The sequence below is a fragment of the Solanum verrucosum genome, unplaced genomic scaffold, assembly GCF_900185275.1.
Source record: "Solanum verrucosum unplaced genomic scaffold, falcon-dt-bn FXZP01000102.1, whole genome shotgun sequence".
Classification (NCBI taxonomy): Eukaryota; Viridiplantae; Streptophyta; class Magnoliopsida; order Solanales; family Solanaceae; genus Solanum; species Solanum verrucosum.
In genome coordinates this window covers 1-142155 of record NW_026019930.1, presented here as the reverse complement: position 1 = coordinate 142155, position 142155 = coordinate 1, and the positions used below count along the sequence as shown (strand labels likewise).

At 33.9% G+C, this 142155-nt stretch overlaps 15 protein-coding genes, 1 long non-coding RNA gene and 1 pseudogene across 20 annotated transcripts in view; 9 read left to right on the top strand and 8 right to left on the bottom strand.

Moving 5' to 3' along the window:
• LOC125830726 (uncharacterized) overlaps positions 1-19711 on the bottom strand; it is a 165462-nt gene extending 145751 nt beyond the window's left edge. Inside the window, exon 1 of the long non-coding RNA XR_007443156.1 lies at positions 19606-19711. This is a non-coding gene — a long non-coding RNA (uncharacterized LOC125830726). The remainder of the gene's footprint in view (positions 1-19605) is intronic.
• LOC125830656 (60S ribosomal protein L7a-2-like) overlaps positions 1-35267 on the bottom strand; it is a 431324-nt gene extending 396057 nt beyond the window's left edge. The window contains exon 1 of one of the 2 annotated variants that reach the window (XM_049509844.1): positions 35236-35267. In XM_049509844.1, coding sequence (XP_049365801.1) covers positions 35236-35238 — 3 coding nt within the window. In that variant the 5' untranslated portion in view covers positions 35239-35267. The remainder of the gene's footprint in view (positions 1-35235) is intronic. The other variant, XM_049509840.1, reaches the window with a different exon arrangement.
• On the top strand, positions 24525-26909 carry LOC125830483 (putative late blight resistance protein homolog R1B-23). The gene has a single exon (XM_049509683.1). The coding sequence runs from the start codon at positions 24525-24527 to the stop codon at positions 26826-26828; it is 2304 nt and encodes a 767-aa protein (XP_049365640.1). The 3' UTR covers positions 26829-26909.
• Positions 32059-32935, top strand: LOC125830649 (glucuronoxylan 4-O-methyltransferase 3-like). Its single transcript, XM_049509826.1, has one exon. The coding sequence runs from the start codon at positions 32102-32104 to the stop codon at positions 32933-32935; it is 834 nt and encodes a 277-aa protein (XP_049365783.1). The 5' UTR covers positions 32059-32101.
• Positions 33581-37784, top strand: LOC125830709 (uncharacterized). The gene is made up of 3 exons (XM_049509887.1): positions 33581-33856; positions 36747-36861; positions 37573-37784. The coding sequence occupies exons 1-3, from the start codon at positions 33632-33634 to the stop codon at positions 37644-37646; spliced, it is 414 nt and encodes a 137-aa protein (XP_049365844.1). The 5' UTR covers positions 33581-33631; the 3' UTR covers positions 37647-37784.
• A 1165-nt stretch (positions 37785-38949) lies between these two features.
• Positions 38950-42028, bottom strand: LOC125829195 (GDSL esterase/lipase At1g71691-like). Its single transcript, XM_049508443.1, has 5 exons — positions 41737-42028; positions 41375-41496; positions 40171-40407; positions 39403-39652; positions 38950-39317 (listed from the first exon to the last, which is right to left on the bottom strand). The coding sequence occupies exons 1-5, from the start codon at positions 42008-42010 to the stop codon at positions 39097-39099; spliced, it is 1104 nt and encodes a 367-aa protein (XP_049364400.1). The 5' UTR covers positions 42011-42028; the 3' UTR covers positions 38950-39096.
• A 2774-nt stretch (positions 42029-44802) lies between these two features.
• LOC125829232 (suppressor of mec-8 and unc-52 protein homolog 1) lies at positions 44803-62894 on the bottom strand. The gene is made up of 16 exons (XM_049508482.1): positions 62782-62894; positions 61505-61715; positions 59819-59971; positions 59394-59442; positions 58531-58614; positions 58272-58375; positions 57637-57723; positions 57472-57525; positions 56828-56923; positions 47549-47676; positions 47255-47381; positions 47070-47129; positions 46841-46948; positions 46478-46578; positions 46004-46055; positions 44803-45143 (listed from the first exon to the last, which is right to left on the bottom strand). Exons 1-16 carry the CDS (start codon positions 62811-62813, stop codon positions 45045-45047), a joined length of 1545 nt encoding a protein of 514 aa, XP_049364439.1. The 5' UTR covers positions 62814-62894; the 3' UTR covers positions 44803-45044.
• Positions 62895-75504: 12610 nt separating this feature from the next.
• Positions 75505-83649, top strand: LOC125829126 (agamous-like MADS-box protein AGL11). Of its 2 annotated transcripts, XM_049508393.1 has the most exons (10): positions 75610-75702; positions 77115-77296; positions 80767-80848; positions 80990-81051; positions 81164-81263; positions 81846-81887; positions 81996-82037; positions 82818-83007; positions 83336-83360; positions 83463-83630. In XM_049508393.1, exons 2-8 carry the CDS (start codon positions 77115-77117, stop codon positions 83004-83006), a joined length of 699 nt encoding a protein of 232 aa, XP_049364350.1. In that variant the 5' UTR covers positions 75610-75702; the 3' UTR covers position 83007; positions 83336-83360; positions 83463-83630. The 2 variants fall into 2 exon arrangements, with proteins under 2 accessions (XP_049364347.1, XP_049364350.1); XM_049508390.1 differs by lacking the exon at positions 83336-83360 and having other exon boundaries at positions 75505-75702; positions 83463-83649.
• Positions 83650-83956: 307 nt separating this feature from the next.
• On the bottom strand, positions 83957-84396 carry LOC125829824 (protein yippee-like At4g27745). Its single transcript, XM_049509028.1, has 2 exons — positions 84304-84396; positions 83957-84194 (listed from the first exon to the last, which is right to left on the bottom strand). Exons 1-2 carry the CDS (start codon positions 84394-84396, stop codon positions 83967-83969), a joined length of 321 nt encoding a protein of 106 aa, XP_049364985.1. The 3' UTR covers positions 83957-83966.
• A 431-nt stretch (positions 84397-84827) lies between these two features.
• On the bottom strand, positions 84828-87737 carry LOC125831414 (immune-associated nucleotide-binding protein 9-like). The gene is made up of 7 exons (XM_049510622.1): positions 87512-87737; positions 86735-87006; positions 86201-86365; positions 85981-86109; positions 85416-85499; positions 85008-85152; positions 84828-84865 (listed from the first exon to the last, which is right to left on the bottom strand). Exons 1-7 carry the CDS (start codon positions 87735-87737, stop codon positions 84828-84830), a joined length of 1059 nt encoding a protein of 352 aa, XP_049366579.1.
• A 4144-nt stretch (positions 87738-91881) lies between these two features.
• On the top strand, positions 91882-93315 carry LOC125831405 (immune-associated nucleotide-binding protein 9-like; annotated as a pseudogene).
• Positions 93316-94732: 1417 nt separating this feature from the next.
• LOC125831396 (immune-associated nucleotide-binding protein 9-like) lies at positions 94733-96440 on the top strand. The gene is made up of 5 exons (XM_049510602.1): positions 94733-94964; positions 95109-95386; positions 95471-95635; positions 95751-95858; positions 96027-96440. Exons 1-5 carry the CDS (start codon positions 94736-94738, stop codon positions 96438-96440), a joined length of 1194 nt encoding a protein of 397 aa, XP_049366559.1. The 5' UTR covers positions 94733-94735.
• A 2364-nt stretch (positions 96441-98804) lies between these two features.
• LOC125831386 (immune-associated nucleotide-binding protein 9-like) lies at positions 98805-100364 on the top strand. Its single transcript, XM_049510590.1, has 5 exons — positions 98805-99033; positions 99168-99445; positions 99599-99763; positions 99877-99990; positions 100137-100364. Exons 1-5 carry the CDS (start codon positions 98805-98807, stop codon positions 100362-100364), a joined length of 1014 nt encoding a protein of 337 aa, XP_049366547.1.
• Positions 100365-103257: 2893 nt separating this feature from the next.
• On the top strand, positions 103258-108031 carry LOC125830335 (putative methylesterase 12, chloroplastic). Its single transcript, XM_049509530.1, has 5 exons — positions 103258-103817; positions 104743-104982; positions 105086-105229; positions 106228-106362; positions 107535-108031. The coding sequence occupies exons 1-5, from the start codon at positions 103557-103559 to the stop codon at positions 107805-107807; spliced, it is 1053 nt and encodes a 350-aa protein (XP_049365487.1). The 5' UTR covers positions 103258-103556; the 3' UTR covers positions 107808-108031.
• Positions 108032-108904: 873 nt separating this feature from the next.
• On the top strand, positions 108905-112588 carry LOC125829241 (omega-amidase, chloroplastic-like). 2 transcript variants are annotated; one of them, XM_049508493.1, is made up of 10 exons: positions 108905-109017; positions 109106-109222; positions 110431-110652; positions 110872-110971; positions 111351-111425; positions 111503-111581; positions 111760-111775; positions 111869-111949; positions 112037-112119; positions 112196-112286. In XM_049508493.1, the coding sequence occupies exons 1-10, from the start codon at positions 108955-108957 to the stop codon at positions 112284-112286; spliced, it is 927 nt and encodes a 308-aa protein (XP_049364450.1). In that variant the 5' UTR covers positions 108905-108954. The 2 variants fall into 2 exon arrangements, with proteins under 2 accessions (XP_049364450.1, XP_049364459.1); XM_049508502.1 differs by having other exon boundaries at positions 108910-109017; positions 112205-112588.
• Positions 112589-113056: 468 nt separating this feature from the next.
• On the bottom strand, positions 113057-116444 carry LOC125830106 (uncharacterized). Of its 2 annotated transcripts, XR_007443130.1 has the most exons (6): positions 116308-116444; positions 115120-115362; positions 113840-113971; positions 113617-113733; positions 113160-113546; positions 113057-113118 (listed from the first exon to the last, which is right to left on the bottom strand). XR_007443130.1 is itself a non-coding variant. In XM_049509321.1 (5 exons), the coding sequence occupies exons 2-5, from the start codon at positions 115360-115362 to the stop codon at positions 113217-113219; spliced, it is 822 nt and encodes a 273-aa protein (XP_049365278.1). In that variant the 5' UTR covers positions 116308-116440; the 3' UTR covers positions 113137-113216. The 2 variants fall into 2 exon arrangements, 1 of the variants encoding a protein (XP_049365278.1); XM_049509321.1 differs by lacking the exon at positions 113057-113118 and having other exon boundaries at positions 113137-113546; positions 116308-116440.
• A 14574-nt stretch (positions 116445-131018) lies between these two features.
• LOC125831378 (uncharacterized) lies at positions 131019-141367 on the bottom strand. Its single transcript, XM_049510579.1, has 10 exons — positions 141237-141367; positions 140092-140533; positions 137269-137381; positions 135189-135903; positions 134308-134706; positions 134028-134216; positions 133695-133922; positions 132802-133123; positions 132499-132682; positions 131019-131646 (listed from the first exon to the last, which is right to left on the bottom strand). Exons 1-10 carry the CDS (start codon positions 141365-141367, stop codon positions 131166-131168), a joined length of 3204 nt encoding a protein of 1067 aa, XP_049366536.1. The 3' UTR covers positions 131019-131165.
• Between the last annotated feature and the right edge of the window lie 788 nt (positions 141368-142155).

Genomic DNA, 142155 nt, shown 5'->3' with positions numbered 1-142155 from the left:
TAGTGACAATATAATGTGGTAATCAAAATAAATATATAAATAAATAAAAGAATTAAAAACATTAAAGAAAGATTCATATTTGTTCAAATAACTTTTAACTTTAATATATGATTTTTTTATTATTTAGAGCAGTATAATATTTATTTTAACGTCAATTAGTATATTTTAATTAATTCATTCTTTTTATATATAAATAAAAAGAAAATTATGACAATTAAAAAAATTTACGATAAAAAAAAAAGGTACAAAAGTATCTTCTCAAGAAAATAACATGGAGGTACCGGCACACTGTACATACAGCTGTTGTTGATTGGGAGTTTTAAATTTTAGCCAGACGTAGAAAATTAAAAATGATTATTGGTATGCCAACTTAACGTGTATGATTATTAACATCTTATGTAGCACTATTTACAATATTTGTTTAATTAGCATGTAATCGCTCCATCATTTTTATTTATTCATTTAAAATTATGCACCTATCTTAAAAAATATAAATATTTTATCACAATATTTATATTAATTAGTCTATAGTCTTATATCTTAAAAAATAAATAATTAATATTGGGGCGCAAAACATGCAATAATAATAAGTACTTAGTATGACCAATAAGGTTGTAGTGGAGAGGGAAGTACTCCTTCTTCATTAACTAAGAGCTCACGGGTTCGAGCCCCCCTTGAGTATGGAGTCGCCTTTGTTAGGAAGCAATTTACTCCCAATATGAAACTTTCTTAGCGCAAATTCAGATTTAATCGGACTCCAATGTGGATATCGGACACCGGGTGAGAAACAAAAATAAAATAAGTACTTAGGTATGTTTTTCTCTTCCTATCCAGATTTTAGCATCACTCTTCATTCTTCTTAGAGTTTGGATTTCTCTAAACCCAAAAGCATTAAGCAACCTTGGAGCAACTAATCACCCCTATTGCCACTCTCAATAACGAAAGGTCAGATTTCTAAATTTTATGAGGTTATTTTTCTTTCAATATTCTGTAATATCTTTTATACGGTAATAGATTGCTCATTTCTTTATCTGAGGTCAACTGAGAGATCCATATTAAATTATTGTGTCTCTTTTGTTTTATTTCTCTTTATGTTGTCTGATTAGTTGTCTTTCGAGGTCTGCTTTGTTAGATTTCGTATGTCATGTGATATATTTGGATCCTAAGATTGTTATACTAAGTTAGAAATTACAATTCATAGACATTTCCATCCTAAGATCAGAAGAAGTGAACTACTAAAGTAAGGGGTTTATTCATTTCATTCAGCTTGATTATATAGTGGTGGCCTTTAGACTCATAAGACTTTACTTTGTTACTATAATTTTTTGGTTTGGGTTTTTTTTTCTCTAAAAGTTTAAGATTGTTAATGTTTGTTTTCATTTCTTTTATGAAAGATTGAATGTTGGTAGAGTTACTAATTAGTCAAGGCATGGATGTTGTTGAGACTTGTGGAAAGGAAACTCTTTCTTCTGGAGAGCCTTCCAACAAACGCAGCATTCCATCAATTGATGATGATGAAGTCGTCGGGTTTGGGAATGATGCAAAAATTATAATGAAGAAATTGACTGGAAGAACAAAGGAGTTGGATGTCCTCTCAATCTTTGGAATGCCAGGACTCGGAAAAACAACTTTGGCCAGGAAAGTGTACAACAATCCTTCTATTGTTAATTACTTTGATGTTAAAGTATGGTGTGCTGTGTCTCAAGCATATAATAGGACGACGTTGTTGGTTGAGATTTTCAAACAAGCTATAAATAAAGAGTGCAAAATCAAGGAGAATGATACTGTAGCTGACATGCTGCGCAAGATTCTAATAGGCAAGAGATACCTCATTGTGTTAGATGATATATGGGAAGTAGAGGCATGGGAGGATTTGAGATTATGTTTCCCCAGAGGTGAAAGCGGATGCAGAGTAATGGTACAACTAGAATTGAACAAGTTGCTAAGCATCTCCAGCACCGTAGTGATCCTTATTCTCTTAGATTTCTAACAATGGAAGAGAGTTGGGTATTATTGCAGAAGAAAGTGTTTCGAGGAGAGAATTGTCCCTCAAATCTAGTGGGAGTAGGATTACAAATTGCCCAACACTGTAAGGGATTGCCTCTTGTGGTTGTTCTGATTGCTGGAATTATTGCAAAAATAGGAAGAGAGGCATCCTTGTGGCTCGAGGTTGCAAATGACTTAAGTTCCCTTGCTTTAGAAGAGTAGAGTATGAAGGTAATACAATCAAGTTATGACCATTTAGAAAGCCACTTAAAGCACTGCCTTCTTTACATGGGATTGTTTCCAGAGGACCATAAGATTGCAGTGGACGATCTGCTGAAGTTGTGGATGGCTGAAGAGTTTGTATTGAATGTCGAAACAGAGAACATGGAGGAAGCATCTCGAAATTTCTTGAACGATCTACTTAATAGAAGCCTTGTAATGGTCTCTCAAAAGAAAATCAATGGTGACATAGAAATGTGCTTACTTCATGATGTAGTGCGTGAGTTTTGCTTGATAAAACTTAAAGAAGAAAAGTTTATGCAGCTCACAGTGCCATACAGTCCATATCAGCATTTATGTTCTATGAATTCAAGGTTATGCGTTTATATTCATGATGATCTTGTTAAACAATTAGATCATTATGAATATCAGTTTGATAAGATTCCATTGCTTGAGTCTAAGGAAAGTACAAAGTGTTTTGGTGAATGTTCTAGATCCTTGGAGTTCATTGCTCATCCAAATTTCAACTCATGGAACGCATCAAATCCTTTACCTTTACTTGTTAAGTTAAGACTTGTTCGGGTGTGCATTTTCCTTATGAGGATCTGCCAAGTTCTTGGCCTATCGCGGTACAATCCCTGACTCACTTGAGGTACCTTGAAATTTTTGTTGAAGAATTTGATTTCTAGTGGATATCTCACTTGTTGGATCTTCAAACTCTAGTTGTTCATTCATCTAAATTAAGAAGGACATCGCCTGCAGCTATCTGGAAAATGAAGAAGCTGAGGCATTTGAATGTAAACAAACTTTGCTTGGTATGGGATGACAATGATAAAGCAATTTTTGAAGAAACTTCAACAACTAGGCTAGAGAACTTGAAGACATTTCACTCTCATCTTATATGTGTGGATGATATGAATCCAAGGTTTTGGTGGAGATTTGCGAATCTTGAAGAACTCAGCCTCCGTGTTGAAGCTTTACCTAGTTGTCCATTGTTTCCCTCAGTGGAAGTTCATACTCGTCTTCAATCTCTTAATCTAGTCATAAGCCCTCGGGGATTCTTGGATTCAGTTGGTTGGGAGAGCTACTTTGTCTTCCCTTCAAATCTTAGGCATTTGTGCATTGACAGTTGTTTCTTAACGAAAGAAATGATTTAAACATTGCAAGATTGAAGAAGCTTCAAAGTCTCACTTTATAGGGGGGATTTCCTTTGAGGATCACAAAGCACAATTGCTGGGACGTCACAAATGTGGAGTTCCCTGCACTCAAATACTTGGCATTACACTTTGTGAGGATGGAAGAATTGAAAGCTTCAGAGGAATCATTTCCCGTGCTTGAGGTGCTGTCTATAAGAAATGGTTACTTCTACAAAGAGATCCCTCCAAGCTTTACAGATATTCCAACACTGCGACTTATTAAACTGTATGACTACACCAACTGTCTTGGGGTTTCAGCTATGAATATCAAAAAAGAAATCGAAGAAAACACAGGATGTGATAGTCTCCAAGTTCTTTTATTGTCCTAGATCGATACACATAGCATAGAGTCATAGACTTACTCATTCTTAATCCAAAGGCCAAAGTCATCTCCGGCCCCTCAAAGTTGTCCTCATTATTCATTTAGACACCTCAACTACACCTATACCTATTCAACACCTCTACCACCCAGATTTGAACCGTCTAAGCATTGTTTGCCTACATGGAAAATCATTTGTGATTCACGCAAATGGGGCACGTGAATTGTTTTTTCTCCCATTTTTTACCCTGCATTTAACACATCCAACGTTAAAATTTTAACTTGGATATAAAATCCCCAATTCTTCTTCCCCCAAATCCATGTTAGAACCCTAAATCCCCAATTCTCTCTTCTTTCTCTAAATATCCAACGTTTCTCTCTTCTAAATCAAGCCATTTTCTTTTATCAAATGTCGCAAAGTTCAGTGAATATCGAGGAAGTCGATGTATGTAAGTGTGGTTATTATTGTCGACTGAAAACTTCGAGGACTCCATTGAACCCAGGTCGTCGATTTTTTGGATGCAAAGCATCAAAGGTTTGTAATTATTCGAACAAAAACTATTGTTATTGTATTATTTGAAAAATCAACATGTTTGTATATTTATTACTGTTATGTGGTTTGTAGGAAAATGGTTGATGTGGCTATTTTAGATGGATTGATCCGTCACTTGAAAATGCTGATGAATCATCCTTAATGAATAGATTCATAGATGGTCAAAATTTGATTGATCGACTAAAGAGAAAAGTGAAAGAGCTTGAAGAAGAAAGGGATTCTTTGAAATTTCAATTGAATGAAAATGAAGAGAAGAAATGGTATTGAACAAGAAGCTCAAGGAAGTTAAACTCCAAAGGGATTGGGAAAATGTCAAATTTAACAGAGTTGTGATTGTTTTTCTTTGTCTGCTAACTATAAAATGGTTATTTATTATTGTGTAGTTCATAGTAGTTCAAGATTGTAGTACTTAATTGTTTAGTTTTGCAATAGTTAGGAGGCTATTCTAGATCAATTAGTGTTGTACTTAATTGGTCTATTAAGTTCATATTTTGTATCAAATTGGAAGTTTGAATGTGAATTGATCAGTGTCGAATTTTGTAGCTTCCAGTGTGAATTGATCAATGTCTCTTTTGTAACTTGCCTCTGTTTTCTAACTTGCCCTGTGTTCTGAAATTAGTTCTGGGATCGACTACTCTTATTGACAAAAACACAAATACATTGAGAGGTAGTGTAGTTGTTGTTCAAAAACTGAGCTAATAACACAAATGCATGGCTAGAAAATACATAACACAAAGTCATGGTTGAAAAATACGTAACACAAATGCATTGAGAGGTAATCAAAAATCATTGTCTTGCATGGTTCAAAAATACATAGTCTTGCTAACACAAAGGCATGGTTCAAAAATACATTACACGAGTGTTCAAAATAAACTAAAGAGTAGGTTGTTGAAGACCATTTTAACATGGGCCAAAATATAACAACTTTCCAATTGAACTACTTCTAATTTTTCCTGTTTGCTTTCATTTGTTGTAACTGTGAGGTACCGACTGCATCTTTTTCCTTCCATTTTAGGCCACGAAGTTTAAAGCCAATGTCTATATTGGTTGGTGAAGCACTCTTTAATTTTGTTGGTCCATGTAGAATCTTCTCACTTGATGTACCAGGCTGTAATATAACAAAAAAAGTGTAAGATAAGGTAAGGTAAGATCATAATATGGTTATCAGAATATATACCAAACAGAGTAAACATATTAAGTGAACATACATTAAATACTTGGGCTCCAGTTGTAGGATCAATAGCAGCAGCAAATGAGGCAGAACTGTATGGTCTCTTGTGACCTGATAAAGGTGGCAGTTGACTAGAAGAACTATCTCTTTCAGTAACAAATGGGGTCCCTCTTACATTAGCTTTTTTTCTTCCCAATCCTCTTCCAGTCCCAACTTGAACCCTATTTTGAGGAGGTCTTGGCACAGATGTTGTGTCAGCACAAACAGAACTTGGTTGACTTGATTGTGTAGTTGCATATGTGGTTCTGAAAGTAGAATGTGATGGACCTCTCATTGTAAACTATATAGCATAAATAAGGATATATGAATAACTTGTAGAACAATCAGAAAATGCAAATGAATTATTAAATCCAATCTTACTGATGTTTGCGTAGTTGCATATGTGGTTCTAAAAGTAGAATGTGATGGACCTCCCATTGTAGACTATATAACATAAATAAGGATATATGAATAACTTGTAGAATAATCAGAAAATGCAAATGAATTATTAAATCTAATCTTATTGTTGATCAGGATCTTGATTCAAGTAATAATAAGCACAAATAGCATGAGGGCAAGGAATACCTCTTAACATCCACAACCTACAGTCACAATGCTTCTTCTCCAAGTCAACAACAAATGAATATTCCCCCTCACTAATCTCAAAACCATTCAACCCATTCCATTGAACATTACAGTTATTTGAATACTCCTTGTTTCTTTCTAGTATTGCCCTTGCCATAGGTGCAATGTCTGATATCCATGTTTCAACAAATTTGATCATGTCTATATGTATGTTCATCATTTTATGCCTAATATCCTCTAACATGGTAATAATTGATATATGTCTAGCAGCTAAGATCCAGGAATTGAAAGTCTCACACATGTTATTTTCTACAACATCACACTTGGAGTGAGTTTGGAAAAAAGCCCTAGACCAATTTCTGGGATCATAATGTAGCAAGTCCTCTGTTATTTCCTTCTTACCTAGCTTGGACATTGCATGAACTTCTTCTCCAAACTTGACTTCAAAGGAGGCCTTTGAGCATCTCCAAATCTGTTTCCTTCTTTCTTCTCCTTTCCAGTTCACATGCCAATTACTTCATATATGTCTAGCACATATCCTTTTCTCAACATTTGGTAACAACTCTAACAAGACAGGAATAAGTCCCTAACAAAAAATATGTACAGAGTAAGTAATTAAAGTAGTAAAGATCAAATTAAAACTAAAATATAAGAAATTGTGTTATCAATACCTTTTGTATATCTGACATTATAGTCAAACCTTCACCAGTTCCCAAGTTTAGATTAGCAATTAAATATCTTATGAACCAGCTCCAACTATGTTTTGTTTCTATATCCACAACTTCCCAGGTAATGGGATACATTTGATTGTTCCCATTCTTTCCAACAGTAACTAATAGCTCACCCTTACAAGCTCCCTTGAGAAAACAACCATCAAATCCAATTATATTCCTACATCCCTCCAACCATCCTTGCTTAAATGCATAAAAGCACACATAAAAATACACAAAAAGGTTCTTTCCTAGTTCAGTTTCCTTATCAATTTTTACCCAACAAGTGCGCGAAAGATTCTAAATTTGAGACTTTCTACACCAAAAATGTTCTCTTAAACAAATGTATTCGCGCTTGGATGGCGGCTCAAGATCAGCCTCATGAAAACCTTATATTCCCTGAGCTTCCAAGACTGGTTTGTTTGATCATATCTGCATAGTCACATAATCTGGCAAATTCCACATTCCAATCACCCATGTCTTCCTTTATAATCCTCTGTTTAGCCCTGTAACAAAGAGTCTTACCAACATAAAGACCCAATGTCTTTCTAACCAAATCTTGAATTTCCCAAATTCTTATGTATGGTTGAGATACAATTCTGTCCTTAAACTTTCTAGCAATTAACTTTGAATTACACAACTTGTTCCTGTTTAATGGAATACACTTGTGAACAAGATGATAGTTCTTCACAATGAAATCACCTGAGTCCCTGTCAATGGAAGCATATAACAACCACTTACAGTTAGCATTTTTGCACTTCACCCTCACTCTATGTTTTTCATTAGGTCTTAACTTTATCTGCCTCATGTACTATACAGCATAATCTGCCACTGCTTTCCTGAACTGATTTGCACCCTCAAAGACCATTCCAAGCTCAAATATTGAAACTTCACAATCTTCATCATACCTAACTTTTTTGCTTCTCCTTCAAGTAGATATATCTACTCCCCTAACAACATCCACATCTAGTTGTTCATTACTATCATCACTCCAACAGTCAGAGCTATCAATATAATCCTCATTTCCACCTAATTTTTCTACATATTTGTCAGTTTTATTTTTCCCAAGATCCTCAAAACCTCTATCTATATCACCAGCCTCTTCAACTAGTATTTCTTTAAATTCAGTAGCCTTTTTTCTCTGTTTTTTGTTTCTTCTTTCTTGTGTAAAAGCTCTCAACTCCTCATCAATATTTGAACCATCTTCTGAAGGTATATCTAGATCTGAATCACTACTCAAAAATCAGATTCACCTTCTCCACGTAAGTTATCATCCACACCCTCTCCACCTAGGTTATCATCCACACCCTCTTCACCAGTGTTAACATCAACACCCTCACCACCAAGGTTAACAGCCTCACCTTCTCCAGTTAGGTCAACAGCCTCACCTTCTCCACCTAAGTTAATAGCCTCACCCCCTTCACCAAGGTCAACATCAACACCTTCACCACCAACATTAGTTAGATAGCCTCTAGGTCCCTCAGCGTCAAGTAGGGGTTCATCTAATAAATGACATACAAATACTTCAAAAGTGTCCTCATGTTTTAAGTCTTTAATTAGGTGTAGGAGATGTTGGTCAGTTGTAATTAGGACCCATTTTTTATTCAATAAATCCTTCACATAAAAGCCTCCAACAGTTTCATACCCCAATTCTTTAGTATAGGAAAAGTGATCCTTAATAATATACTTGAGTGCAGACACACAGTTTCCAACATAAGTAGGGACGGATATCTCGGATAAGATTCCACTATGGTAAATCTTTTTAAATATAATCTCCTCCATGGTCAATTGTTAGCCCTACAAAATATCAAACAAACCTTAGCTTAAGATAACGGAATATACTCATATAACCCATACAACAATTAAAAAACAAAGCTTTAAAGCATATTCTATGGGGTAATAGTAAAGAAGGGACATAATATTCGCAAAAATCACAAGCCCTATATTTTTACAAAACCCTAGCCTTTTGGAATTCATTTAACAAAGCATGTAAAAATCATTAACAATCCTAACCTACACAAGGAAATCTTCAAGATCGTAACACGAACAAGACGAATCCAACTTCAATCTGGAGGAAATCGCGAAGATGGAGAGCTTCGATTTGGAAGAAATCGCGAAGAGAGAGAGAGAGAAGTGTTTTGTCAAAGTTAACGATTTAGGAATCTTCCCCAATTAAGACATATACAAATACACGTCGGATACACGTGGTAGTTGTTAAATGGTCATTCTATACACGTCGGATACACGTGGGGAGCTTAAATACACGCGCCACACAGTTTATGAAAAGTGATAAAAAAGAATGGTTAGACGGTTCAAATCTGGGGTGGTAGAGGTGTTCAATAGGTACTAGGTGTAGTTGAGGTGTCTAAATGAATAATGAGGACAACTTTGAGGGGCTTGACATCTTTTCTCCTTTTAGCGTTCTAATTCTTCTAAGTTTGATTAATGATTTGACTTAGGTAAGTTCTAGTTATGTTTCTAAGCTTAAACTAATTAAAACCTCATGATTTAGGGTCTAAACGATGTATCTTAGGGGTTAAACAAAATAGGAAAAGACCAAAGGACCCCTGAATTAACTGCTGTTGGAGTGATCTACGGATTGGACCTACGGGCCGTAGGTCAATCTACGGTCCGTAGATTGCGTCCGTAAGTCAAGCCTGTTCGACAGGCCTTCACTAAAACGGGCATAACGTTTTACTCGGAGGTCGGAATTTAGCAAACTCAGTGGCATTGGAAAGATAATTCAATTATCTATCTAACCATAGGTCATGGGACACATAATTCATTTTGTGCTAAAATTTATGACCATCTGAAGTTGAACCATCAGAATTTTCAGCTAATTGGCTGCTAACCTTCGATCTACGGTCAGACCTACGGACCGTGGATCGAACAACGGTCCGTGCTGGTCAACCGTAGCTCATATCAGAGGCTGGGTAAGGAGGTCTTGATCCACGGACACAGACCACGGACCGTGGTCTGATCTACGGACCGTGGGTCCGTCCGTGAGTCGAGACTTAACCAATTTTCTGAGTTGGCTGGGGAGGGGTTGCAGTGGTGAACCACGGACCACCAGCACGGGCCGTGGTCTGACCTACGGTCCGTGGATGGTGACCGTAAGTTGCACCTGCAACTTCTCAAAATCTGCATTTTCGTCTGTTTCGAATACGGGGTGTTACATTTTACATGGAGAATGTTAGAGGCACATACCTGATACGGAAGACATCATCACAAAGAGAAGCGGAAGCGTTAGTCGTAAATTGGTTTCTACCTCCTTGCCCTAACTTTATGTTACCACAACCGACAACGATGGAATTAATGTAAAGAATATGTGGTAACCTTAATGGGTGGAGGGAGGACCAATTTATAGAGGTTATGACTTAATCTGGTACTCCATCAAGTAACCAATGTATGGACAAGATCTATTCCTTATTAAATATTATTTATGGTATTACTTTGATTCCAAGTAAACTTGGGCCATAAGTAAGAAATAATTAATAGTAAATAAATAATAATTCTTACATTCTCCCACTTGGCCCAATGACCATATAACATTAATATTTAATAAACATTCTTTGTGCGTCTAATAAATCTCTTCTATAATGTCCATCATAAATACCATAATATAACAAACTACTAATGTGAGTTTTGGCGGTTGTACATAAATTTTAAGCTACATATTTCCTTCCATATACTACTGCATTAGCAACTTTACTAAGTTCATAAGCTATAAAACATATAACATTATGGTCCACAATAATGTCTCATAGAGACTTATCTTGTAATATCTCAAGACAATAATGTATACACCATTATGAGAAACAAGAAATTCATTAATGTATATCAGAAACACATAATTTGAGCTCAAAGTGTAAAAACATCATAAATGTATCAATCATAAGTACAACCAAGACCCATTTGAACATGTTCTTTAAGTGTCTTTAGTTGTAAGCCTTTTGTTAACGGATCTGCAATCATGAGATCAGTTCTAATATTCTCATGTAACACTCTTTGTTTCTGAACTTCTTCCTTAACAGTAAAGTATTTAATTTCCATATGTTTGGCACATTTGGAGTACTTATTATTCTTGGAGAAGAATACTGCTGCAGTATTATCACAATAAACTTTCAGCGGCTTGGTAATGGTGTCGACAACCCCAAGTCGTGAAATGAAGTTTCGCAACCATAATGCATGAATTGTGGCTTCATAACATGCCACAAACTTTCTTTGCAGTTTTTTTTCAGTGATCAATTCCAGGATTACTTTGATATCTTCCTAGCATTCCGACCTTGTGCAAGTTTGAACATACATCAAACTTCCAACAATAGAAGATAAAGGAATTGATTTCATTTCTTTTCGTTCTACATCATTCTTTAGGAATTGCATGAGATTAAATTTGTCCCAACTTTTTTTTTAATAGGAACTATTCTTGCTGAACAATTGTTCATGTTAAATCTCTCTAGAACTCTTTCGATATACACTTTTGAGATAGTACCAATAATCCTTGTGATCTGTCACGGAATATTTCTATCCTTATCACATAGGATGCCTCACCCATATCTTTCATTTCAAAGCTCATAGAGAGAAAGTCTTTCGTCTCACGCAATATTCCTAAATCATTAGCAGCAAGTAAAATGTCATCAACATATAGGACTGAAAATATAAACTTACTCCCACTAATCTTTTGGTATATGCACCGATCAATGGTAATTTCCTTAGATCCAAAAGATGTTATGGTATCATTAAACTTTATATCCCATTGTCGTGAGGCTTGTTTGAGTCCATATATTGACTTCTTTAGTTTACACACCAGCTGATTTTTTCCTTTAATTTCGAAACCCTCTGGTTGGTCCATATAGACATCCTCCTCGAGGTCTCCATTAAGAAAGGCAGTTTTCACATCCATTTGATGTAACTCTAAATCATAATGAGCTATTAAAGCCAAAACAATTCTTAATGAGTCTTTCTTTGAGATCGGTGAAAATGTCTCTTTATAATCAATGCCTCATTTTTGAGTGTATCCCTTGGCAACAAGTCTGGCTTTATATCGCTCAATATTACCATTAGAATTGCGTTTGGTCTTGAAGACCCATCTACATCCGATTCTTTTAGAGCTTTCTGGTAATTGAACAAGATCTCAGACTTTGTTGTATTCCATGGATTTTAACTCTTCATTCATGGCATTAATCCATTTATCAGACTCAGTGGTTTCTATGGCCTGTGAAAAAGAAACCGGATCTTTATTAATTCCAATGTCAAAATCTGACTCTTGCAAATAAATCACATAATCATCTGAAATGGCTGATTTTCTTTCTCTTTGAGATTTTCTTAATGGCACTGTTTGTGGTTCATTTGCATCAAATATTTGTGAGTTAGTTCCTTCTTGAAGTGTTTCACCTAAATATTGTTCAACATTGTTAAAGTGTTCTTCAACAAGAGGAACAACATTTCTTATTGGTGTGGAAGTAGGTACATTTATGGTCAATGAAATATTTACCCTTACCTCATTAATTTCCACATTTTGTCGTTCAACACTCCCACTAACTTCACCATTCTCAATGAATTTTGCATTACCGATTTCAACAATTCTCGAACTATGATTTGGACAGTAAAACCTATACCCTTTAGATTTCTCTGGATAACCAATAAAGTAACCACTTACCGTTCGAGAATCTAATTTCTTTTCATGTGGATTATAAACTCTAGCTTCCGCTTGACAACCCCAAACATGCAGGTGTCTTAAACTAGGCTTCTTTCCCGTCCACAGTTCAAAAGGGGTCTTTGGAACTGCCTTACTAGGAATCCTGTTTAATAAATATACAACGGTTTTAAAAGCATACATCCACAATGATTTGGGTAAGGAGGAATTACTTATCATACTCCTAACCATATCCATAAGTGTTCGATTACGCCTTTCTGCAACACCATTTTGTTGAGGTGTTCCTGGCATAGTATACTGTGCACATATGCCATGTTCTTCAAGGAATTTTGCAAATGGACCTGGACATTGTCCTGATTCGTTATACTTTTCATAATATTCACCACCTTTATCTGACCTAATGATTTTCACTTTTCTATCTAATTGTCTTTCAACCTCATTAACGTACACTTTGAGAGTGTCCGCTACTCGAGATTTTTCTTTCAACAAATAGATAAATCCATAACGTGAAAATCATCGATAAAGGTGATAAAATATTTTTCTCCACCAAAAGATGGAACATCAAAGGGTCCGCAAATATCAGTGTGTATAATTTCAAGAAGTTGAGTGCTCCTTGTGGCACCTTTCTTGGTATGTTTGGTTTGATTTCCTTTAATGCAATCCAAACATATATCAAGATCAGCAAAAATCAAATTCGGAAGAATTTCATTCTTTACTAATCTTTTTAATCGTTCTTTGGATATATGACCCAAACGTTTATGCCACAAATAAGCAGAACTTTCATTTAGTGAACTATGTTTAATTTTAATATTTTGATGAATAGTAAGCAGGGATTCAGAAAAATTATTATCGAGTTTCAATCTATATAAACCATCAATAAGAACACCAGAACCATAAAAAATAGTATTCTTATATAAATTGAAACATCCATGTCCAAACTTAAAATCAAATCCAGAAACATCAAGTCTTGAAAGGGAAATCAAATTCCTAGAAACTGAAGGAACATAAAGAGTCTCTAATAGATCAAGGTGATGTCCAGTCTCCAAGATCAATCGATAAGTCCCTATGCCTTCAATTTGAGCCTTCATGCAATTTCCCATAAATACGAAATCCTTATTTGGATTTGTAGTTTGGATCGTAGTGAATCCCTGCAACATAGTGGATACATAAGTAGTTGCACCAGAATCAAGCCACCAAATATTATTAGGAACTTCTACTAAATTTGATTCGAAACATACAAAAGCACTAAATGTACCTTTCTTTTCAAACCAAACTTTACGTTTCGAGCAATCTTTCTGATAGTGTCCTTCCTTTTTACAGAAACGACACACATCAGCCTTGAGTTCCTTATGAGCATCCTGTGGAACTTTAACAGGTGCTTTCTTTTTCTTAAACTTGTTGGCCTTCACTTTAAGTCCTTTACCAGCTCCTTGACCTATGAGGTTAATGGAATGACCTCCTTGTTTCTTAAGTCTTGACTCCTCTTGAGTAAGTATACTGGACAATTCACTAACATCCCATTTTTCCTTAATAGTGTTATAGTTAATTTGGAATGGTCCATACTTAAGAGGCAATGAGTTCAGAATGAACTGAACCAAAAAGATGTCATCCACTTTCATCCCCAAGGTCCTAAGTCTTGTTGCAATGTTAGTCATCTCGATGATATGATTTTGCATACTACGCAACCCATCAAACTTCATGGTCGTGAGTTCAGCCATTAGTGTACCAGCGAGAGACTTATCAGCAGAACGAAAACGTTATTCCACAAACTTCAGGTATTCCCTGGCACTTTCTGTTTGTGGAATAATACTCTTAATGTTGTTAGCAACAGTCATTCGCATGAACATAAGGCTTAATCTGTTAGAGCGTTCCCATGATTTATGAAAAGACTTCTCATCCTCACTGCTCTTATCAGTAATGACAGTAGGTTTGTCATTCAGCAGAGCCAAGTCAAGATCCATTACACCTAAGTGGAACTGTAGTTGTTCATGCCATTCAGAGAAGTTCAATCCATTGAACACAGTAATAGACGAAGCATGCGAATGAAGAGGAATAACTGCAAAATAGATATACATGCTCACAAATCAGAAAATAATGTTAATTCAGTAAAGCGATAAAAATATATCGTAATCCTCATTTGGGTAGATATTACAACATATTATCATAATTTAAATGCCAATTTTATCTTTAATAGGTAATTGAATATTTTTAATCAAACATATACGACATCTTTGGATATACAATAAATGTTTGACTAAAAAGATTAATTTACCTCATAATTTTCACTATTCGTAGAATGATCGATTCACCTTTGGGTAAATTCTTAAGTTCTAGCAATAGTGAAAGTCAATTTATCTATTTATTTTTTCAATATATAGGCATTTAATTAACCTTCATAGATAAATGACAATTTTATGACTGCACATTCTTCTTAATCATACTAGTTTGGCCACTTTGGTGACTAGCAAACTATATAAATACAAATGCACACATAATATCATAAAATTTTGTGCATGTGAATAATTTTATACATTTTAGTTTGGCCACTTTGGTGACTAACAAACAATAGAAACATAATACATGCATCAAGTGATCATAAACATGATATGTGTAGACGTTAATTTATCTAGTTTGGCCACTTTGGTGACTAACAAACTATATAAGTACAAATGCATACATAATATAATAAAATTTTGGGTATATGAATAATTTTATACATTTTAGTTTGGCTACTTTGGTGACTAACAAACTACAAGACCATAATACATGCATCAAGTTGAAAAATCAGACACAGTTTCTCTTGGAATACTGAATATGCCAATAAATAATGAATTGTACTAATCCACATATGTCAAGTGACCACAAATATTATATGTGTAGACATTATTTTCTCTAGTTTGGCCACTTTGGTGTCTAACAAACTATATTGCACTAAATACACATATTATTTATTGCTTAGTATAACGACCACTTTAATTTATTGCACAATCTAAAATAAAACATAATTATTATATTATGGGGTTGCAAACATCAATTCTAAACTTTTCACGACTGATGATAACCTAATTAACAAGCATTACTTGTTTAACCATTGACCCCTTGCTCTTAATAAATCATAAGATAGCTTATAAAAATTTATCAGTAATGGCGCTTTAATATTTCAATATCCTCGTGTAAAAGTTTATTAGGACATCAATTATTGGCGAAGGCAAAAAGTTTCTCAATTCTCAGTTAAACATTACTTTGCATCAACATATTGTATTGTAAGCACGAATTTAAAATTACTATTAGTCTTCCAAATATTATCAGTAATGGCGAAAAAATTTTAGACCATCCTCACTGAAAATTTTGGATCTATCCCTCATGCAATTTTTTTAAATATGCTTGTTTTATATACGAAGATTATCAGTTCAAACAATCCAGGCTCTGATGCCACATGTTAGATTAAATACTTTCAGGATCTTGAACATGATAATCTTACATGGAGAATGTTAGAGGCACATACCTGATGCGGAAGACATCATCACAAAGAGAAGCGGAAGCGTTAGTCGTAAATTGGTTTCTACCTCCTTGTCCTAACTTTATGTTACCACAACCGTCAATGATGGAATTAATGTAGATATATGTGGTAACCCTAATGGGTGGAGGGAGGACCAATTTATAGAGGTTATGACTTAATATGGTACTCCATCAAGTAACCAATGTACGAACGAGATCTATTCCTTATTAAATATTATTTATGGTATTACTTTGATTCCAAGTAAACTTGGGCCATAAGTAAGAAATAATTAATAGTAAATAAATAATAATTCTTACACTTATCTCCATCTATGAAATGCCTGGACTCGGTAAAACAACTTTGGCAAGAAAGGTACTCAACAATCCCTCTATTGTTAATTACTTTGATGTTAAAGCATGGTGTACTGTGTCGCAAACATATAATAGGAGGACTTTATTGGTTGAGATTTTCAAACAAGCTATAAATGATGAGATCAAAATCAAAGAGAACGATGATGTTGCTGACATGTTGGGCAGGGTTCTAATAGGCAAGAGATACCTCATTGTATTAGATGACAATTGGGATGTCGGGGCATGGGAAGATTTGGGAATATGTTTCCCTCAAGGTGAATATGGAAGCAGAGTAATGGTTACAACACTAATTGAACAAGTGGCTAAGCATTTTCAGCACCACAGCGATCCTTATTCTCTTAGCTTTCTAACATCCAAAGAGAGTTGGGAATTATTGGAGAAGAAGGTATTTCGAGGAAAGAGTTGTCCCCCAGATCTACTGGAAGCAGGGTTGCAAGTTGCCCTACACTGTAAGGGATTGCCTGTTGTGGTTGTCCTGATTGTTGGAATGATTGCAAAAATGGATAAGGAGTCGTCCTTGTGGCTCGAGGTTGCAAATGACTTAAGTTCCATTGGTTTAGGAGAGCAGAGTATGAAGGTAATACAATCAAGTTATGACCATTTAGAAGACCACTTTGTCACACCCCGAGCCTACACCCTGGGCGGGACCGACACTCGGAGACCATTACTAGCCCCAAGCGAACCCTTGGCCTGACTTTCTTAACTTAGCGGAAACCTAACTCAATAGAATAACTCAATGCAATGAAAGGTCATAAAACAACCCAACTGATAAAATTTGACCAAAAAGGCAACTCGAGTCTCAAAATAGAATATTTACATACCTATACATAAATGAGAGACTCAATACTAACTGAATGACTGACTGTCTATGAAGCCTCTATAACACTTAGATAGATGTTGGGACAGACCCCGCAACATCCTAATAAAGCAAAACTGAAGAAAACAAAATAACTGAGTCCTCCGGAATGCAAAGAGGCTCACCACTGACTCTGGAGTGCTCAGTTGGATCAACGGCATGCTGAATGCTGATCCTGGGTACCTGCGTCTGCATCATAAGACGATGCAGGCCACCTGGCATCAGTACATGGAATGTACGAGTATGCGAGCTGGACCGCTAAACAACAACTTAAGCTTGAAAGGGATACAAAAGAGAACTTACCTTGGCTCTGTTCAACTCATGAATAACTGAACTCAATATAAAGCAATAAGACACATGCAATATATATAACGCTTGTAAAACTATTTAAAACATGACGTTAAAATCATATTTATAATATCATGAAAATACCATGCTTCCTCTCAAAGTCTACTTGTGCAATGCATGAATGAAGTCCCATACCCCCATCCATACTAAGCAGAACCCCTCGAGGAACCATGCAATTTCTACTGTGGGAATTTCTCTAACCGATAGCCACCACTATAAGCCTGAGTGGTGATACAGCGTCTTGTCCACGCTGCCAGAACTGTCCTATACTTTGTCGTCATATAGAACACTTTTGCTTAGTGGATCCACTAGCTTAACTTTCGTGATCATCTAAAAAGTATGACCCGAGAAATCCCATATTTGGCTACATGGTTCTTATGGAGAGTTGAGTTACTATGAACTCGTGTCCCCAATTCGGTGCTCAAGACTACTCCCAAAAATATACTTTAGCTCATAAATGTTTTAAACACATCTTTCTTCAATTTGAAATGATTGCTCAAACTACTCTCTTAAAAGAGGTAATTGCTCTTGAAAACTCTTTCTAAAAAGAACATATCAAAACCATATTTTAATATGATCATTGATGACTCGAGAAAGTGATACTGCATAAACATTGATGGTATATCTAGAGACCATACTGTTTAAACATTGATGACATACTCGATTTGTCATACTAATCATGTTTTAGAAACTCTTTCGCAAAACTCATCTTTTTCTTAAAAGAGATAGTACTCAACTGCTCAAAACTCTTTTGGAAATCTCAGTTTCCTCTCATCTTAAATGTGAAAATATTTATAAACTTCTTTGGGAATACTTAGTTCCCTAATAACTTTTTGAGAAATGAACTCAACTCTTGACTCTTGACTTAACTCGAAACTATTGACTTAAAATGAAGTTAAAACGTTCAATAAAGACTCTTTGAAAAACTTTAAAGACTTGCTTGGACTTGCTTCTTAACTTCTAAACTTGACTCTAACTTCACTTGACTTTGATCCGAACCTTCCTCAAATTGGATTATGAATTCAAGGGTAATGATCTCATGTTTATGGATGTGTTCTTGATGTTTAGATGTACCTTAGAGTATTGGAAACAACTATAAAACATAGGTACTTTACCAAGGAACATGTATGAAAAAGTGGGGAATGAAAGGTAAAGGGGAGGATTGGCGTCCTTGGCGCTCTAAGAGGCGCGGGGCACCAGCCCTCAAACTTCAGAGGGGCCTGCTGGGCGTTCTGTCAGGCGCTCTGACCCAAGGGGAAAGTTCAGCGTCCCTTTTTGGGGTGCGCTGGCTGGCGCGACACCCCAACCCTTTTCCCCCAAAAATCTGACTTTTTCCCCTTGTTTCTTTCCAACTCTAAACCCTCTCAACCTCAAAGGTTCCAGCAGCAAACACTTAGAATCATAAAGACCCTTAATATACAATAGATTCAACTCAAAACACAACCGGAAACATGTACCAAACCAACAAGAACTTCAACAACACAACCACAAGAATTCAACAACCACAATCAATCATTTCTCGGAATTAAAACGAGTTTGGCGTGTGGGGGAAAGAACCAACCCAACACTATGATCTCACATACCTTAATAGGGATCACCCCCGACGAAATCCACGACGATCTTGACGAATCCTTGCTTCTTCTCTTTTCTCCTCTTCTTCTCCTCTTCTCTCAAGAACCCTAACTCTCACTCTCACTCTTTTAAAAAGGGAAAAACTGATCTAAAAATCAGTCTAAATCCCTAATATAACCAAAAGAAATGGTTAGGGAAAAGACCAATTTACCCTTACAAATTCGGACTAAATTGCCCTGTGCGGCTGTGCCAACAGCCCAACTTCCAAAGGGCATAACTCACTCATACCAACTCAAAATCGAGCAAACTCGGCGGCGTTGGAAAGATAATTCCAAAATATTTCCATACATAACTGGAAATTTGCCTAAATCATCCTGAGCTAGGAGTTATTACCGTTCAAAGTTGACCAAAAACTCACTTTTTTTCCATACTAAGCGAATTTCCAGATTTTGAATTTTTCCAAAAATGACTAATTCCAATTCCAAGCTTCTTCATAGTTATTTCAAATTGCCGGATGTTACACACTTAAAGCCTTGCCTTCTTTACATGGCATTGTTTCCAGAAGACCATAAGATCCCAGTGGTCGATCTGCTGAAGTTGTGGATGGCTGAAGAGTTTGTATTGAATGTCGAAACAGAGAACATGGAGGAAGCATCCCGAAATTGCTTGAGTGATTTGCTTAACAGAAGCCTAGTAATGGTCTCCGGAATGAGAATTAATGGTGATGTAGAATACTGCTCACTTCATGATGTAGTGCGTGAGTTCTGCTTGAGAAAAGTCACAGAAGACAAGTATATGCAGCTCACTGTGCCATACAATCCATATCAACATTTGCATTCCACGGAATCACGGTTATGCATTTATATTCACGATGATTTTGTTAAACAATTAGATCATCCCGACTACCAGCTGGATAAGTTTCCAATGCTGGATTTCAAGGAAACAAATTCTTTGGAGTTCATTGCTCATTTAAAACTCAATACATGGAATAACCAATATTGGAATCCTTTAGATTTACTTGTTAAATTAAGATTTGTTCGGGCGTTGCATTTGATGGATGTCGCATTGCCAGATTCATGGGCTACTGCAATGCAATCGCTAACTGAGTTGAGGTACCTTGTACTTCATGTCAGACAATTTGAATTGGAATGGATATCACACATACACAATCTCCAAACTCTGCAGCTCAAGTCAAGTAAGAATATACGCCTTAGGGCTGCTACTTTATGGGAACTGAAGAAGCTAAGGCATGTGAATATAGACAGTTTTCCGGTGGTATGGGAAGACATTAATGACGAAGAATGTTCAACAAGTATGCTAGAGAACATGAAGAGTTTTGGCACTTGTGATATACGGTTGGATAATATGAATGCAAGGTTGTGGTGGAGGTTTCCGAATCTTGAAGAACTCGGCCTCCAGGTTGAAGATGAACCTAAGTTTCCTTTGTTTCCCGTACCAGAAGTTCATACTCGCCTTCATTCTGTTTCTCTGAAGTTCTCATTAATGAAAGTCTTCAGTTCAGTTGGATGGGAGAAGTATTTTGTGTTCCCTTCAAATCTTAGGCATTTGAACTTTAGCGGCTGTGTCTTGACGGAGGAAACGGTTTTAAACATTGCAAGATTGAAGAAGCTTGAGAGTCTCAAATTATTTGTGGGATTTCCTTATGGGAGATTACAGAGGTTTCGGAGCTGTAGCTGGGATGTCACAAATGTGGAGTTCCCTGCACTCAAATACTTGACATTACAGAGTGTGATGATGAAAGAGGAGTCCTTTCCTGTGCTTGAGAAGTTAGTTATAAGAGGAGGTTTCATCAAGGAGATCCCTCCTAGCTTGAGGATATTCCAACACTAAAACTTATTGAACTGATTGACTGAATGGAGTTTCTAGGGGTTTCAGCTATGAATATCAAAAGAGAGATTGAAGAAAACACAGGATGTGACAGTCTCCATGTTCTAGCTGTAAAACAAAAATAAATGTATTTAGAAGCAATTCAAAGTTGCTCTATTTCCACTTCTGTATTGTCACATTATTATCTTATTTTTTTTATTAGGAAGTTTTTTAACTTGGAAGCTGAGAGTGCAATTCAACTTTGAATAAGACACCAAAACAAAATTTGATCTTTTTATAAAAACACAACAATACATTTTACATAATGTAGAAGGTTTGAACGTTTGAGAGATTTTAGAATATTCAATAATTAAAGAATAAAAATAGTGAAAGGAGAATAAAGAAAAGTAAGTATAAGAACACAATATTGTTGGTTCATGATAATCGTTAGAATATAAATGAGCTAGACAACAAAATAGATAGCCACGTGCGAAACTAGAAAGGATACTACAATTAACTAGCCACATAAGAATCTAGAAAAGATACTACAATCAACTAAACAATATTCAATTTCTCAATTATATTTTCTATACAAAAAGTTCTTTTCAAATTTATCAATACATGAAATTTTTTTAACAATATATATACATCTTTAGGAGAAAATTGGGAGAGTTTTTGGCCAAAAACATCCTTAAATTACATCCCTAAATTATCCTTCTTAACAAAAAACATCCTCCAAGTATTTAAAACATAACAACTTTCATCCTTCTATTAAAATTTGTCAAAAAATTAGTGAATTCCACACAAAAATATATGCTATTCATACTATTCTCATTAAAAAAAAATTCTATAATTTCATTACCGGTTGGAAAAACCTCTCCAAAAAAAAAAATCAAAATTGACCATTGTTTGTGGTTAAAAAAACAATGTTAGGACGGTGTAAGCTTATAAGGAAACATGATCTACTCTTCTCCTTTACCAACTGAATAGAGTTTGAATTTAATTTCACACCACCTTTCACCTTATGCAAAATCAAAATATCATTAAATAAATAATTTCTCGGGATAAACAGATAGTTGAGGTGATCAAGATTAAACTAATTTTGATCTCTAACGCTCGGATTTCGTTCTCCATTATTAGAAGTAAAAGTATCCAATTGACACTACTTCATGCAGATTCAATGAGAAGAAAACATATCAACTGCTAATTGTTTGATACAAATCAAATGAAAACAAAATTGCTAATCAAAAGGAAGACATAATGCCAATGTTGTTGCCAAAAAAAAATGGTAATATTTTAGATGTATTTTGAATGAAGAAAATTGGTTTATTGGAGTGATTTAGGGAGTTTTGTTGAGAGTAGTATGAATTGTACATGTTTTTATTTAAAAATTGTTGACAAATTTTAACAAAAGAATGAAAGTTGTTGAATTTTAAATAATTGAGGGATGTTTTTTGTTGAGAATAATAATTTAAGGATGGAATTTAAGTTGGTGGTATAGTATAAGGATGTTTTTGGCCGAAAACTCAAAATTGGGATCCCAAAAAAATTGGGGCCACAAGCGATTGCTTTAATGACCTTATGATCGAGACGGCCGTGCTCACTCCATGTTCCATTTTCAAACATTTATCGTAAGTTGACTAGTATTTTAAATTATTGATTAAAACCAAGTTTTATAATGCTGCTGTAAGGAAGAATCTGTGAAAGTGATTAGTTATTTGTGATGCTAGTGTTGTGTACAGTATTGATGTAGCACAAGAATGAATTGTAGCATTGTTGCAACAATATGCTCTTAACAGGGGAATTGATTTTGTATGCTATTTACAAATTTTTCTAGTTTTATGACTTTGTTACGATATCTTCATTTTTACACATGAGATCTGAAAAAAAAAAAAAAAAGTCATTTTCTTGATCGTTGTTTTCATCTCAAATCATATAAATCATTTTATACTTATTAAATTTATATCAGTCACTATCTTAAACGTTGGGAAACAAAATAAAATATTAGGGAAATAAGGAATTTTCGCCATCATAACTTCACCTGAAATTTGGTATAAAAAAACCCATGTTTTATTTTCTGATATCTAATGGCGCAAGTATACTTTTTTTAAGGAATATTTTGTAATGACAATATAATGTTTATTTTAACGTCAATTACCATATTTTAATTATTTTATTCTTCTTATATATAAATAAAAAGAAAATTATGACAATTAAAAAAAAATTACGATAAGTTTTAAAAAAAGGTACAAAAGTATCTTTTGACGGAAATAACATGGAGGTACCGGTACACTGTACATACAACTGTTGATAGGGAGTTAAATTTTAGTCAGACCTAGAAAATTAAAAATGATTATTGGTATACCAATTAACGTGTATGATTAATTAACATCTTATGTAGTACAGTGGTACTATTTACAATATTTGTTTATTAACATGCACTCACTATATCATTTTTATTTGTTCATTCTAAATTATGCACCTCTCTTAAAAAATATAAATAGATATAATATAATTAAAAAATAGTACTCCATATGTCTCTAATTATTTGTTTACTTTTTCTTTTTTAGTTGTTCTTAATTATTTGTTTATTTTGATAAATCAAGAAAAAATAAATTTATATTACATATTATACCATTAATTTATTATTTTGAGAAAAGTAGAACTTTTTGAAAATCTCAATATGTCAATTATTGTCTTCTTAATAAGTGTGATAATTCAAAAGAACAAGTAATTAAGCACCCACGGAATATGTTTTTCTCTTCCTATCCAGATTTTAACATCACTCTTCATTTTTCTTAGAGTTTTCTCTAAACCCAAAAGCATTAAGCAACATTGGAGCAACTAATCACCCCTATTGCCACTCTCAATAACGGAAGGTCAGATTTCTAAATTTTATGAGCTTATTTTTCTTTCAAATATATTGTAATATCTTCTATACGGTAGATCTGCTCATTTCTCTATCAGTGGACGTAGGTCAACGGAGAGATCCATATTAAATTAGTGTCTCTTTTGTTAGATTTCTCTTATGTTGTCTGATTAGTTGTCTTTGGAGGTCTGCTTTGTTAGATTTCGTATGTCATGCGATTTATTTGGATCCAAACATTGTTATACTAAGTTAGAAGTTACAATTCATAGACATTTCCATCCTAAGATCAGAAGAAGTGAACTACTAATGTAAGGGGTTTATTCATTTCATTCATCTTGATTATATGTCGGTGGCCTTTAGACTCATAAGACTTCACTTTGTTACTACTCCCTCCGTCCCATTTTATGTGGCATTTTTCGGATTTCGAGACTCAAACAAGTTAATTTTTTATCGTAAGTTTTTCATAAATCTTTTAAACATTTAGAATAAACAATTATTGTGATTTATAGTATTTTTTACGTAGTTTACAAATATATAAATTTCATTTCAAAAAAATTGAAGATTCCATGCGCAAATTTCCGATCAAATTGACTCTCGAAAAACGAAAAGTGACACGTAATTGGGACAGAGGGAGTTTAATTTTTTGGTTTGGTTTTTTTTTTCTCTAAAAGTTTACGATTGTTAATGTTTGTTTTCATTTCTTTTATGAAAAGATTGAAAGGTGGTAGAGTTACTAATTACTCAAGTCATGGATGTTGTTGAGACTTGTGGAAAGGAAACTCTTTCTTCTGGAGAGCCTTCCAACAAACGCAGCATTCCATCAATTGATGATGATGAAATCATCGGCTTTGAGGATGATGCAGAAATTATAATGAAGAAATTGACCGGAAGAACAAAGGAGTTGGACGTCCTCTCAATCTTTGGAATGCCAGGACTCGGAAAAACATCTTTGGCCAGGAAAGTGTACAACAATCCTTCTATTGTTAATCACTTTGATGTTAAAGTATGGTGTGCTGTGTCTCAAGCATATAATAGGACGACGTTGTTGGTTGAGATTTTCAAACAAGCTAATAATAAAAAGTGCAAAATCAAGGAGAATGATAACGTAGCTGACATGTTGCGCAAGATTCTGATAGGCAAGAGATACCTCATCGTGTTAGATGATATATGGGAAGTTGAGGCATGGGAGGATTTGAGATTATGTTTCCCTAGAGGTGAAAACGGATGCAGAATAATGGTAACAACTAGAATTGAACAAGTTGCTAAGCATCTCCAGCACTGCAGTGATCCTTATTCTCTTCGATTTCTAACAATGGAAGAGAGTTGGGTATTATTGCAGAAGAAAGTGTTTCGAGGAGAGAATTGTCCCTCAAATCTAGTGGAAGCAGGGTTACAAATTGCCCAACACTGTAAGGGATTGCCTCTTGTGGTTGTTCTGATTGCTGGAATGATTGCAAAAATGGGAAGGGAGGCGTCCTTGTGGCTCGAGGTTGCAAATGACTTAAGTTCCTTTGTTTTAGGAGAGCAGAGTATGAAGGTAATACAATCAAGCTATGACCATTTAGAAAACCACTTAAAGCATTGCCTTCTTTACATGGGATTGTTTGCAGAGGACCATGAGATTGCAGTGGATGATCTGCTGAAGTTGTGGATAGCTGAAGAGTTTGTATTGAATGCTGAAACAGAGAACATGGAGGAAGCATCTAGAGTTTGCTTGAACGATCTACTTAATAGAAGCCTTGTAATGGTCTCTAAAAAGAAAATCAATGGTGACATAGATAGTTGTATACTTCATGATGTAGTGCGTGAGTTTTGCTTGAGAAAACTTGAAGAAGAAAAGTTTATGCAGCTCACAGTGCCATACAGTCCATATCAGCATTTAAGTTCTATGAATTCACGGTTATGCATTTATATTCATGATGATCTTGTTGAAGAATTAGATCATTGTGACTATCAGTTTGATAAGATTCCAATGCTCGAGTCTAAGGAAAGTACAAAGTGTTTTGGTGAATGTTCTAGATCCTTGGAGTTCATTGCTCATCCAAATTTCAACTCAGGGAACATATCAAATCTTTTACCTTTACTTGTTAAGTTAAGACTTGTTCGGGTGTTGCATTTTCTTTATGAGGATCTGCCAAGTTCTTGGCCTACCGCAGTACAATCCCTGACTCACTTGAGGTACCTTGAAATTTCTGTTGAAGAATTTGATTTCGAGTGGATATCTCACCTGTTGGATCTTCAAACACTAGTGGTTCGTCCATCTAAATTTATAAGGACTTCGCCTGCAACTATCTGGAAAATGAAGAAGCTAAGGCATTTGAATGTAAAGAAACTTTCCTTGGTATGGGATGACAATGATAAAGCAATTTTTGAAGAAACTTCAACAACTATGCTAGAGAACTTGAAGACATTACACACTCATCGTATAACTGTGGATGATATGAATCCAAGGTTTTGGTGGAGATTTGCGAATCTTGAAGAACTCAGCCTCCGTGTTGAAGCTTTACCTAGTTGTCCTTTGTTTCCCTCAGTGGAAGTTCATACTCGTCTTCAATCTCTTAATCTGGTCATAAGCCCTCTGGGATTCTTTGATTCAGTTGGTTGGGAGAGCTACTTTGTCTTCCCTTCAAATCTTAGGCATTTGTACATTGGAGGTTGTTTCTTAACGAAAGAAATGATTCTAAACATTGCAAGATTGAAGAAGCTTCAAAGTCTCACATTATACGGGGGATTTTTACCATGGAAATCGGAGAACACTTGTTGGGACGCCACAAGTGTCGAGTTCCCTGCACTGAAATACTTGGCATTAGACTCTGTGAGGATGGAAGAATGGAAAGCTTCAGAGGAATCCTTTCCCGTGCTTGAGGAACTATCTATAAGAACTGGTTACTACTACAAGGAGATCCCTCCGAGCTTGGCAGATATTCCAACACTGCGACTTATTGAACTGTATGACTACACCGACTCTCTTGGGGTTTCAGCTATGAATATCAAAAAAGAAATCGAAGAAAACACAGGATGTGACAGTCTCCAAGTTCTTTTATTGTCCTAGATCGATACACATAGCATAGGTAGAGTCATAGACATTCTCATTCTCATTCTCATTCTCAATCCAAATAAGTATTCAACTAAACAATATTGTATTTCTTTTCTTCTTCTGCAGGGTAATTACTCCCTATTTTCTTCTGCAAGATTCGCAAATCTCCCTTTTTATTTGTATTTCAGAATGTATTGAAGTTTAACAAATTTAATATATTTATGTATTCAGTATCAATTTCATAATATATCTGTATATTCAAAATTAATTTCATCTCGTGCATTAATTTCATCAGAAAATGGACTATCCAGATTGTCAAGTGATGTTTTTTATTCACATTTTGTAAAAAACAAAAAAAAAAAAGTTAAATGCATTTCTTAACATATCAACTTCCTAATGTGTTTTGCATCTCTTGTGAGCAGGTTACCACAAAGTGTCCACCCAAAAGACAGAGCATATGATAGAGATTGTGGGTTTACTTGAGATTAAAAAAGAAAAAAAAACATGACAAGTAGTACGAGCTTGTTTAGTGAAGGTTCTTGGAGGCTAAAACCATTGTTTTTTTGCAAAATTTGAATAGTTCCTATCACTTGTATTGATCATTAATCATACATGTGAGTGTGCACATTACTTTAGATCTAGAATTCATTATCGTAATTAAGTTGATTTTTTATTCTAAATTATTGCTTAGCCAAGTCTTACTATAATCCTTTTTAAGCACCATCAACAATTAATATATTTACTCTAAACCAGAAGTTGATACACCATAAAATTTAATGAGATTAACTTTGTTCCACTGACTGTGGAAAAGAAAATTACACCATCAATTTATTTTAGAAATACTTATTTTTTTAATTTAATTATTATATTTTCACATTTAAAGATTAATGATTTTCAATTTCTCTCTTTCTTTTTATTTTTCAAACCACATTGTACAGATCTAAGATTTTTTTTTTTGAAATAACATTCAAATTTTCTTGATACTATCGATTTTGAGTATTCCCTCTGTCCCAATTTATGTGACTTACTTTACTTTTTGGTCAATCTTAAAAAGAATGACACATTTCTATATTAAGTAACAATTTAACTATAAAATGTTTACTTTACCCTTAATGAAATGATTTACGGCCACACAAATTTCTTTCATTCATTTTGAACCACAAATTTTAAAAATCTTCCTTTGTTTCTTAAACTCCGTACCGAGTCAAACTACCTCACATAATACAATCCTCTCTCATTTTATATTTCTGTTACCATCAAATTAATCAAACCTTTGAAACAATTAAACTCTCATCTGTGGCCACCCTCAACAACACAAGGTAAGAATTTTGTTAAGTTTTTTGTTGTTGTTATATTGCTATTTCTCTTCTCATCTTTTGTACAATAATATTTATTCACATTTTTATGTCTTCTTTATATATATGTTGTGATTATGAGTTCCTTTTCTTTCCAATAATGTAAAACGCTCACTTGAAAATTTCTCTATATTTTGGATTATGAGGCCCAAAACAATATTGGTAAGTTGGGCAATAAATGGGATTTAATTTCTTAAATGATGAAAAGAAGTGTACTAATGAAGTAAAAGGGGAACATGAAAAAAACTGTCAAATATTTTTTTTAGAACTGGTGACAAATCCAATTAGATTAATTTTGTATTAAATAACTCAAAAACTAAATTACTTTATTGATACAAAACAAGGAAAAGGTACGAGTATCGCCTAAATTATGACCGAAATCTCAGAGACACACATTAACTAAACTAAGGTCCTATTACCCCTGAACCCATTTTTTTTGAATTTTTGTACACCTTTTTGACTTACGTGGCATCCAAATATCTCCCACGTGCCTCAATTGCGTGGAGTTACGGAGTGTGCCACGTAAGCCAAAATGTCTACAAAATTACCAAAAAAATGAGTTTGGGTAATAGGATCTTAGTTTAGTTAAGGTGTGTATCTGAGATTTGTCATAGTTTGGGGGTATCTGTGTCTTATCCCATACATAACATAGTTAAGTTGAGGCTATAATTTGTTGGTTTGGTTTTTTTGTCTAAATTTTGAAGATTTCATTTCTTTTATGAAAGTTGAGATCAAGGCAGTTGGATTGCAGTTGACATATTGTACATGGAGACTTGTGGAGAAGGAGCTTTTTCTTCTGGAGGACCTTCTACTCAACGTAATTTTCCATCAATTGATGATGCTGAAGTTGTGGACTTTGAGAAAGATGCAGAAATTATAATGAAGAAATTGACCGGAGGAACAAAGGAGTTGCACGTCCTCTCAATATTTGGGATGCCAGGACTTGGTAAAACAACTTTGGCCATGAAAGTGTACAACAATCCTTCTATTGTTGGTCACTTTGATGTTAAAGTATGGTGTGATGTGTCACAATCATATAATAGGAGGAAGCTATTGGTTGAGATTTTCAAACAAGCAACAAATGATAATAGCGAAATCAAAGAGGATGTTGACATAGCTGACAAGTTGCAGAAGGCTCTAAAAGGCAAGAGATGCCTCATTGTGTTACATGATATATGGGAAGTCGAGGCATGGGAAGATTTGGGTTTTATGTTTCCCTAATGGTGAATATGGAAGTAGAGTAATGGTAACCACTCGAATTGAACGAGTGGCTACACATCTTCAACATTGTGGTGAACCTTATTCTCTTAGATTTCTAACTCCGGAAGAGAGTTGGGAGTTATTGGAGAAGAAAGTATTTCAAGGAGAGAGTTGTCCCCCGGATCTACTGGAAGCAGGATTACAAGTTGCCAAACATTGCAAGGGATTGCCTCTTGTGATTGTCCTGATTGCTGGAATTATTATGAAAATGGAAAGGCGTCCGTCCATGTGGATGGAAATTGCAAATGATTTAAGTTCTTATGTTTTAGGAGAGCAGAGTATGAAGGTGATACAGTCATGTTATGACCGTTTGGAAGACCACTTAAAGCCTTGCCTTTTCTATATAGCATTGTATCCAGAAGACTGGATGATTCAAGTATCGGATTTGATGATGTTGTGGATGGCTGAAGAGTTTGTACTGAATGTCGACACACAGAATATGGAGGAAGCATCTAGAATTTGCTTGAATGATCTACTTAACAGAAGCCTAGTAATGGTTTCTCTCAGGGATTATGATGGGGACGTAATATGCTGCATACTTCATGATGTAGTGCGTGAGTTTTGCTTAAAAAAACTTACAGAAGAAAAGTTTATGCAGCTCACAGTGCCATACAATCCATATCAACATTTGAATTCCATGGAATCACGGTTAGGTATTTATATTCATGATGATCTTGTTAAACAATTAGATCATTATGAATATCAGCTGGATAAAATTCCAATGCACCAGTCCAATCTGGAAACAAAGTGCTTTGGTGAATATATGTCCTAGGACTTTGGAGTTCATTGTTCATCCAAAATTCTACACATGGAACAGATCAAATCCATTAGCTTTACTTAAAAAACTAAAACTTGTTCGGGTACTGAAATTTATGGAGGTATGCCTTCCAAGTTCTTGGGCTAATGAAGTACAATCGCTAACTCACTTGAGGTACCTTGAGATTTATGTCAAAGAATTTGATTTCAAGTGGATATCTCATCTGCTCAATCTTCAAACTCTTATCATTCGTTCACCTAGTACTCTAAGGACATCGCCTGGGGCTATCTGGAAAATGACGAAGCAAAGGCATGTACAAATATACGAATTGTCCTTTGTATGGGAAGAGAATGATCGTGCAATTTTTGAAGAAACTTCAACAACAATACTAGAGAACTTGAAGATATTCCGTACCTATCATATATTGGTAGATAATACGACTCCAAGGTTCTGGTGGAGGTTTCCGATCATTGAAGAAATCAGCTTCCGTGTTGACGAGTTACCTAGTTGTCCTTTGTTTCCCATAGTGGAAGTTCATACTCAGCTTCAATATTCTCTTAGTCTGGTGACAAGCTATAAGGAATTCTGAGATTCAGTTGGATGGGAGAGCTACTTTGTCTTACCTTCAAATATTAGGTGTTTGTACTTTGGAGGTTGTTTCTTGACGGAAGGAATGGTTTCAATCATTGCAAGATTGAAGAAGCTTGAGAGTCTCACAATAAAGGGGAGATTTCCCGTGAGAAAATCAGAGAACCATTACTGGGACGTCACAAATGTCGAGTTTCCTTCACTCAAGATCTTGATATTAGAGAGTGTGAAGATGAATGAATGGGAAGCATCTGACGAATCCTTTCCCGTGCTTGAGAAGTTATATCTACTATTTTGTTTCTACTTCAAGGAGATCCCTCCTAGCTTTGCTGATATTCCAACACTGCAACAAATTACATTGCATAACTGCAATGACTTTCTTGTGGATTCAGCTATGAATGTTAAAAGAGAAATAGAAGAAAACACTGGCTGTGACAGTTTCCAACTCCATATATTGCACAACCCCTAAAGTAGGTTCAGCACCTCTTTAATTTCTTCCATCTAAAGGAGATGTTCTGATTTGTCTGTATGGCTTTTTAGTTCTGTAATTTCCTGTAATGTTTTTCGAATCTTCTATTTTGTCATGGCTCAATGTATGTGTCTCAACTCTATTGCTTGCTTCATTTTATTTAAGTACGTTGAGATGAAGAGAGTACTAAATAAGCATAACGCCTCACCTTTTAAATTTCAGTTTTAGTCCACCTATTCTATTGAGCTGCCCTGTTGATATTATGTATCAACGTTACCATAGTTATAAATATGAATGTTAACAAGGATAGAATGAGACAGGAGTAGGGGATCGGAACAAGATCGGTTTTTGTCCACCTATTCTATTCAGCATACTTTGTATATACGTTAACAGAATCCACTAAATAAAGTATAAACAATGAATTTGAAATTCAATAATTGAATGAATTGCAATAGAATATCAACCTCTCATAAAGTTCAAATTTTGAATCCGCCTTTTGAAATATCCATCATAATTTGCTCCTAGACATGCCTTGTTCCAAACAGTAGTTTATAGTATGTCACAACAAACACGTTTTCAATTAATTTGTTAGGTCCTCTGTTTCTTCTTTAGTAGAGTATAAAAAGTAACTACAAATGTACTTTAACATTGAATTTTGATCTTGAATATTCAATGCATATGAATATTAATTAAATCAGCTCAAAACCAATGTATCTTTTTTCATTTCTTTCACTTTAAACTAAGAAACAAATCATGTAAAATCACTATTTAATTGTGAATTCTTTTCCCTATTCCATTTCAAAGCTAGTTAAAAACCAAACCATTTAGCTCCTCCATATACTCTCACAAGTCTATCCCCATGAAAGAAAACCAAATAGCATCAAAAAAACAACAAACAATGATCATGAACAAGCTCATATTATCATGTATTTTCTTCATCTTTCTCTTGTACTTGATACTAAGAGCAAACTCCCCATCTTTCAAGCTAAAAAACTTATCAATAAACTCATGCAACAAGATTCCACCATCTCTAGCTGAATCATTTCTCCACTATGCCACTACCAATAGAACAATGCAACAAAAACACGACGAAATATCAATAACACTTAAGGTCCTTGAGAAGAAATCACCATGCAATTTCTTAGTCTTTGGACTTGGATTTGATAGCTTAATGTGGAGTTCATTCAACCATAATGGACGAACCGTCTTCATCGAAGAAAGTAATGATTGGATCCACAAAATTACTAAAGAAGTACCTTCACTAGAAGCTTACCAATACACTTACGAAACTAGACTTGATCAAGCTCCTGAGCTTCTAAGTATTGGTAAAAGAGAAGATTCTTGCAAAAAAAACTTAGGTGATCCAAGAAATTCTAAGTGTCCACTTGCCCTAACAAATATGCCAAAAGAGGTGTATGAAATTGAATGGGATTTAATCATGATTGATGCACCAACAGGTTCATTTTATGATTTACCAGGGAGGATGAAAGTGATATATACTGTTGGATTATTGGCTAGGAATAGAGAAAATGGAGAAACTGATGTGTTTGTGCATGATTGTAAAAGGTATGTTGAAGATAAATTCTCTAGGAATTTTCTTTGTGAGGGATATATTAGGGGACAAGTTAGAAATCTTAGGCACTTTACTATCCCAAGTTATAGAAGTGGTTTGATTAAGTCCTTTTGTCCTTAAGTCCTAGTCTTGTCACACTGTTATTATTATTTTTGAGTACGTGTTCTGTAATCTTTCAATTATCATATAGTCTTACATTTACACGAAAGAGGATTTGTCCTTGTTAAAAGTCAAGAATACGTATATTTAGTTTATTTTTCCTTTTGTTTGATCTATAATTGATGATTTCGTGTGTATGTAAAATTTTCTAGAATGAAAGTAATTCTCTTGTGGATTACAAATGATTTGATCGAAAGACCAATATGATATCGATACATTGAACATCGAATTCTCAGGAAATGGAAGTATTATTACTATTTCACTTTAAATAAATTAGACATACAAACAAATTAAGAGAATTCTGAAGATTTTATTATGTTATAAATTTCAATAAATTTGTAAGTAAGAAAAGAAATGCATGTATATGACATTAAATTGATGTACACTACATATTAGAAAGTAAATCAATCGATTGATTATCTAAATTTCGAGATGTTTATAGTATGAGTTCGAACAATTTGTGGTGTTTAATCGAAGAACCGTGAGGTTAGAAGACTGATTTTACAAATGTACAAAGTAAAGGCGTCAATTTGTATACATTAAGCTAAAATTGAAAATGACAAAAACGACGTCGTTGGTCTCACCAAACTCTTGTCTCCTTTTATCTTCTTTTCATTCGTTGTCCTCCTCAGACTGCAATTTTTTCGAGCTTTGAAAATGGCGAAAGGGAAGAAAGAGCTGTTAGCGTCAGCACCATGGAGGGTAGACCAAGAACAAGATGAAAAATTCAAAGACGCAAGGCTTAAAGTCACAAGCCAACCAGGTAAAACATCCACTATGCACGTGCCTGGTAAAAAAACCGTGAATTCCAAAGACAATGAAGCAGATGATTCTCTTGAAATTGATCCTGAACTTCGTTACAGCTTCCAACGTAACTTCCAGGTCCCTCTCTCTACTCTCTCTCTCTGTTTGTTGTTTGTAGATATGAGGGGCTGAGTCAGGTAGGGCAGAGGGGTTTATCCGAATCTCCTTCGGAGGGAAATTACACTATTTATACATGATGAAACCCCTTTGTCTTAGTAATGTGTTTACTTCTTCATATTTGGAAGCCCCCTTCGTGAAAATCCGGGTTCCGCAATTGGGGTACACTTAAAGTCATAAACTTGTGTTGTTAGTAAATGGAAATTGTTACTTCGCTATTGAGTCTGGGATAAGGAAGGATAGTTGGTTAGCGTAAAACTAGTAGTCCACAACTTGTGATAAATTCTCTGAATAACAAGATTGGATTTATATAGGCTATAGCTGAACCCACTATGTAGGTGAACAGCCAGTGTAAGGCCTAAACTAATTAGGATGTGAGTATATGTAATTGTTAACTGTGTGTGGGTTGGTTTCGCTGTTTAAGTTGGATTCAAAAGGTTGCCGATTTCATTTGAGATATTAAGAAGGTTGTTGATTTCTTTTGATAGGTTATTGCATTCCAATTTTTGAGAATAGTACCTTCAAAGAATTGTTTTTGGCTATTTGCTAATGGAAGAGAAAAAATAGTTTTATCAACTTTATGTCCGAGAAATAGTGAATTGTTATGATATAATAGTGAAGATGAGTCAATGAGGATTTTCTCTTGGGAAAGTTGAACCACAAACACATTGAGCATTACTCAATTGGGAAAAGCATAGGACACAGTTGGAATAATTTCAGGGTCTTCAACTCCTTCTATGTGACTCTATAAGAATGGATATGCTGCAATAGACTGGATTTATATGGCTTTAATCTTTAGTCTGCCAAATAACAGAAAAAAAAACAGGGCCGGGGGAACAGCAGATGGAATGATACTTCCATGTATGTGTTTTTCTGTTCATAGAGCTTTAATCTGCAAATAAAAGATCTTTAATAACTTTCAAACTTCAAAGAGAAGTGATGGGACTACTCTTCCAAAATCTGGGAGAGTGAGAAAACAAAGGTAACTATGCTCATAGATCATTGATGAATTTGTGGAACTAACAACAACAACAAACCCAGTGTGATCCCACTAGTGATGCAAAACCAACTAATGGTCCAAGGTATCCCAATGTTGGCACTTGGCGATGTAAGTTTCTATCATGAAGACCAGTGTGGCACTTGACTTCAGTCATCAAGTGAAAAGATAGAGAGCTGAATGGGTTCCACATCCTAAAGTGGCATATGTGTAAGACCAGCATGCCTCAAATAGTTCCACTTGGGAGGTGGAGGTGGTCTAAACATACTAACATTTATTTTGGTGAAGTATTTTGGTTCTCATAGAACATAGACCTTAATATAACAACTTAGACCCATCAAACCATTTTTTTTCTTGAGTTAGAAGTTGTGTTGCATCAAAGTGGCTTTCAGTGTATTGCATGTGTCAGACAAGCAGTACATTTAGTAGATATATATTAGGGTAGATTTTAGAGAAGTTCTGTGCAATGAAGAAACTTGTATTTGTGTTTGATTCCAATTACATGTAAGTGGAGAGACAGTAAGTGAATTACAAAATTAGTTTCCAGTCCATAGTTGAACAATGGTTTTTTCTCCACTATATTGTTTTTACTTATTTTGTCCTCAATGTGAAGCATTTGATTTTAAATGAGCCTTTTAGAGGCACATCAAGAGTAAGACAAAAATTTATTAAGCAACTTGAAGGTACATGAAAAATAAAATAGGAAAAGGAAACTATAGAAGTTAAGAAAAAGAAAAGAGCACGAGGAAGAAGTTAAGGACAGCAATGACAATGGGAAGCTATTCCAGTCATACATACCTATCCCTTCTCAATTCGATTAGCTCCAGCCACCTCTGTGCTTCAGTACACCCTTGTCTGCTTGCTCCTCCTTTGTCTCTCTATTTGCTTTTTCAACCACCCTTGTGCTCTCCCTCCCACTCTTTCAAGCTCTTTTCCAATACCCTCTATTCCCCTCCTCACATTTGTTACTTCCACTCTCCCCCATCACCTTAGTGCTTGTTGCATATGCCTTGCTCAAACTATCCTAATTAGTATCAAGAAATTTCACCTCATTCATAGTGCAGCAGTACTTGCTCAATGGACTGTCTTATGATCTCCCAGTGCTTAAATTCAGGGTTTGACTTGGATACTCACTATGGATTTAGGTTTTTGTCGTGTATCAATGAATGATATGTTGAAAATTATCTTCTGCTTTTGCATGAAAGCATTCCGAGATTAGCTCTAAGAGGTTTCAGATGGTTTCACTGTACCAAGAATCCCTGTACCTGAAATTTTGGGCTTATTTTCAACCAAATACATAAATATTTGGAGTAATTGGATGATCTAAGCTGAGAAAGGATGAAGCTCGAGGGATTTGGATTAAACAAAATAATAGATGTGTACTTGGAAGTTTGATTGAAGATTGGACTGAAAGGAACTGTGGCACATAGATGGGGAAGTGTTGAGAGAGAGATTAAAGGAATTGTTGGGGAAGATAGCTAATTTTATAAATGTAAAATCGATCTGATTAATATTTGGATTGACATGCTAAACCTGACAATATGTAGAAGAACTAAAGATGACAAAATACATTCATCTGAACCTTTTCTATGATTGATTATTAATCTGTTTGTCCAATCCTTTTACACCGTTAGAAGACCAAATGCAATCTAAATCTAAAGTTAAAGCTGTGTATCTGATAGACTGATACAAGTACCTGATAGAGGAAATTTTAGGAAATTAAGTGGATGCTCTTTTTGATAATGGATGACACCCTTCAATATCAGTATCTGCTATACTTTTAAAAGCTATGGGGCCTTTGATTTCTCTTGATTTATTAGAAAATAACAGTACCATTCTTTCATCTCTTTGCAGTTTCTTCAACGTGTCTTCAGCATTGACACAGTTGTTAAACCTCTGCCTCCTACAATGGCATACAATGTTTCTCGTAACTTGACCTTCTTTACAAGTATCTTTACGCAATTCTTTGGTAAGTCTATTTGTCTGTTGCATATTACAATTTGCTTTCAAGGAAAAGGGTCCTTTTTTGTGGTGTTCCCTTGGGAGCTACTTTTGGCTAGCTTGGTTATTTTCGTCGTTTTGCTGAAATGTTTGTTCTTCTTATGAAAACCCCTTTTCAATTTGCTTCTTTTGGAGTCTATCCTTGTGTCTTTTTGTTTGGAAGTGGGGGATCATTTGGAGTTCCTTTTTCAAATAAAAGCTTGCTGGGAGGTTTGAACCTGTGTTGCTTGGACTCTTCAAAAATGTCATCGGGTGTGTGTTGGATCCTTCAAAAGTAGCGCATTTTTGGAGGATCCGACACAGGTGCGGCAACAATTTTGGAGAGTCCGAGCAACTTAGGCTTGAACCTTGGAGTTTTAGGTGTTAGGCTGGACATTTTACTTGAAGTATATTTGTTAAGTTGTCTGTGCAAGTTGCAAATGCAAAGGTGGGAATGAAGTCACGGCTAGCAGTCTCCTGCGGTATGGCTAAAAGATGACAAGGAGAAAAAGATTTGTTTTTGTTTCCCCCTTAGTTTTTTTAGATCTTAATTCTTTCCTTATGGGTATAGTACAGGGAAAGCAAATGAAGTATAAAAACAGATATGTTTTTCCCCTTCTAAAACCTTTCATTTTTGTTTCCTTCCCCTTCTCTTCTTTTTTTATTTTCGCGCTGTAATCTATTATTTTCATTTTGGCAGATCCTGAAGGAATAGCAAATGCACAAAAATCTCTCGGCTTAGGACAGGAAGAAAAAGTGCGTAAGGTCCGTTAAAGGACTCATTAAATCTCTGCAAGGAGTAATGTTGAGTTCTCTTTTTCCTTTGCTTGTACCTCTGATATTCTGGATATGCTGGACAACTTTGTACTCTATATACATTTGCTGATAAATGACGAGTAATCTTTAAACTCATCAGTTTACCAACATAAGTACCAGTAACTCCTATTTAGATAGATCTCCATGCTACTTACCCTGTTTACTTTCATCCACATCGGTACACACTTATAATAATTTACATCTAATTTAGCAAAAAACATGTTAGATCTCTTTTGAATGGTATTTTCTTGATCCTTGTCGAAATTTTTTCATCAGTCCGGTAAGACGTAGCTGGGTAATAAGTATTTCTACTAGATTTTGAATCATGAATCTGTTTCTAGCTACAAGCATACATTCTTGAAAACTTTAACAAAGGAGTTGTAGGTGCAGTTGTCCTCTGCATCCAAAAACTTAAAAATCCTAGATTTCCCTTGTCTAATAGTTTATGAAGGGAAGTCTTAGAGCAATTGTAAAGTTGTTTTCGTGTAATTAATAAATTATGGTTTCGAAACATAAGAGATGTTTGTGTGAGAATAGGTCCCTTCCTCCAAGGGTGTGACCCTTCTCTAACCTTGTGTAAACGCGTGATGTTCCGTTTGTTGGGTTTCCTTTCCTTTCTTTAATAGTTCTTCACATCTATGGTAGAATTGGGATGGATGTTACAATTTTAAGGTATCATACCTTAGAAATTAAGAATCGTACTTGTGATTACTTATAGCAACTGGCAGATAAGTACGAGGCAGTGGGTGTGAGCACACTCATAAATCATAATCTTCAATATGAACTTAATTAATAATTGTTTCAATTATTAAATTACTATATAGTTAATAAGTTCTCACCTACTGTTAAAAAATAATAATGGGTGCAACGAGACTCCGCACTCTGCATTCATTAATTCAAAATCACAACCTCCTGTCTTATGGTTATCCTAATAAGTACTCCCTCCATCTCAAATTCCCTATCGTGCTTCTCTTGTATACTCCTCGTAAAAAAATATTAATTAAAAGAGAGTTTTGATTATTTTGTCCCTATTTATTTCTTAAGATATATTCCAGTGTTTGTATTAGAAATCACGACAGATAATTTGAGGAGAGAGTATCTCTCTGCCTACACTCAAGTTCTTCTAACACCCTTTTCTATCAATACCATTAATACATTACTTACTATCATTTTATATGTTTAAAGCACATTAATATGAGAATCTTTTAAAGAATGATAAAATTGTAGATTGTCACACATTCCTAATATATCAGTATTTGCCTCCACAAGAACAAGATAATAATACATTCTTAACTAAATATAGAAAAATACCCACAAAAACATATTAAAACAGAAAAGGAAAGCTCAGTTTACTAAACATAAATGGTAATTAGTAGAAGAAATTCAATTTCCTTCCATAGCATCAAAGTCAAAGAGTGGCAAGTTGCTGAATATTCATTGGATAAACAACATCAGGTCCACCACTAAAAGCCTTCCTTCCAAACAAGATGTTAACTGCCTCAGTTGGATGAAATGCATCCCAAAATATGTATTGTTCCCTGTTAGAACATGGTGTTTGGAATGGTAAACATGTTATTTGCCCTCTATTTCTCCCTACTCCACAGCATCCAAGATTTACTTCACTAAATCCTGTTACAAAAGTTGAAAAGACAAATTTAGTTAGCTAATATACATGAAGCTATTTTATGTATGGATTAATAATATATTGACTTACCATATTGTCTGGAATTAGCAAGGAGATCTTGGAACATATTCCTGATGTCAATGTAAGAAAATCTGAAGCCAGGGAGATTGGAATTTAGGCTGGTGAGCATTGATCTAACATTGTTATGGAATGGAAGGACAAGTTGATTCACTTCCTCTGAACATGCACCATTTTGACTTTGTGCAAGAATACTTGGAATACACCCCATTAGTCCTACTCCACCAATCACAAATTTTCTTGCTCCAAGATTGTATAATCTCTAAAAGTTTCATGAATTCAAGGAGGAAAAAAAAAGGAAGGGAAAACATTGGTTAGTAAATTAAAGGAATAACTACTAGTTTATGTTTTTGGTACAAAGGAAAATGTTTGGTGAGTAAGCAAAAAAATATTGTCGCAAAATCATTTATGCAATCTAATAATTACTATGGGGTGGGGTGGGGTGGGGTAGGGCAGTCAAGGTGGGGTGGGATGGGGTTGGGAAGAAGACAATTAACTTGAAATGTCACTTCATTGTTCTCTCTAAAAATGTCATTTTCCTGATTTTTAAGAAACTTGTTTTGTTAGAGTTCAGAATATTTTGATCAACTAAACATGCAAAAATCAAAAATATTTTCCTCCGTACTTAACACAAATGAAGATGGAATATATGGAAAGCAAACTAATTTGTAAAATGACTTTCCATAAATTAGTACTCTGCTATAAGAAAATATGGAAAGCAAACTAATTTTGTAAAATTACAAGAAAAGAAAATATGAGATAATAAAAAGAGAATCTTACTATAAGTTGTTGATTATACTGTTGAGTCAAGAGAGTAGCATAGTCTTGAGGATTATATTGATTTTTTGTATTATAATTAGGCATAAGGTAATTGTTAAGGTAGTCATTGCTTCCCATTCCAACAAAGAAAATTGATTTTGCTAGTGCCTCTTCCACATCTCCTGCACCAGTGTTTCTTAACTGGTTCAGTGTGCTCTCAAAATTTGTGATTTGTTGATTGAATGGAATGCGCCCTACCTGTATAAAATTCATAATGATGAAAAATATTATATACAATTAATTACTATATGCAAGATTCTACTAATTAGTAAAAAGTAAAAAATGTAAAAGTACTTGGGTAGGTGGTAGGTAGGTGTAGTGCATTTAAGTTTATTTATTTGTTCATGGATTTATTGCTGCTATATTTGAAGTATCATTTGTTAGGTTGTACTTGTGAGTAGATGCATCATTGATAAGATCTTTAAGGTTACCTACCAGGATCGTAGTGAGATAGATAAAATTTAGGGCAAATTATAGAAATCACGTACTTTTAAGTTAAAATTACAATTTATCCCTTAAAAGTTTATAATTATAAAAATTTATCCATTTTTAACTAGAGGTTTTGAGCTCGAAGTGGAAAAAATCCTAATAAAGAGAGTTTCTTCCCTTAAATAGGTCATATGCATCACGAATCTAAATTAATTGAAGCTCCAATATAAATGGGATACCATAAAAATTAAGGTTTGTAGGCCATATGGTCTCTTTTTTTTTCTTTGATCCAAATGCTACTTATTTGAGTCGAGGGTTTATCAAAAACAACTTCCTTAACATCACACAATAGGGGTAAGACACTAAGACTACATACATCCAGACCTTCTCAGACTCCACTCATGAAATTATACTGAATATGTTATTATTGTCATGGTAGTCATCAAAACGCCTACTTACTTTTTTGAATATAACTCATTTAACTTTTATACACTACTCTAATTACACTAATTACATGTCACTGAAAAAGATCACTATAGGCAATTTACCGTTATAAGTAAAACTAATAACCTAAAAAATATGGTAAAAAAAACCTTACTACAACAAGATAAATTACATCAATAGGGTACTAAAAATACAATAATAGTACTATGTACAAATTTACTCATTTTTTTCTAATTTTACTTGGAGGTTGAGGTGATTTTTGCCACAAAATATATAAATAAAGAGTACTTACAAAATTTCTGCCAGTATTATCAAGAATGCCAGCAGCAGCAGAGGCATAATTGATTCCAAATCTCATTTGGTCTCCAGAAGCCTGTGAGTATGGTGGAGTCAAAGGTAGTCCAAGCAATTCAGCTGCATGTACAATGCCATGTGTTAATATTTATTTTTACACTAATTTCTATACATTCACTTATATATATATATATATATATATATATATATATCATAATAATCAACATGCATGCTACCATCAAGAATTATGGTGAAATAGATAGGAATTTGTCGCTTTTAACTAAAGAGTTCGAGCGGTCAATTCAGATAGGAAGCGTTTTTTTCCTTTAATAGATCTTACGTAACACAAATTATACGTACCAATAACATCAACCATAGTGAGACCATTGGAGAAACGACCAGTAGGACCACCATTAAAATCAATTCCATAAGGAAGATAGTTAGCCTTAGCTAAAGAAGCTAAGTTATTGTTATTGCCATTGTCTATCAATGAGTCTCCAAATATGAACATAGCAGGCACCAATGCACTTCTTGTTCCACTTCCTTCTTGACATAATATTACATTATTATTATTATTCACTAGCAATACAAACAACAAAAAACACAAAGGAAATAGCCTAAAATTATAAGCCATATTTTTTTTTTTGGTAAAATGGATTTTCTAGTATGAGAAATGTAAGTTGAAATTGTTATGAAAAGGTTTAATATAGAGGTGGGGGGAAATAAATATGCGGTAGTTAGAGAGGAGTAAATGAATTCACCTGTATGGTGCTTTATGCAGAAATGAGTAATAATTGATGAGTGAGTATATAAGAATTGATATTGAGAATATATTTTTATTAATTTTGTATGCTAAGTGCTACTCACTCTACAACAATAATTAATCATCATCTAAAATAATGTAAATTTACTACTATATGCTTGCTCATTTCATTTCTATTATTTGCCATCATTAATAATTTGTTCATCTATACCTATTTGGAAGGTTATCATACTATTCTCCTGGGTTAACTTCTTGAGTCTACTGTATTAATATATTACTCTCTTGGTTTTAATTTATTTGTTTGGTTTTAATTTGACAAACAATTTGAAAAAGATAAAGAATTTTCAAATTTTGTAATCTTAAACTAAAGATAGAATGTATTAAAATATTTTTAAATATTATGATTTTAAAACATATCAAGTGGAAAATAAAAATTAAAGAGTTATCAAAAAATAAAAAAATATTCTTTTCTAAACGAATTTAAAAAAATTGAAATGAAAAGAGTACTTGTTATTCTCCATTGATATTATTTGTCTTTTAAATTTGTATAATTTTGAAAAGATATTAATAAATAATCTTAGTTATATGAGTATTTGTTCAAACCATTACTCCATAAGCTAGTCTAATTTTCTTTACCCCATGTTGATTTGACATTTCTCCTAAGAGAATACTTTTTTTTACATATAACTATTTTTTTCTTGATAAATGGACAAATAAAAAAGAAATTTTAATTTTAGTATAAGAACCATATAAAATAAAACGGAAGAAGTATTTATTTCACTTAATTAATACTTTACTAAATCCTCCGTTTCTATTTACATGTCGTCCTTACTAGAATTAGTTATTCCTTAATATTTGTCATTTCTCAAAATCAATGCACAAATGACATTATTCTCTCTATTTTACCCTTAAAAGTAATTAGCCTTGAAAGTATATATGCATTTGACCTACATAGGCAGACAAAGTAATTAATTCATGTTCATTAGTCAAATTAATTAATCAAAATAAATTAATTCATGTTTATTAATTAAAAATTTGACTTCAACAGAATACTAAATAAAGGTACAATGATATATTTACGTAATTTTTTGAGAGAGGTAAAATCTAAAATTGTGACAACTAAATAGAAACGAAGGGAATAGAATAGTAAGGATGATTTTTTAAAAGAAGTTAACAAATGCTTCTCCTTATACTAAAACTATCATATATTTCAAAACAAATCCAAAGTGACAAACGACTATAGTAAATTTTAAATGCAGGAGATATTATATTTTCACCTAGAAATTCTAAAAAATAAACATTGAAAACAAAGAGAGAAGAGTCAAAACCAACACATAGATTATGATGGGATGATTGAAATCTCGTCATTTTTAATCGAATGTTTTAAGTTTATGTCAAAAATCTAAATTTAAAAAATCTTGTTGAAAACGTCGTCCCCGGAAATAAGCCAGTATGGATGGATGGATAGAAGTAGTAATTACCCATGCCAATGTCATGCAAAAATATGAGCTGTGAGTTAACAAATAATTGGTCCCTTTGGGCGGAGGGAGCATTGCGCGTTTTTACATTAATAATGCTGCTTCCTTCATTTACTTATAGTTCGTTGGCCGGTAACAATATAATGAAGTCTCACACTTCCCAAGAAAATATAAGAAACAAATGCATCTTTGGGAAGGTTTAATTTATGACTAAGAAATAAATGCAAAAATATACACACACTCCGTTCATTGTGAAAATCTGATCTTTAAACATTTTCATGTTATCAAATTTATGGGACTTTCACCCGCAAAATTTTAATTTTTTTTCAAAGTAAATTGCATGTGCTAACACAAATTCAAATCTCAAAAATCACAACTTTAAAAATTCAATTTTAACTTTAAAATTTATAATTAAACGGGATAGTCTACTGTACAGTGCAGTGTAAGTCTGCAGAAAACTTGCTTTTGTGTGTTGGAGACGGTTAAGACGGTTTTTCTTTTAATTATTCTCCACATTGAAGTCCGACAAAATTCAAGTTCACATCAAAAAAATTTACATTGGAGAGTAAAATACTCCCTAACTAAGACAACTTCGTATCCGGAAGAACTGGAACCCGATACCTTTGGTTTTTCTGGTTAAGGAATTGAGATGGTTGTTTAGCATTTACTACTACTGGCCTTTGTCTGACTTGATGACACTTTTGTTATAACTACCTTCTTGAAAACGTTAGGTGTACTGCAAGTATATATATAATATACTTTTCCTACCATTTGACATGCAAAAACGAGTCTTCTGAGTTTCGAATTGTTTCAAGTTTTTTATCTTTCTTTTATTAGTTAATATTTCGTGTTGGATTCCTCCCAATCCCAAGACAAGTATTATCTAAGTTGTAATTAGTAAATATATTCGTTTTCAGGTTCAATTTCTCCAATAAATTGCCCTTGGAGAAAACATACTTTTTAGTTCTCGAAAATAGAGAATTAACAGAATATAGTACTTTTGTTGACAGAGACTGTAACTCATTTGAAAAGTGAAACAATCCCTTATTTAACTTGTCAAATCTTATTTTCACTATCACAAAAAGATGTCATGATTTTGTGTTCATACATGTCAATTCCCCAATCAATGTGTAATTTGACATACATAATAACGAATAACGCGCTTATTGTAGACTCACAAAAAAGAAGACCTAATACTCATAGCATAAACTCCTTTTGCTACCAGAGGTTTAGTAAAGACACTTACATGAGGCATCTGATTGAATAGACTTAAGTTCAAACAAAAAATATATATCAGCGATAAATATACATTGATTATGAAAATAGTGTTACACTAAACACCAAGTATTACTAGTCAGCACGAAGAAACAATCATACAGAATGTTAGTCCACTTTTACACGAAGGTGACAACATGGCAAAAGAATGTTCAAGGCTTCCATAGCTTCATGGTGCAGTCTTCTCCATAGGTGGCAACTAGGTTTATATGGGGATGGTGAGTGATACCAATTACATCCTTTTCATGTACCTGCCACAATGCACAAACTAAAACTCAGCAACTTGGCCTTTTATCCTGTTCCGAAAGCAAGAACAAATAGTCCCAGGACTTAAAACCAACAACGCCAAGAACCCACCTACAAATATAATGCATATGTGACAAGGAATAACTACCATATTCAACATTCAACTTAACACTATGCAAGTGTATGTATAAACAAGTGCATGTAAATGCATATGTTTGTGTGTTGTTCAGGGGGGGCTGAATGGTACAAAATACCAGCAAGGGAGGATTAAGAGTAAACAAAAGGATATAGTATATGTAACATTTTCACTATGTAACATAAATGATGATTAAAGCAAGCATGATTTGGTAAAAAAAATGAGTGGAATCGAGACCGGGGAGAGAAAGAAACACAGAATGAATAAGCTGATCTTTCTATCATTTTATCTTATTTCACTAGCAGATTGGTTGGAGATGTATTTTATGAGAAGAAAAATGAGACGTGTTAAACCAAAATATTCAAGGTATTTCCCCTAATTTTTCGTATAAATATTAGGTAGGAAACTGAAAGCCAGGACACATCATCAGTGAATCATGATTTTTGAAACAAAAACATTTAAGAAATCAATATCCTCCTGTACTCTGTTATTTTTCATCTTTTGACAAATACAAAAAACATTTAACTTAGCCTCAGCCGCATCCACATATGTGAATATGTACGTCTGAGGTACATACACATATGTCCCAGCAATGATTGAGTGAGCAAACGAGAGACAAGAAAGCAAGAAAGCCTTGTAACGATACAAAACTCAAATCATTAACTCTACAAGTAGGACTTGTAACTGTGACAATAAGTAATCAAACTTCATGTCAGAGTTGAAGCTTACCTTCATCAGATGCTCCAGTTTGTTTGATTGATAACTAAAGCAGTACAAGTTTCTGTTGAAATGCACAAACCACATGATCAGCATATATGGGATAAATCCTTGCATTAAATATCAATATCATCCACTTAATGAAGTTCAAATAAGTAGCACCTTTAGTGATGGAAAAAAAACAGAAAATATTTTCCACTGTACAATCAGCAATGACAGTTCAAAAGTAGATAGATATGCAAGAGAGCTGTAATAGTTTCAGAATAACTCGAAAAAATTAAAGTGAGTAACTACGTTCAATCTTAGAGACGAATCAAGTCCTTGAAGTTTGTTAAATGTAAGGAGAGGAATCCTCAAAGATGAAATAAAATCAAAATTCACCAAGGTTTCATCAAAGTCACTCTCTCTTTTCCCTTTGAAATAAGAAACAATAGTACCAATCTTGAAACTCCAATGAAGCAAAGGGACATAAATTTCATATCATACCTGTCTTCACCTACACAGTATATCCATTCTCCTTTTGGTGATAGACAAGCAGCCACAAAGTCTCCACCTTCTCTTTTACCAGATGAGAAACTTTTGACGACCTACATGACAATTGCACAGCATAAGTTCACTTACCATTTGTGCTCTCTAAAATTTGGAAAGATTACAACCACTTCAGTTCATTATCCTTATGTAAACTTCTTTTAGAAAATAAATTTGACATTTTGATTTCTAACTGTTGCTTGTCAAAGATGCTTCCACTCCCTAACTTGTTCACTCCTCGCTTTGGCAAAGGGAAAAATCTCCCAAAACAAAAACCTAACGAATGGGAAAGAAGAATGATCCACAAACAACAATGCTTACCTGTCCTTGAAGTGTCATCAGATAAATAGATGATGTCTTATTGCACACTATAATGTGATCAGTATTCTTAGGGGAAAGATGGACAGAATTCACAGATGCATCGCCACCCTGTAAGAGAAAGGAATTCAAACCAGTTCAAAAAACAAAATCGTGTAAAAGAAGGTATCCTGAGAAAAACTAACAAATAATAAGTAATATAGTGGTAATATGCCCCAGGCAAGTTGAATACCCTTAAAGGAGGAGGTGGTCTAAATGTCTGCAAACACTCTGTAGTTTTGGCATCCCAGACCTGTTTTGAGGCAACTCAGACAAATTATGCACACAGAATAAAGCAGATAACCCAAATATAAATGGAAAAGAAAATAGCATGCTTCTCTCAACCTTCACTTGAAAGTTGAAAGACAATAATCTTACCTTCACTGAGCCGTCACTAGATGCGGTGATGACTCGAGATCCATCAAAGGTAAAGATGGCATCATTCACATAAGATGAATGTCCGCGGAATTCTTTTAACAATTTACCTGACTTCAGGCCATGAATTCTACAACAAATGAAACAGAGATATCAGGCATGCTTCTCCCAACCAAGACCAACAGTAATTAATTAATAGCTATAACGGCGCATCTGAGGATATCAATTAGCTAAAACCACTACGCCTAACAGCTACCGATGACATGCCATCGCAGTAAATGGTCAAAGGAAAAAAACCTCGCTGTGCTGTCAAAGGATGTGCTTAAGATCTGAGTTCCATCTCGAGAGAAGACAAGACTGGTGACACCCTGAGAATGTGCACGTTCAAGGCGACGCAAGCACTGACCAGTCCTTATGCGCCAGACCTATAAAACACAGAAACATAAGAACAAGCAATCCAAAATCAGATCTAACACGTTGACATCAGGAAAAAGGACATGAGGTAGAGGTTTTACAAGGAAGAACTCTTATTATGGTGAGCACAAAGCAGCTGTTGTTCTGTACATCAGTACATGAGTAGAAGTATATATGTTCTTTTTTTTTTCTTTTTCTTTTTTTAATTAAACAAACTCTAAAAAAAATGTTCTCTCTACTTTTTCTCTCTCTCTTGAAGAATGTGCCTAAAAGTCTTCCCATCTTTTCCGGTTAATTACGAGGCTCTTTCCGGTGATAATCATGGTCGGAAACATCTATTTCACTGCTGGGGAAAAATCTTTTGAGGTAGTAGACATTAGAGAAGACCATTCACGATGGTTTCTGTGGATCGAGCGGAGCAGAAGATTTACAAGCAGAATTAAAATGGATGTAAATAACTTAATATGGGTCTGCGAAGCGATGAAACAAGCATCAAGGGGAACAGGGGGTCTCTGTAGGAGATGGGGGAGGAAAGTTGAGGCATACATCTACAGAGTTGTACAGAATTTCAACATGTATGGTCGTTTTGTCAGGATCGAAGCAGTGCTTGGTGACTGGAAATCTTCAGTGATTATCCCGGAAATAATCTGAAATGGTGGATGGGCTGACATAGCAGAAAAAATTCTAGGTCATCTGCGTAGCACTTCAAAGCCTCGTAGGGTTCCGCTGGCAAGAACATTCAGGGAGGCGGCTTCTCCTTCTGACTGGCCAGTTCATACTAAAAACGCAGCCACTGAAGTTCAAAACTCCATCAAAATCAGTCACACAGCAGAATTGGATAGTTCCAAATTCCTCTCACAATGCTTAATTGGAATATTCAACGATCCTTTCCACTCAAGTCCCAACACCGACATCATCCAGAAGTGGTTCTTAAACAGGTGGAATATCACGGCGGGTTTGAAAATCACTCCTCTCTCACACAATCAGTTTCTATTCGAAATGCCTTCACGACAGGAGGCAGCACGGATTATGGCAAGAGAATGGTTTTGGAATGGTAGAAAATTGACTCTCAAGTGGTGGTCGCCGGTGGCCGGAACTGAAATTGATGCACCAATCTCAGAATTTCAATGGGTTAAGGCCTTGGGCATTCCGTTACATGTTTGGTCAGAAAGCACTTTCAAGGTTATTGGTAATATGTGTGGGGGTTTTGTGGATACAGATGAAGATACAAAAAGGAGGAATCATCTATATTGGGCACAGATCTGTGTCAAGAAGTCGGGGACAGTCCTTCCAAACAAGATTAAACTGGAAGTAGGAGACCGGAACTTTGAAATCACGATTTTAATTGACACCCATGCAAAATTTTGGGTGGCCAGAAATAGTAAGAGCAGTGCCGGAGATAGCAACGCGACAAACGATGGCAAAAGGGAAGCATCGAGTCTCGCACCGCTAAAGTTTACTGACAGGCAGGTGGGTCAGCACATGATTTGCCCAGAACTTTCAAAATTCTGGGATGGAGTGGGACCCTCAACATATAAAGGTAAAATTGCAAAGGCCAATAATGTTAGTGGGCCGCTGGATTATCATAAACATGGGCCAAAAAGAAGAAAACATACTAAAACATACTGGAAAGCAAAAGGGCCGGCCCAAAATAAATATGTTGGCACTGCATCTCCCAACCTCATCGTGTCTAACACTTTTGACCCTTTAGCAAAGGCCACAGAAATTTCAAGTATCGACCAGGAGACTAAAATTAGCGAAGCATTGGCAGGGTACACGTCAGAACAACTCGATGCAGATGATGAGAGTGAAAAGATCCGAATCCCTAGGGCACCACGAATTTCTCCTCAGAATAATCAATTAATCTTGGCAAGCGCATCAGATTCATACTACTCTTCCCAGAATTTCTGTGACTCTTCATCTCTATCATGCAACGATGAAGGCAATCTCACCCCTACAGTTATTGAAACTTCCAAATGGACCAAGCTTGTGATGGTGAAAGCTTGCAAGGCCTTCGGGGTAAATGTTGCTGGATTTGAACACGAACTCCTAGATATGGGGCTTAGAATGGAACAACGGAGACAACTGCAGTTACAACAAAAACAGGTAATTTAGGGGTAAGACAACCCAAAAAGGAAGAAGGGAGAGAATGAACTAAAGAAGCTTCTTTGTGACCTGATACAACATAATGGCGACAAGAGGGTTGGGGGTAGGAAACACAAAGCCATCTCTGGATGAAAGTAAAAATTTTGAGTTGGAATGTCAGGGGGCTCAACGGCATCAATAAAAGGAGCACAATAAAGTCCTTAATCAGAAAGTGGAATCCTGATGTAGTAGGTTTGCAGGAAACCAAACTAGAGGAATGGTCGAGCTTGATCACTGGGCAGTTATGGGGAAACAGATGGGCCAGCTGGGCAGAATTAAAAGCAAATGGTACAAGGGGAGGCATCATTATTCTATGGGACAAGAGGAACTGGGTAAATATTAGCACACATCAGGGGATCTATACAGTTTCATGTATGCTGGAAAGGGTGCAGGAAAATTTCTGATGGTGTTTCACTGGAGTTTATGGGCCTCATACAAACATTGAAAGAGAAGATCTTTGGTATGAGCTTGCAGCAATATGAGGACTGTGGGATGACAGTTGGGTCATAGGAGGCGACTTCAATGTCTGTCGTTTTGAAAGTGAGAGATACAATTGCATAAGAAGGTCCAAGGCTATGAGTAGCTTCAATGACACCATCTCGGACCTTGGCCTCATGGATTTGCCTTTGCAGGGGGCATTCTATACTTGGACTAGAGGAGATGATATCCCCAGAATGGAATGACTGTTTTAACGCAATCAATCAATTAGCACTCCCTAGTGTAGTCTCCGATCACAGGCCTATACTCTTGAAATGTGGGGATTGGGAGTCTAATCCATCTTACTTCAAGTTCGAAAATATGTGGCTAGAGGAAGAAGGCTTCTTGGAGAAGGTCAAAACATGGTGGCAAAGTTACTCTGTTAATGGGACACCAGATTTCATTTTATACCAGAAGCTCAGATACTTGAAGAAAGATATCTCAAATTGGAATAGAGAGGTCTTTGGCAAAATTGACACTAACAGAAACAGGGCACTGGAGGAATTAACTGCTATTGAACATGCTTCAGAGAATAGAGCACAGACTCCAGAAGAGAAATCCAAAGTTCTATGTCTCAAGTTGGAATTGCAAAAGCTAGCAAAAATTGAAGAAGTATCTTGGAGGCAAAAATCAAGATGCTTGTGGCTTAAGGAGGGGGACAGGAACACAAAATATTTTCAGAAAGTTGCTAATGGTCGTAGGAGGAACAATACCATCAATAAACTCAAAATAGGTGAAGTCATCGTGGATGATAAAGTTGTAATCAACGAAGAAATTGAGTTTTTACCAGCAACTATACACTGAAAATGAACCTTGGAGGCCCACTGTTAGCTTTGAAAATATGGCATCCATCTCCCTGGATGAAAGAGATTGGCTGGAAAGAAATTTTGAGGAGGAGGAAATTCATGCTACCATCAAGGCTTGTGCACCTGACAAGGCTCCAGGTCCTGACGGATTCACAATGGCCTTTTTTCAGAAGGCATGGGATCATTAAATATGAAGTAATCGGGGCCCTAAACCACTTTCACCATAACTGTCATATGGTCAAGTCCTATAATGCTTCCTTTATTGCCCTCATTCCTAAAAAGAAAGGGGCAATAGAATTGAAAGATTACAGACCCATCAGTCTTATTAGGAGTGTGTACAAGTTAACATCAAAGATTCTTGCGGAGAGACTTAAATCTGTAATTGGGAAGTTGGTATCAGGCTACCAAAATGCATTTGTTAAGGGTAGACAAATCTCAGATGCTGTATTGATAGCAAATGAGGTGCTGGATTGGAAGCAGAAATCAGGAGACGCAGGGTTGCTGTTTAAACTTGACATAGAGAAAGCTTTTGACAAGCTTACTTGGGCCTATCTGTTCACAATCTTGAGAAGGATGGGATTCGGGAATAGGTGGATCAAATATAGTTTGACAACGGTAAAATACTCTGTGCTCATTAACAGAGGGCCTGTAGGTTTTTTCTCTCCTCAGAAAGGGCTAGGCAGGGAGACCCCCTCTCTCCCTTTCTTTTCATCCTTGCTATGGAAGACCTTAGTAAGATGCTCCAAAAAGCATGTCAACTACAATGGATTGAAGGCTTCAAAGTAGGCAGTCCCACGGGAAACAATGTCACAGTTACACATCTGCTTTATGCGGATGATACTCTGCTATTTTGTGGGGCAGATAGATCACAAGTTATTAAGCTAAACTTGATTTTGCACATCTTTGAAGCTGTCTCTGGACTACACACAAATATGTCAAAAAGCACTAACTATCCAGTAAACTCGGTGCAGAATTTGGTAGAGCTAGCCGGAATCATGTGCTGCAACATAGGGTCCTTTCCAACAACTTATCTTGGGCTGCCTTTAGGTGCAAATTTCAAGGCTAACGAGATATGGTCGGGAATAATTGAGAAGTTCGAAAAAAGACTAGCAACATGGCAAATGCAGTATCTTACTTTTGGAGGAAGAGTTACATTGCTTAAAACCTCATTTGTTTGTACTTAATGGAGATCTGAATCTTAATAATTCAGATTCAGCTCATTAAGCACGTTTGTTTTTAAAGTCTGAATCTTAATTATTCAGATTCAGCCCATTAAGTTTGTTTGTTTCTTTTTTAAAAAAACTTCTTAATGAATCTAAAAAGATCTGAATGAATCAGATCTGTAGAAGAGTCTTAACACCATTCAGACTCATTTAATATACCGTATCTCTAAAAAAAAAACTCATGCTGCACTTATGTCTCTCCCTATCATGCCGCAATCAACATGCTTCTGCCTCTCCCTCTCTTTGCCGATTCTCTCTATCTAAATTTCAAATGAAATTGTACTGACTTTTCGACTCAAAATTTGGAAAGGATTGTTTGCTCACGGTGAAACTTTCAGTTTAAGCACCAAAAGAAAATAATTTAATAGAATTGTCAAATACATCGCCATGTTCATATGCAATTAATGTGGAAACTTGAACAAATAGTCATGTATCTGAGGTTGAAATAAAAATAGTTAGAAGATTTTAAAAAGAAATAGTTGCAAGTTAGAACTTCAATGTGAAACTTTTTTATGAATTTCAACATGATATTTTTAAATATCAGGTAGTTAATTTTTTTAAATAAGATATCAACATTCAAAATATTATTTTCTATTAAAAGATATATTATTTTGTATAAAATGAGATTTTTATAATATGTTATTGATTTAGTGTTTAATTTCATATGCACATTTAGCTATTGAAAACAAACAATTTTAATCATTCGGTGTTCAAATCCAGAAACCACATCTTAATATTCAGATGTATATTCAGATCAAAACAGCTAGATCTCAATGCACATCTTAATATTCAGATGCTTATTCAGATTCAGACGTCTTAATCTTAATGGAAACAAATGAGGCCTAATAGTGTAATGGACAGCATCCCTACATATCATATGTCCCTTTTCCCTATTCCAGCAAAAGTTCTCGAAAAGCTCAATAGAATGAGAAGGAATTTTCTATGGGAAGGCAACAGCAAGGATCATAAGTTTCACTTGGTTAAATGGGCAAAAGTGACAACCTAAATCTCAAGGGGGTTTGGGTATCAAAGATCTTGCAGCTCACAATAAAAGCATGATGATGAAATGGTTATGGAGGTACGGAACTGAAGACATTGGATTGTGGAAAGAGGTGATCAAAGCTAAACATGGTGAGCTTACTCACTGGTCCAAAAATGTCTCAACAGATGCATATGGAGTTGGTCTATGGAAAAGCATCAGTAAACTTTGGCCAGATTTTGCTGGGAACGTCACATTTAGAGTTGGCAATGGATCTCACATCAAATTTTGGAAGGACATATGGTTGGGAGACACAACTTTGGGTGAGGAATTTCCAAGTTTGCACCTCATTGCAGCTGAACCAAATTCTACCATAGCATCCAACAGATCAGACGACATTTGGGACCTAAGGTTCAGGAGAAACCTAAATGACTGGGAACTTAATGACATATTTGCCCTCTTTGCCAAATTGCAGCCTTGCTCCTTTTCACCCCAAGAGCCTGATAGATTGAAATGGGGTAACTCAAGAAAAGGTTACTACACAGTCAAGGAAGAGTCAAGGAAGGGTATCACAGCTTATGCTCAAGGAACTTAATGATTGACAAATGGCCATGGAAGCATATATGGAAGACAAAATTACCTGCCAAAGTGATCTGTTTCAGTTGGACTGCACTACATAACTCATGCCTCACACAGGATAATCTCTCCAAAAGGAAATTCCAGCTTGCTAACCGATGCTATTTCTGCCACAAGCACACAGAGAGTGTCAACCACTTGCTACTGCACTGCCCAGCTGCCTCAGACCAATGGAATATGTTTTGTTGTTTTTTTGGTCTTTCCTGGGTCATGCCTTTCTTTGTTAGGGATGCTCTTGAAAGTTGGAGTTCACGGGATGTTGACAAAGCCATCAAGAGTATGTCGATGATGATCCCTGGTGCTATCTTTTGGTGTTTATGGACAGAGAGGAACAAAAGATGTTTTGATGGAATTTCAACTTCTAGAGATCTTTTGCGAGGCAGATGTCTAGTTAGCCTTTTTAGTTGGTCCAAACTGACCCCTGTAAATAATTTAGAACTCTTCTTGGATTTTGTTAGCTCTATAGCTTAGAAAGAGGCTACAAATCCTTTTTTTTGTGAGCTTAACTGATCTATCCTTGTAAAGCTTGCATCTTCTTGATGCCTTGAAATGAATCTACTTAGTTCATCAAAAAAAAATGTTCTTTTTACTTTTTGATGACCGTGGTGTTTGAACCAACTTTTACGCACCTCGACTAATTCCATGGGATACCTACCACCTACCAGTATATATGTTCTACGCCTACACTATAGGGAAATCAAGATCTCAAAGGGAGTTCCTACAAGCAACTATGATTCAAATTATGTTGCAACTTTTGTTCCCGAAACACCTGATGTTCCTTGCTTTCTAGATTACCCAAAGTATGCGTGGATGGATAGAACACAATCGCTTACTGCTGTTTTCTCCTTCTCCTACCCATCATGCATCTCCAAGCTGTATTCAAGTCACAAGACATCACCCATTTACCGAGTAACAGACCCATAATTGGAAACTATGGAAAGATGTAGAAAAAGGTGATTTATATATCCTCATTCCTTGAAGCACAAATAGCTTCTGGATCCCGAGGACCCATTCTAACTGTTAAAAACTTGAGGAAGAGGGTGACTCACATCAGTTGGTGCCACATGTGCACACGATCGGGGAAGATGTGAAACATTTACTAATTCATCGCCAACTAGGGCAATGACTCTGGGGCATGATATGGACTATGGAATGCGTTTGATATTGTGTAGGTAATTTTGTTTCAGTTAAGACTGGTAACTAAGTTGGGCAAGAATGAAGAGGAGATAATGAGGAATTTAGAAATAAAAGGAATCAAAAACTTTGGAAGAGTTCGTGAACTCCTTGTTACAGAAAGATGACCGTCGTTATTTCTTGTAAAGTTTTGGAGCACCTACAAGATTCCAGACAGTATAGATTGATTGTTCGTTTTTTGGTAGTAAAATACAATCTTAACTATTCCCATATACCACTAGTTTTTGGGGTTATTCAAAGAATTATAAGTATAACACATCAGCAGAAAATATCAAATTCAAGTCTGTTATTAGTACTGGTACTAGATATACTGGAATATACACCAGATACAATAAATTTGACGATTTGTACTTCATCGTCATCAATTTTATTGATGAATTGTAATGTATTCCCTAAATTTCATAGCTTTCTCGACTTCTAATTGTAAGTTGTAACCATATTGATATTAAATATGACACCAATCCAGTACTATATACAAAACACCGAACCAACCCATAAAGGCGTGATGAGCTTGTCAGAAGTCATTATGTTCTTATATTATTTTAAAAAGCCTAAAAACAAAGTTCAAACATGACACTCTGCTAAGGGCTGTCCAATATTCTACCAATTACCATCTTTAACTAGCTAAAATAGAGATATGTATAGGCATATGAAGGATGTGCCATAAATTCGACAACTTGGACTCTCGCATTGATTCAGTAATTAAAGTTTCTGATCAAACAGGTAACGCTAAGCAAAAATAGCCATTATAATTTTGTTTCTTCTCTTTTTGAAATAGGTAACTTATAATTTTGTTTCTTCTCTCTTTCAATTGATCATTGAATCCTTCTCCAGCTCCAACAAATGTTAAAGATTCTTTCTTTATAAGTAAATTATTAAGGATCTTTATGAAGCTGTTTTCAATTAATTTAACATATAAGGCAACACAATAAGTTGCTTCATTTGATTGCTTCAGCATGTTACATTAAATTGCATTTGCACATAATACATATCTGAAGTGCAATCACAGCATAACAATGTTAAAACAGATTGCTCAAGACCTAAGTTGCTCGGACTCTCCAAAAATGTTGCCGCACCCATGTCGGACCCTCCAAAAACTGTACCAGTTTTGAAGAATCTGATACGCACCCAATGACATTTTTGAAGAGTCCGAGCAACATAGCTCAGGACTTCCTCAAGTGTCTCAGTTTTCTCATTAGTCAAATTGGCAGGATGAAGATAATAAGAAATCAAAAGGTTTTACTGTATATCTGGAACATGTTCTTCTCACTTTTTGGAATTGTTTGGGTCGTGCCTAATAATGTAAGAAAGCCTATGAGTGCTGATGTTCATGGAGAGTTGGAAAATCCTTCAAGAACATCTGAAAAATGGTGCATGCTTGTATATTTGGGTGCATCTGGAATGACAGGAATTAGAAGATGCTTTGATGGTATCACAACTCCTAATCATGTCGCAAAAACCTAGTGCTTATTAAACCTTTTTTTCTGGTTAAACAAAGGCACATGTAACTAGTCATGAACTTTCTTTCAGATTGTATCCTCTCAAGTGTTAGAGTAAACAGTTGTACATGAGCCGACACATCTTTGTATTGTAATCTATGCTGTGCATCTACTTGATGCATTTCAAATGAAATCTTATACTACATCAAGACAAAAGGTTTTACTGTATAAACTATAAAGCAGAATAGAAACTAAACATTTACCTTTATTTTTCCATCTTGTGACCCAGACGCAAGCATCTCCGAGTCTCTGCTAAAATCAACACAAAGGACAGCATCATCATGCATCATAAAAGTTTCCTACATAAATATACAGCAAGTCAGAAAATACAAAAGATTCAACCACAAACATGAACATTCAGTGTTTAAAAAATAACTAAACACAAATTCAGATGCATCAGCTGCTGATTAGGAAATGAAAGAAGCAGGAATCCAGCACGATAGACAAAACTCCCCACACACACACACACCAAAAAAAGGAGGAAGAAAAACAAATGACCCTATATTTATGAAATTCTAGATAACAAACAGCTTTGCATCCTTTTTGATAAAAACAACTTACTTTAGATTTAAACTACCTGCTATTGACATTTACAAAGGAATAACTGCTTAAGGCAATTCACAAGACAACTAGCAAACCGACAGCTGAAATATGCTATATCTTCTATTCATTAATATGTTTGGCAAATACAGTGTAGAAGTCACAAAACTGTAATTGCTCACAGCAAAGATTTAGCACCAGTAGTAACATACAGAGTTGAAACAGCCAAAGAATTACACCTGAATTCCAAGAAAATACAGCCCAAAAAAAAATCAGAAAATTGAAAAGAAATAAATGTATAACTCACATCAGCCTGATATTGAAGATCCTTCTTCAGTTTTCCACTTATGTGATCCCAGACCTGGTGAGTAATGTAAAAATAAATTGGATCAACTCTATACCATCAATAAAGCATAAAAGAGAAGGAACAAAAGTGAAAGATAGCATGGGGAGAGACTTAGCTTTAGCATACCTCAATAAATCCATCAACTGAGCATGAGACAAGAAATTGTCCATCCGGTGAGAACCTAGAACATTCTGGATGACTCTTCTTACCAAACTGCAGCACAAAATCCATTACTTAAATGAAATTATCAGATTTAAATTTCCTATTCACTCCCCCTTATTACTACTGAAAGAGGAAAACGGACAAGGCTTGAAACAAAAGAAAAAAACAGAGACTAGGAAAAATAGCTGGACAAACTCATCCAGTGAGAAGCCTATTAACAGAGAAAGACACCAGTAAAAAGAAAAATGGAGAGATAAAACATGCATGAAGGTGATAATCCAGCTGAGAGCAGTTTCAGCATGTGGGTAGATTCATAATAGGAATAACAAAAAGTAAACTCCCCCTTCTGCTCTAACCTTCCAAAGGATAATGAGCAGGAAAAACAATTATAAAAGAAAATAAGATAAAATAGATATTCAAATAAATCTAGGTCACCATGGTTTTGAATTTCACAGAGACTTCTGAATCAAAATCCAAAGGTTGAAAGTTTGGTTGTCTCAACAACATATCTCTTTGATGAAGTTATAACAACCCTAACATGCAACACAAATTTTAAACCTAACATGCAAATAAAAAGAGTTTAATGTAAACCAACAAACCTTAATAGTGTGACCAAGTGTTGTCGGATACATATCCTCTTCATCTTGTTTCATAGCAGCTGTTCCTCGGAATAGATCAAACTGTGTTCCAGGTGGAAGTAAACCTGAAAAGTGTTGTCGGATACATGAGCATGAAAATCAACGTTTGCTTGCTCTTCAACAAAGTGAAAATGCTCGGAAGTTTCATGTTAATTACTAACAAGTCAATTGATAATCTAGAGGTGGGATTTCCAGCAGTGATGAAAATAATATATCTCACCTTGATGCTGTTGCCATTTCAAGGCTTGACCAATCAAAGCCATTAAGCGTGATGGTGGAACAACAGAAACCTCAGCAGAAAGCGCTGCATGCAGCCAAAGAAGATATATTATAATTAGGTGTGTTGTTAACCAAATTATGCATTAATAAGTACATATAATTGACAACGACACTCCAACCATTCCAATCCTGAAATATCATAAACTGCTCAGCCCTATTTAGTACTGTAGAATTAATGTACTTCTTAATGAATTACAAAGACGTGGAGGACCACTATAAGGCCATCATTATGCAGATAAGATAATACAGATCTCAGAATATAACATATTCAAAGATCACATAAATTAGAATAGAGACGGATCATAGGAGGAATTGCAGCAACGAGATGTTAATCTGGTGGGAATGTGGGATAAAGTAATAGGAACGATAGTAAGATGCAGCTTTATATGCAGTGGTTCTTTTAACGGGTGACCGAATTAGGAAGTGCACCTTCCCTTTACTTGGCAGGAACCTTGCAAAACTACTTCAAGGGATTTACTTCAAATCACATCTCAGGTGGTTGTACTTTTTTTTCCTGATGAAGTAGTCACATCTCAGGTGGTCATTCAATACCTCTTTGAAGAGTTTAACAGGCTAAACAGCTTTACATTCGTCTCAGCACCATGCATCTATGTCTATAATATCAAGACAGATTGCTAACATTTAATTACTCTGAGTACTGAAACGAAACAGCTGTTCTCATAAAACTTGCTCCCGTGTTACATGCAACATTTGCACATATTGCAAATATCTTTGTTTCAAGATTTTCTTTCAAAATTCAAACTAAATGTTTTATCAATCTAAGCAAAGTGGGATTTTGGCAACCTTGGGAAATTTGGGCACGCCTTTTCTCCTTGGTTGAGTCATTATAAGCCTGCACATATAACATTTGCAGGCAAGGTCAAAATCCACATTCAGTCAAACCTCAAGTCAAGGGTATCAAGACAACTTAAAGCAGTTAAGGATGCGACAGACAGTTAAGAAAGACAATTATTTTACACCATCAGAGATCTAACAGGAGGTTGAGCACATGTAAGAAACAAGTATAATATTTTCTTCTTCTTTTTTTATGAAGAACAAGAATACTTTTTTTTTTGAGATGGAAAAGTAAAACAAGTATACTTGCGCAGCTAATATTGCATTGTGAATAATACAAACAACAATAGCTGAGGGTGTTCAAACCTCAACTAGCGACATAAAGAAAAGACCACATAGCTTAATCTTTTTTTTTTTTTGAGAATGATTCTAACCTCATGAGGATCAAAGTAAGTCCGGACTAGTAGATGCTCGAGCCGCAAATATCTTTCTGGTTGCTCCTGTTTCATGACACCCATCACGTTGGTTTGCCTTAAAATAGCTCGTGCAGTATCCATCTCTCGAAGTTCAATCATTTCTAAGACAATCTATCAGATAAAGGAAAGAGTAAGGAACAGAAAAGGTTGTACTGAAAAGACAGCAAAAGGTGATCAAATACATCAGAGAAAACCAAGAAAGTTAAAAATATTTGCACTTCAATATTTTTCCATCAAGCTGAAGTTCATCTGAATACAAAACCAGATTGCCAAAGAAGCACATTGAACTAAATTTTGAAGTTCTACCGAGTGTATGAGTCAGTCACACGAAACTGAATTCTAAAGTTCTGCCCAGGTGCAAGTATGCAGCAATCACGAGAAACTAAAGTCCAGCCCGGTCCAAGCATGCAACAATCACGAGATATGAAATCAGCATGGCAGAGATACTTGGATGCAAAGTGGAACCCAACAACCACATACTTGGGGATTCCAATTGGTAAAAGAGATGCTTGAAAGGATATTGTCAAGTTGGAAGAAGCAAAATTTGTCATTTGGTTTTTGGTGTATGTTGGGGGCGGGGACAGGCATGTTAACAAATAGTGTATTAGACAGTTAGAAAATATATTGTGATGTCACTCTTTCCCCTTCCAGAAAAAGTGGAAAAGAGAATAGGTCGGCTGAGAAGAGATTTCCTATGGAGTGGAAACAAGGAGAACAAGCTGTCATTACAAAAATAGTCATCACAGCAGAAATGACGTTTAGGCAACAAGCGTAGATTGCACAACAAGAGCCCTTAGAATGGCTATGGAGGTAGGAGGTACAACTCAAAGAATAGACCATTGTGGAAATACATTGTAATTGCTAGAAATATATGGGAGGATCATGTAAAAATAAATGCTTGTCAGTGGGAAATAGAATGAAGATGAGGTTTTGGCAAGACAATTGGACTGGCCATATTCCACTAAAGAATGAATCCCCAGATCATTAAAATATCGCAGTTAATACTGATGTAACAGTGACACAACATTGGTCACAAAGAAGATGAGAACTACATTTTAAAAGAAGTTGATAAGGCTAGGAAGTCTAAAGGATTATTACTCTGTTGGGGAATCTGGAAAAGATTAGAATTTTCCCAGCTGTAAAAGGTACAGTTAGATAGAAACATCAAAATCATGGAAGTGCATTGTTAAATCTGGGTACACATCAGAGCAAGAATCAAAGTACCACCATACAATGGCCTTGGAAGATAATACAGAGAAAGAAGCACCACCTAAAGTGGCCATATTTTGTTGGATTACCACGAAGCATGTTTGACACAAGCAAAACTGCAGAGTTGGGACGTCGCAATGTGCAGTATATGCAATATGTCTGAAGAAAATTAGGAGGAGGTGAATCACTTCTTTATTCACAGCCAGGCAGCCAAGAAGCTGTGGTGCACGTTTCTCAGTATACTCAATCTATTACTTCACTAACAAATACTACTCACTCTCACATCCAGCATATTTAATACAACTCTCAAAAAACATTGAATCCATAAAAAGAGCAAGTAAGAGGAAAGTAACCTTAAAAAACACTATTTAAAAGAGGATAACATATTAAAGTTTAGGCATTAAGGTTTCTTTGAAACAATGAAGAGGTGCAAACCTGCTCATATAAATCCTCCAGTATCTTTCTAGGAAGCTTAAGTTGTGCAACTTGAGGTAGTACAGCATCCCATCTTCCACTATTAATATCAGCTATAAAGGTTTCAAGGCTATCCACAGTATTAAGAGAAACCTGGCACTCATTTTGCAATGTCTGGAAAGATTGATGCAGAGAGTTCTCCTTGCAGAATTGAAGAACTATCTTAATGACACTGCAAGAAGGAAAGATAACATTATCTCTCAGATACAACAATAACAATAAGATACTCCTATGTTGTTCCCAATTGATATGTCTGCAGGGTAGTATCTTCAATAAGAGCAATGTCAAATGGTTTTCTTGAGAAAGAAAAATGGTCCTGACAACAAATAGCTCAACTAGCAAGAACTGCTATTTATACATGCATCAGTTCAGAAACAGCTTCTATCCAGTAATGTGGACATAAATATGGGTTGGATAAATGCAACGGGCAGTGCAAGAAGTCTTCTTGTTATACATGGCTCCCCAGAACAAAAATTTGCTTAGCCTGATCAAGGGGTGGCCGAATGGTCAATAAAGTGGGTTGAGAACCACGAGCTATCAGGTTCAATTCCCAGCAGGGGAAAATATATTAGGTGATTTCTTCTCATCTATCCCAGCCTTGTTGGATAGAGAGTTATTCGGTAGCAGATACCTATGCTGGTGGGAGGCAACAGGCGCCCTGTGGAATTAGTCAAGGTGCACACAAGCTGTCCCGAACACCATGGTTATTTTTAAATAAACGTCACAAGTGCTGCAAGAACTCTTCTTTACTTAACTATACAAAAAGGTAAGGTAAAAGTTGCAGCCTTGATAGTGGTACCCCCTCTGTATTACTTTTTGCAAGATATCAGTATCTCTATACAACACATCAACTACACCTCAACCACTAAGGATGACTATACATGAATCCTCTACATCCATTCTGCTCGTCTTCTCCTCTCTATTTTTTTCCTTTTTGCATAATGATGGTGCCCCAGCCAGTTGCAATGCTATTTATTTCTCATAGAAGATTAAAGCAGAGGGCACTACAATTGAAGTTTCGATTTTCACCTTGCTTTTGGTCAGAATAAGCAAATTCTACAGTCATGAGGCACCATATACAACAAATAAGACTTTTTTATCACATTCCTCTCTTATACAACAGATATCCTTGCTCATTTCAAATTCTAAAAATTCACGATATAATTTTTCCACACATCCAAAAAAAAAAAAAAAACTCATTAGGCGAACATATAGAGAGAGACAGAGAAGAAGCTTACTCTCGAGCTTCGATTTCGAGTGTAGAAGACATTTGTTAAGAGTGAGAGAGCTTAAAATCCCCTAGCTAAGCCCTGCTTTTGAGAGTAAAATACACAGAGAGATGTAAGGGTTTTGTCTATGAACTGAAATTCGCCAGAACCGTTGCGCAGTTCTCCAATTTTCTCAACCGTGGGCCTGTTAAGTGGGTTGGGCCCTAGAAATGTTCTTTCAATCAAACCTAACCAATGTATTACACAACTACAAGGCTCTTTTACCTTTGGGCCATAAACGTACAATAATCGACCCGTAATTAACGGCCCAAGACTATTACATTTTGATCAAGATTTGAAATACAAAATCTAGAAAAACTAAATAAAAATCTAAGACTCCATGAATCCTCCTGAAGAGAGGTGTGTCTTTGAGAACGTGAATACAAGTGTCAGAAGGTGTTGAGTTAAATCCCGCAATGAACGTAACCCTCATATTTAATTGTCATCGTTGAGTTTGGGAGTAAGTGTTAGGGATCGATTGGTAGAGTGTATAAAAATAATGTTAAATAGAGTGTATTAGTAGTGCTTGCATTAGTAATGCTTGTATTAGTTATGCTTGCATTAGTTCTACATAGAATACTTTTTATGCATTGTTTGGTTTGGGGTATTAAAAAAAGTATGCATTGTATAAAAATATTTATTTACAAAAGTATCCTCCATAATTATGGTTGAAAAGATGTAAAAGTACTTTTGAGGGGTAATTGAGTCTTTAGTGTAACACTCCGAAAAATGGTAAGTTAATCTAGAGCCTAAATGTGAGTATGAACGTTAAGTATAAGGGTTATTTGGGTCAAGACCAAAGGGGCAAGTGCAAGGCAAAGGGGCCAAAGGCTAAGGCTTACCCCTAGCTTGTAGCTACTGCTCCACCTTCACGAGTGGGACCACGAGTCGTAATCCTCACCACGGCTCGTGAAGGCAGCTCGTGGTCTTGCCTTGGCCATGAAATTGTGGCCACCAATTTCCCTAGCTATTGCCTCAACTTTCATGGCCATCACCACGGTCTGTGGTCATGACCACGACCATGGGAGGTGCTCGTGGAGTTATCTTGGGCAAGTGAGCTAAGGGCCCCAAGTGATGAGGCTACTGCCTCAAGGACCACAGGAGGCACCACGGCTCGTAGTCTTAACCACGACTCATGGAGCCCTTCGTGGTCTTAGCCACGACTCATGGAGCCCCTCGTGGTGATGCCTTGGGCGTAAAAGCCTAATGCCATCTTAGAAGGGCTACTGCCCCAAATTTTCACGGGAAGGACCACGAGTCGTGGTCCTCACCACGGCCTGTGAAGGTGCTCGTGGCACCTGGGCGTGGTCCTTAAATGAGGGTCATTAGGGTCTTTTCCTTTTTAAGTCCAAACAAAGTGGGGTTGTTTTGGGTATTTTTAGGGATACTATATAAGTTATTTTTAAGTCAAATTCACCTACTTTTACTCATTAATTCACAACATCCAAATATATCCCAAAAATCGTCTCCTCTCCAATATTTCTCTCTCTAGAATTCCTCCATTGAAAAACAACAAGAACTTGAAGAATAGGGATCAAGAATCCATCTTCTCAACTCCAATTCGTGGGCAAAGCTTCAATTAAGGTATGAGAGACTTGATTCATGGAACACTTTTCTCCATGAAGCCCTTCAACTCTTAATTTTGAAATTGGTAAATTGTTCAAAAACTAGGGTTTTCATTCTTGCCATGAGTTCTTCTTACAAACGATTTCATTGGGTTAATTGTCTCATATTATGGATGATTTGATGTTTAATGGTGATTTTATAGTAAAATTCCCCATGAACCCATGAAGCACCCCATGACCCCAATTTCATGAATTGTGATGGATGTATTGATGCAAGGTGAATACTATGAATTGTGTCTATGATATTCTAGTTATTGAATCTTATTTTAATCATGCCTAATGTAGTATTTCTAGGTGTGATTGTGTGACATGATTCATGACCCTTGAAGGGTAAGTTATGAAGGTTTATACATGTTGATGAATGTTGTGTATGAATTCATGATTCACTTAGAAAGTGAAGATCCTATGACTATTGTGTAAATTGAGGTATTGTTGAAAGGTCATTCTTCCCTTACCCTTACACTTGATTATGTATGAATTGTCTAGGATGATGATAATGTTATTGTGTTGATTGAAAAATTATTCTCATGAAACACTATGAATCATAATGTGAAAGGTTTACTCACATGGTAATGTTGATTCTAAGGTTGAAAGTACATTCTCACTTTATTGAATCTATGAGCTATTATATGGGTTGTATTGAATGAAGGGCAAAATATTCCTTCACACATGTAAATGCAATTCAAGACTAATTATGTATAATTTGGGAAATAATGCTTAGCACCGAGAGGATATGGTCAGTGAGCTAGAGGCCCTCCCGTCAATACAATAGGCCGGGTCATCTAGATTATTCTCATGAGATGGAAGCTCCTCCGCCAATACAATAGGTCAGGTTTCTAGAAACAATCTTCTTATCCCATAACTATGTGCCCACATAAGTCTTTAGCTAGTGGATCCACCTAAAAGCTAAACATGTTAGTTCTACCTTAAGCAAGTAGGACACCTTCTTTCGGTGTGGGGTTACATGACACCGGATTCCATGTCGCTTACATGGTCTATGTCGGTTATGGCTATTCTTTCTTATATGACAAGATAATAAATATGATATGAACTATACTTATGACTTCTTGGTGAGTTTACTTAGTAGGAGTGGGGGGTATGGGACTTCACTTCTACGTTGCACAAGTGGACTTAGTAAGGTGTTATGAGATGGTTTTCTTTATGCTATGATGAGACATTGAATGTATGCATGTATGTTAAATGGATAGTTGTTATGAATAACATTCCTTATTTTCAAGTAATGTACATGATTAATATTTCCTTATTTATGACTATTGATCATGATGAGGTCTAAAGGTGATATGTATGACTAAGGTAGCTTCAAAGGAGTACTTGGTATGGTTGGTGTTATGGGATGCCAGCTATACATTGCACAAGTGTTTCTTAGAGTTGCTAAGGTAATTGTTTCACTATGATTTGAGGATAAATGTGACTATGACTTGTGCTCGACATTAAAAGTGCATGTTTATTTCCAAACTTGACAAAATGCATACTTTTTTAACTAAAATGTCCTTTTTATCATATTTCAAGGATTTTATGCATTCTTCCATACTTAGTACTTTATGTGCTAACCCATTTCTTCTACATCTACTACGAGTGTAGGTTCCGATCGTTGAGACGTACTTCTACTTCCTTCAAGTGAAGCTTGGGTTGACTATTTCCTAGACTTGGTGAATCTTCAAGTTCGAGGACAAGATGTTATTGTTTCTAGTTTCTATTGTATTTCCTAATTTGAGACTTTATTGATGTAAAGGGCTTTGACCTTATTTGTACTCTCTATTGTACTGGATAGTGATTGAGACAAGTCTAGACTCGTATTTTCGTTTATGAAAAAGAAGTTGGACTTCGATTGTAAAAGTTTTAAATTTTCCGCATCATTCTTATGGCTTTATGTGTATGATCATGCTAAGGGCTTGTATGCGACCCCTTCGGGGTCAAGTACGTCGTGTTACGTCTAGGAGGTAGCCCTGGGTCGTAACATTTAGCCATGCTAATGCATGCATTAAATTTCTTTGCATTACTAATACCTAGAAATCTGTGGTATTAGTAATACACTCCTCAATACACAATAGAGTGTATGCATGATAAAAGGTATCAAACAATGTATTGTTAATACACAAAGTTAATGCAGGCATTATTTTTATTAGTACACTCTACCAAACGACCCTTAGTGTTCTAACCAACGAAATGGCTAATTCATTAGTTTGTAATTTATAACTAACTTGAACTATTTTTATTTTCTTAACTCAATTTCATATAAAATAAAATAAATGTATTAAAAGGAGGAGTGAAGTGCTAAAAAAAAAGAACAATGTTTGGTTAATTGGCAACAATTTTTCTTTGGACTTCCAAATATTCATTCATATAGCTTTGTTGTCCCTTTTAGTCGATCGAAAAATAAAAAATGGTTAACATATTTAAGATAATTACGTATTTACAAAATATCATTTCAATTCACTTTTAAGAGGTGATATATATATATTGCACAAATAAGATATTTTCATACTGATGTTTAAAAATTATCACTGATTTTAACAACAGTTCATAAATGGCCTTTTTAAGTTTAATAAAGAAATTCAAACTAAGATATTGTTAAGTTGAGTGCGTGGAGATGGTAAAGTAAAGTCAATTATGGCACGCAAGTCAAGACAAATTGATAATTTTTCATGTTATATTCAACCAATTATCTTGTTGGACAACTTACAATCTCCCATGAGTAATTTTTAGTTTTCACTTACGGTACCTCATTTAAACTTATTCTATTTACTTACTTAAATGGCATGGTTTTTTGTTTTCACTCATCACCTCATAAAAAAATATTACATTTACTCTATTTAATTATCATGATTTCTAAAAAAAAATAAGCCACCTCATATAAAGTTATTTCATTTAATCCATGAAATTATCAGAATTTTTAATTTTCACTCAAAGTATCTCATATAAATTTATTTCATTTACTCTAAAAAATTATCATGATTTTTAATTTTCGCTCATTGTATCTTATATAAACTTATTTCATTTACTCTACCAAGTTGTTATGGTTTCTAGATTTCACATAAAAATGCAAACATCCCTTGACACATTAATTAAATAATAGACATGTATATACATAGATATATATGTGACAAAAATGAGAATTAGACACATGGCAAGGATGCACTTTGATATTTGCTTACCTATTGATTGAAGCTAGTGGAGACAGGGGCGGCTCAACATAATTTGTGGCCTAAAGCAAAATTTTTATTAGAGGCCTAAAATCTATATAAATTTTATCTATATCTATTTATTTTTCTAAATTTCTAGACGTAAATTACTACTTAATATCTTTTATATAAATGATTTTTCAAACAACTTTTTTAAAATTATTAGTTTTAAGTAAGATTTTATCAATTCAACATTGAAAAACATCATTTTATTGAGACAATTATTATATGAATTATTAACACAATTTTATAAGTAATAAGTTGATAAACTTTAAAGATAAGAGTTAGAATCATAGAATTTGATTCAAAAAGTTGATAACTTGGTATACCTACTTTAATATGAAAATTAACAAATAAATTAAAAAAAATAAAATTGTAATGCACTTTGTTCAACACTTTTTGACTATTGATTCATATTTTTGAGAGTGTATTACTCTAACTATCAAAGATTTGAAGAAATAGAGTGTAAAAAGAGTTACAAAGGATAAATAATGTGAGTGTTAACGAAGAAAATGTAAGAATCCAAAACAATGTTTCCTTAAATTCTTCAATTTGAATGGGGTTAAGATACATAATTTTTTATTTATAAAAATTTAAGGCCCCCAATAAGGCCAATGCCTAAAATTTTATAGGCAAGAGCCGGCCCTGAGTGGAGATCATCATCAAGTGTTATTGTCTGCATTCGAATTCTTATGTATGAATATGCGGTGTTTGAAAATATATAAAATAATAATAATAGATGTGTAAAAACGATATTCCAAAATTCAAGATATCATAATTTATCTTATCAAGAAGTTCACGATCTTCACGTTATATGACTAATAAATGTGTAGGGTTGGGGAATTAAGTTGGTTAGTAATTAGGTCAAATCAAAATCTATCCCGTAACTTCTGAATTGTGTCTAATCTATTTTTTTGTTGGAATATGACATTGCTATCCAATGCTCAATTCAAATATTCAATTATTCAAGCATTTGTTCATCACTCAAGTAATTTACATTATTATTCAAAGAGATCGAATAAGAATTTTTTTCCTTTTAGTTATCATTAACTATCCACGTAACTTTTTAAATATTTTTCAATGCTTCAAACCTTAAATCAAGAATTTATGAATAATTGAAATAATCTTGTTGCTAAAGACCTTTTTCAAACAAATTCACTAATAAATGAATTTTAGGCTGAACAGTAACAAAATCAATTAACCAAAAATCATAACATTAAAACTACAAAAACAAGTATAGCTTTTTTATTCCACATAACAAACATATTTTAACATGAAAATATAAACTATTAGTTGATCTTGGACTTGGAGCCACTTGAATATCCCTTAGAACTAAGAAATTCAAAAAAAGATATATATTGTTTTATTGGTTTACCTAAAACTGGATATGGTCCAAATTGTATAATGGACTTATAAATAGTAAGTTACTCTATTGAGGATGTTTCCCTTTTTAGTCTAGGAAATAACTCTCAGTTCACACCATAAGATATGAACTTTTTCTTTCGAATATTCACACACTGAAACACCAGCTTTAATTTTCTTGTTTGTTGACTAATCCACAAATTGAACCCACCACGAAATTATAGAAACATACAATTTTAATATTTTGACGCTTAATTAGATATCTCAAATTTAATTTTCGAGAACAAAGAAAAAATCTTGAAAGGAGTACGTTCCTTTTACACATTGTGAATATGGATTTGTGCAGTGCATTTGGCCTTATCATAAGAAGTCCGAGTGCGACATCTTTCCACGTGTCATTTTGCTAGTTATAGTTTTCGATTGCGTATGCATTAAAGAATAGAACCTTAAATTTTACACCATATTCACTATGCTACATATGGTCTTATAGTTTTCTGTGAAATGTAAAATAATGTTTTATTATAAGTACAGGAACAAATGAAGTTTCAAGCGATTAAGATTCAATTATTTAGTTCAAAATGTAATAATTGTTGTGATTAAAATAATTACATAGCTGACTTTTCTTTTCTTGAATAATTAATATCCTCAGAAAGTACAATAATTTGATCCCCATATTAAGCTAAACTGCTCATGCAGTTTGTTGGATTTTTCCTTTTTAAGCAGCAACTTGTAAAATTAATCTCCATGTATTGTTTGCCTTTATCAAGCTAGAATTGAAGCAACTGATTGAATTTTTTTTAAAAAATTAGTGGTATAGTATTTTGCTAGTGGAAGACCTTTGATTTCTCTTTCACCCTTTTGACCTTTAATTTTGTCTTAGTATTTGTAAATTTTATTATTCATTAACTTTAATTATTGTTGATTATCAGAGCAAGTCTCACTCATAAACCTTGTATAAAACAATACATTGATTTTCGCATAACTAATTCTTGCATTACTAATACATTGCTTAGTGTTTCTCATATCAGTTGTTCCACCTTCTATTCTGTATTACTTATACATGTTTTAGTTATACAGTTTCTAAGTTACAAACTAAACACCTTATTAGTTTATACATAAATAATTCACCTCCTAACCAACTATTAAATTATATATCAAACATGATATTACTTATACATGATTTAATATACATGCATAACTCATCTCTAAACCAGTTAGCAAACTATCCTTAATTAGGACTTGCATCTTCTATGCAGAAGTACACTAAAGAAAGGGTAAATAGTTGCTCGTGCCGAGTAGCGGTGTCATGGATGGATTAATTAAGCTGAATTTGAGCCGGTCAAAATGGATTGAATTTTAAATGAACAAGTTATAACTGGCCAAAAGTTACTTAAGCTGAAATGACTATAATGTGAGTCATAAATTTTTATAATTTTTAGTAGCTAACTTTTCTTTTCTTTTTTTATGACTATATATAAAATATAAAAAAAGATTAAAATGATTTCTCGTGAGTCAGTTTGAGCTACCTATCAATCCATAAAAAAATGAGTTACAATAGATTAGGCTAAAATGAGTTAAACTAATAAATAAGCGGGTCAATTACCTAACTATTCCCAAACTTGAGCATGTTAGACAAATTATATTTTCATGTGAAAATTTTGTTTATCTCTAACCAGTACCTAGTGTTTACACCTAATTAACTAAACAAATAACCATAAGAGTTAACCATGATTAGTTAAGTGATAAAAAGTACACATACATTCATTGGCTTGATGTAAACCTGGTGCGAATAATTTTTCACCAGCCCTAAAGAAAGTGTATAGATCTGGAAAGATGAAATGGGAAACAGAAGGGAATGCATAAGACTTAGGACCACCTACAAATAAAGGAGGCTTGAATTGCAGAAGAAGATCATAAATATAATATTATGAATACCACTATCTTTGAAATAGACATAAACCATTTAACCGCAAAATCCAATTTTTCTAAACCTAATATCTGACCACCTGATTAGTAACCAAAAATGGAAAATGAAAAAGACTTCAATTGGTGGTCCAAAGTCCAGCCAAAAAATAAAAAAAAGAACATGTGAAACTAATTTCCATCAAAACTTTGGCTTATACACCTTTGAAAAGATTGTTTATGAATTATGATTAAGAAAGGGAAACTTTTTTTTTTTGGTTCAAAAAGATAATATTTATATATTATTATTACTTATGCAATTCATAACAAAATACATGATCGTTTCGGATAATATTATTATCCTAGTATTGGAGAAAGGATATTTGCCTAAGCTTATAATCGATGACTGAAGTATTTATTGTGTAGTTATGTCCATATAACATAAAATAAAAATAAACTATAGCTATTTATTTTAAATATATATTAATGTTTGTCATATTGTGTAGTTTTTATCTTTTTTCTTTTGGGCTTATTTATATGCTTAGTTAACACTAAATATACTAATTATACATTTAAAATTGGGACACAATCATAACTTGGTCACCGCAACTTATGATATTACAATTTTGGGATGGAGGAATTAAGTATATATTTTGATATTTATCTTTTTCAACAATTAATCTTACCTTTCCTTCAAAGTTCCAAAGCAAATATCTTTCATTCTCATTTGACTAGTAGATAACTTAAGGGCAGTAAAAATAGCCAATAAAAATATGATTTGATTAAGTTTAAGCGGGTTATTCTACATATTTTGTTTTGTTTAATTCATCGCATTTAAAACTTAGTTGTGATTAGCTCAAATAGATTTATTGAAAATCTTATGATTTTTTATTTTCAGAATGCCTTTTTTGAATGTTATTATATATATTCATAACAAAAGAAAAATATTATCAAAGACTTAAAAAAATTATTAAAAAAAATAAACAAAAGAATTTAAAATTTAATAAGAGTTTACATGTTAGCTATGACTATGACCCATTATTTAAGCCATTTTAATTATCCTGTACATTTTATCTCATATAACCTTTGGTCAAATTAATGATTTGCTCATTTGGCCTCTTAGAATAATTTATGAATTATTCAGCTTTAGTTTTTTTTTTTTGGTTGTTGTTGTTGTTGTCTAAGAAAATGACATAATTTTGTCTATTACTCGGACATTCCTTAGCTCGTTAAGTCAATTGATGGGCAAAAAATTAGAAAAAAAATATTTGTGGGGAATATATGTCTTGTTAAAATTCATAAAAAAAGAAAAAAAAACTCATAAAGTTACGTTGAGCCGCAATAATTTAGCTTTGTTAAAGGTTAGTTTACTACTTTAGGAAATTTTCTTCAGGATAATAAAAAAAAAACAATTCTATATACAAAATATTTATACAGTCAAATATTTCTATGATGACAATGTTTTTCTGAAAATTTCATACTGATATAATGACGTATTGTTATATACATATATACTGAAATTTGATATTTAGATTTCATTTAATTGTAATAAACTAAAGTATGCAAAATTAGATTGATCATGAATGTAAAAAAGATAAACTTATATCGATAGTATTTTTTCGTAAAGTTATGACCATAATTTGATGAGCACCACTTAAATACAATTATTTTTAAGAAGTGTTTGTACTTGAAGAAGTTTACTTTATGTAATATATTTATTACAAAATACTTTATGTAATATATATATATATATATATTTGAGTATAAATATTATAGAGGGATGTTTTACAAAAAAGTATATTGTAATATGAGTCTTTTTTTATATGTAATATATTATTACAAAGAAGTTTCTACATAACATGTAAAATTGATTTTAAGGAAAATCAATCCGTGAAATATCGTTATAATGAGGTTTGACTAAGTGTAATTAAGAATCTTCCATTTTCAAGTACGGGAGAGAAATTTAATTCTTTATTTTGATGTCCTTTTACTATGAGTACGTAATGACAGCTCGAAAAAATTATTGTGTCACACATATATTTGATATTAATTGTTATACTTTTTATTGCAAAGCACTGATGGCAATCTATCTTAGATTCTCTGAGGGATTTTTAACCTATGAATTGGTCACAATTCCTTTTTGTTCTTTTGGAGATTTTACTGTCCCCAAATTTACCCATCTAAGGTCAAGATTTACCATCTAGAAGAAATCTTTTGAGTGGTAAAAGTAACATTCATATAGATCATCTAAAGTACATTTCAAACTATGCAAATCCACATTAAACACATTGAAAGATATTGTGTAGAAGTCATATTTTCTTTTTGTTTTTTGTTGGATGTTCGGTGTTCAGTATTTATATTAGAGTCCGATTAAATTTGGATTTGCGTTGAAAAGTCTACATTGGGTAAAACCGTCTCTAACAAAAGCAACTCTGTATCCTAGGAGACTTGAACCCAAGATTCTGGTCAAAGAATTATATGAAGTCACATTAAAAATGATTTAACGTATGAAAGAAAAAAAAAATATAGTCATATTTTAGCAAGTTAATTTTGGTAAAACAAATTAGAAAAAAATAGTCATATTTTAAATATAAATTTTGTGTTCATTTGTACCAGGGTAAAAATTTATGATTTTTTTTTTTTAATAAATAAACTAGTGGTTGTTGTTGACGAGAGAGAGTTGCTCGGATGGTACCCTCACTTTCAACCCGAAGATTGCGAGTTCGAGTCACTAAGGGAGCAAAAGGGGTGGGAGCTCCTAGAGAGGGTAAAAAAAAAGTGGCTGTTGTTAAAGAGTTCAATTTTATATGATATTAATGTGGCATATATTTTTTTTTGTTTCTCACATGTTGTCCACCCAAGGAGACTCGAATCTAAGACCCTAGATTAAGGATAAATGAGTATTTCTCATCCGATGTCCGGAGCCCACATTGGAGTTTCGACTAAATCCGGATCGTGCTCTGCAGGATTATTCGGGGGTTGCGCTCCCAACAAGATTTTCTCCATACCCAACATCACAATGTGATATATTTATATACAAAGAAAGTATCATTAAGGAATAAGGACTAATTCATAGCTGTGATTAAGCTGATGCCATACTGATTCATGCTTGAAAAAAGAAGGATGAAACAGGATAATTAATTTAATTTTATGAATAGTAATTTGTGTACTTTCCCCATTTTTTAAGGTATTAACTCTTTAAAATAATGGTGAAATGTCATCGTCTATAATTAATTACGTGATTTGGAAAGTGTACAAACTAAGATCCCCCAATTCTGTTGAAAGGAAATATAAACTAATGGTATGTTTGATATGATGAGAAATAAATGATTTATTTTAATGTTTAGTAATTAGTATTTAGTACATAGGTAAAAAATATTTACATATAGTTATATATGCAAATAATATGAAAGGTGTAGGTGTGAGGGTGGGATAGAGTGTGTTGGATGACGGACTGAAACATAACTTACGGAAATTTTATTTTTTTTCTACTTTTGGAAATCATTTTATTTATTTTTTATTTTTCAAGAAAAGTCATTATCTTTATTATTAAATTATCTTCTTTTTTTTTTTAAATATTGACCAATCAGACATTAACAAAAATTGAGAAAAACATCATCACATCGCAAGAGAGTTGCTTGATTCTGCCTTAATTAAGCATATATATACCTGCTGATTGAATTCTATGTGGAACTCAACAAATAAACCCTAACTTTCATTTCTAAGTACGGTTTCACAAAACCCTAAAAAGTCAAACCTTCACTCTATCTTCAATTGATATTCGGGAACGGATTTAGAATTTTAATTCTATGAGTTAAGCATTACACGATGTTTAGTATTGAGTTAATTATATTTTTAAAGTTATAATTCATGTAACTGCTATTTGTTAGAATTTTAATGTAATAAAAATTTACCCATGAACTTATGCTCCATCAAAAGTTATGATTTCAATTGAACCTGTATTCATCCTTATTGATACAATATAAATTTATATCATCAAATTAAATTACTTCAAGTTTAACGAAAATATTATTCTTAAATCTCAAACAAGTTGATATTAATTATATGAATCTTTACCATGAATTCAGACGTAGAATTAATATTTATGTTTTTTTAAAAACAAAATTTATATATATCATACCTCATTAAAAAAATATTAAATATTTGAAAGAAAACTGTGATAGATTTTAAATAGCAGAAGGGGCATATTAGTCCAGTAGAAACAAAAATAACACGCTTTGCAATAATTGGTGAAATTTTAGTCTGCAATAAACAAGCCCATACCACCACGTCTGGTTTATATCTGGAAAAAAGCCATTTGAATGTCATTTTCTTGGCCAGCCATCTATATTATCTCTCTTCACTTTAATTTTGAGTGATACTCTCTTCATCCATCTTTACTTGTTCATATCTGACTCAACGCACATTTTTTTTTTTTAAAAATCGAAGAGTAATTTTACTATATCATCGGTTGTCACCCCATACGTCATCTAAATGTTGGAAAATAAATTAATCAAAGATAAATAAAATATATACAAAATGATAACTTATCTCTTATGTTTTTCAAACTGGACAAATATTTTTAGTATAGTGGACAAATAAAAATAGACGGAGGGATCCGTGGCTAAAAGTTAGGGTAAGTAGGGATATATATAAAAAGAAAGAAAAGCATATAAGTATTGTGTTTTTTCTTCATTGATCAGTGTACAAATAAGAAGTCTTTGGAAGTTGTGTGAGTTTTCCGAAAGCCTTTGAAGTTCGCCGGAAAATAGCAATATTTTTCAATTCAAGCCAATCAGGTCTATTACGTTCATATTTTACATAGCATCAAATTTTAGAAAGAAAAAAAATATATATGAAAAAACTTAAATTTCCCTTTCTTCCATGCATTTTATTTTATTTTTTGCAGATTCTGAAATGTTTCTCTCTGTGTTCATTATGACAAAATTAATTTGTGTTTCGTGTGGAACTGAGTCAAGATCTGCAAATTACATAGGTTATAGAAATATGAAAGATTTCATTTTTTTATCGATCAGGCGCATGCACTTTTTTTTTAACCTTTCTCTAAGTTGGAAGTGAAGGGTGCTTACTTTCTGAGTAACCCCTCTTGTCATGGAAAATTTTTCTCGATCAAGAAAAAAAGCTCTTTGAAACATGATGATCTTGTGTGTAAGCTATAATATTTACACAAGATTGTTTAAATTTGTGTGCATCTTTTCTTGCATATACATGCGCCATTTATATATCGCGAGGAAAAAAAAAGCTAAGGAATTGGAAAAACATTTGTACTACTTTTTATTATATTTGGAGCTAGCTTCTCCCAAGAAAATAAACATTTAATTCTTCTAATACTAATTAATTTGGATGGTTATGTGAGTTATTATTGCTTAAATTCTTGTATTGGATGTTTTATTTTTTAGTGAAAGAGAGATTATAGAATCATTTCTCAAATCTCTTGTTTTAAATTTCCTCTTTGTTTAATCTCTTGGAATCCTTAGTTCTACACATGCACGTCTTTTTCTATGAGGTGTTTTAGAGATAACTATTTGTCTGTCGTTAATTTCTATTTTTTAATACTACTTTTTTAAAAATCTAATTTGGAGCAATTCTCCAAGAAAGAACAAATTCCAAACATTGATTTGGATTATATATTTTTTTATTTACTACATCCAACATGGAGGTACTTCTGCTTCATCTTTCGTTTATTTATTTATACCTAACTATCTCTTTAATTTCTACTGAATGGAAGAAACAAATGATATGAGTTATTGCTTTGATTCTTGTATTGAAAGCATTTTCTCATAAATTTAGTTGAAACATTTATTGAAGATGTGTTGAAGAATGAATTTTTGAACTTTGTGGAAAAAATAAATAAAATTATGCGAGTAGAAGCGAAATTTATCCCAAAAACTGATTTGGGCAAATTTTCGGATCGGAGTTTGATTTTTTTTGTTTGAAGATAGTAAATTGTCAAAAAAATAACCAAGTTTCATGAAGAAACAATATTTTAATTTCTTTTTTTAATAATCTATGATCAAGCGGGAGCTAATTAATTAGTTCATGTCTGAGAGTAGGATTTCTTGTTCTAAATTTCTACTACTTTTTCTCTTGTTATAAATACATGTCCCCTTTATTCATTTTTCTCAAAATGAATGTGTTACATTCACATGATCATCATCCTCTTTTATGTGGTTAATGAATACTATGACAGATGGGAAGAGGAAAGATAGAGATAAAGAGGATAGAGAACAACACAAACAGGCAGGTTACATTTTGCAAGAGGAGAAATGGATTGTTGAAGAAAGCATATGAACTCTCTGTTCTATGTGAAGCTGAGATTGCTCTCATTGTTTTCTCCACCCGTGGACGCGTCTATGAATACTCTAACAACAAGTAATTTCTTCTACTTATTCATCTTCGTGCAGTGTGTATAGTTAAATTGTACTAATTTGCGGTGGTGTAGATCCCTACCTCGTTATATACCATATAATATATGGACATAATATGTCATTTCATTAGCATCCACTTCTTTCTTGATATTAGTGTAATCATTCGCCTATATCTTGATATCTAAAATCTGAATTATTTTTTTGTTAGTGCATAAAATAATTGAGATGTAGAAAAATTCTTACTCGTTTGGACTTTTGTGGTATTGATGTTCAAATTAATTAGTAGCTTGAAGGAACAAAACATATATGAACACACTGTTCCTCATAATTAATAGTAGTTATTTCCCACACAAATGGTAGAATTGGAGGTGGAGGATGCTTCATAAACTCTTCTTGTCTTTAATTGTGTTCGGTTTATATGTTAAAAATATTATCATAAAAGGATTTATATATAATAATCTAGATAAATAATACTATGAAAGGTTTTTTTTGGGGGGGGGATGTTGGGTACATGGGCTATGGGGAATGGAGGTTACCAAGGTGGGGTGAAGATCGACGATGTGTGTTGGAGGTATATCACATAATCAATATAGAATAGTATTTGTGAAACTTACATTCCTTACTTTCACTAGAAAATTAGTCATTTTTTTCTCATTATTAAAAAAATTATTTTATATTTTTAGAAAAAAATTCTAAAAATTTCGACTAACCAAAAAGGAGAAGATTAAAAAAATAATAAAATAGAAAATATTTTCCTCCATATCGAACATACCCTATATGATGTATGTCGGTCAACACCATACCTAAGTCGCAAAAGATTAATAAGAAAAGTGATCTTGAGCCTAATTAATTTTACCTCAAAGGTTGGTTTATGAGGTAAAAACTACAATAATAAAAGTAATCTTAGGCCTAATTAACTCTACCTCAAAACTTTTTCATCAGGTAAAAACTATCCAAAATCATATAGGAAGACACATTGTCGGTACATTCACCATCAATGTGAGATACTAATACTCCTCGTACACTTATTCCTGTCAACTGAAGTGTGAACAATATAATATGAGGATCCAACATTAAATAAGTTAAGAAATGAGATGAATATGACTTTAGTATCCCAATAAAAAAAAAAGGAAGGCATTCTCAGGTGATATCTAATAATAGTACTAGTGTTTTAGGAGATGTCCACACCTATAGGGCCTTACTTGCTTCTCACCTGAAAAAATTGCGAACCAGTGGGGGCGCTATTTAGGAACATACAGAAAATCATGTCTTTTAAATAAAAAAGGGGTACCTCGGGAAGAAAAATGAAGTGCGAATTTATTTCTATCTACAATGCCATGTTATATAATACGGTCTTTACAATACTTTTACTACTATATGAGCAGTTTAAATTAGTTGAATCTTTCTTAACTGATCGAAATGTATGCAATACTTGTACATTAGTGTATGTGCATACAAGTTTGAAACTCTTTTTTTATCTGAATCTTAAGAATAAACCTCTACCCGATCAGCCCTCTATCGAAGCCTAGTTAATAACTCAATCCAAATGCTAGTTCATGAAAATGAGATCTGCCAAAAGTTAAACCATATTAGAAGATTAATAATTGCCACATCGTTTTGAATTTTGAATAAAACACAAAATTTGCTTTTAAAAAAAGAAAATATTAATAAAAAAAAAATTGCCACATCCATCACCAGCTTGTGATATAATTAAGTGAAACAAAATGTCCTCTCATGATAAACTTTTAGGTGAGACGATTTACACTTCAATATAGTAGTACCAAAGTTGTAGGTATAAGTCTTGAGTTTGAATTGTACAGTAACCAACTCACCATTATCAATTAAAAATGAATTTTTCACGTGCTTGGTCATGCGTGTTCTCTCTCTAACTTCTTAAATTCTTAAATGAGATGATCTATGCACTTCAACAGCTATGATAATTCCCTGAAAGCTCGATGTGTGTGTGTGTATATATATATATATATATATATACACATTTACATATGCAAGAAAATGAATGAGTAGTACTAATTTTCACAAAGAATATTTATTGGTTTATACATGAAAAAGTGTAAAGGACACTCCAGATTAATAAGCACTAAAAGAAGTATTGAGAAGTCTCATCATGAGTGACTTGTGATTCATTTCCATTATGTATCATTGTGATTATTGTGTTCTTCTGTTATGAGGCCTTTTTGTTTCCTCTTGTAGCGTATGCATTATAAAGTTCTCCTGCTTTGGTTTGTATCTATTCTAGTTCTAGTCAATATATATGTTCTCTCTTCACTTTTATGTCTATATATTAATTAAAAAGTTGAGCATTGTACTTCTCCCATATATAAGGTCTTCCTTTTGCATGTATATGGAAAATTAATGCCTTTTTAAACATAAAAAAAAGTACATATTATTATCACCCTAAAGTGTAAAAAGATATAATTCCAAAGATAGTGCAACATAAAAGGAGGGAAGAGAAATCTTCAAAAATTACATCATCACAAATTTCATTTTCTTATCAATGCTTTATAAATAAGTAAATCATTCTCTTGTTTTTATTTGTTTCCATTACTAGCTTTTGGTTTCATTGACATGATCTTTTTATGCAACAAAAAGTAATAGTACTAATTTATGTGGCATTGTTTGAATTTCGATAGTCAAACTTTTTATTTTTAAGACTGAATTCAGACTTATAATTTTTAAGTGTTTTATAATAAAATTTACATATTTGAAAATTAGGTTAAAAGTATGATAAGTCACAATAATTAACGGTATGATTTAATTTCAATGTGGATAGAGATGACTGGAGGATTTTTAAAAAAAAAATTTAATGCATAAATAATCTTTTTAAATTGTTGGTCAATTTTATTAGATACTGGAACAATGACTTATTTTAATTGAACACCTGGAAATATATATGATAAAATATTCTTATTAAACACTTTCCATTTAAATTTAAAAAATGACTTTTGGACATGTGTATTGTTCTCAAGTACCTATTAAGTTAACTACTTAAAATATATCACCTTATTTAATTACACATTAGTCTCAGTAAATCGATCCAATATATGAAATTAAACCGAGTTAATTATTATATATATAGTACAATACATTATGAAATGATAAGTATCAATCATCCAAACAAGCTATAAGATATTAACTCAACTTATAAATCTGGCTCAAGTAACTTTTACTCCTTCCTTTATCACAATTTATGTGTAATACTCTAGATCTTCCTTTTTAGTTATCCCAAAAGAATGTCAGGATATATATTTAAAAATAATATTTAATTTTAAATTCTCAACATATCATTAATAAGATGATTTATAATCGTATAAATAAATGTATATGACTTATTTAGATTAACGTTTTAGAAGTGTTAGATTTTTTTCCTCTCAAATTGTGTTCCTTTTTAATTTTTTGTATCTTTCTATTTTCAAATATTTTATTGTTTATAAAGTAAACTTTTGGTATACACAGCATTAAGGCAACTATTGACCGATACAAGAAGGCAACTGCTGAAACCTCCAATGCTTGCACCACTCAAGAGCTCAATGCTCAGGTAATTAATTAAGCAAAACCATTAGTGCTAATAATAAACCATAAGAATTCGTCACTAATTCTATTTCGCGATGGATTATAAAAAAACAAATTATTAGCTATATCACACAAATTTATATTGTTTTGGCTATCATGTATGTAGTTTTATCAACAAGAATCAAAAAAGCTGCGCCAACAGATACAAATGATGCAGAATTCAAACAGGTAACACCATAATAATTCAATAAATTAAATTTGAGATGAATTTTAAAACTAATTCCATTAATCGTTTTCTAAAAATTTATATACATAAAATATTATATATATCCACGTGTAGGCATCTGGTTGGTGAAGGGTTAAGTTGTTTGAACGTAAGAGAGCTGAAGCAGTTGGAAAATAGACTTGAACGAGGCATCAGTAGAATCAGATCAAAAAAGGTATATTTGTAAAATTGTTAGCTAGCACTACTAAAATATTGTTGTAATTACATACTATTGCATTGTTTGGAGTTGCAAACAATACATATTTTTCTTTACGCATTATGACAAAATTATTTCATGAAAATATGACTCGCTTGACATGCTTCAAGCCATTTGGATCTGCTCATATATAGTCCAAGGCCCTAAATTGAGTAATGGGAAACCTTGCCCTTTTTGTTGTTATTTTTTTTTTTTTTTGATATGTCATATAGAGAAAGGAAACAAAAAGTTTGATATTATTTTTGTTTGGTAATTAAATGAATTATAAGAAAACAAATAAATTAATTGAAACTTGATAAGAGTTGAGCAACATGGGATATGATCCATTGTTTAGTCCATCGTGATACAACTCATCTCAGCCCAGATAACCTTTGAATGGATTAACAATCCGCTCATTTATTAACTTAACTCATTGTAATCCGATCTGTCTTTTGACAACATTACATGTAGTGACAATGTTAGCCTAAGTAGCAAAATATTTATGTTGATCATACAAATCCTCATAACAATAGCTTTGATGTTTGTTATGTGGTTGAACAGCATGAGATGATACTGGCTGAAACTGAGAATTTGCAGAAGAGGGTAATAATTTATTGAAACTTGTTTTTATCCTTTTTGTGTTTTGGGTTCAGACCAATTAATATCACTATGTTTGGCACATTATAATCTTTCAATTTGCTGTTTTAATAGGAAATTCTACTGGAACAGGAGAATGCATTCCTTAGATCAAAGGTACTTTTAATTAGTAGCACACATTTCTTTTAAATTAGTAACTAAGAAAAAGAATACATTTTTTATATTTATGGATAGACTTAATTAATACATCAATAATCACTTAAACTTGTTAGTATATTTATTTAGACACTTGAACTATGGTCTATTATTCCACTTAAGCAACTGAACACGATAAAGTGTTCCTAATTATTTTAGATACTTCTGGTTCAACTTTTTTGACTAACGTTTGCGTGTGTTCTTAATTAATTGTATATTTGGTAATTAAGTTAATCACAGAATATGTCATTTCATTTTAATTATACGCATCAACCTTAATTGAATCATGCATGCTTAAGACTTTGTTACTTATTGAGGCTAATGCATGTAATTTAAGCAAGCAGCGACACTTTTTAAGGGATCAACTTCTCCATATAATTGACACTTGAGAATATTCCCAAAAGTTATTAAAGTGTCAAATAGAAACACTTTATCATATGTTCATGTGCTCAATTAGAACAAGCATGAGATTGTTTAAATAAAGTTGACATACATTTTTTCCCCAAAATTGCAAATTTTCATTTAGTTACTTTAGTATTATTAATATTATTACTTTAAAAAAAAAAATGGGGATAGGGAAAGGGAGGTGGGGAGGGGATTATAAGGTGGAAAATCAAACTTTTACCAATAAGATGGGAGTTTAGATAACCAACTATCTGAGCTATCTGAGCTAGCTACGTACTAAGATTCCCATTTAGTTATTTCTCTCATGGAGATTACTGAAAATATTATTGATTTCAGATAGCAGAAAATGAGAGGCTTCAGGAATTAAGCATGATGCCAGCAGCAGGAGGACAAGAGTACAGTGCAATACAGCAATATTTAGCAAGAAATATGCTTCAACTTAATATGATGGAAGGCCAAGGTGTCTCTTCTTATGATCCATTGCCTCCTCCTCATCATGACAAGAAGTCCCTTGAACTTCAGTAGAGTATGTACTCTTCACTTCCTCAAACAAAAATCTTTACATTATCACTATTAATTTTTTTAGTTCAAGTTATATACACTGTTAGTGTAATTAAGTAAAGTGTTGCACTATCAAGTCACATCTACATGTCATATCAAGTAACCTGTCTTATTTTCAAGATTACAAATATCACAATTCAAGTAGTATCATTTAGGTGACAAAGCCCACAGTTTGAGCCAAGAGTCTTTCAAAAACAGTTTCTCTACCTTTATGAGGTAGGGGTAAGATCTGCGTACACTCTACCCTCTCCAGATCCACTCGTGGAATTTCACCAGATATGTTCTTATTGTAGATAATGTAAAAGATTTACACCAATGGTATATATAACTTGAATATTTTTTTGTTGCAAAACTAAGCTCAAAATGTATGTTTGAACATACCTGTTTCTCCACTGATGATTCGTGTTTCTTTTGATGCAGATAAAATCCCCAGCAAGAGCTTTGAGAATTTTACAAAAGAAATTTAATGTCTACAACTTATGAAGTAATCTCTGATGATTGTATGTTACTTAAATTAGTACCTTATTTTGTGTATTTGAATTGTTTGTTTTGGGATTTGTAAGACATTTGAACTTATGATGAGCTTAGAAAGTATGTTGAAGTTCACTCTTTATAAGCCTTTGAGAAACTATGGCCCTCAAATCAAATAGAAATAGGCACTGATAAACCAGAAAATATGGCTTGTACGGAATGAGTACATATATACTTTCTGAAGATAATCGCGAATACAGAAAGAATTTATGAAACAAAAGTAACAAAATCAGTGAATTATCAGGAACAAAAGATGTTATAACGTGAAACGAAAGTGACAATATGGATGTTGATAATTCTGATGGAAAGTTAGGTAGAGTGAAAGCTCAGAGACAGGAAAAAATACTTTGCATCAAAGTACTGACATAAAATAAAAAAGACTATGGTTATGAGTTACCAATTGTCTTTAACAATTTTGCATAGCTCGAGTATGAATTTTCCTTCCTTGTACTTCTGCGATGGCTCAACAGCTTTTTCATACTTCCAGCCCAATACCTCGTTGCAATCCACACAGTATATGTCAGCAATTGTGTGAAGACCAGTTGTGAGACGTTTTTCTTCATTGGTTCCAACAACAACATTTCTCACATGAGCAAAAAGGAAAGCCTTGCCTTTCTTTGACTGAAAAACAGGTATTTATTTTTTCTACAGTTAATGGACAGAAACCAGACGATCACAGATAAAGTGCATGAAATCTAGTAACTATATATGGGCAGATGAAATCGTTCACCTGGAAGTTGGTAGAGATGATATCATCGTGAAATGAGACATGTCTTCGACATTTGTAGCAGCTGTAAGAGCGATGTTTGACTAATTCATCCATCCAACAAAACCGTAAGACAAAAGTTAATACTTTACACTAGGACAACAAGACACAAAGAATAAGCGGCCAAACTCAGAAGGAAATGAGAACGATCCAGAAATCTGTACTAGTTTAAACTTACAAGGCGACAACACAACCTCTGTAAATTTTTCTTTAAAGATTGATATTATTCAAAAGCTTTCCCTCTAGCTAGCAAAAGAACTCTAAAAAACTTGACTATACCAGCAAATGTCACATGCCAATGAAAACTTCCCTCAGTACCACAGTCTATAATATATTGCCAAATTACTCCGATTCATTTCTCAAAATTCAAGCTCCAAATAATTGAACGAACTATATATTATGCATGATATGAGTAATCTTAGAGTCTCATGAAGACAATAAGCAAGAAGGAACTTAAGAAGTACGTTGAGTTCCGTATTCATTAACAATTAATAAACAATCTGGCCCAAGTCGATAGAAATAGGCACTGATAGAAATCCAAGAAAGTATCATTTTCTAACCAACATATCTTCCTTTTAGAGTATGAAGAGGGTAGAAAAGATTGCAAAAGTAATCGAAGTTCTAGTTCTTCCAAAATCACGTCAACAACTAATAGAATAGACACTGACCTGTGAGCTCCTCAGTCTCTCTTTGAGCTTTCTCTAAGCTATCTTTCAATTCACGAATTTTGCTTTCTGCCCCTAACCGAGCAGTACGCTCCTCCTCCAACTGCTTTTCAAGACTATGCATGGTACTGTTCATCTTAGATTCAGCCTATCAAATATGTACAGATAGGTCCATAAAATGCTCAAGTGCACTATCAAGAAATAAGATGAACTACCTAATTCATAGACCATGGCCAAAAACTAGAATTAGTTATGAGTCAAATAATATTTATGTCATATAAGGAATTTCCCAAATTAAACTTTTAGCATTTACAAATTAAAAAAATCTAATATTCATGTCTGACAATACTTTTGAATGCAATTTACAAATAGATAAATTTCTTGATGAACAAAATTCAATTGATTTCATACCAAAATTTGCAAATTGGCTCTCACAAGAGACTGTTGAAAGTCGAAACTGACATCAGCTATCAATGTAGCTGGTGAAAATGATTTCTGCAATTAATGTCTCGCAGAACCGAGAACGTATTGTGCTAGAACAAAAGCAATTTAACAGTCTCACTTTTTTAGTCTGTTTCTCTCTGTGAAAACAGAAAATCATATCTTTCAGTGTTGTCCCACCGCTTATTAGACGTAGAATATCTTAAAAAGGAAAAAAAAAAGAGGCCAATCTAGCAACATGAAAGCATAAACTTAGGGAGCATAGAAAGTCGGCACAAGCTTGTTTCTTCAAACTATAATTCTCTGCATGCTAAACTTGCTCTAGCAAAATGCAGACACAAGTAACAATCTCAAACTTCTTTAATGATATATTTCAACTACGATGGAAACTAATGCATTCTAAACAAATTGATGATTATAGTTACAGGCTCAATCCAGAAATTTAGGATATGATAGCTGAAGTTTTATTTTAACACTGACAACTGATGTTTTCAAATGACAACTGAAGCAAAAGTGTGTCAACAGTGGTACCTACCATTTTAGTTATTCGCCTTTGTTGCTCCACGAAAGAGAACCTCTGCAGTTGTTCCTTCAACTCAGTTACCCCTTGCTTTAAATCTCCGAGCAAAGAATTAACCTCCACTGAGTCATTACGAAGCTTCATCTTCAATAAATGAGGAGATGAAAAGATAGGTTATTGCTCCCCTTCTCCACATTAAGAAAATCCAACAAATTACTTAATGTTGTATACATACCTTTACTTCCTCAAATAATTCACTCGTATATGGTTTTCCACCAGCCATTTGTACAACCATATTCACATGGAAAAGTAGTTCCCTCAATTGTTCAGCTTTCTTTGCTGGATCTTCAGTTTTATTGTCGAAAAACACTTGTCTATTCCCACACATCTTAAGAACTTCCTGCAATGGTAGGAAGAATTAATTTTGGAACGATCTACACATTCTTGAGCATGCAAAATAGTAACGGACAAATGGGAGTATTTTTAAATAAAAAACTATGACAATTCTCTAGTAGATTCATCCCACAAACTCGAAACACTTAGCTACAGAAGGAAAAATAATTGTCATGAGCCACAATAAAAAATTCTTCGTTTGCTGAATATAACCCATTGAAGATCAAGAAATCATCCAAAATTGGAACAAAATGAAGGAGCCTCTTAAGTAGACGAATGCTAAAACTCCTGTATATTAGTTAGTAGAATCAGTCAGCTTATTCCAAAGGATATGGTGCAAATACATTAAACAATAAATCTCTGCACGGGACTTTACCTTTAAATCATCGGGACAGGAATGATCTAAGTGATCATTCAAAGAGTCATCATCTTCGAGCTTATCCCCTCCAGTGTAGACCACAATCATGTAATCACTAATTTTGGTCCCAAAGAGCTTCTTAAAGTACTGGATAGCAGCCTGTTCTTCTTTTGAAAAGCTAGTTCGTACAGACAAAACAAAAAGAACAGCGTGGACACCATCATCGGCCAAATCAATGCATCTACCAATTTCATTTCCAACTAATCCAGATTCAGCATTAAAATCAAATCCTGCATTTTCCACAAGGCACAGACTAAGCTATCAGTGACTTTACAGATTATCTGACGGATATAAGAAATAGAGAAGCAAGATTCAGCAAATTCATGTTATCTATACTAGGGAATTTCCTATGATGGTATTCACTTTTCCCATATCCTAAAGACATTCTTTTTGCAAATGTAATGCACCATATGTTATCAAATTACTCTACTTATCCATCCATAGCTTGTTTCAAGTATGCTACAACAACAACAACAAACCCAGTGTCATTCCACAAGCAGGGGGGTTTGAGGAAGGTACGTACGTACACAGCCTTACTTTACCTTGTGAAGGTAGAGAGACTCTTTCAGATAGACCCTCGGCGTTTCAAGATATAATTGGAATTGTTAATCATACACACATTAAATAATTGACTCTACACTTCTCTTAGAATTAAATTGACTTCAAGATTCTAGTTAACACATAACACTAAAAAAAGGAGCTCAATTATAATTAACATAAAACAATTGACCGTACCAGGGGTATCGATGACATCAAGAATCTGTCCATCTTCTAATCGAGTCCTCTGAATCTCACAAGTTCTTGTAACAGCACCAAAGCAAGACCTCAACTGGAATGCATTTCTACCAAGAATGCTATTGCCTGTGGCACTTTTTCCTTCACCTATACACCCAATCATAAGTAGTGTCTGAGCTTCATTTGCAATAAACTCCCAATCATCACTGACTGAACTTCCTCCCATCTTATCTTATCGGATCAAATTACCTTAAGCAACAGGTCACAGTCAGGTTAACCATGAAACAGCTGAATTAAAGATCAACAACGAACAAAGTCTTTCTGATTGTTACATAAATCTATATAATGGTAACCCTTCAGATAAAAGATTCAAGCCATTGGAAGCAGAACAAAATGTCCACTTTTTAAGAAGGGATTTCACATGCATATATGCCAGTGCTAAAAACCTTTAAAAGTCAAACCCAAGACGATTAGTTCCTGGATGGGAAAACTAAGGTCAGGATCAGGTTTCGGCCAAACTCAATAACTTTGGCTCAAGTAGTGAATTTGTATTAAGAAATATATTAAATATGTACAAATTTTAAGTTTTGAACCCAGTTATTGACACTTGAAATCATAGTTCTAAAATTCAAAAACAATAAGGTTAAAATTTTGGCTCCGCTTGTGGTCTCATAGACTAAGATAGTATAATATCTACATTTTCTTGGTGGAAATCAGGTTTTAAGTCTATTAAATCTAAAAGTAAAGACAAGGTTAACAAGGGCATGAATATTCACTTATAATCAATATATTGAAGGGTTGGAATAAATGACAATGCAAGTAGTAAACAATCTTCGTTCGAAAAATGATACACATTATATAGTGTCTATAGTAATTTAATAATTACTTGATCGACAAAAGAACAAATATAAGGAATTCCTGATAATACAATGTCATATTTCACAGAATTACACCCACAAAAGCAAGATGATAGTAGAAATTTCTACACTATAATAAACAAGTAGAGAGCCAAATAAATGGCGTACAATTTTGCTAACCTAGAGAGAGTGGGGCTGCAGGAGATTGACTTAGGACGGCAGATAATCCCTTTATTAAGAAACGATTATTGGGCCACAACAAAACAAAAAAAAATAGGCCTGATTAGTGCGTTAAAATCTCCTGAGAAAATAACCAATTTTTAATACAAAAAATAATATTTAAATAAAATTATTTTAGCTGAAATATGGAACAATTCCAGCGTATGGTGTTAAGGTTGAATTGTTTTACAAGTGAAACTTGTGCGGAATTTCAAAATGTATATGTTCAAACTCAAGGAAAGATATATGGAATTTAAATTTGTAAAGATTCAAATTCTAATACTTTTATGAAGTTTGAAATCAATAGTAATGGCAGAATTTTGAAATAGATATTATTAATAAAATAATATTTTTATATATAAAAAACTTTATGATTGTACTAGGAAATTATATTTTAAAAGTCAGATTGGAACTCTAGCACATACTCACCTTGCATATTGAGCTGGAGTGTCACTTGATTAAATTTTTTTGAAATCTCAACAAATTGTGCTGGAATTTGACTCATTGGAGTTTCGAGGTTCAACATACCATATTAGTGTTTTTCGTGTTATCCTAATATTATTTCCACATTAAAGAATGTTTATATATGCTGAATAGTTTTCAGATGGTCATTAAAACTTAATTAACTGTCCTAGTGGATATTTGCCAATGTATCTCCCAAATATATGTTAAAATAGCATATTTATCTCTAGCAAATTAATGATAATTCTCATCCTATTTTCGTATGTGAAAAAAATATATATAATTCAAAAATTAAGAAAGAGCCATGATAAGTTCCAACTGTGACTTTCAAGTGGCCTAAAGGAAGGCAGAAAGACATCTTCATAAAATTGCAGATGAACGTTTTTGGTAAGCTACCCTTAAATATTTATGGGCGCTTATATTTCTTTATCATTATTTACATATGATTTAAGAAAATTTTCTCCATAGATCCTCCCCTGCTATCGTCTTAGTAGTTAGTATATACTACTTGGAGCTGCAACCTATTACTTACAAGTTCCATTTATTTTAGGAAATAAGGTTAGTAGATAGTTGTGTGTTGTCTTAGCGGGATCAGCTTGGTGCTTGTTACATGTTTCTCTTTGTATACCAGTAGCATTAGTACTAGTCTCACAGTTTCTTATCCTTCGATTTCTTTTACATCCTGTTGTTTCTTTGCTTTAGTTATCACATTCAGGGCCGACTCAACAACATTGGAGGCCTAAAGCCAAACTTAAGAGAGGGGCCCTAATATTTAATTTTTTTCATTATATATACTTTTATTTAAAATCTACTTTTTTAGCTATTTTAGATGCGAAGTCATTAGGTACTGTTTTATAATCAATTTGTTTTAATAATTCCTTTTCAAATGATAATATAGCTAATTCATTCAATCTCTAATGAGACATTGTTGATCTTAAAGAAGATTTAATCAATTTTAATTTCGAAAAAACTTCTTTCGGCTGAGACAACAATTACAGAAACTGTTAACATTATTCTATAAGCAATATGTGTATTTGAAAAAGAATCAAGTCTTTTTGTTTGATAGGGTATTTTCATTAGATCATTATCTTCTACTTGTATTATTTCCCTTAACACTTTTAATTTAAAAAATAAATCTAAACCATTAATAGCAGAATAATTATTACGTGTTAAAGAAAGTTCAAGGTTAAGACAATATTTTTTAAAAATATTCTCATCATCTAGTGATCTCAATATTTTACCACTAAGGGCCCGTTTGGCCATGCGATATGGTATCATGATATGAAATCATGATATGGTATCATGATACGGAATCATGAGATGAAATTGAAGGTTTGTTTGGACATGCGATATGGAATTTTTGTGTTGTATATTTTCTCATAAACATAAAAATCCCATAAGTTGTAAAACTATTAAAATAGCCCCAATTGTTTATTCAATCTTATCAAATAAACAAAAATTATAAAATCGCATAATAAATTATTACAAAGTTATTTGTTCTTCAGTTAAATAATTGTTTCATCTAACTTTAATTTAATTAAAAAAAATTGAACATAAATTGTACTTGATATGTTCATATCTCTCAACTACTCTTACAAATAACCTATAAAGTAGAAAACAAAATACATTAGTGAGTAAATATTAACTTAGAAGTTAAATGCACTAAGATAAAAATTAACAAACATCACTAACTTCTAACTATTTACAAGAAAAATCAATAGTTAAATATTATTGAATAACAAAATTTTAAAAAGTTACCACAAGTTTGAGTCAAAAACACTTCTAATAAAATTTAATCAAAAAAATTATAACTAGTCCACTTGACTAAATATTAATAACTAATTGATCAAATTTTCCTAAGTCCTCAATCAATTGGACTTGAATCCTTCAGTCATGTGAACGAACATTTTGCAAATACTAAGATTAAGAAAGTACGGCACCGCCAATGAAAATTGTCTTTTATCAATATTATGCTTAGTCATAAGATTAAGACGTTTTTTTTATTATGAAAAATCAAAAAAGTATTACTCCCTTTGTTCTCATTTATATTCATCAAATGAATTTCTACTTTATCATTTATATTCACCAAATTTAAAGTGATAATAAATTTTATATTGGTGAGAATAATAAATTTTAAAAAGTAATGATGTGATTATAAATTTTTATTTACATATGAAACAAATGGTTAGTAGATATAAATGTGGGGTTGTTTTAACAAAATATAAACTCATGGATCAATTATTGTATTAAAATATCTCAAATCATGATATGAAATCACATGGTGATTCCATATCATGGTTTTTGGAGAATATGATATCACCTCTCATGATATGGAATCATGAGATGAAATCAGCGTAAAATCGCATGTCCAAACGCTGATTTCATCTCACGATATCATATCGTGATATGATATCGCATGGCCAAACGCCTATTAAATAAGAAATCAAAAATATTTCCATATGCTTCAATTGGTTCAAATATATTTTGAAGTGAAAAAATAGTTTGATCTACTCTACATATATAAAGCAATTAACTCTAAAAGATTCTTCTAGGGACTTTGTGATTTCGCTATCAATATTTTCATCAAAGAGTTTCTTACGAAATTCAGGTTTATTTTCATCTCATATGCAATTTTTTTAGTAGAAATCATAACACTCACAGTACATATAATTTTTTTCTAAAATAAAATGTACAAGTAATTATTTTTAAAAAATGGGGGCCCCAAAATATATGGGGCCCCAAGCGATGGCTTTAGTGGCCTAGGGGTTAAGACGGCCCTGATCACATTATTTGATGTTTGCATTTTTTTTTTAGACCTCATGTATGAGGTCGATGCCTCGATTTGCTGGTGTTACATCTACCTGTGAGCTTCAAAGAACACAATTGCCAAATGGACCAATACTAAATGTGATTGATACGCCTGGTATGTATATTATAGCATAGCAATTTATTGTATGTAACTACAATGTGTGCTTGATTTAGCACATTTACATGTTTGCAACATCTTGTATATACTTATCATGGAAAGCTTTATCCTGTATTATAGTCAATTTATTTATTAAAAAAGTTGCTACTTTGCTCAAATATGTACATGATTTGATTATTTAACAACTCTGTATGACATTGTGGGAATTGCAGGGTGGTTTGATTTTTCCATTGATCTAGAAATTATTGGAAAAGAACTCGATAAGTGCATCGATTTGGCTAAAGATGGCATCCATGCTGTTCTTTTAGTTCTTTCCGTGAGAAGTCACTTTTCAAGAGAACAACAAGCAGCCGTCCAGAGTTTGAAACATTTCTTCGGTAACGATATTACTGACTACATGATTGTGGTATTCACTGGAAGATCATGATGTAACATTGGATGCTTACTTAGGCGCCGACTGCCCTGAACCATTGAATGTAAGGTTAATTACATGTAGATTTGATCTTATTAATGTATGTTACACAGGTAAATTATTTGGATTTTCGTTACAGAAAACTCTTGCAATTGCCAAAATCGACTGGTGCAGTTTGACGACAAGACTAAGGACGAAAATGAAAGACCTTCTTTTCCAAGTTAATTTGGTTGGGGAAAAGAATAGTTATAAACCATATACATACAATTTGTTCAAGGAATTGATGGTTTGAACTTATTTATCATTTACTAATTGTCTGGATTCTATTTAAACATTATTCCATTTTGTTTATCGAGTGGGATTAGATCCTTCGTTCTCATTTACAAGAAGGAGCTACAAATTTTCGTACTCAGAAGGCAAACGTTGATTCCTCAGCCGGATACTCTGAGGAAGACATAAAAGAGTTGAAGGGCCAAATGCAGAGGTCCCATGAGGAGCAAATTAGACAAATAACTGAAGCGGTATATACTTGTTATTGTTTATATATGAAATTATGTAGAGCATTGGCCTGTTTATGAAGCAATGATAACAAAAATTTTACCATCAACTTGATTAATAAATTCTAACAGTCAATGTTTTTCCATTGATGGGCCAATGTTTATGTATTGGACAGGTAAAATCTAAGCTGAAGGACACCAAACAAAATCTAGAAAAGCAATTAGAGTAGGAGCACGCTGCTAGGCGTGTGGCTGAACAAAAGGCGAAAAAAGCTCATAAGAAATTCAAGGATGAGAATCGAAAGCTAAAAGATCTCCTTGAGAGGTCTCGAAAGGAGACTAAGGAGGTCCGAGATAGGATGGTGCAAAACTGCAACATTTTGGAAGTAAAGATATGGGGAATGTGTATGTTTTGGAAGTACTTTAGCTAAATTTGTTTTGAGGTTATGTTTGCACTCTCTTTGATTTCATCCTCTTCCATTTTGTGAATAAGACTGTTACTAAGGGAAGGGCTTCCAGTACATATCTTTAAAAAGTTGTTTTTGACTTTATACATGATCTATGCACAATATAATTTTTCGACAAAGAGCATTTGAGTGACCACTTTTGGGCCAAAGTAGCTGGATGTGCATTTTCATTTGGCTTGTGCCTATGAGTTCTTTGATTATTGCAGAGCCAATTGCCCAATATCTACTGGTGTCCCGGTAATTATATCATAATGGCATTTTTAACATTAGATAAGTATGTTCAATATTAAAAGAAAATTTAGTCTACTTTTTATTAAATAAGAATAATTTAGTAAATTATATTTTGTTTTATTTTTTTTAAAATAATTTGAATCGGTAAAAACGATAATTAAAATGGAAGAAGTTTTGTACTCCAGTTGACAAAAATAAAATACTCTAGTAAAAGGAAGATTTATAAAAAGTATATTTAATGATAATTAAATTATTATGGTTAATTAATTATGGCTGAGTGAAGGAGAGTGATGATGAGGCCTAAAGTGCGACTTTCAAGTGGAAATGAAACGTTTTTGGAAAATGTAAAGGCAGGGGGAAAACCCTTCAAGTGTCTTTTCATCAAGTACAGGCTGCTCGTTACCCAAGAAAGGCTTTATTTATCTTAGTTACTCTCAAGTCTCAACATATCTTCTTCACTCTTTCTTTAAGCTTCAACTGCAGACTATTTTCCTAAGAGCAGCAAAAAAGGTATTAATTAAGTATTATACTATTTCCTCTTACTGCTTCAGAAATATGATGTGATGATTTTTTTTTCCCTTCAAAATCATATAGTCATAGTAATAAATATTTGTGTTATTTTAACACTATAGACTATCCATATCTTGCATTATACTTAATTAGTACTAGTTCCATAGTATATACTCTGTCATCTTAATATGTACTACTCAATTTTTAGTTTTTGGTAAGTCGGCAGTAAATATTGTTCAAAGAAAGTCGGCATGAGTAAATATTGTTCAAAGACTCCGGGGGTAAGAGGTTAGGGTGTGTTGTGAATGCTACTCGTTGTCTCAATTTTCATTAGGAAAATCATTTTCTTCATTTTTAGTAACATATTTTGATCAACTAACATGCAAATATATTCTTCCATAGTCCATACCAAACACAAACTAACAGTGAAAGCCTCTACCTTTCTGTTGGTTATTGTATTTCTCTAATATCATGAATTTTTTCTTGTTTAGTATTAGTATTAAGTTATATGTATCATTAGTGTAAGAAGCTTTTTTTTGGATGACTTGATAGTGTACTGGCGACATATATGACTTGATCCAACATCATATTAACCCTGATTTGAGCCCTTTTTATTTTAGGTGATTTGATTCAGCAAGATAAGATGGGTGGAAGTGCAATTTTAAGTGAGGATTGGGAATTCACCAACAATGAAGCTCGGACAGTGGTTCTAATTGGACGTACTGGTGATGGAAAGAGTTCGACTGGCAATAGCATTCTTGGGAAAAAGATATTTAGGTCAATACCTCAATCTGCTGGAGTTACAGCTACTTGTGAGGTTCAAAGTACCCAATTGCCAAATGGACAAATACTAGATGTGATCGACACGCCTGGTACATATACATACCAAATCTATTTATGTGTTTGATTATTACAACTCATGGAAAACTTTTATGTTTTAGTTTTTTTTTATAGAAAAAAATTTGATACTTCTTTGTGACATCGATTATTGGAAGTTAAGATTGTGGGAATTGCAGGTTTGTTTGATTTTTCAGATGATACAGAAATGATTGGAAATGAAATTGTTAAGTGCATTGATTTGGCTAAAGATGGCCTTCATGCTGTTCTATTAGTTCTTTCTGTAAGAGGTCGCTTTTCAAGAGAACATCAAGCAGCTATCGAGAGTTTTCAACATTTTTTTGGTAACAAAATTAGTGACTACATGATTGTGGTATTCACTGGTGGAGATGATCTTGAAGACCAAGATGTGACTTTGGATGCTTACTTAGGCACCGACTGCCCTGAGCCTTTGCAGGTAAAATCACATCATGTAGAAATCTTATAATGTCTAAAGGCTTATTTTTGTTCCGTAGATAAATTATTTGGATTGTCATTACAGGAAGTGCTTGCTATATGTCAAAATAGGGTAGTGCTTTTCGACAATAGGACTAAAGACCCAAACAAGAAAGCAGATCAACTAAAAGAGCTTCTTGAACAAGTGAATTTAGTTGTGGAAAAGAATGGTGGAAAACCATATACGAACGATTTGTTCAAGGAATTCAAGGTTTGATCTTAACTACCACTTAATAATTAGTTCGATTCCATTTGACATTATAGAATTGAATGGTTTAGAACCTTTTGTTGTCATCTTCGATCTCATTTAACGAGCTTTAAATCAGAAGGAAAAGGTTGATTCTTCATTAGGACATTCTAAGGAAGACATAGATGGATTGAAGGACCAAGTGCAGAGATCTCATGAAGAGCAAATTAGACGAATTACTGAAATGGTAATTGTGATATCATTGTTAAGCTCCCTTTGCTTTCGTTACTAGAAAGAATTTCAAAATACATCGTGGTTATGGACCTAACAATAACAAAAACTATGCCTCAACTTAAACAAATTTTGGCAGTCCATGTTGTACCGTTTTATGGAACAATGTTTATGTTTTTGACAGGTAGAGTCGAAGCTCAATGAGACCATACAAAGGCTAGATAAGCAATTAGAGGAGGAACGTTCTGCTAGGCTTGCGGCTGAACAAAATGCTAAAGAAGCTCAAGAGAAATCAGAGAATGAGAGTCGTGAGCTGAAAGATCAACTTGAGAAGCGATTAGAGGAGGAACGTTCTGCTAGGCTTGCGGCTGAACAAAATGCTAAAGAAGCTCAAGAGAAATCAGAGAATGAGAGTCGTGACCTGAAAGATCAACTTGAGAAGCAATTAGAGGAGGAAAGTTCTGCTAGGCTTGCGGCTGAACAAAATGCTAAAGAAGCTCAAGAGGAATCAGAGAACAAGAGTCGTGAGCTGAAAAATCAACTTGAGAGCGCCCGTAGAGAAATTAATGAACTCCGTGATCGGTGCAATATTTTGTAAGTTAAGATATGGGCAGTGTCAAATGTGTATGTTTTGAAGGTTCCATAACTAGCTTATGTTTGGACTCCTATTTTGCATTTTGTGAAACTGACAATATGTTGCTGGATGTTATTTCATTTCGTTTATTTAGTACCTTTCTGCTCTTGGATTATATTGTTTGTCAAAGAGATGGATTATATGTACTGAACTTTCAACATATATATATATATATTGCTTCTTTTCATCTCTACTCAACTAAGTTTGTACAAAGAGGGTTATTGGGAGAGTGAAAATGTAGCATGACATGTATTTGCTTTATTTTTTCATATAACATCTCTCTAACAAACATTGTTACTTTCATGGATCTTGATATGCTCATGTTCCATAGTCTAATATGATCTTATATTACTAAAATATGTAGTATGTGTTTTTATTTACCAAACATGACTAAATTTTACGTTGGCATAACGTTTTACAAAGTATTTAGACACATAATGAATCTTAAAGTACTATTTTCGATCTCTTTAATCAAATCAACCTACACTAGGATCACTCATATAAATATGTACTTGAAAAAAATGAAGAAATGGTTCGAAAAGACAAGGTTAAAAGTGTTGTAAAATGATAAAATACCCTTTCATACCGAGAGGAATAGCTAGTAACGTAGTACTTGAAGTTCTCCTTGAATTGCTTTTCTAGTCTTTGTATTGGAGGTTGAAGCAAACAAGTCTTCAGCAAGGGTAATTTTGTAAAAAAAGTAAATTAGCTAAATCAATTTTTTAAAAAAATTTATATTTATTTTATGATGATAATCAATATAAAAAAGATTTTGTGTGATTTGAGGAATTACTTATTGTGAAGAGTTATGTAATTGATCTCTAATAAAGCTATTTAACATAAAAAAAAAAATAGAAATCCTAAAACTTGAATGAGGGAGGAAATCTTCTTTTTTATAGCTAAATCAAGTTTTTTTTAATTTATGAGTATTTATTATGCAGATAATCAATATAAATAAGATTTTATGTGATTTGAGGAATTATTTATTGTGAAGAGTTATTATTGTAATTGATCTCTAATAGAAATATTTAAGGCAAAATTATAGAAATCCAAAAACTTGAATGAGAGAGAAAAAAAGAAGAAGCAAGAAGTGAAGTTGAAAAAATCAGTCGTTCACATAAAAACAAAGCGTGGCTATTATTAAAGGACAAAATAAATATTAAAAATTCAAATAAAAGTGGTCTATTTATAGATTGTCAAGGGCCAGGCTGCTCTGTAACCTAGAAAAGTTTATTTACTACACGTATCTTCTTTAGTCTCTCAATTTCTCCAAAAAATTCAACTGCAGTTTTTTTTTCTGAAGAGCAGCAGAAAAGGTATTAAGCTATTTTTTCTTTTCGTTTTTGGGTAAAAAAATACACTATTTCCTCTTACTTCTTCATAGTACTTATTTTTATATTTTTACTTCCCGTTTCTTGATTAATAAATATGTTTAACATGCATGGTTTCAAGAATATGATCTACTGAGTTATGTTCTATGCTCTGCATCTTATTACAATGTACATATTTGTGTTTTTTTTAACACCACACCACAACTAGCCTTATAGTACTTCTAGACTAGGTTGCTTGGACTCTTCAAAGATGTCATTGATGATCGAGTGTGTGACATATCCTTTAAAATAGTGTATTTTTGAAGAATCCAACGCAAGTGCTCCAATATTTTTGGAGAGTCTGAGAAACTTAGCTTCTGGCTAGTTCCGTACTTTTAGTATGTATTACTTGAAATTGCAGCCTATTACTTATATGCTGTAAATCCATTATATAGATTTTACAGTAGCCCTTCTTGCAAAAAGATTTTTACTTTCACAAAAATAAAATTAAGTGATTTTCTTTTCTTATTTTTTATGTTTGGTAAGTAGGCACGCAGAAAATATTATATCGAAAGCATGTACATAATCTATTCAAACACTATGGGGTGAGGGCGGAGGTAGGGTGTTGAGGATGAGGGCTATGGAGGGTGTGGATGAGCTGTGTTGGGAGGGGAGAAAAAAAATTAGTGTGGAATGCAATATGTATTTTTAGCGACAATCAACACTCTTTATATATATCCTTAAAGCCTTTAACAACATTGAATTTAATGATACTTAACTAATGCCGGTAAAGACTTTAGCACTCCTCTAAAAGTTGTTCCTCTATTTTTCTGATGGTTGATTTTTCGCCTTTTATTGTATTTCTTTAGCATCATTAATGCCTTTTAGTATCAGGTTAACTTTATATGTTATAGCAGATAACTCGTGTAATCGAGGTATATATATAATTAGATATCTCTTTTTGAATGACTTGATGAGCCCTTTGGTTTTTGGCAATTTGATTTATCAGTAAGATAAGATGGGCGGATGTGGAACATCAATTGATGGTTGGGAATTTGATAAAACTGAAGCTCGAACACTAGTTTTAATTGGATGCGCTGGAGATGGTAAGAGTTCGACAGGAAATAGCATTGTTGGAAGAAATGTATTCAGGTCGATGCCTCATTCTGCTGGTGTAACATCTACTTGTGAGCATCAAAGAACTAATCTGCCAAATGACCAAATACTACATGTGATTGACACGCCTGGTACGTAGAGCAATTTTCCCCTTTTATTAAATCAAGGGAACTAAAATGTGCATACAGGGGAAGTCCCTAATACAGAGTAAATTCTCATAACTAGAGTTACTGATAGTTAATAAGATTGTGGGAATTGCGCGCAGGACTGTTTGATTTTTCAGCTGCTCCAGAAGTTGTTAGGAATGAATTTCTTAGATGTGTTGATTTGGCTGAAGATGGCATCCATGCTGTTCTTTTAGTTCTTTCTGTAAGAAATCGCTTTTCAAAAGAACAACAAGCAGCTGTCCAGAGTTTTCAAGAGTTCTTCGGTGGAAAAATCAGTGACTATATGATTGTGGTATTCACTGGTGGAGATGATCTTGAAGATCATGATGTGACTTTGGATGATTACTTAGGTTCCGACTGCCCTGAGCCGTTGAAGGTAAGATTATGTTACATGTAGAGATTTTATAAAATCATGTCTTTATTACCTTTTAGAAGATGCATTCATCTATTCAAAGGCTTTTATCTCGATCTATCAGAGAATATGTATTATGATTGTTCCACTGATAAATTATTTGTATTGTCGTTACAGGAAACTCTTGCTATGTGTGAAAATAGGGTTGTGCTTTTTGACAACAAGACTCAAAACCAAATTAAGAGAGCTGAGCAATTAAGAGAGCTTCTTTTCGAAGTTAACTTGGTTGTGGAAGAGAATGATGGAAAGCCTTATACCAACAATTTGTTCAAGAAATTTAAGGTTTTACCTTACTTACAGTTACTAATTTGTTCAATTCCATTTAGCATTATTCCTTTTTAACTCGTCAAGTGACGTTAAAACCTTTGTTATCATCTCCTCGATCCCATTTACAGGAAGGAACGATGAATTTTCATGATCAGAAGGCAAATGTTGAGCAAGACATAAAAGAATTGAAGGACCAAATGCAGAGATCTCATGAGGAGCAATTTAGTCGTATAACTGAAATGGTAATTGTAACTTTGTTATTATTACATCCCCTTTTGCTTACATTATGTGCCTTTTGGCCTGTTTATGGATCAACAATAACAAAAACACACGCCATAGTCCATATGTGTTGTTCCATTTTATGGACCAATGTTTATGTGTTTGACAGGTAGAATCGAAGCTCGAGGAGAAAATGCAGAGGCTAGAAAAGCAACTAAAGATGGATCGTGCTGCTCGGGTTGCTGCTGAACAAAAGGCTAAAAAAGATCAGAAGAAATCAAAGAATGAGAATCGTAAGCTGAATGATCTCCTTGAGAGTTCGATGGTTCTTGATAAAGCATTTTCGTTTCTTTTGTGTTTATGTGTGTTTGTGTTAATTTATTGGTTTTTGAAATAGTAGTTAGCGCTTTACTCTCCATTCAACTTTCAACATACTTATAGAACACCAAATTTTTGGCCTGGAGAATTACTTTTGTCATTTCAAACACAATTTGTGTTATAAAATTGATTCAATTGATCTTGTTCATCTTCTACTCAACTAAGTTTGTATGTCCCAAACACTATGTGGATAGTTTGGTAGCTAATTTGGAGGTGTGTTATGCTGGTATAATTCAATTCTCGCATAAGTAACACTATGTTTGTTAGCATGCTGGGAGGTAAGTTATTGATGGTATGAAATCAATAGTGTTTGATTTGCAATTTATAAATTCAGTTAACTGACACTTCCTTCATTTCAATTTGTTTGTTTTACTTTTCTTTTTAGTCCATTTAAAAAAGGTCTTTTTATACAATTTTGACAAGTTTTTAATTATAACTTTGTACATAACATGATTAAGGCCACAAATTTAATAGACATTTTAGTACATTTGATATATCTCTAGTTTATGACCACAAGATTTGAAAGTGTTTATTACTTTCTTAAATTCCATATAAGTTAAAGTAGGGCAATAAATTCAAATAGAGGAAGTACATGTATAAGTTATGAAGAAATTTATTTATCATTTTATGTAGGATAATAAGTGGAATAATAAATACACGAATAATTAAATTTTGGATAAAATAATAAATAAATTGTCTCATAACTAATGTATTTGTTACTAATATCTGCATAATTCGATCTAGCTTTAAAACGACCCGAGTGTTTGGAGAATGATTATCAAAATGTACAAGGTATTAAACTTTCTTTCACAATAAGGTTCAAGTGTTTAGGGATGGCAGTGGGGAGGGGGGAATGCGGGGTGAGGCTGGTTTAAGGCTATGCGGGCAGAACGGGTGAAAGATTGTGTGGGGCGGGCTACGGGTTTATGTAATTTTGTGTAGGTTTAAACTTAATTTTAATTTTTTACATGTTATAAGAGTGATAGAGCATTATTTATTAAAATAATTTCTCTAAAGCTACTAAAATATTCAAGATTGTAAATGAAAATGGTTCAATAAAAAATAATTTAATTTCTTACATGTTTCTCAATTGGCCTCAAAAAACTAAAATTGTAAGTCACTATCCTATTAAATTAATACAACTTAATGAATGAATGAATTTATTTTTATGAATTTTATTTTTAGTATTAAACGTAACTAGAAAAAAAAAATCATACGGAGCAGGTCTATGCGGGGCAGGTTAAAAAAAAAAAAGTTATGCAGAACGGATTAAAATTTTTACGGATTAAGCTCAACCCGCACCGCCCTATTGCCATCCCAACAAGTGTTACCATATGTTCATATTCTTAATTGTGAAAGTCAACTGCATTAATGTGATTTGTCTTTATTTATTTGACATATGAAATAAGTTGAAATCTTAAATAAGTTTATTAATCAAGGAATTAAAGTTTGGTAATTTAAATTAATCGTTTGACATTTGTTATTTTAATTTTGGGAGTTAAATATGGTTTTAATGAAAGAATTCAAAAGTTAATTAAGGAATGCAATTATGACCTTTTAGTGAAATTAATTATACTAATTTTTATTTTTTTATGATAAAAATACAATCACAAAAGATATATTTTCATCATAGGAAGGTTCATTGACTTATTATTTATGTGGTTACTATTGTTCTTAAGTCAAATATTTACTTTGGAACACCTATCTTAGTAAAGGTTTTTATTGAAGAAAAACATGAGGCGTAACTTATGTAATCACTATGATATTTAATATCAAAATAATATGATTAATTTGTATGAGTTAGTGTTGAAAGTAGCCATTTTTTTAATGTCATTTATGTAATTACTATGACACATTTTGCCATCATTTAAACCATTAAGACTTAAATATTACTCCCTCTATCCCTAATTACTTGTCCACTTTTAAATTGACACACCTATTAAGAAATCAATTAACGACATAGTGAGTTTACCATTTTACCCCTATTAATTATGAAGTGGATGAAAACTTTTACATTTTTCAAAGTAATTAGTCATTTAATTGAGGGTATAATAGGTAAAAAAAATTGTCCTTTCTTGATTTGTCAAAATGGACAAGTAATTAGGGACAACTATAAAAGAAAAAGTGGACAAGTAATTAGGGACAAACGGAGTATAATCACTATCACACGTTTTACATTAATTAATAATCACTACTCTATAATTCACTCCATGCAAGAATTTTTCTCTGTATATATATAATAAAAAAAAAGTAGATGTTGGTGCTAAGTGGAAAAATATCATGGTTTGTCACCTTTGTTTCTAAGATTCTTAATGATTTTTTTGTGTCAAATCTAATGGTTAAATTAATATTGATCAATAGTTAATAGTCGACAAGTCAATATTTTAATGATTCTATAACGATTTATCATGTCTACAAATCGATAACTGATAAATCAAATTGATAAACTTTAAAATCGAACCAAAACAAACACCGCCTAATTCAAATCATGTAAGGTTAAAAGTTCAAAACAAAACAAAAATATTCGAAGGAGCATCCAACAAAATATCCAAATAAGAACTATAATACTATTCAAATTTATATTTATAAAAATGTACTATATAACATGATTTTTACTAAGAAAGGATGGTTTTGTCATTTGTGTTTTCCCCTTTATATTTTTAGGATGGTAAAGCTCTTTTTTGGCTACTATTTAGAGACAAAAAAGGAACTTCCCAAAAAAAAAGAGAAGACAAAAAGGAGAAAAAAAGTCTTAAATAACAGCAAATATTTCTACTGATATATCAGAATGGTAAATATTCCCTAAAATAAAAACCAAAATTTGCAGTCAGAGTTACCATAGAAATTCACAAACCAAATTTCAACATCACAGAGATAAAAGCAAATCAGAAGTAGAAACTCGAAAATGACAGAAAGAGAAGAAGAAAATAATGAAGCATTGAATTCGTTTGAATATTTTAGTTGTTTTTACAGATTTTTTCTCAACGATCAAATGAATTAAAAACCCCACCTTCCTTCCACTTCCACCTACTGTTACCTCTAAAACGCTGTCGTTTTTCAAGTACACCTGCTACTCCATTTACAGTGCCGATTTTACAGGTTTTCTGCTTCCTCTAGACAAAATAGTTTCTGGGTCTTGTGGAATTTTGTGGAATTTCAAGCTTTCACTGTCTAGCTTATCTGGGTTTTGTTCAAAATTGGATTTTGAGAAATGGGTAATACTATGTGCATGACGAAGAAGGAGATAAGAGAAGCTGGGAAAAATGGAATTGGGTCGAGGAGTAGGAGGATGGAGAGATCAAAGAGGAGGTCATTATTGGAAGAGGAGTTGCTTCACAGGCAAGCTTTGTCTATGGCAATTCAGCAGCATCAGTTGTCTCAAAGATTTGATGGGTCTATTTCTAGGCGTGTCGGATCCACTAGCTCTCGCCGTCGCAATGATTTGACAGACCAGCTTACCAATTCCAAACAGGTAGTAATTATAGTAGAACCCTAATTTTATTTCTATTAATTTAATTATTCTGAGTCCCTTTTCCTTTACTTTATTATATATTCGACTAAGACATTGAATTCTATAATGGGTCTGAGTGGAAAGTTTCTTTGGAGACGCAGAATGCAGAAAAGTAACATCTTTATTTATTTTTAGTTTGGTGGTGGATATGAATATGATAGTTTTCTTAAAGATTCGTGATACTGCTGAAGTGCTCCTGAAAAGGAAATAAGTCAAAAGGTACTTTTGTTGCAAAAAAAGTGAAAAGTTTTGATCCCCCTCCCCCTTTTGGCCTTTTCAACCCATTTGGTTTATTCAGCTAAGATTCATTATTAGACTGTTGATTATAGACTTATAATACGAGTCTTTTGCTTTTCGGGTTTGGATGAAATATGTTTTGGGAAATTAACAGGGTTGGACGGAAAAGAACAGTAAATAGATCCACCCTTCTCCTTTGTGATTTTTTTCTTGTTTTTGGTTATTGTGGAATATTGCCAAAGTGATTTTGAATCCCTTATTTAGGCCCTCCCCTTTGTTTGGCGATATCTTGTGGCTGCAATCATATTTGTGGGAAGTATACCTTTGGACTTCTCACTAGCTTTAAGTACTCATGCTTTGGATGTAGAGTGATATAACACGGAAAGGAAGCTATTTGTTTAAATATTTAGCTCAAGCTAAATAACAGAGTGATTGAAAAAGTTTAAATCCATCTAAGTGACTGTTAATTGCCTAATCAGTGGAAGTATTTTGAAAAGAAAGATGTAGAAATTAAAAGGTTGCCGGTAACATGCTACTTAATGAAGAAAAGGAGACACTGGAAATCCAATAACCATTAATATCTTTTTGGCTAACTCTAGAAAATTTTCATGTGGCACTGCAATTACCTTACGAAATTTATGCTGTAAAGTTACCAGAATTTTTGGAGAACATCAAAACAAAGAAAATTGTTTTGATACATGGAGAAGGATTTGGAGCTTGGTGTTGGTACAAAACTATTGCTCTGTTGGAGGAAACAGGATTGGTCCCCACAGCCTTAGATCTCACTGGATCTGGCATTGATTTGACAAATACTAATAATGTTACATCTCTAGAGGCATACTCAAAACCATTAATTGATTATCTGGAGAACTTGCCAGAGGATGAAAAGGTAAGATAGATTTGGTTTAAGTTTCAAGTCCTTTTTCGTTTATGAATTCAAGCAAAAATGATTTCATATATATTCTGGAAACATTATGCATATACCTCTTTAGGTAATTTTGGTCGGTCACAGTGCTGGAGGTGCTTGTGTTTCCTATGCCTTAGAGCATTTCCCAACTAAAATTGCAAAAGCAGTATTTCTTTGTGCCACGATGATATCTGATGGTCAGAGACCTTTTGATGTGTTCGCTGAAGAGGTACGCATCCCTTATTTTCTATATATTTCATAATAATTACCAAGGATGGTTACCAACCATTTATTCTGACTTCGATTGGGAAACCTGTTGTATTATTTAATAGTTGCACTTTTTAAACTGCATGTTTTAAAAGTACTTTGTTTAGCAGCAGAGTTGCTCCTGGTATTTCATGAACATTGTTTATGGTCATGCCTTCAGAAAGCACTGTTTATGTTATGATGTCATCTTGTATGATATTCTTGTTTTGTCATATGGAGTGGTTGAGGTTAAGATTTTTTTCAAGAGAAAAATATATGAATGTGTGAGGCACATGATCCAGAAATAGGAGGTCAAAAAACTGTCATTTGAAACTTCTGTAGTTCTTAAGCATGACAAAAATAGCACCAAACTGCATAGCAAGTAATTGAATGCAAATTCCCAATCTCTGGTCAGGTAGGTACAATAGGAATTTTGCTAGTTCCAGAACATCTGACCCAATTTATATACATTAATTAACAAAAGTAGGGGCTTGTACATAGATTGGAGCTCAAAAGGTAAAAATAAGACTAAGTACAATAAGGGGTGATGTCTGATAGTGACTGCTGCCTCATCAGTTCAGTCCACATCCCAAATCAGCATTCTACTGCCTGGCTGGTTAATATGCTTGCATATATATTTGAAATCTTATTGCATTATAATCTGCTGAGGATGGAAATGAGTGACGACCTCACTGTAGACTGATGTAGGAATTGTATTGAGTTTTGAATTGAGTCATCTAAGTTCAATTAACCATGCCACAATGTTCTTCATGCATGATTCATGATGTTTAAAGACGTTGCAGATGTATATTGCAAAATTACTGGTGGATTAGGTGTCATTCATTATAACCTATCAATTTGAGCTCATTAAGGATTTGTTTGGTCTCAAAAATAGATCTGCTGCTGAAAGTTTCTTCTAGTGTCAATAATTCTTTTTTATCTCCTCTCCAATTTGATATTTTCATGTTGATAATATTGCAGCTTGGGTCCGCAGAGCTTTTCACCCAGGAGTCTAAGTTTTTAACTTATGGGAATGGTAAAGACAAGCCTGCCACTGGCATCATGTTCGAGAAGGAGCAAATGCATGGGCTATATTTCAATCAGTCTCCTACAAAGGTACTTCCTTTATACAAGTTGCAAGGAGTCATAATTGATATATATAACTTTTATACCCAAAATCTCAACATTATTGGTAAATAATTGATTTATAAAATCTTAATAACTCATTCATCGAGATAATAATTTAAATGCTAAAGATGTGTGGAAATGTGCTTTGTAGTGCATTGTTCTATGCTGTTTGAATTGAAACTACTGTAGAAACTAGAAATGACGACCGAAAAATACAGAGGCATCACTGCTCGGTCAAAACAAATGCAGCTTCTTTTTTTTTGTGTGTGTGTGTGTGGTAGTGGGAGCAGCAGTATGATGAAAAATTTCTCATGATGGCATGTTTGTCATGTCATATACATCGCCTAAAGGTAATAGGCAGCATAATGGAACAACAATATAAATCTCAGTTCTGGTTGCACTTATACAAGAATTTGGATCATGTTTTTTGAGTTAACAAGTTCAGTAGAAAGTAATGTTGGGCCTGTACCTGCTTTGAATTCACAGAACAACTCAACACTTTTAGAATTGGAAATGATTATTTACACCGCAACTTAAAAAAGAAGAAGATGAACAGTAAAACCTCCATATACACCAAATTAAGCAAATCAAAGTGTAGAAGATGGAGGATGAAAGGTTTTTGGAGCTCGGCTAGTATTTTCATTGTTGTACTAGAGTAGTGAAAACACTTCAACCAGCTCAAAGTAAAATACATAAATCTGAAAAGGGGCTTATGTTTCTTAATTTTACTGGGAGAATATGCTTACACTACGGATCTTGATCATTGACTTCTTGTGGTAACATAGAGAAGTTGACTACAGTGGATCAGAATCGATCTGGTTTCCTTCGGAGTTTGGTGTAAATCATGATTTCAACATTTAATTATAACCAATTTCAGAAGTTAAGTTATTGCCAAAGAAGCACCCAAGGGTGTGGCCTAGTGGTCATTGAAGTAGAGGAGGTAAACCAAGAGGTCTCTGGTTCAAATCCCAAACAGAGCGAAAAACATTAGGAGATATCTTTCCATCCTCCTTGGTGGCAGAGTTATCCAGTACCAAGGAATCCTTGTGCGTATTTTACTGTCTATCTATATGTATTCAGATCATTTTCCAAGAAGTTAGAGAATGTAAATAGAAGGTTTCACGAAAATAAATCATTAACACACTATATAATGATTGCAGGATGTTGCTTTAGCAATGGTTTCTATGAGACCTATTCCTCTTGGTCCGATGATGGACAAGCTGTCACTGACACCTGAAAAGTATGGAACTAGTCGTAGATTTTATATCCAGACATTGGATGATCATGCTCTTTCACCAGATGTCCAAGAAAAGCTTGTGAGAGTAAACCCTCCTGAAGGAGTTTTCAAGATCAAAGGCAGTGACCATTCTCCATTCTTCTCGAAGCCACAGTCACTGCATAAGATTTTGGTTGAAATTGCGCAGATTCCATGATGTTAATTTCTCTGGTGGAGTTTCTTTCATAGCGAGAGTGGCTTCATTGATTCTTATGGAGGCTGTAGAATCCATGAGGTTGTTGGTTGTACAGAAGAGGAGAATGACTCAGCTTGTTTTATATCCATTTTCATATTTTATTTCACTTTTAACATTTTAGGCATTGGTTCATAGTTGAAGTATTCTTCTTGTAGAGTTACAGCTAAGATAGCAATTTGACTTGAAATAATGCTCATGTAATTCCACCTGTGGTAGCACTTTCTTCTCTCTATTGTTGATTTATTTCTCAAGATACATTTGTGTTCATAAATTATCTTAGTAGCTCAATTCATTGCCTACATGAACTTTCACCTCATTGAGCTCCATGGTGATTCAAACTCACAATCTTTGGATTGGAAGTGAGAGGTGTTTATTATCTGAGCAACTCCCTCTTTTGTTGAAAGCATCAACATTAACATGATGAAGTTATTATCGTTTGAGTTTTATATTGTGTGTCAGCTATGTTTCTAATGAACTTCTTGCGGCCCTTAGCTCTGCACATGGTGTAACAACCTTTGATCGAATGGAGTCTTTTCAAGTTCTCAACTCGTGCATATATGACTGATTTAGCCAAGACAAAGGATACTTTTATTTTAAGATTTTCTTTGTTATTACAACACCAATAATTATGCTTAAAGTCCAAGTTAATCGAGGTTAGTAATATGAAATATCTGTACGGGGCAGAAACTGTTTGAACATCTGACATATGAAGAGTTGAATGAAGATTTTATTATTATTGTCTCGCTTTAATCTGTTAAAATAATAATAATAATATTCAACAACTAATAATCAAATCTTAAGAGTTAAATTAAGATATATACATGTCTTTAACCTCATATAAATCCAAATTATAACGTTTTTTTTTTTCGGAAAACAATATCATTATCTAGTTCTAACCCACGTGAACTCGTTTATCGTTATCAGTATTATTGATTATTGCTCCATTGTTTTGAGAGTTTGTCTCAGTCCCATTATTATTAAAAACAAAGTTTAGCATCATTAATGAACAGTATTATTCCATTAATTAGGGCAAGACAAAATTTATAGTGCCCTTTACCACCACCTTCCCATATTGTTGACTCTCATTTCCCACTATATCTGCACTTCCATGGCAACAGTTGCTGTTCAGTCCTTTTTCTCTGCTCCACTGCAAATTCCCAAAATAACACAGGTCTGTTTTTCTTTTAAAAATACCCTTTTGGTTTCTCCATCCAAACATGATATTTTCTTTATTCTTGATTTTTTTTTGGTAAAAACAGTTCAAGATTGGAATTTGTCAGCTGAAAGTTACCACAGAGAAGAGTGCAAACATCTTCAATGCTCATAGTCTGATTCAAGCTGCTGCAGAACAAGGTGCAAGCCTCATACTTTTGCCTGTGAGTAGCCTTTTCCTTCACTAAACTCTTTTTAATTTTAGCTTTAAAGGGTGTGTTCCGTTTGAAGGAGAATGTTTTTTTCAGGAAAAAAAAAGGGATTTTTACTTAATTTTTTAGCCTAGAAGTATTTGTATATAATTTAGAGAAATACGGTGAGGACACGGGGGCATGGGTGGTGAGGATGGAGGTGAAGATGAGTTGAGTTGGAGGGCGGAGATAACACAATCAATGTTGAATGTCACATGTGAAACTTGTTTTCCCTAGTTGTATGAAGGAAGTCGTTTTCCTCATTTTCAAGGACTTATTTTCCAAAAGTTTTGACCAACTTCCATACCGAAATACACCCTAAATATCACTACTTATTATTGTTACCCTGAGCTTGGTAGCATGATGGACAGATCGAAGAACATCTTGTAGGATCTACATTAAGGTATTCTCGATATAGTAAATATGTACTATAACATTTAGGGTAGAATGTTGTGTAGCATTAGTTGTAGAATATTATGCAGATTAATTTGTAGGATTTGCATTAACCGTAGAATATTTCTCGTGTATAAAAATACCGATGTATTCTTATGTGTTTGAATCAACGAATTAACACAATCATTCTTCAGCTTCTCTCTTGTTTTCGTTGTTTTTGACCCTCCTTTTTCTTTTACATAATTCTTTTGATAAATCTCATGCTGATTTATAAACTAAATGTAAAAAGTTGCACGTTGTAATTTGTCCAAATTTAACAAATCAGACTTCGTTGCATACGTAAACAACATGCACTTCGTAAGACATTTATGCCGCAGTTGGTTTTAAGTAATTTGGCTATGCAATTGTTTACCCTGTTAGTGTATAAAACTTAAGTTCTAAAAGAAGTTTGTTATATTTTTGGTTTTAGATTATCCATGCTTTGTACCTCTTTTAGTCTTTGTTTATTCACTGTGGAAGTCTAGCATAGTGATTTGACCTAAACATGTTGACTAGCACATTGTTATTATTTCCAGAATAACGTTTGACGCTGTTGGAAGTTCTTTGTCTTCTTTTCCGCTATAGTTTTAAGAATAAAACTTTATATGAACTCTCATAAGTTCGGAAAGTATCAGCCTAAAGAAGTTTCTATCTGAAGATTGAAAACATATGGTCAAAGGATGTAGCTGTGTATATCTTAATAGCAATGTTGGATGTGAGATTCAATGTATTTCAATAATTTGTTGTAGGAAATGTGGAATTGCCCTTATTCAACTGACTTGTTCGCAAAGTTTGCTGAGGACTTCAGCGATATAGACAGTGCCCCATCATTGCTTATGTTATCTGAAGTGGCTTCTTCCTTAGGAGTCACCATTATAGGTGGATCGATTCCGGAAAAGGATGCTGGTCAGCTGTACAATAGTTGCCCTGTGTTTGGGCCTGATGGAGAGTTAAAGGCAAAGCACAGAAAAGTAAGCTTTTTTTAATTAGAAGATAGAAAAGTCTACAACAAAGAACACATCTTTTACTTTTCTGATTAGTGTTAAGCTAGTTCTCAAATGCTTTACGAAAGTGAAAGAATGAATACAAGGATAAACTTTGGTTGCACCAAAAAGAAGTTAAAACAGGTGATTGGATGAAGAGAATAGCAAGATGAACTAGAAATGTAATTGTGCAATGCCTTTCTGCAGATACATTTGTTTGACATGGGTAAGCCACTGCCAGGAGAAGTTCAATTTAAGGAATCAGACAACATTTCCGCAGGAGAGAAGCCTACAGTTGTTGATACAGGTAGGCAACTGTTTCCTGCTTAATGCATTGACCTCTAAGTTTGGTAAGCTTACAGTTTTAGTATGTTCCATTGGTCCTTGAAGATATGATACAATTCTTCTGTCTATCTCGCATGTGAAATTTATTGACATTTTCTGCATCAGGAATCTCAAAATATTAGCAGAAAAATGAGCAACTGTTAGTCCTGCATCTGGCATAGTCATACATGTTGACATTTTCTCTACCTGCACAATTCTGATTTAGGTCTCATTGTTTCGGCCACACTTGTGTTGCTAGTAGTTTCAGCTCGCACTAAGATTCTTTCTTTAATTTCCCTTCCAGGCTTCCTACTTGAAACTGTACTTTTACGAATCTTATATCAGAAAACTTCAATCTGCAGATTTTGGACGCATTGGAATAGGAATTTGTCATGATATACGATTTCCTGAGCTGTCAATGTCGTATAGGGCCCGAGGTACTGTGGTTACATGTTTAAGTAGTTAGTAATCCTGTTGAACTAATTGTTCTCTTAAATTTTCAAATGAGAATCAGGTGCTCATTTAATATGTTACCCTGGAGCATTCAACATGAGTACTGGGGCGACCCTGTGGGAGCTGGAGCAAAGAACAAGGCAAGATGATTCTGTTTCGTGTAGTTGTGAATAGAGTTCACCAATGAAGGTTTTTTTAGTATATTTCATTAAAGAGCGACCAATGCAGTTGCACACACTTATAGAAATCATACATAAACTCCGAATTTGCAAAGTTCTGTGCTGTATTCTTATTGCTCATTCAACTTCGATTTTGCAGGGCAGTAGATAACCAGGTAATACCATGTTACTTTATGATGATAGTCCCCTTTGTCTTTATGTGGTATCTTGCTCCCCGTCGCGAGGCATGTTAACTGCATTTTTTGTAGCTTTATGTGGCATCTTGCTCCCCGTCTCGAGATTCAGCCGGTAGCTACATGATATGGGGTCACTCCACTGTGGTTGGACCGGTATGTTATGAAATTGCTAGTAGTTACTTTGGATTGCAGAGGTCTGTATAGAGCAATCAAAGAGATTTTTGTTTTTCTGGTGGGCAGATGGGTGAAATCATTGCAACCACTGGGCATGAGGAAGCAGTTCTAATTGCTGAAATTGATTATGCTGCGATTCAATGGACAAGGTGATGCATCGTTCAGTTTAAAGATTGATTAGTAGTATATCTTCACTTCTTATTTTTTTCCTCATTTTTTTCAAAGCTCGTGCAGGGAAAGCCTCCCTTTAGAGAGCCAGAAGCACAACGACATCTATCAATTCGTAGACTTACTCAGAGAAAGTCCCAGCTCCTAGAGGGCTTTTAGAGCAGAGCATTTTGATCAGATAGCATATCATGGCTAAGTGAAGTTCTGAAATGGGATTTTGCAGGAGTTGTTCATTACCAAGAAAATGCTTCGCTTATTTTGTTGGCAATTGTAACTGTGCAACAGTCCAACTATAGGGTCTATTGTATATATATAACCTTAGCTAGAAATTTTGGAAGAGACCATTTCCACAGCTTGAACCCTTGATCAATAATTGAAACAGTTGTTCCTAATCATTGTAAAATCCAATAAATACTTGATAATCATTCTAGAGGATCATCTGTCTTTGGTGGCGACTGTGGTTGTCTAGTTCTTTTAATTTTGTCTTGGTGGCTAATCTTAGATTAGTCCATAGATGACTATTAACATAGCATTACGAAGATGGTTAGTACCTTTCTTGACAAACCAGAATTACGAACGACTTGGGTGTACACAAAGTTGCAACTTCTAAGCATTTTCGAAGCTGAAACTAATAAATGTGCAAAATCTCCGAGTCCATGCCTCATCAAGTTAATAATTTTCATTGTAATATATATTGACATCAAACAATATGATACAAAATGATGACGTTGATCTTCATGAAATTGGTTATACAAAACAATTTGATGGTCCAAAAACCCCAAGTCAGTAATACACTCACAAAATAATAGTATCATTCCCAGCCCCCAAGTTTAACAGGTCAATAAAAACTAAACACCACCTTGTGAATAGGAAGCAAACACCAAGACTTTAGCCATTCGTAAAGAGCTCTTCATGCTAGACGTATGTGTAGCATTAGATATTGGAGGCTCAGTCACTAGACAACAGAATCTGGAAAGGAGCAACACACCCCAAGCCTAATCAAGACTACCACCTTTATGAGAGGAGGAACTCCAGTGCTTCTTTTCGATTCAGGAGAAGTTTATGAACCAATAGATATCTAAAGTTTGAAGAGTTCTGGAAGATGAGCATTTGTAAGCTTAGTCCTTTTGCTAATCTCATGCTTCTTCTTCTTGGTTTTGGGCTTGGGGACAATGCCATGGACTTGTGCCATTGCCCTTCTCTTTGCAGTGTTTGTAGCAGGTTTCATTCCATTCTTCTGGAGATCCCTTTCAATATCAAGCATGTCACGTGGTAATTCAATACCTCTGAATAACTGTTTCAAATCATCATCAACCTTAATAGGTACTCGTGGATCATTTGGGAAGGCAATGTCTTCCTGGGAATCAAAATTTGACAGCAGCCATATTTGACCAGCACCTTTGAGAGCCTATAGAAAATACATGTGTATCAGTACATTGAAAGCAAACAACTCAAAAGTCGCTTGGTATGAGAAATACCTGCAGGTCCTCCATGACAGTTGGGTATGCATCCTTGAGGTCGATTACAGCAATACCCTCAGGGAATTTTCGTATCAAGATAAGTAGTTGTTCTTTATTTTTCAGAGCATGTTTCGACTGTTGACAAATAATAAGTGAATTTATGTTACTAAAGACACAGATTCAGAGTTGATTGCAAATGACTTAAAGACAGAGGAGTACAATTAAGACCACCTTGATTTACCTTATAAGAGAAGCGATTGCCATCATAATATACTTTGAGGTTGTTCCTCAAACTGTCAAACACAGCTTTATTGCCATTTATATCAACATAACATGCTTCATTGATCTGTTCTGGTGTGAAAGCTTGCCTTGTCTGCATGTATGAAAATTAATTAGTTATCAATATTACAAGTATTACGATTACAGAATGTGTCAAAGTTCCCCATAAGATAACAGGACAAGACACTATTAATCAAGGTGGAGAATCCAGCTAAAATGGAGAGTTACACAAAATTCCTGGGGAATGACCATGTCAGATTTCAAATTATTAAGAACCTACAGATTAGTGCTGAATCAGTTCTTGATTCAGCCATCATTACTGTTGTATTAAGCATAATCTTTACCATTTTATATCTATTTCCTGGGCACATTTGGTGTCTTAATTTTGCGGTAATTCTACGTAGTTACTGCCCAGTAGCATCAAGGAAGAAGAACAAAACAATATTATACACGAATCAAATCTACCAACTTGAAGCTAAAAGAAGAAACACTGCCGGATATGACATGGTATGCGGTTGTGCTGTAGTGCCAGGTAGGAAATATGGCACCCTGAAGTCAATTCACATGATACTTAGTTAATTACATATGTAGTGCTAAAAGAAGAGATAAATCATAATCACCAAATCCATTACTTCAGCTAATAATGCAAGGATCCACCTCTAGCCTCAAGTAGGTCTGGCAACTAATAATAAATGGTTGATACTCTAGAAACTTGAACTAGCTTGTAATAGGATTAAGCATTTGTACTACTCCAACACGGGATGAAATAAATATACGATAGTACAACAAACTACATGAGACATCCTAAAAAATAATTCCCCAGAACATCAAAAGCCCTCCACTGAAACTGCAGTATTTAGAACATCTGTTCATTTCTTGTTTGATGTGCCCCAATAAAAGCACTTTGGATCAAATAAATTGCACCATCCAACATCGCACAAATCCTCAGTGGTAGACCTAGTCATAGATCTAAGACAATTGCCACAAGGTTATCGATCTGATCTCAACCAGCTAATAAGTTTTGACTGCCAACCAGTAAGCAAAGTTAAATTGCTCCTTAGTTCTAAGTCTGTAGGTCGCTTAATCCTAAGCTATTTCACTGTGGGATAAATTTAGAGATTTAGCAGTTTTGACACTTGCTTCTTGGTGCTAAGTTAAATTAGCTGCATCATAGCTCTTAATTTAGAAATAGAATTAAAGAGGGATTGAAAAACAATGAGAAAAGAAGTGGAGGCAATATACCTCCAGAAGCAAGTCTATGACACGTTTTATCTGAGCCCCAACAGGCCCTTTCCTTATACTATTTATATGCTGGAGCCTTTCCGTGTCATTTGAAAATTTGACTGCAGGTGCAGGAGGTTTTGCATTAGCTGGTCTTGGAGGAGCTCCCTTGGAAGGTCCTGCTCTGGCAGCCATACTGCTAATAGCTTGGCACTTCTCTTGCTGCTTCTTGAACCTTTGCAAGCTTTCTTGAAGTGATGCCATCTGGTAAACAATAGAAAGCTGCCATTAGAAAATGCTAGCCAGGCAAAGACATTAAACAAACCACTGCATAACTGAGTGAATGAAGAATCCTAACAAGTACAAGTTTTTCCAGAAGTAACATTTAAGCTTCCCCTCATAACTTGAGGTATTTTCTGTAACTCGACACAGATTTATAAAAGTGAATTTCTTTCGTCAGAAAGTGGCCAACTTATACAATCCCTCTTTTCAAGGACTTTCCCTACTTTTCTTTTCAAGTCATCCAAAGATGCATCAACTTATATCAAGGAACAAACATTCCAATCAACATCATTTAGGAAATATAGCACTTTAACATCCAATGTATACAAACAATGTTTCAAGTTCAACAAAGAAGTAACTTCATCCTGTTTTGCACTCAGGTATATCAGCATCACACGAAAATTCAATAACTGTCTTCATACTTGTGCTTTGTCAACATAGTAAGCAGGTACCCTAATTCTCTCACTCTTTCTCATAGAGAACTGGTTAATCCTGTTATCTAATAAATGTCCCATTATTTGTCTTTGAACTATAAGTACTACAAGTTAGTATACACAGCAGGGTAAAATCACACCATGTACTATTCCTCATTAGGGATCCTTTAATTCAACTCTAAAAGACATGAATAAGCAAGAATGCTATATGTGTCATGAAATTATCTCTAAAACATTACCGTTTAAATCAGTATTTCGTTTCCAGAAAAATCGAATCAGTAATGCTCTTGACCTATTTCCTTTTTCTATTCATGCCCAATCAAAACGACGAATCAATCATGGATCAATCAACTACATCTCAATCCCAAACTAGTTCGGATTCATATATGAATCCTTTGTAACCAATTCGCTCTATTCAGGCCCAATCGCAATAAGAAGCACAAGAAATAAGCTTCCAAAAAAGATAATAAACACAAAAATATATGGTCTTGACCTTGGATAGACACGATAGAGATGAAGAATTAGCCGTAGAAAACGTCCGGGATGGACGGCGGGAGTCGACCACGGCGGCGATTAACAGAGAGCGATGATCGGAGAGGGGTTTGGGCCTTTAACAGAAATTCTATTGAATATGAATCGGGTTGGCTTGCAGACTATTTAAGGCTGACACGAAAGGGTAGAATATCACTTTGATCCCTAAGGATTAGAATACTTACACTTAAGCCCTTATATTTATTAAAGAGGTACTCTAACCGTCCCAAAAAATAAAGGTGACGTAAATTTGGACATTGATTCCTCATTACTACATTCGTACTTCAAATCGATCACAGAAAATTGGACATATAAATTCAAAGAAAATCTAGATAAAAAGGTGTAGTTTTTTCTTCTTTTGAAACCATCTAAAAAAAAATTAGAAATAGTTTAGTGGTTCAAGTTACTTCTTCCCAACGATATCCAATCTACATCTCGAACAAAAACTAGTTTGAATCACCGTATCACATATTTCAAATTAAATTAGCATTCCTTAACCCCTATATTAACAAACACGTATATATTATAGCATGTGCCTTTCTTTTTGGAACTCCAAATTGATCCGTCAACAATACCTATTATGAATTGTAGATTTGGTTTAGATGGAACATAAAATTTAGTTAAGGGAGAACTCTATGAACTTTTGTAACAAGTGATCAAGCTTATAATAATAGTTTCTTTGTCAAAATTAGAAATTGAACACTGAAGTTGGACAAATAGAATTTACATAAACTATAAGAAACATTCTAAGAAATAGCTCAAAACTCCAGACATAAATTTCAAAAACTGAAGATAGCTAGTTAGCATTGTCAACAAAATTAGCTAAAACTGTCCAGGTAGTACCAATTCTTCAGAGCAACATATCTTGTAAATGTGTGACCAAGACTGTTGGTCCAACAATAATGTACTATTACTCTCCCTAATTGCATCCAATATATCCTTCAAAGGCACATTATCTAAGGCTTCTGTAACAAAGCTGGATTCTTCTATTTCACAAAGTGTCTCAGATTGTTCTTGTGGTTTTGGTTGATGTTGTGTTTGACTCTTCTCCAACAATGTGTCACCATATGTCCGTATCAAACATTATCATATATTTCAGGATCATCATTTTCTAAGAGCTCATTGATCTTCTCTTCACCTGATGATGAAGCCTGTGATCGCTTTAAATTTCTGATTCATCTGCGGCTGAATTTACCCCTAAAACCACTTTAGTATAAACCTTTTGTTCGTCCACCTTAGTATCCACCAGAAAAATCCATAATTGTTATACTCACATTGCTATTGGAAGATTTTTTTTTTGGACTTCATTTTTATGGCACAAATAACATAATTTATATACTTAAGAGTTTCTGAACTTTCTAAGAATAACTTCACAAAACGCGTATTCCTTCATGAGCCACTTGCCATTACCAGGACAAGACTTATCGTAGACAATAAAATTCGGATCCGGGAAATAATAATCAAGAATGGAAAATAATGCATCAATCGTATTTATTGATTTCAAAGTGCGAGTGTTACAATTTCCTCTGATTCATCTTTTCAGATATAATTCAAGATTCGTCTTTTCAGATAATTCAAGATACGTCTTTTCAGATATAATTCAAGGGCTCTTGAGCTTAATCTTAAATTTGTTCTTGAACTTGATCTTGACTTTACACTTGATTTCAAGGGCTTCGAGTTTGATCTTGAATCTTGTAGTCTTAATCTTGATTTGTGGATTTGACAAACTTGATATGGACTTATCTTGAACTTGATATTGGATTCAAGGGCTTTGGAGCTTGTTCTTGAATCTTCGATGAACTTTATCTAGAACTTGTTCTTGAATCCGGTGGTCTTGATCTTGATCGTTCTTGAACTTGAATACTTGAATTCTTGAACTAGTAGAGAAATCTGCGACTTTGATCCATGAGCTTTTCTCTAACTTCTTGTTAGAATTCTTGGTTCCTTTTCTGAATTATGAGGACTCCTATTTATAGTTTTAGACTAGAGGAGTTGTGATAAGAACATGATTCCCTTCAGCTAATCAGATTTAAGACATGACATATGGGTTTTATGGAGTGGACTTTAATTAAAAGGAAAAAGGACAAATATACCCCCAAACTTTGAAAAATGGTACGTCTATATATACCCTCCATTATACTTTTCGTCCATCTCAACCCTTGTCGTACAATAATCGGTGCATATTTGCCCCTCCCACTAACAGCACCCTCTTTGTGTACACATGGCGAAATCCTAAGCCACTACCCGGTTGACCAATTCTTTTAACCCAAATCCTAAGAATCCGCCCCATAACCCAATAAAAACCCACCCGATTTGTGGGTAAAATATACTCTTTAAAATCTAAAGAAAAGACCCAAATCCTAAGTCACTTTTGTTCATCTCACAAACCCTAGCCCAGTTCATCAGACCTAACGTTCGTCGATTAACTGAGATACAGTCATAGGTACCCATAATTTCACGTTGTTCATCTCACATATCTCGTTTTGTGTTTTCGATTTTCATTCGTAGCTAGTAAGAAATATGTTGTTGCGTTTTGATTTTCACTTGTTTCTTTAATTTTTGTCTAGAATCTTCTTTTTATAGTGATTTGTAGGGGTTTGTTCACGTTTATCTTAAAAAATGAACTTCGTTTTCTAGGGTTTTACTTATTGTCGTTTTATGCGGATTTGTTAGGGTTTTGTGCACCTTGATGTTAAAGAATTGTTTTTTTTTTGTTTGTGTTTCAGATGTGTTGCTTTGGTAGTGTCGTTTTCTGTGATTTATGATTATTTTAGCTTCTTTTTTTGTGGATTGTCTCCATCCCTGTCTTTATTCCATTTCTTTGTCTTTATCCCCTTTCTTCATGCCTTTATTCCCTTTCTTTATGACCATTTATTATGTACAGTTAGGTAGGTCCATAAGAACTAATTGATAGTTTATATTAATTTCATTCTGTACAGTTAGGTATGTCCATAAGAACTAATTGATAGTTGATATTAATTTCATAACCACTTGTTTAATCTTGATTTACTCATCTTAATTGTTAATTAGTAGTGTCTAATTATCTCACGTACTTACAGGGGCCACTAGTTTAATATTATTTTACTTAGTTCATTTATTAATTAGTATTGTGTAATTAACTCAAATACTTAACAGACTTAAACATTCCTTGTTTGACTTACCTTGTTTGACTGTCACTTTTGATTTTTTCTCCTTTATTCCTAACTGAGTGCTAACTAATGTAATGTGACTTATCTTGCTAACTTAACTAATGTAATGTGACTTAATAACTTAACTAATGTGAGTACTTAGTAACTAACCTTATACTAATGTGAGTACTTACCTTGTTTGTTTGACCATTACTTTTTACTGTTTCTCTTTTATTCCTAATGTGATTACTAACTAACCTTACACTAATGTGAGTACTTACTAACTAACCTTACACTAATGTGAGTACTTACCTTGTTTGTTTGACTGCCACTTTTTATTGTTTCTCCTTTATTCCTAATGTGACTACTAACTAATGTAATCTGACTTGTTAAATTCTTTAAGTCTGACTTATGTGACTTAATAACTAACTAATGTAACTTACTTATGTTATTTACTAACTATGTGACTGACTTACTTATTGAGTTACTTGTTAAATTCTGTAAGACTTAAATAATTCTTAAGTCTTATTTTTGTGACTTAATAACTAAGAAATGTAGCTTACTTATATGGATTACTAACTGTGACTTAATAACTAAGGTAACTTGCTTATAGGACTTACTAACTGTGACTTAGTGACTATCTAACTAACTTATTTCCTAATGTAACTTGCTTATATGACTAACTAATGTAATGTGACTTATACTAATGGGAGTACTTAGTAATGTATCTTTTTATTGTTTTCTCCTTTAATCCTAATGTGACTACTAACTACTAACTAATGTAATTTGACTTGTTAAATTCTCTAAGTCTGACTTATATGACTTAAAGTCATTTCATTTTCAGATTCTCTAAATACAAGGAAAACATAAGACTTTTTAAAGTTGATTTAACATGTGTTAGTAGAGAACTTGGAGTCAGTCACCATCAAGCTTTATGGCAAACTAAAAACTTTATCCATCTTCAACATAATGACTAATAGAACACCTCTAAATACTAGAAAATTTATGGCAAAAGACACAAAATAATGTTCCATGCCAACTAAAAATTGACAAAACGTTTGAAGTAAATATCTACACTAAATAATGGTCAAACTAACACAAAAGAAAAAATTATCTAAAACAAATGAACACTTGAAAATAACTAACACTTGAAAATTACATTCAATACACATCTTTCTTATGCTGAAAGAACATCTGAATCACAAAGGGAAAATGAAAAATATACACTAACACAATTCAAAACATAAGACTCACTAATACATAGGAAAACTTGGAATAACTATCACTTGAAAACTACATTCAAGAACATATATTTCTCATGCTACACAACATTCAATCTCTTGAAAATTGCAACACCAAATACCACAAACATAGTGAATGACAATATACACAACATCTTCAACTTCGACGCTTTTGCTTCCAAATTTCTTGATTTATTCACTTCAAAGTAGTTTAAACTCTCTAAATTCTTCAATTTTTTCTTTAAATTGTCTCTTTCAATCTTAACCGTATTCAGCGACTCTCTCAAATTCTCCATTTTCAACGTAGCAACTTCCAATATAGACTTCAGTAAATTTACTTCAATGGAAGAATTTCATGAGGAACTATCTTCCCACCTCCAAAATCCACAATTTTCAATCTCATAAGAATAATAGAGAAGAACTCATAATCACCAAAATACAAGTAGAAATCATATTAATTGACATTTAGTGAAAAACGTACCTTAGGTTTTAAACATCTATAAAATCTTCTTTCGGGGTTCAATGGAGTTGAAGTGAAACAACGAGCCATTTCACCACAAAAACAAGTCATCATCATGGAGTTACTAATTGAATCACAACTACTTTCAGACATGGTTTTAGGTCTGATTTGAGGGAGACGACGGATAGATGAAAAATTGACTAAGAAAATATGACGAACACACGATGGAATCGACGAACAAACGATGAAAACGACAAAAAAACGATGGAAACAAAGTAGATTACATATGATGAACTAGGGTTTTTAGTCTTGTAAGATGAACAAAGTAATGGGTGACTCTCTTTAGATTTTAGAGAGTATATTTTACCCACAAATCGGGTGAGTTTATTGGTTATGGGGCGTGTTCTTAGGATTTGGGTTAAAAGAATTGGTCAACCGGGTAGTGGCTTAGGATTTCGCCACGTGTACACAAAGAGGGTGCCGTTAGTGGGAGGGACAAATGTTCACCGATTATTGGACGACAAGGGTTGAGATGGACGAAAAGTATAACAGAGGGTATAGATGTATCATTTTTCAAAGTTCGGGGGGGGGGGGTATATTTGTCCTTTTTCCCTTAATTAAATCCACATTTGGATTTAAATAATTAACTCAATTATATTATTCCATAATATTTATTTAGGCTAATATATTCATAAATTTAATATAATTCGAATTATTTTTTAAATTTATATTTAATAAATTTTAAATGATTACAGTGATAAGATGAATTCTTTTTGAATTCCAAGTCCCAAGTTTTTCACCCATAACCCTGTAAAATATGTCACCTTCTTCCTTCTTACTTCTTCCTTCTTGTCCCTTGGTGAAACAAAGTATCGAAAAATACTATGTCCCCATCTCTTCTCGCCACAATGGTGCCCAATGCAATAAAGTTACCCAAGTTCTTGTTCGTAAACATCAAATCGTGTGATGTTTACAAACAAGAACCTTTGATAAGTTATAACTATGGTCATAATTTTGTTTAAATAGTAAATTTAAACTAATTTTGTTTGCATATTATTGTTTTAAAAAGTTAAATGAGATCTAAACACCGAATGTGCATATATAATAGCACCTCATTACTATAACAATTATGAAATTTTGAGATCAACACTGTCACTATAACGGGGTCTGACTATATCAGAAAAATAAATCAAACCATACCTAACAAATTATTATGAAATTAAACTAAAAAAACTAATCAATAGGATTAGTGACCGCTCAATTAATTAGTGATCTAAAGCCAAAAAATTTATATCAAACTATTTTTAATCTCGTGGTCTTAAACATGTCAAGTGGAATCTAAATTTAAAATTGACAAAAAAGAAAGAAACATTATTTAATGTTTCAAAACTAACTAAAAGAAAGACACAGTATAATTTATTTTTTATTTAAAAAATCTTATAATAATTCTATTATTACTAAAAAAAAATGGGGGCCCTCAAATTTGGGACATAAGATGGATATCTCATTTTTAAAGGCATTCAGCCTCCCTTGAATAGGATATTTAACTAAGATCAATTGAGAATCTGAACGGCAATTATGCAACCCCTATTAATGATCCATTAATATAATTATTAGTTTAAAGAAATCATAAGCTAATTATCAAATACTATAGATTTTGGGAAAATTATGAAAAACGGCAAAAATGCTAACATATTTATGAAAAATAGCTATAGTTTAAACAAAATACAAAAATCACTATTTGTTGTTAGCAAATTCTCTCCTTGTCTCCCTTGCCTCTACTCCCTCTCTCTCTCTCTCTCCCTCTCTCGACCCCTCTATTTCTCTCTCTCCTGTCAATAAGAAGAAATTCATTCAAATGTATTATGTATCAATTGTATTCAATCAAATATATGTGAGAGTTTTGTATTTGTATCAATTGTATTCGAAAAACTGTATTTATATTTTTGTATCAATTGTATTTCTATTCATACGAATATAATGTGCAATCATTTTGTATCCATTAGATAAACAATCAGACGTGGTGAGTATGAATTGTATTTGGATCTTCAATCATGAGTAGAGTTATAATAAATTGGGGGTTAATTTAAAATAGGTCAATAGGAAGTGAAATTAATAACTTTTAAATATTATTTTTGAGCATATCGGGTCAAAATATGAATCATATGTAGTTTTTATTATTTATTTGAGGATGGATTAAATTTGGACCAATCAGATTAGGCAACATAATAAATAAATACTTAATGATTTAAAAATAAGGGCAAATATTAGTCAAAGGGTTAATTTCAAGGGTATGTTTTAGCTAAAAGAATGACGTGATATTTGGGAGCCGAAAGGTGAATATATGATAAATTTATACCAATTCAAATTAAATAGTTGAGGGATATTTTAGGCTCTTCAACGATGTTTCTGAATTATTCTTGTTCTTTAATGTTTCTAAAATGAGTAGCTAACCTTAAGACTCACTCATTCACTTTAATTATTTGAGTTCGAAGGAGGAAAATTGAGGTGGAGAAAGACTAATTAGCAGGAATTTGGGGTAAATATATTTAAAAAGTATGACGAAAAGTAAATATAACCCCTTTCTAAAAGTAGAGGGGCAAATATGACTCTTTTTTAGTTTTTTTAAAAATAAAATATATATTCTTGACATTCGTACTTCAAATCTATATATTATAGCACCTGCCTTTCTATTTGGAACTCCAAATTGAATTTGAAGAAAGCGAAATACCTATACTATATGTTTCAATGAATGTAGTTTTGGTTTATACCGAACAAAAATTTTCATGTCTGTGGGGGAGGGAGAGGGGGAGGGGGGACTGTATCAACTTTTGTAACAAGTGATAAAACTTATAATAACAGTTTTTTTGTCAAAATTAGAAATTGAACACTAAAGTTGGACAAATAGAATTTACATAAACTATAAACATCAAACAAAAGGACTAAGAAGCAAGAACAAAATTCTTGATATTGTTTAAAAAACAAAAGGACTATGTCCACAAAATTAGCTGAAACTGTCCATATGGTACCAATTCTTCAAAGCAACATATCTTGTAAATGCGCGTTAGACTGCCAAGAATCAAGATTATTGGTCCAACAATAATGTACTCTTACACTCCCTAATTGGATCCAATCTATCCTTCAAAGGCTCATGGTCTAACAAGGCTTCTGTAAGGTCAACAACAAAGTTGAATTCATAATAGAGACTCTTCTTGCGTATCATATTCAAAGGCTTTCTCTGATTACACATGACCCTTTTCCCCTTATCTTGTTTCTTTCAAGTCCCAAGATTTTCACCCACAACTTTGTAAATGCTCTTGTTACTTTCCTTCTTCTTATGCCTTGGTAAATAAAGTATCGAAAAATACTAGTATCCCTATCATCTGCTCCTCCACAGTGGTGCACATAGCTATAAGTTACCCTCGGTAATAAAATCATTGTCAAGCAAATCTTTTTCGGTGATATACCTGAAAAGAAATGTGAGTAACTTTGAATCCGTAGGATGAAATCGAAACCCTTCTTCTTCAAACTCCACCACTCCTGAATGAATTAAACTATTAATTTTATGAGTTGTGACTATTTAGATAACAAAAAGTATAAAGGTTTGAAAACAATGGGAACAATTTTAGGAATCCCATATTTATAACTAGCTTCAATCCTTGCCTTGCTGGGAAACCAATTGATAATAACTTGGGAAAACTATATTTAGTAAGTAACTTACCAGTTTTTTTCAACAATAAAATAATATTTAGAAACTTACGATTTTAGTTTAATTTTTAAAAGAAACATTTTTTTCTAAAAACTTGTGATTTTTATTTTATATTTAGAAACAAATATACTTCTTTCATAAAATACATTATGTCGCATATGGTAAGATCAACTTTCCCGTTTTATACATATATGTATGAATGCAAGCTGACAATGAAGGAGTTCCATCATCTTTCACAGACATAGGACAATGAGTCTCTTCTATCGCAGGATTTCCTAATAAATCATTGGTCTAGATTCTTAAATTTGAGAAGAATTACTTAGCCCCAACCGATGATTCAACCTCTTGAATTTGTCCAAATCTAAGAAGTACCATTACAAAAATTTCTCTTGGATTTCATTATACCACAAATACAATAGTTTCTGAACTTAGATTTTGTGAACTTTTTCATAATTGCTCCACAAAAGTTGTATTCTTTCATGAGTCATTTGCCCTCACAACACTTAGACTTAGTTTCATAGGAAAGACTTCTCTTCAATCACATTATCACCATATTCTGATAACTCAACACCACCTCTTTCCCTTTGTCGAGCTGCTTCAAGTCCCAATTCCCCCACAATCCTACAAAATTAGTCCCACCTTCTTCCTTCTTATGATGTCGGGATGAAATAAAATATCGAACCCCATCCTCCTCTCACCTACAATGGCGCCCAATGCCATAACTTATGGAAGGTTTTGGGGAAGAATCTAGTATTGTAGAGAGGTTAGTAGAAAACTCTAGAACTCCCTAGATATTTTCAAGAAGCTTTAGAATTCCCTAGAACTTGTAGAGAGTTCTAGAATATGGACTAAAGTGTGTAAATATACAGGGACTTGTAAAGTAAATATAATTTACACTTAGGCCCCTAGAAAGTAGTATATATAGATGGTCTCATTCATTTGCAAAGGGTGTCAATGGTTGTAGTAAGAAAATAAAAAAAATAATTATGAGGTCAATAGGGCTTGAACACACACAACCTTACGAAACTTTTGCAACCCCTTAACCAGTAGACTAAACATTCCCCTTGTGGTGTCAATACTTATATATATATTTTTAAAACCAAAATTCGACCTCTATATACAATGTAATTTTCCGACGAATGGGTATTGCTTGACACCCATAGGCCAAGGGTGGATCCGCTCCTCGGCCTAGTGATAATGAAGGAGTTCCATCCTCTTGCTCCACAAAAGATGTACTCTTTCATGAGCAATTTGCCCTCACAACACTTAGACTTAGACTTAGTTTCATATGAAAGACTTTTCGTCAATCCCATTATCACCATATTCTAATAACTCAACACCACCTCTTTCCCTTTATCGAGCTACTTCCAAGTCCCAATTTTTGTTCCCCACAATCCTACAAAATCGGTTCCCCTTCTTCCTTCTTATGATGCCGGGGTGAAATAAAGTATCGAACCCCATCCTCCTCTCCCCCAACGGCGCCCAATGCCATAACTTATTGAAGGTTCTTGCTTGTACAGATCAATGTCATGTCCCACCACTTTGTCACTCAAATTCGGCATCAAAATAAGAGGAAGAATCTAGGGTTGTAGAGATTAGTAGAAAACTCTAGAACTCTCTAGATATTTTCAAGAAGACTTTAAAATTCCCTAGAACTTGTAGAGAATTCTAGAATATGAACTAAAGTGCAAATGTGTAGGGACTTGTAAAATAAATATTATTTATACTTAGGCCCCTAGGAAGTAGTATATACATCAAGCTCAGTAATAAAACCATTGTCACCCAAGTTTTTGGAGGATCTGAAATCCTTAGACAGCTACCTCTAGCTCTAAGTGTGATTGGAGCTTTCTCCAAAGAATGTGCCCCATTGCTCAACCTCAGAGATGATAATGAATTCGGTTGGTCATCCCAGTCTTGGTCAGCCACTAACATAACAGAAGATAACCATTGCTTCACTAATGGTAGAGAGATTGGAGCCTCAGTAAGGGGACCATAGCGGTTGGAAAAAGAACTTCTAAGGTATTCAAAACTAGCAGGTCCCTTGATTAATGGTTCCAACGAATTGATGCGTGCTTATTTGAACCTTTGAGTTTCTGAAGGAAAACATTAGGAATTATAAAATCAAAATACATGCGCACAGACAAGCTAAACAGCACAGAGATGCCACTATTATGATTTTTGTTGTATTTCTTTCTCTTTTCCTATAGTTCAACAGGCTCCTTTCCCTCTAAACTACCATGTAATTGTCTCTTTTATTTTTTCCTTCCCGTCCAAAAAATAATTGAGACAAGAGAAAATAGTAAATATTCAACACTCACCTTAATCTGCCTTAGAACAAATTGCAAACCCTTGATAACCAAAGAAGTAAACAATGCATTGTTGTTTTCTCCGCCCTGAGTAATTTCCCCTAATTCTTTGAGGAATTTCTGGTGATTAGCCTTCAATTCATCTTCAATCGAAGGTGCTGAGAGTTTCCTCAAAGTAACCAAAGCAAATTCCAAAATCCTACCAAAATAATTCATGTCCAATGTCCCTGATTTTAGAACCTGATAACAATATAGAACAAGAAACCTAAAGCAAGTCAGACAGCCAACAACACTAACAGACTGCTATATGGAAAGATATCCAATTGTACCTCTAATAAGATATAAATATCAAGAGACGTCTCACACAGTTCATTTTGTGCTTCCTTCATAAGCTTAAGAACCCAACGGAAAATAGGGTTATCCTGCTTCAAGGATTGTATAACACCATCCAAGAAAGCCTTTTCCATTCCCTCTTTCACTCTAGCCTATAATGACAGATCAAGATATTTTAGGTAAATTCTCTCAGTTTATATAGAGATGAAACAAACTATCCATTAAGTTAGTTATTTATCTTAGCACTCTCTTGTTCTTCACTAACCATCTCCAAGCCACAACGCTAATGAACAAGCACTTCATTCTCCGTTTTGAAGGAGTTCCATCATCTTTCACAGACACAGGACAAAGAGGTCTCTTCCATCGCTGGATTTCCTAATAGATCATTGATTTATATTCTTGAATTTGAGAAGTACTTAGCCCCAACTCATGATTCAGTCTCTTGAATTTGTCCAAATCTAAGAAGTACATTACAAGTTTTTCTTTTTGAATTTCATTATTCCACAAATACAGTAGTTTCTGAACTTAGATTTTGTGAACTTTTTCAGAATGCTCCACAAAAGTTGTACTCTTTCCTACGCCATTTGTGGAATCGTGAGATGGAATCAGCGTTTGGATATGCGACGGTGATTCCATCTCATCATTTCATATCATGAGATTATCATATTCTCCAAAAATCATGATATGGGAATTCCATATCATGATTTGGGATTTATTAAATACAAAATTTGACCCGCAAATTTATATTTTGTTAAAACAATCCACATTATATCTACTAAACATTTATTTCATATGTAAATAAAATTAATAATCACATCATTACTTTTTAAAGTTTATTATTCTCACCAATACAAAATTATTATTGCTTTCAATTTGGTGAATATAAATGATAAAGTAAGAATTGATTTGGTGAATATAAATACAAACGGAGGGAATAATACTTTTTTGGGTTTTCATTATAAAATGCCTTCTGTTTCGGCTACATATGAAAATGTTTAAAGCAATTAATATGAAGAAGGACAAAATTAATGATGTATGTTTGATAATCACTACTTCTAATATGTTTGATTTTGCATGAAATTAATGCATTGAAAATGTGCAATCGCACACAAGTGAAACAAGGCATGAACCATATGATATTGACACACAAGTGAAAATTGTCATAACTTGTACAATGTTACATAATTATTTGTGATACTACCAAAAAAGGGGTGATGAAATATTTATGGTCTATGAGCATGAAAATATAGTTGCGAATGATATTGACCAACAAATGACTCAAAGTAACAATGTTGATCATTTTCTCGGTCATATGATCGAGAAATGCAAGTTCAAGGAGAGAAGATTGTCCGTACTATGTGGGAGGATTATATTAAAGACCAGTGCACTACAATTTATGTTCATTTTTTATTGAATTAAAGTTTGATCAATCAAAGCTAGATGAAACAATTAATTAAGTGGAGAATAAATATCTTTGTAAAAATTTATTATGGATTTTATAATTTTTTGTTTATTTGATAAGACTGAATAAACAATTGAGGTTATTTTAATAATTTTACAACTTATGAGATTCTTATGTTTATGAGAAAATATAAACACAAAAATTTTATATCACATGTCCAAACAAAACTTCAACTTCATCTCATGATTTCATATTATGATATCATATCATGATTCCATAGCGCATGATCAAACGGCTCTTAGTTTCATAGGAAAGACTTCTCTTCAATCCCATTATCATCATATTCTGATAACTCAACACCAACTCTTTCCCTTTGTCGAGCTGCTTCCAAGTCCCAATTTTGTTTTTTTTTTCTCCACAATCCTACAAAATCGGCCCCTTCTTCTTTCTTATGATATCAAGGTGAAATAAAAATATCAAACCCCATAACTTCAATTATGCAATTCCTATAATATATCAAGAGAACATTTGTAATGGTACTTCTTAGATTTGGACAAATTCAAGAGGCTGAATGATGGGTTGGGGCTAAGTACTTCTTCTCAAATTTAAGAATCTAGGGCCATTGATCTATTAGGAAATCCAGCGATGGAAGAGACTCCTTGTCATGTGTCTGTGAAAGATGATGGAACTTCTTCATTACGTGAAAATGTGAAAGATGATGGAACTTCTTCATTACGTGAAATTGTGAAGATGATGAACTCCTTCATTACGTGAGAATTAGAATGAAGTGCTTGTTCACCAGGTTGTGGCTTGGAGATGGTTAGTAAAGAACAAGAGAGTGCTAAGGTAAATAACTAACTCAATGGATAGTTTGTTTCATCTCTATATAAACTGAGAGAGTTTATCTAAAATGTTATAACTTATGAAAGGTTCTTGCTTGTACAGATCAATGTATGTCCCTCCACTTTGCCACTCAAATTAATCTAGAGTTGTAGAGAGGAGTTTAGTAGAAGACTCTAGAATGCCCTAGATATTTTCAAGAAGACTTTAGAATTCTCTAGAACTTATAGAGAATTCTAGAATATGGACTAAAGTGTAAATATGTAGGGACTCTAAGGGTGTGACATTAAGCTCCGTAATAAAATCATTGTCACCCAAATCTTTTTTCCGCAATAAATACGTCAAGCTCCGTAATAAAACCATTGTCACCCAAATCTTTTTACGCAATAAACCTGAGAAGGAATGTGAATAACTCTGAATTGCTAGGATGAAATCGAAACCCATCATCTTGGAACTCCATCATTCTTTTTTAGCGAACAGAGTATAGCGGCAGAGAGACTATTGAGAGTATAGCGGCGGAGAGACTATTGACAATATATATTGTAACTACCAATTTATTCATACGAAAAAAAGATGGAACGCAATGGAATAATTTTAGGAATGGTAAACGCAGGAGTATACTTTCATTTTTATTTAACTTACTATTTTAAACAATAAAACAACGTATTCTATTTACTCATTTATGGGAGTACTTTTTTTTATTTAAACAAAAAAATATTTAAAAAATTTCCTTAAACTACGAGGAATTGAACCAAAGGCCCTTAATTAATAATTTAGTCTAAAAATGTCTTTGCTACTAATAATATGGTCCAAAATCCCCCATATTGTTACTGGTTAAAAATATCTTTTTCTTAATAAATATATTTTTTCTTTTTAAAAAAAACTCATTTGAATCTTGTTTATGAAAATACTCTATGATTAAAGTTAGGATTAAATATCTCGTTTTGCTTATTTATTGGATGATTTTTATTTTTAATGAAGTGAATAAATTGTTTCTTCGGAGAAGGCTTAAATTGTCCCTCAACTATCTAAATTGGTACAAACTACCCTCCGTCCATTTTTTCCGTCCCACGAATTTGGCTAAAAATACCCTTATTTCAAGTTGCTCACACTAAAAGAGGCCAATATTATACCAAATCTCATAGTTTAAGAACATTTTAAGCAGTTCTTAGTTAAAATAATTTAAAATTACTTAATATATAGGCTCATATGATTGACGTGATCTTGGGTCCCCTAGAATTTTTAAAAGAAACATTTTTTCTAAAAACTTACGATTTTTATTTTATATTTAGAAACAACACTTCTTTCATAATACATTATATTGCATACAGTAACATCAACTTTCCCGTCCTATACAAACACGTATGAACGCAAGCTGACAATTTCTTGAACAAGTGTATGCTACAAAGCTCTCATATTTTTAAGCACCTCTAGATACCATGAACCATGAACTCTGGCTGAAACAGTTGCCACTACCAACAGATCTTCCATAGCCTCAACCAGTTTTCCAGTGAGTAGACTGGCACCGACACGTTTCAGGCTGTTCTCCGCCAATCGCCTACCCTCAGCTCCACTTCCGCAAAGTAAAATTGCTTTTGCTGCCAAAAAAACAGTGCGCGAAACTCGAGTGAAAATGGCATCCCCTGCTCGCAAGCTCTTTGCCAACACGTTCGCCATGATCTCCTTCCTTGCTTGAAGCTTCTTTGGCTCATCACCTTCTAGGCAAAGGCTAAGTGTATTAACAACTTCAGTAATACCAGCATCCTCCATGTTATCCAGAAGCTTAAACAGCTTTGTAATAGATTTTGATGATATATCTTCTATCTCTGAGGGGTTGGTAACCAGGCATTCAGCAAGAAGAGTCTGCCGCAAAACCAATATGCTGCAAAACACACCCACAAAAAAAAAAAATTAGCAAGCAAAGAGGTCCTCCTCCACTATATCATGTCCTTTTTCCCAACCCCGGCAATAACCCAAAGTACAACAACACAAAGCAAAACCTCAAAGGGATTCAACAAATCAAATCTTCCAGTTGAAAACAAAAAGTCGTGGATAGCAAGTAAATTGAAACTAGTAACAAATTTTAAGATGGAAAATTGCAAGTCAGCACTTTCTAACCCTACAGGGAATATCCTGCTCACAATGGACCCCTTGAGGAATTGAAGAATCTTCTATTATGATGACCAGGATATTCTATCCAGACTTCCCTCAGTATATGTTAAACTCACATCTCACCCAGTTGTAAGTATCCACAACTTCGCAACTATATATACTTGCCTAACACACGATTTGACACACATAAGAATAAAGCATGCTGCCTTAAATTTGTTGCCACCTACAAATTTTCATGACTGACCCCACAATAACAATTTATGGGATGTAACTAGGCAAAATCCATCCATTTCCCTAAGCATGCCCAAAATTAGCATTAAATGTTACATCCGTAGCTAATAGGACACCATTGTGAATTATCATTACCAAAGACAGTTTCCTTTGACCAGAAATAGGATCTAAACTGACAAATTAAAAAGGCATTTTTGCTTTAGATGAGACCAACAGCCCATCTGAAATGCAATTTACAAGTCATTCCATACCCCTCACAATGAGAACATAGAAATTAAATTTCTGAACAAAAAAGAGGATCATCGTAAATAATTAAACTGTGTACTGCACATCATCAGAATATGCAGACATGAGAAAGGAGCTGGAAGAAAGGCAAGAAAAGTAACAGCACCTAGTACAGATTACAATGATTTTCTGGAGGAAAGCCTGGACAGCTCTCAATCTGGAGAAGTTCAATTTCAAAGTCTCCGGTAGTGTTTCCACTGTCAACCCCTCAATTTCACAGACAAGTTGCAACAAACCGAGCCTTAAAAGCAGATCAACCTTCTCTCCCTTGCATTCTGGTTGTTCGGCTTCTGAAACAAAAGATTTACAGATGTGATAAAAAAACTGAGTAATGCTTATGTTGCTTATAGGTATTTCCACATAATCACAGACAACAGTTGAAAAAAAAGAAGGTACTGAAGTAACTAACCATTAGTCTTCAGGGTTGGAGGATCTGATATCCTTAGAGAGCTACCTCCAGCTCTAAGTGTGATTGGAGCTTTCTCCAAGGAATGTGCCCCACTGCTCAACCTCAGAGATGATAATGAATTCAGGTGGTCATCCCACTCTTGCCCAGCCACTAACATGACAGAAGATAGCCATTGCTTCACTAATGGTAGAGAGATTGGAGCCTCAGTAGGAGGACCATAGCGGTTGGAAAAAGAACTTCTAAGGTATTCAAAACCAGCAGGTCCCTTGATTAATGGTTCCAACAATTTGATGCGTGCGTTGCTTATTTCACCTTTGAGTTTCTGGAGGAAAATATAAGGAATTATCAAATTAAAATACATGCGCGCGGACAAGCTAAACAGCACAGAGAAGACCACTATTACGATTTCTGGTTCTTCTTTTTCCTCGTTGAAAGTACCAGTATTCATTCAAGACAAATAAGCTCAGTGTTCGACTTGCATTTATTCAAGGAGGCTCAGTCAGAAAAAGTTATGCCATATTATTAGCACTTTATGTTAATGTCTTACAAGAGCTAAATGTGTCAAGAGCTGGCATAGAACTGGTGAAGCAATAAATAGGAACTAAATACTTTGCCATATGACCTACTGCTTGGGTTAGCATCGAAATACTTTGCCAAAGATTTTTGCTGTATTTCCTTCTCTTTCCCTATACTTCAACAAGCTCCTTTCCCTCTAAACTACCATGTTTGTCTCTTCCTTTTACTTTTTCCTTCCCGTCCAAAAAAGAATTCAGACGAGAAAATAGTAAATATTTGTTAATTATGGTATATTTGGATAGTGTAGAATGCTTAAATATGGTATGATTAAAAAAGTCTAGATATGAGTACCATAATTAACAATATTCAACACTCACCTTAATCTGCCTTAGAACAAATTGCAAACCCTTGATAACCAAAGAAGCAAACAATGCAGTGCTGTTTTCTCTGTCCTGAGTATTTTCCCCTAGTTCTTTCAGGAATTTCTGGTGATTAGTATTCAATTCATCTTCAACCAAAGGTACTGAGAGTTTCCTCAAAGTAACCAAAGCAAATTCCAAAATCCTTCCAAAATAATCCATGTCCAATGTCCCTGAGTTTAGAACCTGATAAAATGACAAAACAAGAAACCTAAAGCAAGTCAGACAGCAAGCAACATTAACAAACTACTAGTGCGGAAAGATATCCAATTGTACCAGCAAATTTAGTACCTGTGATAGGATATTAATATCAACGGTTTCGACTATCTCCTGTCTCCAACTTGGAGGAGACATCTCACACAGTTCATTTTGTACTTCCTTCATAAGTTTGAGAACCCAACTGAAATCAGGGTTATCCTGATTCAAGGATTGCATAACACCATCCCAGAAAGCCTCTTCCATTCTCTCTTTCACTCTAGCCTATAATGACAGATCAAGATATTGTAGGTAATCTCTCTCAGTTTATATAGAGAGGAAACAACTATCCATTAAGTAAAGCCAAGTTATTTACCTTAGCACTCTCTTTTTCTTCACTAACGATCTCCAAGCCACAACCCTTGTGAATAATTTCATTCAAAAGCACTTCATTCTCAGTCGCACGTAATAAACCAGTAGATATGCTTTTTTGAGGAGTTCCAGAGCCACGTTTATCGCACAAGTATGAATCATCTTCCACAGACACGGACCAAGCAATACCCTGTGTACCACAACACCTTTCATTTTCATTGAACTCCTCCGAATTCTTGATTTCAGAGTTATCAGATGAACCAGCTGAACTCGGAGAACCAGTCTCCATGGAGTCAATAAACCTAGACCGCAGCTCAGAAAGAGCATGTTCCAGACGTTCAAGTCCAGCATTACCACTCAGCTGCTTGACCTTTGCCCAAATAAGTTTCTGATTTTCAATCACCTGTAACAGTAAGTTAGCTTCAAGGAATTAAGCCAGTAAACATGTATTCTATCTCTAATTCAGTGTCCCATTTTCTCCAGACAAAATCAATAAAATGAAAATTTGAAAATAGAGACATGATATAGAGAATGCTTATCAAGAAAAACAATAATTGATATAGACACGTGGAAAAATTTAGAGGCCAGAACTTGATATTCTTTTTTTTTTCTGAGGCTGAAAACCTAAAAGGCAGCTATGAAGTAACTTGAAACTAGACTACAGGATATATATATACACATTGATAAATATGAAGTTTAGACTATTGGTGATATATAATAAACAGAATGTCATAAACTGCTGATAAGACATTGAAATCTCGACTTGTAAAAAGGTGGATATTATTGTAGGACAACGAAATGAAAAGATGGATATTCAGCCACGAGACAAGGGAGTGGGAGTCATCAAATGCAAATTTCAAGAACTCGTGTCTTCCAAACCCACACCTGCCTCTGGAAAGAACTGAATTCGGCTGTCAGATCATCGTAATCTCCCATAACCTGCTTGCAAGTCTGCATCAGAGAGAGCTCCAGTTGACAAGCAGTACTTATCAAATCCTCTTCTAGCAACTTGGCATCCTTAACTTTCCACATCACAAAGTGAAACAGATAAGAGCACCATGCTTTATCAAAAGCTTTGAGCTGAGAACTGAAAGCCAGCCTCACTGGGCTCTCCTCTTCTGTAGATATAATGGGACCTCCTACAATAATTTTAAGCAGCAATTCGAACTCTTTAACAAAGGTTCCAGCAGATTCAGCAAGAGCAAATTCAGACTGCCCCTTTGCAGTGAAAACTGAACCTGGATGTCCTAGAATCATATATGCACAGAGAACTACTCTGACTGGGTACCTTGATAACTTGACTGGAGCTGTCACTTCCCCCCTAGCTGGGACTGAGGAAGCGGCACGCTCAAGAAGATGATTAATATTTTCGAAACAAAGTACATCTCTTGGACCAAGAAGCTCATGTCTGATACTAATGCGGTACTCTAGTCGATCGAGTAATGTTTTTGCATTTTGGATGGTCGCACTTGACCCCATCTTCACTGCAAGTTGCTCAAAAGGCATTCCTTCAACAGATTTTTTGTTAATATCTAGGGTTATATATGCTTTAGCCAATGAAAAAGTTGTTCGTCTTAGTTGGATGAACCGCCTCCAGCACCTGGAAATAATGATAGCAATACGCTACAATGAGGATAGAAGAGGACAACCACAATGCATGACCCACGCTACAGAGGAAGCCGATAAATAGCACGTTATCTGTACATAATATTAGATAAACTATTGAGTTCATTTTTACATACAAGAACGTCCAAATACAAAAAGCGACACCACCTCATAGCGGTAGTCAGCACATCAGAACAGAGGGAACAAACAAATTGTAATGTGTATTTCTTTCTTCTTTTCTTTTTCTTTTAATTTAAGATTGTGACATATATTTCTTTACTTAAAAATGAAAAGATACTTATTTCTCAAAGAAAAAGAGTAGCAAAAATTGTTATGTATTTTAACCATAATGCAATACTCAACTCCTAGGATATGCTTCAAAAGTTTAACGTCTCTTGGAAGGGGATATAATTAAGGGTGAGCAGATGTTTGCCATTTGCTTAATCTTTAATGCATGGTACAAATTTCAGTCCAAGAATGGGTTTGATTGCAACATCCCTCTGATAATGTAGAATCAACTACATAATTTTTTTTAATAACCTTTGTGTTTGAGCCAACTTGCACGTACCTCAATTTATTTCACGTGATACCTGCTAAATCACACCAGTGCAGGTACCAGTAAATCACCTAGTGTTTAAAATCAACTACATTTTTGAGTACCTATAAGATCTCTTTGATCTTTATAATGCAAAACCTCAACCTAACCCCTCAGTGTCACGAGAAAAGAAGTGCTAAAAGGGGAAGGGATGTAATATGATAATATATGTCATGCAATAATTGTAAGTCCTTTTTTTTTGACACAGTAGTGTCGGGTCAGCTTGCCTGCATTTTGACTATTTAACTTTTCCATGGGGTACACCTCCCACCAACATAGATACAGAGTCTGCCAATCAAAAGATAGACATATGGGAGAAAATTACCTAAAGTTGTCTCAGCTGGAATGTAACCCCTTGTGACCCATGGGTTTCACTCACTTCATTGACCATGGGTGCAAGAATTATGAACTTTCTTAAGAGCTCACATGAAATTATATTGAAGTTCAGCACAACATAGACAGCCCCAAATCACATTATGGAAGGCTAATAAACTGAGATACTTAATTTCTTTTGCCTAAATGAACCTAGAGAGTTGCAGCAATGAAGTTCTTGAAATGCCCTACAACCTACTTTTAAACATGTTTGCTGAAGGAATCTGGAACTTGACTTTCCATTCAGTTCACTGACTTCCTTCTTGATTAATAAAGTAAAAATGACAAAAGCCTACTTTAGTTTAAAATTGATATCAACATTAATTATCCACAGGAAGAAACATCTAAAATAATGAATGCAAACATAAAGAAAGTTCATAGCTACAAATTTACCTTGCTACGTTAATAGACAAAAACTCCCCCCACGCAATTATGTCTGAACAAGAACGACGTGAACTTAGCAGACTTCGCCTCTGCTTTAAATACTCTGCTCTGAGCCTCTTTGCCTAATGATTACAACACTATTAGACATTGGTATAGCAATGATAGCTTGCACTTACTTCATACAAGAAAAATTATGAATCCAACAACCAGCTAACACAGGCAAAATCTATTGGGTCAAACATGTTTAACATCAACACCAATCAGACAGCATTCAGGCACATGTTTCATGTTAACTCTGTGCTATCTTACTTTATTTAATGCCTTAATTGAAGGGGAAAAGGTCAAATTTACCCCTCTACTTTAAAATTTTGTCTACATTTAACCTCCGTTATACTATCGGGACAAACTTACCTCTGTGGTTAGCAAAGTTATCAAAATTACCTCCAGCCCTAACAGAAATCCCCAATTTTCAGATTCAGATTTTTTTTTAACACACTTATTTATATCTGCAAGTTCAAAAAGTGGCTGCAAATTCACTAACTAATTGCTAAACCATATTTTAATGGAGTTTCGCATGGGCAATAATTGATTCCAAGAACACAAAAATTGATTTGATTCATTTAATATACACTTGTAATATAAAAGACATTTAGGGGGTGTTTGGATTGGTTCTTTTTAAGTGGATTATAAGTTAAAAGTCATAAGTTGGGAACACCCAACTTTTGATTTTTGACTTTTTTTGTCCTTTTTCAGCTTTAAAAAGTGCTTAAAAACACTTTCCAAAAATAGCTTAAAAACCAAAAGTCACTAAAATAAGTCAATCCAAACACCCACTTAATCTATTCATGTTATTTTACATGTCGCAACAAGTAATTTAATTAATCGCGTTTTTAGGTTACATATCTATGTTAATTATAGAAAGTTACCTATAAAAGGATATTTAGTAACCTAATAATGAAGTTCTTTTTATATTGTCAATCAATGTATAAAAATTACCAAAAAATGTATAGAAATTAAACTCCCTATATATACACTACATAAAAAATTAAAAAAAGGTCCCTCATATCAGCATCTCTTAAGAAACAGGATTCAGCTGTCAAAAAATAGTGGATCTCAGTGATTAACTCCAATAGTTAGACAAAGTCTTGTCTTATTGATTAGTCCTCTAATTTGACCCACCAAAAAAGGTATAAATCATCCAAGATCCACTTTTCAAAATAAGTTTTCTTGTCTTATTGATTAGTCCTCTAATTTGACCCACCAAAAAAGGTATAAATCATCCAAGATTCACCTCTTTTCAGAATAAGTTTTCATTTCTCTTATACATTTTGAAACTTTTCTTGTTTTTTTTCAAATATAATTAATAGAAGAGGGAAACACGTTTCAAAAATTAGAATTTCCCCATCAAATTTTGTGATCCTTCTAAAACTTGGAATATGTGAGAATTTGTAATCATTTCTTAGATAATACGGATTTGGTATTTGGTAATTTTGTTAGGACTGGGATAATTTTGAAAACTTTGCTAACAGCAGGGTAAATTTGCCCCTATAGTATAACCGAAGTTAAATGCAGACAATATAGGAAAGTAGAAGGGTAAATTTGACCCTTTTCCCTTAATTGAATGTGGATACCAGAGTCACACTACTAGACACCAATATGACGCTTTGTTCCTGTATGATGTTTACATGACAAATAAGTGTAGTTAGACAGGATAGACTTTTTGAAAGGGCAAAAATTGGTTTAGCACAAAAACTAATGAAAAATACTCCAATGATCACCTTTATCAGGACCAAGCCTTTGATCAGAGAACATGAATAGATATAGACATTTGATGTAGTACTAGATGCTCTCATATAGCATGTCAAACTACGTCAAATGCTCTTTTTGATTTTTAATGTGATTTTCAATCACCATTATACCCAAGGATGTTCAACAGCTTGAGCTCTATTGCCTCTGATGTTAGAATGAAAAAAAAGTGCAGAGAGCTTCTGAAATTGATAGGGCGATTCCATGGCACTAATCTGGAATCAGACAGATTAGTGTGGGGACATCACATCTGTAAACAGAATTTACAACTGGGGATTACTTGGAAGTGCAGGTCCTTGGAAAAAAAGCTAGAAGAGTGTGGCCCCAACCAAAGTGAAATGCTTCACTTTTGTTGGTAGCCAGAAGAGCCTACTTGACTCATGAGGCTATGCAGAAGAGGGGTATCAACATTGCATCAAGGTGTTTTTTGTGCAAAGAAGCTTTGGAGTCCAACAAGAATCTGTTCCTTCATTGTAGTGTAACAGCACAAGTCTGGGATTTATTTACCAATAAAGCCAATGTTAACTAGGCCATGCCAGAACACACAGCAGACTTACTAAGCTATTGGATCAGAAGGGGAGGAAACAAGAGTCAGAAGAGGTGGTGGAAAACAGTCCCAGCATGTATTTGGTGGAACGTCTGGATAAAAAGCAATCAAAGAATTTTTGAAGCGAAGGAATGTGCTATAGTCTATACAAAAGATTAAGTGGAAAGTTATCACTGTACTAGGTTTTTGGTGAAAAGAACAAGATATAGAGGAGGAGATCGAATCAGTGGATTTTATAGGATCTTTATAAGTCTTTTTCTATAATATATTTTTGGAGGTGGCCAGCATAGCCCTTAATGCTGAGGAATACAAAAAGTTACTAGTTTCAAAAAAATAAATTTGCAGAGTGCTTCTTTAAGTCTTTGTATCAATTATAAATTCCCTCAGTAAGTTTTTTCCCCTGTTTGGCCTCCTATTCATGTTGAGTTCCTTAATAGAATACATAGTAACCTTTTGTGTTCAATTAGATTAACACATACCTTTTGGAGACGATTCTCCAGTTGATCTTTTAGTCTTATCCTCTCAATCTCCCGTTGACTATATACAGAGTTTGCTATCTGCTTAACTTGTAATATTCTTGCACGTGCCTTTGATCTCTCTGCTTCCAGAAATCCCAGTCGCTTCTTTTCAGCAGCAGCCCGCTTCCGATGAATAGCAGCCCGGACACACTCCCTGTATTTGCTCTCTTGCATTACCCTCCTTGTTAGCAACTGTGAAATTCGTTCCCTTTTTGCAGCCTTCCGTTGCCTACATTTAAGAAGAACCCTCCGGTTCAATTCTGCCCGCTGAGCTCGTGACTCAACCTTATTGCCCAGCTCATCACGTTCTTTCTCAAAACGCATTTCCACAGCATTTTTAGCTGCTTGTCTAAGCTCATCTAATCTTGCCAAGCGCTTCTGAACTTTTGCAAGGATGCTCAACCTGTTTAACAAGTACAGAGCCAATAGCAACCATAAGTGAATTTGAGGCCTATAAAAAGTTGTATGTACAATAATTAGACTGGGGCTACCAGTAAAACAACAGGTTGGGCTTCGACTTGTCATTTCGCATTGAAATCTTACCCCTACCCAAAGTTAATTACGTTCGTTACAGTTCTCACATTTTGCCAAGTTCGCACTTCTCAACCTTATCCTTTATTCTCTTCCACACAAAAATCCACTGTCATGTGGGTTACAATTAATACAAATGATCGAACCAATTGCCACCACCTTAACATAGTAAATGAGTTGTTGGGTAGACAATTGTACTTTTTCCTGTTTACTCATTTACACATTTACTGTGCAAAACAAAAACCTAGTAACTCATTTACTATGTTAAAGAAAATTTGTCAAAAGAAAAAACTCAAGAATGATGAATTTATACAGACTAGAAATGAGCAACACTCACTCCAGCCCTTCCCAACTGGAAAACAAAAGGAAACCATTTGTTAAGGGAAAGGAAACCATAAGTCATACATGCACCATTAAAGGCTTAATTTCTTAAATCATCACAGCTCAGCTCATAACATGATGCACGTATGAGTTATGACACTCTTTTACCAATAAAAAAAAGTATAACACTATTGTCCAAATACTTATGTGTGATGAAGAAGATTGACAAATATAGAGAAGCCCGAACAGTTTACCTCTTCTTTTCAGCAGCAAGAAGCTTGGCTTCTAGTTGCTTTCTAAGCTCCCCATCCTGCGACAATGAGCATGTCGACGATCTCAATTTCGGCCGTGCCTTGCTCGACAATAACTCATAAAATTGCTGCATTTTATTAATGTTTGGTCAACAACTCAACATAGAGTTACCACATCACGCATAATAACATATTGATAAATTCCTGGAGTAGTATTCATTTATACTCTAAACCATCAAAGCAGCCAGGCAACTTATTTCAAGTTAAAAAATGCCTTAGCATAATACTCAACTACAAGTTCTGAAAAAAATTGGATTGTTCTCCATGTTAAGCAAATACTTGGCTGATTCAAGTAAACCATTATTTTTAAGAAAGTGAATCAAGTAAATTGAAAAGCACACTATTTCAAATATTACATCGGACTATATTTTTAGGTTCAAATTCTTTGTGGTAATATCATTCTATATCTTGTATTGTTCAAGAGCTAGGCAAGTTGACAAATTTCTGAACAATACTAAATATGAGCCCCACATATTCTTCTAAAATGCCATCATGAACAAGTTTTTCATTTTTAACGTAATTGTCAACTAAACAATTAAAATGAGGTGAATTAAATAAAAGAAACCATAAATTCGAATTTAAAGCTCTGATTATCATGCATTGGCGGAAGAAAACATCTGTTTTGCATCTCATTTGAACTTGCTCTGGAAAAACATAATAAAAAATGTTAGATACTTAACATCACCTAAAGCAATATTTTTTTTGATGACAAGGGAAACCCGCAGTCGCTATCCTTTGGGTGCCCACAGGGTAAAACCCCGCTCATATGCAATAACTCACAAATCACATATGAGAGGTAACCCGCACTAGGCAAGCCTGGTGCGACGAGCTCGACCCAGAAGGCAAACCCCTTGCTTTCGCT

What these genes read in the sequence shown, in the direction of transcription:
- LOC125829824 (XM_049509028.1), bottom strand. Translation starts at nt 84,396, where the DNA reads ATGGATGAATTAGTCAAACATCGCTCTTACAGCTGCTACAAATGTCGA. An exon ending in TCATCTCTACCAACTTCCAG is followed by an intron (nt 84,195 to 84,303) that starts GTGAACGATTTC and finishes CCTGTTTTTCAG; the next exon opens with TCAAAGAAAGGCAAGGCTTT.
- LOC125830483 (XM_049509683.1), top strand. Translation starts at nt 24,525, where the DNA reads ATGGATGTTGTTGAGACTTGTGGAAAGGAAACTCTTTCTTCTGGAGAG.
- LOC125830709 (XM_049509887.1), top strand. Translation starts at nt 33,632, where the DNA reads ATGGCGAAAGGGAAGAAAGAGCTGTTAGCGTCAGCACCATGGAGGGTA. An exon ending in GCTTCCAACGTAACTTCCAG is followed by an intron (nt 33,857 to 36,746) that starts GTCCCTCTCTCT and finishes ATCTCTTTGCAG; the next exon opens with TTTCTTCAACGTGTCTTCAG. An exon ending in TATCTTTACGCAATTCTTTG is followed by an intron (nt 36,862 to 37,572) that starts GTAAGTCTATTT and finishes TCATTTTGGCAG; the next exon opens with ATCCTGAAGGAATAGCAAAT.
- LOC125830106 (XM_049509321.1), bottom strand. Translation starts at nt 115,362, where the DNA reads ATGGCATCACTTCAAGAAAGCTTGCAAAGGTTCAAGAAGCAGCAAGAG. An exon ending in TCATAGACTTGCTTCTGGAG is followed by an intron (nt 113,972 to 115,119) that starts GTATATTGCCTC and finishes TCATACATGCAG; the next exon opens with ACAAGGCAAGCTTTCACACC. An exon ending in CTGTCATGGAGGACCTGCAG is followed by an intron (nt 113,547 to 113,616) that starts GTATTTCTCATA and finishes TATTTTCTATAG; the next exon opens with GCTCTCAAAGGTGCTGGTCA.
- LOC125831378 (XM_049510579.1), bottom strand. Translation starts at nt 141,367, where the DNA reads ATGCAGCAATTTTATGAGTTATTGTCGAGCAAGGCACGGCCGAAATTG. An exon ending in TTGTCTATTAACGTAGCAAG is followed by an intron (nt 135,904 to 137,268) that starts GTAAATTTGTAG and finishes CATTATTTCCAG; the next exon opens with GTGCTGGAGGCGGTTCATCC. An exon ending in ATATTAATATCCTATCACAG is followed by an intron (nt 133,923 to 134,027) that starts GTACTAAATTTG and finishes TCATTTTATCAG; the next exon opens with GTTCTAAACTCAGGGACATT.
- LOC125831396 (XM_049510602.1), top strand. Translation starts at nt 94,736, where the DNA reads ATGGGTGGAAGTGCAATTTTAAGTGAGGATTGGGAATTCACCAACAAT. An exon ending in ACTGCCCTGAGCCTTTGCAG is followed by an intron (nt 95,387 to 95,470) that starts GTAAAATCACAT and finishes TTGTCATTACAG; the next exon opens with GAAGTGCTTGCTATATGTCA. An exon ending in ATTTGTTCAAGGAATTCAAG is followed by an intron (nt 95,636 to 95,750) that starts GTTTGATCTTAA and finishes GCTTTAAATCAG; the next exon opens with AAGGAAAAGGTTGATTCTTC.
- LOC125830649 (XM_049509826.1), top strand. Translation starts at nt 32,102, where the DNA reads ATGAAAGAAAACCAAATAGCATCAAAAAAACAACAAACAATGATCATG.
- LOC125829241 (XM_049508493.1), top strand. Translation starts at nt 108,955, where the DNA reads ATGGCAACAGTTGCTGTTCAGTCCTTTTTCTCTGCTCCACTGCAAATT. An exon ending in CAAGCCTCATACTTTTGCCT is followed by an intron (nt 109,223 to 110,430) that starts GTGAGTAGCCTT and finishes AATTTGTTGTAG; the next exon opens with GAAATGTGGAATTGCCCTTA. An exon ending in GCTGCGATTCAATGGACAAG is followed by an intron (nt 112,120 to 112,195) that starts GTGATGCATCGT and finishes TTTTTTTCAAAG; the next exon opens with CTCGTGCAGGGAAAGCCTCC.
- LOC125831386 (XM_049510590.1), top strand. Translation starts at nt 98,805, where the DNA reads ATGGGCGGATGTGGAACATCAATTGATGGTTGGGAATTTGATAAAACT. An exon ending in ACTGCCCTGAGCCGTTGAAG is followed by an intron (nt 99,446 to 99,598) that starts GTAAGATTATGT and finishes TTGTCGTTACAG; the next exon opens with GAAACTCTTGCTATGTGTGA. An exon ending in ATTTGTTCAAGAAATTTAAG is followed by an intron (nt 99,764 to 99,876) that starts GTTTTACCTTAC and finishes TCCCATTTACAG; the next exon opens with GAAGGAACGATGAATTTTCA.
- LOC125831414 (XM_049510622.1), bottom strand. Translation starts at nt 87,737, where the DNA reads ATGGGAGGAAGTTCAGTCAGTGATGATTGGGAGTTTATTGCAAATGAA. An exon ending in AAAGGCGAATAACTAAAATG is followed by an intron (nt 85,500 to 85,980) that starts GTAGGTACCACT and finishes CATTAATTGCAG; the next exon opens with AAATCATTTTCACCAGCTAC. An exon ending in GAGCCAATTTGCAAATTTTG is followed by an intron (nt 85,153 to 85,415) that starts GTATGAAATCAA and finishes CATATTTGATAG; the next exon opens with GCTGAATCTAAGATGAACAG.
- LOC125829126 (XM_049508390.1), top strand. Translation starts at nt 77,115, where the DNA reads ATGGGAAGAGGAAAGATAGAGATAAAGAGGATAGAGAACAACACAAAC. An exon ending in TATGAATACTCTAACAACAA is followed by an intron (nt 77,297 to 80,766) that starts GTAATTTCTTCT and finishes TGGTATACACAG; the next exon opens with CATTAAGGCAACTATTGACC. An exon ending in GTAGAATCAGATCAAAAAAG is followed by an intron (nt 81,264 to 81,845) that starts GTATATTTGTAA and finishes GTGGTTGAACAG; the next exon opens with CATGAGATGATACTGGCTGA.
- LOC125829195 (XM_049508443.1), bottom strand. Translation starts at nt 42,010, where the DNA reads ATGGCTTATAATTTTAGGCTATTTCCTTTGTGTTTTTTGTTGTTTGTA. An exon ending in ATAATACTGGCAGAAATTTT is followed by an intron (nt 40,408 to 41,374) that starts GTAAGTACTCTT and finishes AATTTTATACAG; the next exon opens with GTAGGGCGCATTCCATTCAA. An exon ending in TGCTAATTCCAGACAATATG is followed by an intron (nt 39,318 to 39,402) that starts GTAAGTCAATAT and finishes CTTTTGTAACAG; the next exon opens with GATTTAGTGAAGTAAATCTT.
- LOC125830335 (XM_049509530.1), top strand. Translation starts at nt 103,557, where the DNA reads ATGGGTAATACTATGTGCATGACGAAGAAGGAGATAAGAGAAGCTGGG. An exon ending in TTGATGTGTTCGCTGAAGAG is followed by an intron (nt 105,230 to 106,227) that starts GTACGCATCCCT and finishes ATAATATTGCAG; the next exon opens with CTTGGGTCCGCAGAGCTTTT. An exon ending in TCAATCAGTCTCCTACAAAG is followed by an intron (nt 106,363 to 107,534) that starts GTACTTCCTTTA and finishes TAATGATTGCAG; the next exon opens with GATGTTGCTTTAGCAATGGT.
- LOC125829232 (XM_049508482.1), bottom strand. Translation starts at nt 62,813, where the DNA reads ATGTCTTCTACACTCGAAATCGAAGCTCGAGA. An exon ending in TGGAGGATTTATATGAGCAG is followed by an intron (nt 59,972 to 61,504) that starts GTTTGCACCTCT and finishes TTTATCTGATAG; the next exon opens with ATTGTCTTAGAAATGATTGA. An exon ending in CTAGTGACGGCTCAGTGAAG is followed by an intron (nt 47,130 to 47,254) that starts GTAAGATTATTG and finishes GCCTCAAAACAG; the next exon opens with GTCTGGGATGCCAAAACTAC.